Below are 121,896 nucleotides of genomic sequence, written 5' to 3' on the forward strand. Positions count from 1 at the left end.
GTTAAATGCTTAAATAGGGAGTGTTTTTATGGCGAGGAGCGCAGCGCGTTTGTCTGGAGCTGCAGCCCGGCAGTTTGATCTCCTCCAGCCACACGGCCAATTATTAGATATGAACCAGAGCCCATGGATGGCGTGAGCAAGTCAGGCTTTCATGGGAGCGGCCCGGATGTCAGAGAACGAGAACCAGTTACTCTCCCAAACCAAAGAAAGCAGGTGGACAGGTGGTGCAGAAGGTTTGTTCCACCTCACCCTCTTTCCAGCAGCTGAGCCACGTCGATATCTGAGTGAATATTATCCACACACGGGGTTGATCATTAGCTGGTTTTCTGAATGCATCATCACACGGTCTACTGTAGGAAAAGAAGATGGGAGCGTTGACAGAAAAGCGTCACGTGACAGGAGAGGGGAGGAGAGCTGGGACTGAGCTGCACTGCTCACAACAAAGGCTGCTAATAAAAGGGGCTTCTGTGGCCCACGCGAGTCCAGAAACCACACAACTACCGGGCCAAAGGTCACCGTGACGCAGAACAAAACACGGCTACCATGTCAACACAAGAGATCTCGAGGCTACGTGTACACTGCAGATCCGATGGGCTTCCTCTCTCACTTCACATGGCAGCCATGGTTGAGGACGAGGGGACAGCATGGGGACAGAAGGACGAGGTAGCAAGAGACACTGAGCCCAGCTAGCAGTGCTACTGGGGCGACGCAATCTGAACCCCCCCCCCGTGTGTGTGTGTGTGTGTGTGTGTGTACTCAGCGAACGCAAGAATCAGTGTGGAACTCAATCCAACTCCAAAACATCTGGTCCTCACAGACCCAGTCCCACTTGGATTCCCATTCCCAAAGTTCCTGTGTGTGTGTGTGTGTGTGTGTGTGTGTGTGTGTGTGTGTGTGTGTGTGTGTGTGTGTGTGGTTAGGGTTCTGGGAAGCCGTGTTCTCGGAAACATGCAGAGCAACACGCTGCGACATGCAGCGCGCAGGCCAAGCCTCTTTCAGATGTGGCTCACCGCTCGGCGCGGCTGGAGGGCACCGGGGGCTCAGGCGGCCTCGCGGCACCACGGCGTTTACAAATTCTGACGGTTTGGCGTGCAGCGGCGGGGTAAACGCAGACGTTGGCTTTGAACGGCGCTGGATCGGCGCCAACAGAGTGAGGTCTACGTCACGCTGCAGCTGGCAGACCAGCTCGGGAAGATGGCGTCCCGGGTGCTTTGGGTTTAGTCCTCTTCAAATCTTAAAAAAGTACTTTTTGGCCACATGATTTCACCCAACTGCCAATCTGCCGCCACCACCACCACCACCCGCCCACCATCTCCGCTCACCACCCACTATGTGTGGCGTAAGAGTAGCCAGTAAGAAGTGATCGGGGCGCGTTGCGGTCTTTCATGCACAGGGCGGGCGGACTGGTTCCTTTCACCGAGGCGTCTTTGTGGCTCGAATCCACTGGTGAACAATTAGAAGTTGGCAATTATTGAGAAGACGACGTGCACCACGACTCGAGACGCGCCTAAGCCCTCGTTTAAATGGCGTGGGATTAAGTGAAGGGCGTTCGCCCTGACGTTAGCCACCGCTAAGGTGGGCCAGCTAGCCTGCCCCATCCCGTCCGTGGGGGGGGGCACCAATACCTGCGCCAATGTAAAAACAATGGGAGAAAGCACTGCCTTTCACCTTCTTCTGCACTGAATGAAGGTCTGTGTGGCAGCGGGACAGAGGGCACCTTTGTGTCTTCTGTGGCTGAGACGCAAAGCAAAGCAGCACTTGAAGTTCTGGCCCAACCCGCCCTCTCGCTCTTGTCTTGATTCCTGGCTGCTATTTGAAACCCGACTCAAGTATCCTTTGTATGCTCCTGTTGGCCTCTCTGCTTCTCTTGTAGTGCGGTGATAAATAAATAGAGGCCTGACGGAGAAAAGAAATAGCAGCAGACAGTCTTCCATGTTGTCACATGATGATTTGTGGAGGTAATTATACCTCTGCTCCTCTGCATGGGCGCACCACACACTTTAAATATCTGTGAGATCTTACATGGATGAGGACGGTGAGGGTTTTAAAGAAATACTTGTTTTAAAGCCACACCCGGACTCTAAAACCAGAAACACCCCCTCAAACACACACACACACACACACACACACACACACACACCTCCTCCTTCCTTCTACTGCGTGTTTGTATTGCCAGGAAACAGTGTTTAGTGCCCTACATCACCCAGGAAGTTAATGAACGTTGACCTTTATGAAATCATTGGTTGATTCACCTTGAGCATCCGGTGACCAACAGCAATTACAAGGAAAAGTTTTTAAAAGAGTGGTTTGTTTTCATTATGTAGGCCAGAGGAGAAAGCTTTAAGTAGTTAAATGGATTCAATTTAAGATGACCTACTGCTTCTATTTAGCTAATATGCTTATTTAACTATTACAAAGGGAGAATACCATATCCACAGAAGCTGTTATTTGGTTTAATTGGATGTTGCAAGAGCGAAGAAAAGGGAACAACGAACAACGGTCTTTTCTGAAATACATGGAACGTTAAACAGTGGAGATACGATTCAAGAGGAGGACAATGTCATATTTTCCAGAGCAGATTGCTTTCAGTACCCTGACCTACTAAAGACAACGTCCTGGCTTTACTGCAGGCCTCACTATATATATTATTAACCGCCATAACTCAAGCGGAAATGACACGCACGTGAAGCTTTGTGGCCCAGTGCCCCCCCCCCCTTAGTCACATGATGGGGTCTCATACTTCCTCCGGTGTGGTCACGTGAGGATTCATTCGTGGCTGTATGTGGCCCACGGGAGGAGATCTTAATCACGGAGACACTGATGTTAGTGTCACTGCACAGACCTGCTCCTCCAAAAACCACGGCGGCTGAAAGAATGTTTCCTTAAGTCGCTCCTTCGCTCGCACGCCAGAAACCAGACTAGAGCAAAATGAATAAATGTGAAGATTTCCTCCTAACAGTTAACCAAATTTATGTCATCTTTTATTTAAGCTTTGGAAAACACTAATTGATAATTACCATTTTATATATAGGCTGATATATAACTGAAAATCAAAATATCAAAACAAATGTAGATAATCTTTAGTTGCACCTTTTCTCTATGTTTGTAGTCATCAATCAGCAGAAAATATGGAAGAGCCTTTTTCACAGATTGGGTAGAAATTGTCTTAAATGTGTCCTAATATTGAGAATATTGAAATGGCCTCCCATCGCCTCCCAACATGGGGACGAGGCTTGGGCGCTACGTTTCCATGACAACGGTCGCTCAGATAACAACACACACACAGGATAGACATTTCTCCACAAAACAATTATTAGCTTTCTTTCTACATAGCAAATTGTTGCTTTCTATTATTGCCATTATAGTAAAATGGAAGTATACAAAAGTATTTGAGATTAGCCTCAAAAAGGCAAAACGCTTCTCTGAGGCTGGGAACTTGTTTGATGAATGAACAACAACAGGAAACATGTGAGGGAGCGCATTGAGCCTTCTGTTTAGTATCTGTAAACACAAACTGACAGATGAGAACAAGCACGGAGGCCAGGAGGAGCCAGTGTGCGCCCCCCCAGAGAGGGAGGGCTGTGGCTTTGGGTTATGCCGGGACACTCCGCTGTGAAGGGGTCCATTTTGGGACCGGTGAGAGCCTTGTGGTTGCCCTGTTGGTGAAGGCAGGGTGTGTGTGTGTGTGTGTGGGGAGGGGTTTCACAAAAAAAATATCTGGGGGGGTGTTGATGGGACGGCTCTCACCGACACACTTTATATACACAATGAAGAGGACAAAAACAAGAGAGTTTACTGCATGTCTGTGCAGAGATTGTAGCTCGCTTAGATCATGTGGCAAAGCACAGGCGCCCCCCCCCCCCCCCGGCTCTGCCTCTAAAAGGAAATAATGACAGGAGCTTTATCTAAATCCCCCGCCCTCCACAGTATTATACAAGAGGCTCGCTCACCTCACTGTTTAATACACAATGTAAACCTCTGATGTGAAACGCACAACTGCTGCATTAACAAAAAAACGTAAACAAAATCAGCCTCGACCTCCTACTGACAAATGTGCATTTAGACAACAGTGCTTTTGTTTAGTTTGTTTATCTCCCATGATGCCACAGTTGGGCATGGGAAAGGGATTTGGCACTTGATGCCTAAAAAAAAAAACAATAGCGTGAACCAGCCCATTGAACTGTGTCAGTAAACTAAGTGACCTACATGACGTCAGAACCTGCAATGCTGCCAGGGAATGCGGCTGCGGGCCGCATGTCGGTGGCTGCTGGGGGACTCGTCGTTATGTTACTCTGAATGAGAGCGTGCCGGATGCAGGAGGACAGCCCTGCTGTAGTACGCTTGTGACTCACGCACCGACACACCCACTGTCCCTCTGTGTGTGCGTACGTGTGCACAAATGCATGCATGCTAAGTACAGCGTGCACACGCGTGTGGTATGTGCAAAAAAAAAAGGGGGGGAACGAGAACCGCCTGGATTGCGCAAAAGAACCCGCGAGTGCTCTGCGCTCTGACTTTCATTATCCGCCGTCTGCAGCAGTCAGCTCCCTTCTGCACAGCTGTCGGCGGGTTGTTTACTCTCTGAATTAAAAAAAGGGAGACATTTCGTGAGCTAAATGGAGGCCCGAAATGCCCCCGTTTACCGATCACATGGCGAAGAAGGATCAGCTTCCCTCGTTGTAATAACGCCGCAACCGTGATGCAGCTCTGCTGGTGTTGCACAACTCGCAGGGCTTTATGTCTACCCCCAATGCAAGGGAAGCCAAATCCTCTTTTATCCCAATCTCGCTCTCGTTTCACCAAATAAACAGTGAAAAGGGAAGCAGAAGCAGGTTTGAGCACAAAAGAAAAATGATCAATTGCACTGTCCGTCTGACCCAGAAGCCACGACCCCCCCCCCCCCCCCCCCCCGCAACGCAATTTCACCAGGATCTATTTGTGAGACGCAGCTGTCCTCTTCCTAGAAGAGATATTTTTTTTGGGGAGGGGGTTCTCCCAGAAACTGAGAGGCCTTTCCTTTCTTTACGCACATCGGTGGAAAACAATGAAGGCTTATGGATGTCATGCATCTACACCTGCTGTTCCTCCCTCCTTCTGCCTTGCATACATAATCAAGTGGTGGCTGCGGCATGCATGCATGCATGCCCGTGAGTGTTTATTTCTGGAAGCTCACAACATGGCCGACATGTGCTTTGTTGTTGTTGTTGGCACATCATCATGCCGCTCGGCCTATGGGTGCCGTCTATCCGCACCCATCCCACCCACAAACCCCACACCCCACCTCCTTAAAGATGTACACCGCTCCAAGTTATAGGTTACATAAACAGGACAACAAAGAGCACTCGTCACCCCCCCCCCCCCCCCCAACACTCACCATTTGATGATGATGGCCATATGGAATATTTGTTTCTTGGAAAAAGGCACTGAGGGCAGTCTACAACGAAACACACAGAGAATCAGTGACATTGTACGCTGTTCTCTCACAGATCAATGCATTCATGTGAATAAAAATAAAAATAAAAAATATCTTTATTTCTGCGTTGACGTGCATTTTAAAAATAACAACAATACAGAGCGCAGACTCAATGTCTGCGCCGGCCGGTCGACACTACACGACGGTCACGCGTGTTGCGTAACACCGGCCTCGCCTGAACACTGCGGTCACGTGTCAGATTATGTAGTATTTAATCTGGGGTCTAATTGGATGTACTTGGATGTACTCGCTCCGCAGCGGTACATTTACGCCATGGGCGGCCAAAAGTTGTGTCCGCGGAGCCGGGCGGACTTCCGTCCAGCTCCCGTTGAGTAAAAAGGGGACACGTTGCGAACACTGACGCTTTGTTTTGCATTTCGGGAGCCCCCGCGGGGGCGGCGAGGGGCAGACGGGGCTAAGCCCCGCCGGTAACTCGTGTCCGGTCGGACATAAACATTAGCATCGTGGCTACCGTGCTCCCGCGGACTCTTAACGTCGTGTATTGCTCTATTCTTCTTTTCGTTGTTTTTTTTGGGGGGGGGGGGGGGGGTTTACCTCGAACTGCCAATGCGCCGCTTGCAGGAGCTGCTTCGCTTGGTCCGCCGCACAACCGGCCGTCAGGACGAACTGGTTAATCATGACTTGATGTTTGAGTTCATCCATTTTAACGACGAAGCCCGTGTCCTACTCGCGGCGGCTGGCTTTACGAAACAGACTTCCGACCTCGTTCCTCTCGTTTCCCTTCACTCTGGCTGTGTTCCGTCGCTCTGCCTCAGTCGTCCACCATTACAGCCGCTCGAGCAAACACAAATATTTACTGTAGGAGCGGTGGTGGCGTTGGAAGCGCTGCGTGATTGACGGGACGCCGCAGCCAATCAAATGAGGGCACCGCCGGGTGGGCGTTTGTAATGCCGCAAAACGGATGGCGTCGCGATCCGCGTGCGATTAACGGGCGCATGCGGGGTTTGTTTCGTGCTTTTAATGTACGTGAACGGGAAATAGTCGATCGCGGTGTTTACATTTGAGACTTTGGGAAGATGGGAGGTGATTAAATGACCGCAGCGGGAGGGATGGACCCCTCGCGGGTAATCTCAGGGCTCGGGTTTGTTTTGGACTACAACTCCCATGAGCACCCGCTTTGTTTGTAAAACGTCGGAGAAGGCAGACTTTTGTGAATGACGGTCGCTCTCGTCCAATACCCGGGCGCGCCGTGTTCACTATCTGGCCAAATATGGTAAACAAAGTCCACGAGCCCCAGTTACGTCGCGCGGAGTCGGAGGTCGGTCATGGCGGCTCGTGGGGAAGCGTCGTGTCTGCCCCTCGCACACGTCGGTCCGGCGATGCGCGTTTTTACAACGTCGCCTTACCCCCATTGTCCTTCGTGTCGGGATCACAAGGGACGCGTTTCATTCGCTTCCTCGCAGTGTTTTTAAACCCCATCCTCATCCAGATGACTTTTATTACACGCTCAATGTACATTATCTAGCATACTATATTTTGTCTTTCAAACATAGGGTCAGTTCTGAGTCACTGGCATATTTTAAGAAGAAAGGTAAATGATGTCCTTTGTGGTCACATATACAGAGTAAGATGAACGAACTATACAGCACTTTATCGTAGAATGATGTCATTTAAAGCGCATTATATTTGACAGTAAGCAAAATGCTTTTCCATTTACACGCTCACGTGGATCACCGTGCGTCGCCTTCTTTGGCAGCAGTTTCAATGCAGCTTGTGTGTAAAATTAGTTATCTGATATCAACACACACCGCTAAGGATTGTGGGTAACTCCAAACTGTAAACATGATTTGTTTTTTCTACGATGCCGTGTGGTGTGGAGGAAGATAATGGAAGTACCGCCACCTGCTGGTTGAAGGATGCAACTGAAGAATTTGACTTGTTGGCTCAGTTATACTCTTGAGTGTCTCTTGATGGGCTGGCACTGGTTAACAATACAAACGTTTTACCCATTCATTCATTCATTCATTCATTGACTTCATTTGTTTCACTTTTCAAAATCTATCTTAAACCAGATACAAACTGTAAAACTCTTAAACCACAGACACTCTTTAGTTTAATGGTAATTTCTGAAGATTATCTTGCTTAACAAACTGTAGTTTCTGCAATGCCCCCCGCCCCCCATACAGGTAAATTCTGGTGCTGTAAACAAGAGCAAAGATCACACAACATGTGGCAATACAATAAATAAAAGGGAAGAAGATTCAGGACCTCAAAGCTCAGTGAACAATTCTTCTTTTTTTAGGTATCTTGTGTTCATCATTTAGTCAGCCACACTTCTCCAAAAAGGGTTTTTGAGAGTTGAAACCACAGGAATTACATGCAATGATTTTGCTCTATATTAGTTTTTTTTTCTTTTCTTAATTAAAACCCAAAGATTAACTTTTAACAGATACATTGCCTATAGTCTTAAGCAAACCTCCTTCATCTCTTTAGAGGTATTGTGTCCTAACTGTATGTGCTCAGTTGCAGCTCACGATGCAACAATGACAACAGCTGTCCAAACATTTGCCTCACCGGCGAGCCCTTTGTCAAAGACCTCGACAAACCTGGAGACATTCAAAAAAAATCAAGCTTCCTTGTTACATCAGCTGGCACGAAGAATCCAGGTTCTTCAAAGTTCTTGAGCGTGGGCCATCCAGGCTCAGGGCCCCACACTCAATGCGGCAGACGCGTTGAGAAAATCAGTTTGGGGAGGACGAGAGATGTTATGCACTGAATACTGCAGACGTCATCATGCATGAGGAGAAAGAGGCACCATCCGCATCATCGTGGGCCAACGACTCGTGTGCAATTACTCCTGTAAAGTCGTTCTTGGTCTATATCAATAGATGTATGTATGTCATTGGAGGATGCTGTCTTGTTCATAGAGCTGTATGGAATTCTGTCTCCCATGACATCAATTCCTTTGCCAGTATATCAGAGTGTATCCGCTGGGTGGCAGTGTGTCCCCATCATTCACGTGGCCTCGTTCCGTTCAGTCACACACGCAGTATTGGTCGATGTTGGCCTACAACCTGTTTACTTTGACCAATTGTAGAACCTGACCCTGATATTTATTACCAAAGCCTTTTTGTTTGCAACTGCTAGTTTACTTCACGAGAAATATCGGAAATAGTGAGTATCCTTGCACTTTAGATAACACTGCTCAACGTGATTGCATCATCGTAATGTATGCTTGTATCCCATCTTTGCTCTTTTTGTATTATTTATATGGTCGACATTACCTCAAAATGTATCTTATCTGACACATCCCTCATTGCCATGTTATATACTCCAACCGGACATTATGATCCACAAGTTGAACTGGAACTATATCTATCATCTGGGTTGATATACAAAGGATCCATTTAAGGAGGAGAGTGTCATTAAATGGCACATCGCTGGTATTCAATCACGTCTGCAAATAAACCAGAATCACCCTCGGTGTAAGTGCACATCAGGTAAAGATCGCTCCAGGCGGGACCTGTGGCGCGCCTTTTGGGGGTGTGGAGTGTGTCTGTTCATGTGTGTGCGTGAATGAGAGAGAGCGAGGAGGGGGGGGGGGGAGTAAAAAACCAGGAGAAGAAGCGATAGGCATCCAATCAGGAATCAGAATTAAGGGATGGTGGGCCGTCTCTCGGGCTTCATGAGCGGCTCCTCTTACAACCTCCTCCACACATTCTCACTTCTTGACCTCCCGACGGACGCTGCAGCGGAGGTTCGCTTGGACTCGGAAGGGAATCTGTCCTCTTCTCCCCTTTCCTCCACACGAGCTGCTGCTGGATGCCCCCCCCCCTCCCTCCTCGCGCCGCACTTGTTGCGTAAAAACTGGATGCGCCACTGAGTCCTGAGAGAGAGGAGAGGCAGGGACGGACTGCAACAGGTGCACGCAGACAACCCCCCCCCCCCCTAAAAGACTGCACTGTGGGTAAGGACATTACCATCGTTGGGCAATTTAATATGCTGTTTATTTACATATATTTGGAGTAGATATTTTCATCTTTGATGAAGTATTTGAGTATCATTTCGATTTATTCTCTTTTCTTTTTTTTCTTCATTTCACTTACTTCAAGATAAAAAAACAACTTTAAATGCTGATTTGAAGATCCTGCGGCCATCTTCATCTCTCATCACGCACACAAAGCCACGATGCCGGTTCTCACGAGCCCCGACATGGCCAACACGTTTAAGGAGAAATGGCTCGCGGTGTACCCGGAGGATCCGGCCACTGGGTCCGACTGCGCGCCCCTGGACGACAGCCTCACCAGCCTCCACTGGCTCCAGAATTTCTCCATCCTCAACGCGGACCCGGAGCGACCCAGCGGATCCGGACCTGGCTGCACCTCCTCCCAGCAGAGCCTGTTCCTGAAGCGGCTCGGCTTCCCCAGAGGCGGCTCCGACTCTCCGTCCAGCCCGCCGGCCGGAGACACCGCCGCCACCGGCATGCCGCTGTACCCCGGGAGCCCCGTCACCTCCGGCAGCGACTGCACCGCGGCACCGCGCTTTGCCCATTACGCGCATCCAGGGAACACCTACCCACAGATCCCCGTCCAGGCGTGCCCCCCCGTGGAGGTCGATTACAAAACCAACCCTAAGGTCAAACCGCCCTATTCCTACGCCTCCCTCATCTGCATGGCCATGCAGGCCAGTAAACAGCCCAAAGTGACTCTGTCCACCATCTATAACTGGATAACGGAGAATTTCTGCTACTACAAACACGCGGAGCCCAGCTGGCAGGTAACCGAGTCCAACTGCCCCTTCTATTATTGATGAGTCAGATAAATGGCCAGGCAGGGAGGGAGGTTGATCCCCGTGTCCATCAGACACCACACGTTATCCTACCAGGCCTTGCTTTTACATGCAGTGCGTTTTATTCCTCCAGCATGCATCTTGTTTCTATCACACACTATTACACAAAGTCTCATCTCCGCCTTTGATGATGTAAATGACAAGCGTTTCTTCATGTAAGAGTCTCAGAAATTTCCATCTTCCATGAGAGTACTCATATGGGTTTTTGTCTGAGGGGAATGGTGATGGGGTGGAGAAAGCACTCTAAAAGTGTGTGTGTGTGTCCGTGTGTGTGTGTGTCCGTGTGTTAATGAGGGCTCCTGAGAGAGAGCACAGCTGATCATGTTTGAAATTCACAGAGCTGCCTGTTACTAGAAAGCCTCATTAGGTACATTTGCTTTTCTATACAAACAACAACAATACACCCCCCCTCCCCCTCCCCCTCCCTCCCCCACACCTTCTCATCTCCCTTAAAAGGAGTGTGACAAATTGTGTTTATGAAACTCCTATTTTCAAAGCAATATCACATGTTTTTTGTTCTTGTATTTGTCACAGAACTCGATCCGTCACAACCTGTCCCTCAACAAGTGTTTCAAGAAGGTCCCCCGACAGAAAGACGAGCCCGGGAAGGGGGGCTTCTGGCAGATCGACCCGCAGTACGCAGACATGTTCGTCGATGGCATCTTCAAGCGCAGGAGGATCTCTGCCACCGGCTTCAACGCCACCAGCAGACAGAGCAAGCTGCTCCTGGGTTACCACAGCACGCAGAATGGCTGCCCCTACCAGGGGAAACGCAAGCCCCCGCCCTCGAAGAGCAACGGCAAGGCCATGAGGGCCACCGAGTCGCCCCTTTTGGCGACGGAGGCCCACAGGGCCGACGCCCTGAGGGGCGACTTTGACCTGGCGTCCGTGTTCGACGACGTTCTCGGCGGCAACTGTAGCACCTTCGAGGACTTGGACATCAACACGGCGCTGAGCTCCCTGGGCTGCGAGCTGGAGGTCTCCGTGCAGGGGAGGCAGCACGCGGCCGGGCCGGGGCGCTGGTGCGGCGGTGCCGACGCCGCGGCTCAGAACCAGCACCTGAACCACCTCCAATCCTACGGTTACATGGAGCTGAGCGTCGCCTCCGCGGCTAACGCGTTGGAGCTCCACGCGCCGCCGCCGCCGCAGCACCCGCTGCAGCAGCAGCTGGACCAGGATCAGCTGCTCCAGGGTCACCTCCACCTGCAGCAGCAGTTCGACGAGCCCTCCGCCCTGTTCCCGGAGCAGCCCGAGGAGGCGGTGCTGCAGCCCTGGGAGGAGATCAAAGAGGAGGAGCAGGCGATTCCTCTGACTCTGGATCAGGGCTTCGGCTTGTGCGAGGGCTTCTTCTCCGAGATGCAGCCATGGGAGCGAGTGGAGGCTTATCTGTGACCTTTGACCCCTGATGATCCTCCCTCAATGACTTGAACATGTCTGATTTCTGGTCCAACATGACCACCTAAGGGATAACGATGGTCCCAGCTCCTTCTGCGTTCCCTCCAGTCGTTCCGCTGTGCGTCTGTAACTTATTTTTTGTAACATTTATCTTTTCTTACAACACAAACTTGAACTATGAACAGTTATCAAAGATTCCCTTTAGAAGAGACATCAATCTGGGATGAAAACGCCACCGACTCCCATCTCCAGGATGTCAGGTGATTGACAGCAGTGCGTAACATGACACCGGACCCACTTACCAGGCACAAAGATATGAAAATGCAACAGAGGAACCTTTATGGAGCTTCACGTGGACCAGATCATTGGACTCTGTAGAAAAGGGGAAAACCGCATCCTTTAAGTCAGGCTTTTGTGGAACTATAACAGCTCAAGGCAGCTGGTAAAAAGATGATGTGTTCAAGGGAGTGCCGGACTGCGGTTATTCATCCCGTTTGGGGTTCTGGTTCTGATTCAGAAGCAGAAGCAGAACCCAACCGCCCTCCTTGAAAGCACGTAGCTACAGGCCTGGGACGACATGCTGGATTCTATTTTGCTACATTAGCATTAATTAAACTTCTTCTTTTTTTTTACTAACATTGCAGCAAACTTGCGTCATTCTTCACGTCATCGGAGCAGGACGTTGAAGACGTTGAATTCATAGTCCCGAGATTAGAAATCAGTCATCTATGACTTTCTTATGTAATCAATTTAATATATATTTACTAAAGTATATAGCATGAAGCTAGGCAGGAATATTTGCCATTTGTCTACATGAGCAGGGGGGGAAACTGATGAGAACATTATGCACTTTGATAGGCAGCAGTTTTAGGAAAGATAGACAGCGATTATTTCAGCAAATAGGTTTGGTTTGATTTTTTAACATATTAAAATGCTGTTTTCTAAAAGTTTACTGACCATTACAAACGTGATGTATATGCTGTCATTTTCCGTATCAGTTTGTCTTTGAACACTTAACACTGCAATAAGTCAACTGGGCAAGTTTGTTTTTTGCTATAATATAATGTTTTCTTCTCAATTATATACAAACTGGGCATTTGTTAATTATATTTCGCCAAATTTGATGATAAGGAATATGCAGTTGATTGGTGTTTCTGTATTGATGAATCGGGTTCTGTCACTGGCTGATGGATCTGTCCCCATTTCTTACTTTGCTGAATGTCCTTTTTTATTTGTATTTCAAAATGTGTTTGAGAATATATATTCACTTGGTTTCTTTGAGGGGACAAATCATGAGCAGATAGGTTGACTCCACACCTAAAGGCCAGATTTTCTTATTCTATCATATTGATCAAGTTTGATACGAGCTCTTTAATCTCACCATGCTATTTTAATTTGTACTTTTTTTAAACTGTTGGAAAATGCAATCATGCCTTGATGCAATAAATGGTGTCAATTAAAGAAAGAACAATAACAAAAACATATTGTTTACTTGTCATTGTGAAACGTGAGAGATTAAAACACAATGGAGTACAAAGCTTTCTATCTCTTTCTCTGTGTGTGTGTGTGTGTGTGTGTGTGTGTGGATCATGTGATCCTCGGACCTGACACTGAAAACAAAACCCTTCAATGGGGATAAAACAGGGAGGAAATCCTTTGAAGAAGAACCAGGATCAACATGGACGTCATTACTTAATTCATAGTACAGAAACTACCATCTAATAACACAAATTCTACCACACATATTATAATTTCTACCCTCGTGCTTTTCTTCAAAAGTTTCTCATGACAAAGAGACCAATAGAACGTCACAGGACAATATGACAAAGCCGAAGACTGTGACAAATCAGTGAATAAATTCCCCAAATCCAATCCATAAGAGTGGGTTGAGTGGCAGAAATTAAAAATATCGATCCGATCTACAGCTTCAAAAGGTTATAACTCAGCCCCACAAGTAGAATCAAATGTCTGAGTTCACATTCTTTACTGCTGCTGTGTTGAAGAATCAAATAATGTGAATGACAGGAGAAACAGCTGTAATCGACATTCCTTCCCTTTGTTGACCCCTTCATCCTCTAAAGGTCTCATAGCTGCTACAAAAGCGTCTCCAAACTCGTCACCACACCTCGTCTCACCCTTCTTCTTTTTTTTAGAGCGTGCCCTGTAGGAAAAAACGCTTTTCCACCTCAAATCTCTTTTTAATTGAAATCATTGGAGGAAAATGGGCAGAAATGCGGCTTATCCCCGTCCCTCTGGCTCTGGGCTCCCGGCGGCGACAGGTCATGTGAGTAGATCTCCAGGAATGGGTGGAATAACTCAGATTCCTACAAAACAGCAGGGGGCTGCGGCCTGAGTCACGGTCCGAGACCAGCTGGTAGGGGGCTGCAGGTCATTTCATACAAGGTCACCAGGTGACTTCTGCTTCCTGAGGAGGAAACAGAGGCTCAAGTTGAAGGCTGAAGATCCGTCCTTTGTGTCCCCGTGTGTGCGCTGACACAGTGTCCGTGTTGGTCCACACGCGTCTTTGTGTGGACCCGCGCTGATGTGTGTGCACACGGCTGCGGCCGGGGCCCCCGTGGCCGGCCCAGATAACACTATCTCTGTGGAGCCAGAGCCCCGTGGTCCTATTCAGCCGGCTGGGTGGGAGGCTGCGACGGCCCAGCACGCGGACATGCTCATAATGGTTTATAACCTCCTCCTTGGGGCCCCCTCTTGGGAGGGGAGGAGGGGGGGGGCTCTGTGTAGGGGCGAGAGACAAGAAGAGGGTGTGCTCCGTGTTTTATTGCCATCATGGCACCCTCTGGACCGCTCCTGATTACAGCGTGGACAGGGTCAACCAGCTTTGCCAAAGAAGCCCCCCCCCAGCGTGACATAGACACGGGGGCTCAACTCTTCATTTATCAAGGATCGCCACAGAGCTATTCTTTAAGGGGGAAAAGAGGACGTGACGGGGGTCCCTCACTAATTAGATCCGTCATTGTGGCAACAAAGCAGAAAAAGTGGCAGCGGGAAAACGCCCCGACGCTGTCTCATGGTCTCATAGCCCCCCGAGGACCCCCCCCCGCCCCCCGAGGAGCCCCCCTGCGAGCCGGCGATTACGCACACAAATGACTGTCAGATCACACTGATAGATGCCATTTCCTCCGGAGTCACAGCAAAGAATCACACACGTGTCGGGATGGGACCTTCAGCGGGGGTTACGTTGACCCCCTCTGACCTGGCGGGAAATTGTCGTCCATCTCTTGTTTCCGAGCCCTCATCACATATTGATAAGGGAAAAGCAGCGGGATGATAAATGACGTTATTTCCTCTCCGGGCTGCTACGACACCGGAGGAGCGACCTGTGCAGGAAACACACCTAAAGAGTCCTTCCAACAGGCTGCTGTTTATGTATAAGATGCTAATGAGGGATCCATTTAGATCGCCTGTTCCATTTTGAAAGGAATTGTGGATGCTTGATTAGAACAAAAGGACCATGGTGCAGCGTGGTAAGGTTTTTTTTTCTCCTTCTTTCATTCACTGAGGCGTTTTACCTTGTTGAAAATGAAGTTGGTAAGTGTGCACATGGCCATGTTTACGTCAAATAAAGACAGGATCATCACTCAAAGAGCTGAATGTTTCGTCGCATTAACCTCCCAACAAAAGCCTTCTTGGTGGAGTTTTTTTGTCCAGCGGAGCCTTTATGCTGTAGCGACCACTAATGAGGGCTGGATTGCCAATTTGCCGACGCCACGTGAACCCACACAGAAGCCCTCTAGGTTTGGTTTTGATGTGCTAATTCGTTTATTCGGGCCCTGCAGTGCAGACAAACGCAGGTGTACCAACACGACGGCACACACGCATGGCAACAGAGGGAAAGTTTTCAGGGCTTATTGGGAGCGCGCTCTCTCCAGTTGTGTGACCCGTGGAACGCACACACTCGTGAGGGAAAAACATCGCAAACAATTTCCATTACATCGGCTATGGTCCTAAGTACCCAGAGTGCCTTTCCAGCCAGGGCCTTGACCTTTACATTTCTCTCGTCCCCCACTGAGTAGACCTCCAATAATTACATCTCAGGGACAGTGCTGGTTAAGATAAGGGACTCCTATTAGGTCAACACAGCGCAGAGCACTCTGCACATCTCCTCTGCCGCCATCACTCAGTCACCATCGGGAGCGTTGAGTTTCCACCTGGAAGAGCGAGTCAAATGTTCAATCCACACACAACATGTTGCATGTATTGTAGTTTATTACATGGTATATATATAAATATACATATATATATATCACTTTTCCTACCCGTTTAGTGACAGTAGCTGCGGAAAAAGCTTGAAAACAAATAAATAAAAGAGCAGCCCGTGTGTATCAGCATGTGTGCGTGTGTGCGTTCGGTTGGCTTGTGTCTGCGTGTTTTGTGTGCATTTTTGGCATCGACCCCTTGGTCACTGAAAGACATTCTTGCCCCGTGCCTTCGGTCTCTGTGGTGGCAGCGAGCGGCCGATTGTCCCGCAGGCCGGCAGGCAGGCCGGAGGAGGAGGGCACGCAGCTGCCACACACACACACACACACACACACACACACACACACACACACACACACCACATAGAAACAATCGCGCACACAGACTTAAGCCGGTCACAGATTACCGAGGCCCTCACTGCTGCCCACACACCAGAGGGCAGCGTGTCAGGAGAGTGGCGAGGGCGAGCCAGGACGCCGCTCACACAGCGCCAAGGAGAGAGGGCAGAACACCAGGCCCGGACCAACCTCCTCGATTCTGGCCTCCTGGCTGCCAGAACAACCCAAGCCGCCGAGCTCCCCCGAACCCGAGGCCACAAAGAACCTTGGCAGGTTCAGAGTCCGCCTTCGGAGCTTTGTCCACAGAGGCAGACCAACGCCAGCGTCGCTCGGCTGCGTCAGAGCCGCCGTCGGGTCGCCCCTCCCCGTCGGGTCGCCCCTCCCCGTCGGGTCGCCCCTCCCCGTCACGCATCCATTCAAATACGGGACGATCTCGTATTTTAAGGAACAGGTGGCCATCCAAGGTGTTTCCACCATTTATAAATCTATTCATTCAGTTCAATTCATTTAATTTACATCGAACTATTTGTACCTTCATTTCTTTAAGGTATTTCAACTGTTTTATTCTTTAAGCTAACTCTGTAACAACATGTTTTTTTTAAGATAACCATTTCTACTGTTTATTAATATTCATTATCCTTTACTCAATCCTCACTGGGTCACATGTCACCTCCGTGGTGTGATGTTTCAGGTGGAGTTGTGTACTGTGCAGTGGGTCTGCTTATCTCAGCAATCATTTAGACAGTACATTTACAAATGATAAGCATCACAACAATTTCCTTCCTACACATAAGCAAATATCTTATTCAAATATTTATTTTTTGAACTTTACTCGCACGTATCCCCTGGCAACCGCAGAAGTACCCCGTTGTGTGCATGTACCCAGGGTTGTTATCTAAATGAAATGTCTGTTTTGCCACGGATTGCATTTACTTTACAAGATGGAATAAATCAACACGCCATTCAACGTCAGACCTTAAAATTCCCCTTTTTCCAACACAGGGCAGAAAAACCCAAGGATGCTCCTTTAGGAGGAACAAGACATAAGGAAGATTCTTGATGTCTTTGCACTTAAATGCCTCCTTCGTGTATCTGCTGTGCGTCTGTCCGTGAGTGTGTGCACTCATCGATGCTTGTGTGTCTTTGACAGGCGTCCAAGGTTGTGCAGGTGCGTGTGTGCGTCCTTCCACCCCCGCCTCATATCCAGGACCTCTTCAAGCCACTTGACAAGCCTCCACCTCCCCTTCCTCCAGACACACACACACACACACACACACACACACTCCTGCGCCTGTGTCTGCACACTGCTGAGGGCTCTTATTTGATTAGCTGCGATTTGCTTTGTGAACCAGTGGAGCATTTGGCTCACCGGGGGAGCAGTGCACACCACAAATACACTTTCCCCGACGCATGCGGGGGTTCTGAGACAAAACGCACACAAAGAGACACATTCAGGACACATGCGCATAAATAAAGGAGCAGAAACATGCAATTATGTACATGAGCTTGACAAAGGAATATACCTAGAAAACAGCAGCCAGATATTGATATCAATCTGAAGACACGTGGAGTGTCACTCTAACATCTGTCACCTCTGATTGCATAAGGATGACTGCAGAGCGACACCCTATCTACCGGGCCTTAGTGGCGCTAACCATCCCCTTCAATAATGAATGCAGGATCAGTGTGTTGGCCATGGTGCGTTTCTGTGACATAACACGCACAGCCTTTGTGTGAAGGCGGGACTCGCTGAGCCTCTGTGTGCGTTCATCAGCGACGATGCACACGAGGTGGAAGACTGAAGGAAACCCACGACGAGTGTTCCGTTGTTTCAGCGCGGTCTCAATGCAGCTCACGCTGTAGTCTAACAGGCTGTAGTCTAACAGGATGTAGTCTAACACGCCGTAGTCTAACACGCTGTAGTCTAACACGCTGTAGTCTAACACGCTGTAGTCTAACACGCTGTAGTCTAACACGCTGTAGTCTAACACGCTGTAGTCTAACACGCTGTAGTCTAACAGGATGTAGTCTAACACGCTGTAGTCTAGCAGGATGTAGTCTAACACGCTGTAGTCTAACACGCTGTAGTCTAACAGGATGTAGTCTAACAGGCTGTAGTCTAACACGCTGTAGTCTAACAGGATGTAGTCTAACAGGCTGTAGTCTAACAGGATGTAGTCTAACACGCTGTAGTCTAACAGGCTGTAGTCTAACAGGCTGTAGTCTAACAGGATGTAGTCTAACACGCTGTAGTCTAACAGGATGTAGTCCAACAGGCTGTAGTCTAACAGGATGTAGTCTAACACGCTGTAGTCTAACAGGCTGTAGTCTAACAGGCTGTAGTCTAACACGCTGTAGTCTAACACGCTGTAGTCTAACAGGTTGTAGTCTAACAGGATGTAGTCTAACAGGATGTAGTCTAACAGGCTGTAGTCTAACATGATGTAGTCTAACATGATGTAGTCTAACACGCTGTAGTCTAACAGGCTGTAGTCTAACACGCTGTAGTCTAACAGGATGTAGTCTAACAGGCTGTAGTCTAACAGGCTGTAGTCTAACACGCTGTAGTCTAACACGCTGTAGTCTAACAGGCTGTAGTCTAACAGGATGTAGTCTAACACGCTGTAGTCTAACAGGATGTAGTCTAACAGGCTGTAGTCTAACAGGATGTAGTCTAACACGCTGTAGTCTAACAGGCTGTAGTCTAACAGGCTGTAGTCTAACACGCTGTAGTCTAACACGCTGTAGTCTAACAGGTTGTAGTCTAACAGGATGTAGTCTAACAGGATGTAGTCTAACAGGCTGTAGTCTAACATGATGTAGTCTAACATGATGTAGTCTAACACGCTGTAGTCTAACAGGCTGTAGTCTAACACGCTGTAGTCTAACACGCTGTAGTCTAACACGCTGTAGTCTAACACGCTGTAGTCTAACACGCTGTAGTCTAACAGGATGTAGTCTAACACGCTGTAGTCTAGCAGGATGTAGTCTAACACGCTGTAGTCTAACACGCTGTAGTCTAACAGGATGTAGTCTAACAGGCTGTAGTCTAACACGCTGTAGTCTAACAGGATGTAGTCTAACAGGCTGTAGTCTAACAGGATGTAGTCTAACACGCTGTAGTCTAACAGGCTGTAGTCTAACAGGCTGTAGTCTAACAGGATGTAGTCTAACACGCTGTAGTCTAACAGGATGTAGTCTAACAGGCTGTAGTCTAACAGGATGTAGTCTAACACGCTGTAGTCTAACAGGCTGTAGTCTAACAGGCTGTAGTCTAACACGCTGTAGTCTAACACGCTGTACTCTAACAGGTTGTAGTCTAACAGGATGTAGTCTAACAGGATGTAGTCTAACAGGCTGTAGTCTAACATGATGTAGTCTAACATGATGTAGTCTAACACGCTGTAGTCTAACAGGCTGTAGTCTAACACGCTGTAGTCTAACAGGATGTAGTCTAACAGGCTGTAGTCTAACAGGCTGTAGTCTAACACGCTGTAGTCTAACACGCTGTAGTCTAACAGGCTGTAGTCTAACAGGATGTAGTCTAACACGCTGTAGTCTAACAGGATGTAGTCTAACAGGCTGTAGTCTAACAGGATGTAGTCTAACACGCTGTAGTCTAACAGGCTGTAGTCTAACAGGCTGTAGTCTAACACGCTGTAGTCTAACACGCTGTAGTCTAACAGGTTGTAGTCTAACAGGATGTAGTCTAACAGGATGTAGTCTAACAGGCTGTAGTCTAACATGATGTAGTCTAACATGATGTAGTCTAACACGCTGTAGTCTAACAGGCTGTAGTCTAACACGCTGTAGTCTAACAGGATGTAGTCTAACAGGCTGTAGTCTAACAGGCTGTAGTCTAACACGCTGTAGTCTAACACGCTGTAGTCTAACAGGATGTAGTCTAACACGCTGTAGTCTAACACGCTGTAGTCTAACAGGTTGTAGTCTAACAGGCTGTAGTCTAACAGGATGTAGTCTAACAGGTTGTAGTCTAACAGGATGTAGTCTAACAGGATGTAGTCTAACACGCTGTAGTCTAACACGCTGTAGTCTAACAGGTTGTAGTCTAACAGGCTGTAGTCTAACAGGATGTAGTCTAACACGCTGTAGTCTAACACGCTGTAGTCTAACAGGATGTAGTCTAACACGCTGTAGTCTAACAGGCTGTAGTCTAACAGGCTGTAGTCGTCGTGTGTGTTGATCTCTACGCTATCTGCCTTACCACCAAATAAAAGACAAACACAGCGACACAAAGTAAATGTAAAATTGATCTCGGGACTATTTCACAAACAAAAGCGAAGGTTTTGACGATGGTGGTGCAGCGCTAACACATCCAGGCTCTCTTACAGGTGATGTTTTTGACTGCAGAAGCATGTTTCACTTCTCTGACACTGATGAGACCGATAAGGATGAGGAGAAACAACATTGTGTCTAATTCTAGCAAAGCTGAGGACGTTTCATGTTTTGTATGTACATGGATTCAACCTCATCATTAGTTCATATGTATCTTTCAGGGTCTTGTGGTCTCCTGTAACTCTAATCTTTTCCTTCTAATATTAACCCCGTCTTTAATTTCCTTATTAACCATTAAATACGCTCTCCTACCACTCATTTCTCCTGCAATGACCACGAGCAGAAATTCCATTTCCTTCTCTCTAATCCAGTACTCCCGTCCTTCTGCCTCTCGCCCCCACCCCCCCCCCCCCCCCCCCCACCACCACAAGGGGTTAATTAAAACTGATTGGGCCCTGTGAGACTCCACCTGCCTCTGACAGGTACGGCATCGGGCTCATGTGAGTGTACCTGTGGATGTGTGACTCTATGCGGATGATGTGTGCTTAGCACATCAGTCTGTTAGCTCTGCTGCTCTGGGTTCAGATCGGTCCCATCAGAGCCCGATGCCATCAGCCGCCGTGTGTCTGTCGCTGCAGACGCTGCAGCGCTTAGCTCTGAATTTACATGTGATTTGTGTCGGTAAATACGTATGCATTTCATTTGTGTGAGTGCCTTCCTTGGTGAGCCACTTAAGGCTCTCACGCTTGATGCACTGATTAGACCCTGCTGGCTGGAACCAATCGCGGCTCTGCTTTAAGCTCACGCCTGTCTGCCTGTCCGTCACGCCGAGAGCCACTGAAGGGGGAGACGTACAGTTTAAAGCTCAGATCTCCGTCTCCGCCGTCGCTGGGATCACAAACACAACATCAAGCATCACCCGTTATTAGTGTTAGTGTTATTCCACTCGGATGCTGGTGGAGCAGAAGCCAGCGCACATCCACGGAAACGTGCACCATTGAAGTGGTGATGTACAGTACAGCACGCGGCTGTGATTGAGGGTGTCCGTGTGTGTGCATACTTGCTGGCAATTGAGGTGTTTGTGTGTAGAGGCAAGAACCGGTGTTGTATAACAGCAGCTGACAGGGGAGAGGTGCGGCAGGAACACACACACACACACACACACACACACACACACACACAAAGTAATCCCGCTGCTAGGTTGGCAAGTAGAACAGTCAAATTAGCCACTGGAGAACAAACCGATGCAGAAACTCTGCTGGGAAAAGGTGAAGGGAAAAAGGGATAGAACGGGGGGGGGGAGAAAGAGAGAGTTGGAGATGGTGGAAGAGGTGAAGAAAGAACAGCAAGGACAGGTGGTAAGAGCTAGAGAGGTGAAGATGAGCATCAGTAGGAGTAAGCTAATGAGGTTGCACGGGGTGATGGTGATTCATGAGGGGAGGTGTGCATCGTGACAGAGGGGACAACTTTGATGACTTTACCGTTTAACGTTAAGTAAGAACATTTTACAAAAGAATATAACTAATTATGATGAAATGGCAGATCTAGCATAATTAGATATTCCACACAATGGAATCTATTGTGTGTGTCAGATATCTAAGAGAATGTCCTCAGCCATCCTCAGTGATACCAAAATAACTCGAGATGATAAAAAAACAAAGTGAGAGTAAACAAGTGTTCCCACATGGTGCAGCGTGCCCTTCAAGACCAATTAGTGGCCCAACGAAATGTAGCCTCGGTGTGATGCGACACTGAAATGAACCCAGGAGTCAATCATTGTGCTCTTTAACATGCATCACTGTTCATTCTTAAAGATTTCACCTTACTGATCCACCTTCTCAGGAGGGACCTCTGCTTTAATCATGAGGGCCGGTATCGGAGAGCATTGAAAACCCGGCATTGTGAACAGAAAGCAAACACGTGTTTGGACTTTTGGACATTTCAAGTCCGAAAGGATGCAAACACAAAGATGTCCACGGTGACGTGACAGCGACAGGCCAACAGTCAGGGTTCAACAGCTGGGATTGAAGAAGGAGTCCGGTTGCCATTGTACTGGACTATTACCATGACACAGAAAGTCCTACAAAGTCCACTGTGAGACCGTGAAAAAGACACAGAAATGTTTCTCAGTCTCTATCAAAGCCCTCCGTGCACGGTTAGACACTTTGTAGAAATTATAGAAATAATTGTCTGATTCTGTCCCTTTATCTCTTTGTCCTTGGTTACATTCTCTGGCCTCAATGCTGAGGTCCTTTCTTACTTGTAGCTTATAATAAAAGTCTGTGGAGTCAGCAGAGATTTCAGTACAATTGACCATTGAATTCAAGTAATTCAGTGAAAATGTTCTGTCCAAATGTTGGACCGACGGGTTTGGATTTAAAATTCTTATTTGTAGATTTGACTAAAACTTAAACAAAGAAATTGGCAAGGGGAGCAGCTAAGAATTCACAAAAATCTAAACATCAAATTCAAATGTAAGCAAAGAGAAAACAGATTTGCCTCAAAAATTGATTCATGAAGCTTTTTAGTTGTGAAGGAGTTTCATTTTTTAGAAGACAAAAATCTGAACGTCTGCACTTGACAACTTGACAGCATTGACGTGATCGTGTCTTCGTGTCTTGGCCCCCCCCCCCCCACCCCGAACCCAACTGTTCGCCCTGAGAGCCAGAGGGGGGGAAGCAGACAGCACAGACCCGGGGATTCTCTGTAATGAGCCAGAACCGGACCAGACCCACAGCTCATTATGCACGAGGGGAGAAGACTCAGTGAAAGGAGAGAGGCAAGGGAAATGAAAGAGAGGGATGGGTAAAAGGTTGGGGGGGGCGGGGGGGGGACATGTACAAAGACGGGACGAGAGGTTTGTCCTCTGGCCGACGGTCAATTAGTGGCGGCGAGAGTAACGTGTCAGCCGGGGCACACTGCGGCATCATGGGAAATATTAACCAGGTAAATGTTGTTTTTTTGTATTTAATTGGAGGAAACAAAAGGTTGTCGCTCTGATGTTTGATACCCAGCAGCATCAATGTGTAATGACTTTAACATTCTGTTCATCGTCAGACTGTCCCTCAGCTTGCTGTTTTACATCAAATTACATGTGACGCTTTTATCCAAAGCAACTCAACCCAGAAGAATCAGCGAAGTGCTTCGAGAAAGCCAAACTGCTAAGTGCTGTAAGTCTTAAGTGCTACTAAAGTGCACCTAGTCCAGGTGTAGTCGGTGGAGGTGTGTTTTTAGCCTTCGTGTGCAGGGTGTTCCTTTGCCAGGAGGAGTTACAATAGACAAGGCTGTTTACTAGGCCACATGCATTTGAAAACGAATTTCCTGAGATAGTAAGTCAAGCCATAATATAAGTACGACATCTGTCAAGGTTTGTTTATTCTCACGCTTGTAACCCACAATAAAAGGCCTTCCTTAATATTCCGGTTTAGTCTGGAAACGTATTTCATGTTTCAGCTCAACGTTCTGCAGAAACCTCCCGTCTCTCCACCAGCTGGACCCACACACAGCTCCATGTGCAGCTAGATGGCCTTTTCCCTGCAGCCTCCCAGAGGAAGGTAGATTTTAACAGGCTTTGTTGTGGGGGCGGGGGGGGGGGGGGTCTGAGGTGAGGGTGGTTTTAATAGCTCATGATTACTCTGGAGAGGGGGAGCCCATAATTACAACCACAAATGATTTCACGCCCCTCACCCCCGTGATGTGCTCCGTTCCTCATCACAGGGCAGCACCGCAGCGCCGACAAAAGACTTCTCCCCTTCGTTTGCAGACAGGATACCGAAGAAATGCAGGAAGATGTTCTGCTCCATTCAGTGACCTCTGAAGACCTCTCTTCAGCTGGGATGAAGACCTCTCTTTTCCCAGACTTGTGATTTTCTATCTCTTTTAAACCCCCGCTGTTCTCCATCAACATTGTCTGCCCCCCCCCCCCTCAGACGATTCTCTCTGACATCATCCTTTCACGTCTTCCCGAAAAAGCTTGAGAGGGATTTGTTTGTCATTGACTCACTTGTGTTTGCTTCTTTTGTTCAGGCTTCCACAGCGAGGCCTCTCGCCGAATTAAAGAAGGAATTCGCCGCAAAGAGACTTTTTCTCTAAAAGAAATCATCGTGATGTTGACTTTGGGTGTTTCCTCAGAAGTGGTTACAGTCTTTCACACACACACACACACACACACACACACCTTCACATGCCTCGATACCACCGGAACAATCGGACCCAGTTAGCATTCTGCCCACACGTCTCTTTGGCCCATCCCGTGCCAGCCAGACACACAAGGGCATAATGGACCGACTACCATGTCCTAAAAGGAGAGGCGGAGCAACGGAGGAATGCTGCGAACCCAACGTCGGCCCACATCAGCCGGCCCTCAATAGAGATTGGCCAGCAACGCATAAAGCGCCCCCTCCCTGCAGGGTGGGGGGGGGGGGAATAGTAAAATAGGGCTCCTCTTCTTCTCCTCCATTGTCTGGCTGTTAAGTCCGAAAGGAGAAAATGTTGGAACGAGATGGAGAGTCTGACGCCGCTGTGACTTACGTGAGGTTTGCATTTGATGTGCAGCAGCAGAATGGCGCTGGTTCTGGAGCGGCAGGTGAAAACAAGCAGGTCGGCAGGAAGAAGAATCCCTGGCGTCCCTTTGGTAATGTGGGGATCACTTAGTCAACACTGCTGGGTCTCACGTTTCCTAATAAGCCACCAAGGTTTTAATTAGACATTATAATGTGTTTGTCTCCACTACGTCACAAACCCTTTCTGTGTCACGTCACTATTCAAACTTCTCCGTCTCCTGTCATTCTCGCACAACGTTTAGCTCTTTTGGACTCTTTGAACATGTGTCCAGCATCACAAAGCGCCTCCTTCGGCACGCGTAGAAGGACGAGGGTTCTGCTGCTTCCCTCCGTCTCTCTCCGACAGTTTCACAGGCCCCTCGAAGTGCTTCAATGAACACAAGCCCATTACCGCTGACAGTCAATTAAACACCTAAATGCCAAATTCTGAAAGCTTGATGCCGTGACACGGAGGGCAATTGGAGATCGTCGGCCACCGCCTGATTGGCCCGTCCGAGCCCTGAATTATGCTGACGGTCTGATGGTCTCTGAATGTTTAGTGCGTGATGGAAGTACCTGACAGTGAGAGTGTTTTTGGGGCTTTCCTCGTCATCGCTGCAGCTGCTGCAGCCTGGGAAGGATGAAGAAGGTCATAGCGGTGTGTGTCCGCCTTGTTGAGGGGGAACTCTTGTAAACATTTCTGTCACATTGTGTTGACACAGCAGGGAGTGAGAGGGAGAAGATGAGGAAGAAAAAAGGGAAGGAGAAAAGGAGCCGGAGGAGGAGTGTTTATTCTCTTTTCCTTCCCTCCTCTACTGAGTCCTTTCCCTCCCTTTTTGTCCATTCAGTAGTGTGTCCTGTGTGCGTTCGTGTGTGTGTGTGTGTGTGTGTGTACACTTGAATCTTTTACTGATTACCTCACACACATGGAGTCTTTCTGGAGAGCTTTTAACGGAGGAGGATTATCAGGCAGCCGGAGCCTTTTAACCCTTTCACTGGCCTCCCTGCCACGACAAAAACCCTGTCCTCATGTGTTCGTCCAAAAGGCGCAGACTCGACACCCCTGTCTCGTTGACTGCTCTTTGTGCGCATTATAGCAGGAAAAAGTAGCTCCTCCTTTACACAATTTTTAAATGAAACCATTTATAGTAACTATTTAAGTGTGAATACACAAAGCTAATAATTAGAATCTATGGGAAACTCCTAAATATGAGTGTACTAAAAAGACGAGATTGCAATTAAGACAGCAAGTATCTAAATGCATATTAATCCCAGCTTCAGTCCTATTCCATTTCATGTGATGGTTGTGTATATTTTGACCTGTTTTTAGCATCAGCAGTAATAACAGTGAGTAGTGCCTCCCATCAGGTTGGTTGGTATCCAGAAGATGGATTTTCCTTGGAGATAACACCGTGTTGAGGGTTGAAGGCCTCTCACGTGTGTGACATCTCTGAGGTGGTCGGCTCTTATTCTCTTTTCTCCCCCCCCCCTCATGTATCCCTCTGTTTTATGTGTGTGTGTCCTGCCCATCTTCTTCCATTCAATGCCCCGTTTACCATGACAATGGGGAGGCTCTCCCATGTGTAGCTCTGACCACCGCCGGCTACTGGCGGGGGCCCATTCACTGCCGCTGCCCACCCTGGACCATAAAGAGCCGGGCAGGACCTGGCGAGCCCCCCCCCTCCTACCCCGTAAACAGCCAACACCACACTTGTTGTGTCTGCCGTCTACACCACCGAGGAAGGAGGCAGGGTGGTGGAGCTGTTGAGGGGGGGGGGGGCTCTGTTTTTTATGTACCCAGGAGGATAGAGCTGCACTTTGAATGGACAGGAAAACTGTTAAGGACAAATGGTTCTGCGTTTAACTCGGGAGGAAGAATAAAGGAACCAGACGTGGTCAAAGGGGTGTCTGCCATGTTCTTTGTGTGGAACTTCAAACAGCCTTTGTTGTTCTGCACAGAAACGGTCCGAACACGCATTAAACCAATATCAGTTTGGGTGGACACTAAACATTTGGCTTTGATTTGTCGTCACACTCATTGGAAACCCTGGTGCATCTCACATGAGGGCGGCTTGGACGTCCGTGTAGGTCACCAACGGGTGACACGAGGCATCGGACTCCCTGGAAACGAGGCCCGCTGACGCAGGACCCCAAAGACGAAGCAGGGGATGAATTAGCACGTGACAAACAAGAATAAGCTAACTGCATGTGACTTTTAACAGAGTTACAGGTCCTTTCAAATGCTAAATGTCGCTAACGCTAGCTGCATAACCAAAGCCATGTGAGCCTGTCATAAAGGCGCCAAACAACACAAGGCTTCGCTGCGTGCTGCACAGAATCTGGAGTGGGTTCTGTCTTATGCCGATGATTGCCAAATTAGGGAAGAAAAAAAACAAAAACTCGACAAAGCATCGCCTCTTCTCCTTGACGGCGGCTCGAGGTCAGACGGGTTAGCAGCCGATTGTCGCCTCTTTAGCAGAAGCCACACATGATTGGCCTCATCTGAAGAGTTGCGTTCTCTCCAAAATCAGCGATTTTGTTATGGGGCATTCACAGGGCCCTGATGTGATTGGAGGAGAGGTTCCGTGTGTGTGTGTGTGTGTGTGTGTGTGTTTGTGTGTTTGCATGCCTCAGACCTTGGGAGGGCTGGCGGAGCGAGCCCGAGCTTGCCCCCTGCATCACCACAAAGCCTGTCAGAAATGAACGATGAACAGAGCCGAGAAGCAAAGGGGGGCGTTCACCTGTGGCCCGCGTGGACAAACGCACACAGCCAACCGCCACACAAGCGCTGACACACCACACAGCCGCACTCACTGCACAATCGGGGCTTTTATGGCTCCGTTTTGAGGGAGACGAGGAGACAGAGCGAAGGGTTCTTGTCTTGAAGAAGAGCTGCGTCTGACTTTGATTGACGCAGGGAAAGCGCCAGTAAACAGATGGGACAGTTGACCAGTACACATGATGCATGTGTGTTCCGTTGACCTCACCACTATGAAGGGAAATAATTAAACAACAAACCAAAGTGGAGTTTACATAAGCAAAAGCAATGAGAGGACAGCTCTTGCTGTTGATTTAACCTTCCTCCCTTTAGACGTATTGACCGAAGCTGTCGCAGAGGGAGCAAACTATCGGAGGCCTGGAGGCACTTGTGGAATTTTCCGCTGGTTCCACACAGCGAGCACAAGTCCTTCCATGGAGTCAGACGCTTCAGACTGATTCCCGACTCATCAGAGGATGATTAGTTCAAGATGAATTCATCAAACTCCCGGTGAAATGGCTTTTTCACAAAGGGGACCAATCAATAGCGTGGCCCATCAACACCACAATATTCAACTAAGTTTCAGAAATTGAAAGTCAGAAATGAAATTGCACTCTATGTGGAGCTTTGAAGGTTACGTTGATGACAGTGTTTTCGTGGGGGGGGAATTTCATGGTGCCTTCCAGAAAAATGCATCAGGCATTGATTTGGTGTTCAAAATGGATTTTGGACAGAGGAGGTTTGTTGCTATGAAGTATTAATGAAGGAAAGAGAGGGATGGGATGTTTTGAGGATTTAAATTGAGGTTAATTTGCATATTGAGCAGCTCAAAAAGGGAGTATGAATGTAACTTTGCATACATTTGTTCAATAATTATCCTGGAAAATATAAATGATCTGATGCAATTTCATGGTTGTCTTATTACAGAAAGAAGCTGATGATTGACAAGCAAGAAAAGTCCCTCGGTGATGCTCAGGGAAGTGGAACACCATCTCCTGCTGTGATATGTCTAGGTGTGACTTTTAGATGATCCATTTTGTATCTTCTGATGCAGAAATTGGCCAAGTGAGAATGCAGCGCATCATTTGAATCTCTCTCATGTGCATCAACATTAATATCCCCCGTTTGTATGATTTTTCGCAGCTTTTCTCCCATAAACAGGGTTTATTTGCTCTATTGATAGCATCAAAGTACGCATGATGAACCTCACAATTAACCTGTAATTAGTGAATGAAGTTATTATTACTGGTGCATTCATATGTCAGTACCGTTTTACTGTTTTAGTTGATTGAGATGGATCTGTCAGATGAGATGACAGGTAGACAAAGCTCTACATTACACACTTGCCTTTTGGGGCAGATCAAAACAAACCAAAAATTCAGAAACAAAGTAAAATCGGATTCACCTGCACAGTAAGTGATTTCACCTTCAGTGAGTTTGCACCTTCTCCTCCACCTGTGCACGTTCCTAATGGCCCATCACACTATCAAGACTGCTAACTGTCCAGCAGGCCCAGGCCTGCCTCGTGCAATGATTGGTCCTGGTGGTTCTCCACCGGACACAAAGGCCCCCCCCCTCACGGCTCCACTGACCCTTTGCTAACTAGTTGTTAGAAGAAGAGGAGGAACCAGAGCGTTTCTTAAAGAATAATGAAAGAAGAACAATGTTGGTGAGCCACATTCCACTGAGGACCGTAATGAGTGGGTTCGAGACGGGAAATGCTCTTTCCCTTAAGTTCATCAACCAGGTAAAACTACAGGTGTCTTATGTTAACTCCAATCGTAAAGCTGAACTTCTTTTACTGCAACAATATACGGGTTTAAAACGGTTTTGGTAGTTTTATAGAGTCAACATAATGTTCACACAATGCCACATCGATGTAAGGGACCATGCACTAAACCTACATGTTATCAGTCGATATTTTGCATGGAGTTTAAAGCGAATCTGTGTAACACAAAGACAGAAATGCATGCAGGTAAACAAGAGAAAGAATCGCACGAGGATTCATTCTCACAAACAAGGACCACTACTCTCAAGATGAAGTCTGCCTCAGATACGTGCAGCTACACCGTAGCACCCGCTAAACGGACGCTCGCTCGCTGGGGGGCTGATGTTATTATGATAGGGGGGGGGGGAACACTGGCTTTACATTGATCCTTGAGGTACCCATGGTGCACATCAGTTGGACACACATGCTCAGTGTGCATTTATTTATTACTTCCTCACATGGCCTTTTCCTCTTTATTCTGTTGTTACGTTCTCTTCTCTGTACTTTATGGGTCTGAAATGTGAAATATGAGAGAGAAAGAGGGAATTACCAACCATCAGAGAGTCCTGCGAGGGCATCGGAGGAAAAAGATTGTTGGAGTGATCACTAATGAGGCGTGTGCGCGTGTAGATCCACCTGTGTGTGTGTGTGTGTGTGTGTGTGTGTGTGTGTAGTAATTAGCGACCGGGAGCCTGTGAGTGGAGGATAAGTGCAGATTTTAAGGACGGCTGGAGGACACATGGCAAGGAAGAAAAGTATTGTCCTCTGGAGATGACAGGGAAAAGTGTTTGTTTGGGGGGGGGGGGGGGGGGGACTCAGGAAGTCAAACGACAGTATGGCAGAAGACGTCCCTTGTGATCTCCACAATCCCCCAAAGAGCTCAGTGCGAGCTGATGTTGTTGCTCACATCAAACTCCACAATAGCTGCGCAGTCAGAGCATCTTCCATCGTGTGAGTCCTTTGTTTGTGTGACACGCGGCGTAGACGCTCCCACGTCGTCCAATTGGACAGTAGTTTAAGAGACTAAAGATGAACTGCATTAAACACAACTTTGATGATTCTGTAACGACCTCCAAGCGACGTGAACGTGTTCCGATTGAAGAAAGTCAGCTTACTGAGTTCATATAGTTGTCTGAATAAACTCAATTTGTTGCCTTTTGTTGCTTTTTGTGTTTAATCTCCATTATTGTATTGTATTTTTTGTTGACAACCCGCACCATGTAACCATGTTTTCAGGTCAAACAAATGATTGACACTTATATGTAAAATGTTTTAACCACTAAATACCTGTAATAAAAAAAGTGACCTTTAAACACTTCAATGGACACACACACAGTTTGTCAACGTCAGTCCAGGTGGTGAACGGGGTCATGTGGTTTCAGGGGGCCTATAACATTACTCTCCATCATCTCTGCCATAGGGATCATAGACAGACAGGTGCGTGCTAGGCCTGCCTCCCCCCTCGCCCTCTTCTTCACTCAAACACCCCTCCCCCCTCTGGGTCGGCCTCCTTCACCTGATGGCCTGGGTGCTGAGTCTGAGGAGTGTGTGTGTGTGTGTGTGTGTGTGTGTGTGTGTGTGTGTGTCTTGGTTGTTCCGGGCACAATGAAGAGTGAATGGTCTGTCAGTGGCCACCTGTTGGCCAGCTGTCAGGGTCCCATTTCAGGGTCGCCTTTCCCTGCTGACGGCACAGCAGCCACATCCATCCATCCACGACCCCCCCCCCCCTCAATGCTTCAGTCTTCAGTTTAATCGTCTCCGAATGAAGCGCAACAACAAGCGGCTGTGAGAGGAGGAGACGAGGAGAAGCACAGTGAGGGCCGAGTATCTCAGATCAATGGCTCGTAGATCCCATCCTCTTCATGTCACATTAACATCTCTATAGGATGCTGTGATGGAGGGTCGGGGGGGGGGGAGGAAAGGGAATTAGAAAAACCAAATGATGAATGAGTGATGGAAATTGGGAGGCATGACACGGACGGGAGGAGGACCTGACAGAATGGAGTAAGACGGAGACGGGACAAGTGTGTGTGTCGGGGGGGGGGGGGGGCACGGTGGGGTAAGAGGTGGGAGTAGAGAGAAGAGATCATTTCCTATGAGGAGGCTGCAGATGTGGATGGCTGTGAGCGGGGGAGGGGAAGGGGGGGGCTGAGCACCCAGTAGATGACAGAGTAAGAAGCCCTGAGATGATTCGTCAGGGTCTTTCATGAACTGCTCCTCCAGCTTCTCCAGAGACACCGAACACTGGAGCACAGACAGCAGCGTTGGACGTGTGACCAGCGGCGTCTTAACGCTGCTGACTTCACTGTGTCATCTAGGGACAATGATGAAGTGATGAACGATCACCCGACTATTCAGAGAACTTGAATGATTCGTAACTCGGTCAGCCGAAAAAAGGGAGCGTGTCCTCCACTGAGCAGCAGACGGTCCTCCACCAGCTGGTGAACACGTTCTGCACATGTCCAGCAGCGTCCTCCTTGGAAGACCCTCCTCTGCGATGCCGTGGATTGGCTACAGTTTAGCTACGATGCTAACCTGCACTTCGACCCAGACGGGCCCGGTGGGGGGGGGGGGCGACACGGCTCGTTAGCTCACGCTTTGGTCCCCGAGTCCAAAGAAACACCAGTCGGTCCAATCAGTCGTTTTCTACTCACGAGGAAAGAAAATCAACTGGGTCCATTTTGCCTTTTGGCAGTTTTATGAAAATAAATGTGCATGATGACACGTCATTGTGCGTCACTAACTCACTTTGTTCTAGTTGTAAAAGATAAAGATATTAAGCTTTTAGTCTGCTTATAATAACATTACGACTTGAAATCTTCTTCACTTCCTTGTACACTTTGCAGGGCCTCTGCACGACACCAAGCGCTGCAATCATTAACTTATAAGGAGGTAATGTGTCAAGGTGCTTTTTGCTGCCCATAAGAAAAAAATAATAATACTGGTTAGCAAAAGTATCCTGTAATCCCCTGTAAGCCGATGTTTATGAAATTCAAACCGATAATGTAATTAGTCAGTTTATTCAAACTGTACTCACTCAGCGTGCAGATTAATACGTCACTCACACGAATGTCGAGACCTCAAGGAAAAAATACAGTTCCTCTGCCCTCAAATAACCTCATGACTAAGGGTTTTCCAAGTAAATAACACGGGTAAAGGTCTCCATCACTCTTTGCATGTCCGTGTGGAGGGAAAGAGAAGAATGTTTCTTCACCTACTGTGTTCTAACTAAACAGCGTTTGCCCTCTGACCTCTGTTCCGAGAAGACATTATAAGCACATTTTAATGCATCATGGATGCAGGTCGTGCTGTCCGTGCTCCCAGAGCTCCTCCACAACACAAGTACCGACTCAACCGGACCCGACTACAGACGCGACTTAACCAGCGCCAGAGAAACGGGGAGACGAGGAAGCGCACAACGATGCAACGGTGCGGCACACGGGGGGCGTCGAGAAGAGTTCTGCACGCTAATAAACCGCCTGCTTGAATTAATGCAGAAGTCATGTTGAGCCCCCCGGGGGCAGGTCCCCCCGGTGGGTGATTGGTCTTGTGTTGCCATCTAGTGGGCTCTCACAAAGTAACACAATGCTCACAATTACTAAGTGTCATTCAACTGTAGAATGTGAGTGAACTTCACCGATTGACCTTAGACCAAATAACAGCATAATACTCTCTAGTAGAATCTGCTACAGATTCATCCAGACAAAAACTAGGTAGTGGATGGAAGTCCTGGAGTGGAATCAAACAGCCGATGGTGATGTTCCAGAACATTTAAAGTTTAAATTATACTTCACACTTCTGCACTGTAGTTATTATTCATAAGACAATTTGTTTTGTTTCCACTTCGAATCAACAGACCATTTTCCCATGAGAAACAGTTCATAATCTCCTGAATGTCACAAAGTAACCTCCTGTGAAACAGGGGGACAGAAGGATGGAGGCCCAACAGGACCATGTGTAGAACCTGGTGGTTCAGCCTGAAAACAACACTTTTCTAATGTTTCAATATTTTCAAGCATTATTTCTTCTTTTATGGGGTCATAGAACAAACCAGAAGAGAGTCACTTTATCCACAATATTGTTGTTTTCTATATTTCCGTTTTTATTGACTCATAGTTTGTTCACATTCAACCTTGAACCACATTTCTGATGCTTTCAGCAGTGATTTTGCTGAAACCTGAATCAAATTTAGAGTTGATAGTCTTTTTTGATCTTCATGCCTCGGTACGCCATTCAAAAGACGCTCTGAATTCGTTTTGCATTCCAGGCCTGAGGAGCGATGATCATTAGACGTGCAGGTTTGAACGTGCACGAAGCCGCGTCCTTCCTGTTCAACGGAGGGACGGCAGGCGGGGCGACACCTCGCTCATATCCAAACACACACATTGAACCGAACCACAACAATTGCATTGATGCCGTGTGTTTTTCAGGTTGTGATTTGAGTCTACGATGAAGTCAAAAGGAAGACACCGGGCACCGGTATCCTGTGGTGTTTATTGTCAGGTGACTAGAACGCCACCACCTTGAATAACATGACACTCCTACATGAATGAAAAGAAAAGGACTCCTGTGTGATTGAAGTATATTAAAGGCTGTGGTAGAAAACAATTCAGCCACCAAATACTGAAGTAAAAACACACATTAGTTTGTTGGTCAGATTAATTGACTGCTGACACAAACATGGCACAAATAGACACTGCGTGTGGTTTTGTGTCACAAAGGCAAGTAAATGGTCAAGTTGAATCACTAAAAAAGTACAAAACAGAGATCCTCGGCTCATCCACGGTCTCAAGTTGTGCCGTTTTGCTTTTGGCCACAAAGCGCTGTTGTCCAGTCCATTTTCCCCAAAAGTGACAGTTCATCGATGAGCCAGCCAGAGATCAATGACACATGGAATCATTATTATTGACCTCGCCCGTGCCCTCCCCCCCAGGCTGTCTTGCCTTTGTCCATCATGGGTCAGTTGCAGCTTCCCAAACAGCAAAACACGAGCATTCACGCAAAACCCTGAAAGACTGCTCCTTATTCCAGGAGAAGTTTCCACAGCAGCGTCGTAAAACAGACGTTGAGACCTTCCCGCCTCTCGGGTTCGTGTTCAGAGGAGGTGAGCATTCAGGTCGTACTTCTCGCAGAACTTGTCCGTTATCGGGATGCAGGTCAGGAACTCGCACCAGTCACACTTCACAGGGTAGACGTAGAAGAGGACCGCCAGGGCGGACAGCAGACCCAGGAAGACCAGCAGGAAGGCGCAGATCTGGACCCGCTTCCGGTACATGTCGGTTTGCCCGAAGCTGAAGAGAAGAAACCGCTGTTATTTGCCTCTTGATGGAGTTAAAAGTCCCATAAAACACATCTGATCAGAATTTTATGTCACAAAGAATTTTTCATATTGCAGAACCTACCTTTAAAAAATCTAAAAGGATGTCAGATCTATCTTTGTATCAGACCTGATCCACTGATTTGGACTAGAAGAACTTTGAGAATGGTCTTGAAAGGGTTTTCATTTCTGATGAATCAATACAATGTGCAATAGTCCCATTTTTCAATTGATTCTATAATCAGTAGCATCACAAACCCCAGGTCTAATTATGCTGACTCCTTTCATATATGTACATCACATGGAGGAAGGAGGGAACTGCCACCAAAAAAACACTTTACAGTTGAATAATTCTTCTGGATCATCTACCTGATGTACGGCAGGAAGGCGAAGGACAGGAAGAATCCAGAAACAAAACCGCAGACGTGGGCAAAGTTGTCGATCCACGGAAGCAGACCGAAGGAGAAGAAGAAGGCCGAGATGGCCAGCAGCTTGGCGAAAGCTCGCCACGGTCGCTCGAGGATCTGCCAGCTCTGAAACAGCTCCACAAACAGACAGGCCAGGATGCCGAACTGGCTGCCGGCTGGACCCACCTGGTGACCAGGAGACAGGGTTTGAGGGTTTTTGTTTTTTTCTTCTTCCAAACACAACGTGGTCTAAAAAGGTTCGCGCTGGTTGGCGTGACAACGGACCTCGGCTCTGTAGGGCAGGAAGATGGCTGAGGCCAGGTTCCCGGTGACGCCGCTGAGCACGTAGATGATGGAGATCCTGAGCCAGCCAGCCAGCTTCTCGATGTCCCTCAACACGGACATCTGGAAGAAGACCGACACCAGGCAGTGCAGGATCCTACAGGGAGAGACGAGTGAGACCAGCACCTCTCAGGGCTCACGGGTTGGACTTGAAACAATGACAGCTACAGAGTCACTGGCTGTATATTTAATGCCTATTTTTTGATCCTGTTCATTTTTTGTATTACTCCGATGTGCCGTGGGACTCCTCTCATCGTATCTTCTTCCCTCTTTATATAGCGAGGCCTGTTGCGTGATATGTGACAAAACAAAAAGATCAGTCACCCCGCGTGGAGAAAGAGAGACAGCCAGAGTCGAGAGAACTGGTCCGGAACGTCAGGGTTGAGGAAAGGCAGCAAGCCACACACGTCGTCCATGCAGGCCACCTGGAGGACACAGTGAAGAACTGTTAGGATGCTGAAGTCCTCTCAGTCAGCCTGGATGTCCACCGCCGCCATGTGGAGGAATTAAAGCAAAGTGCTTTACATTGAAGTCTTGCTCAGTACTTTAAAGACATTTGTTGATGTCCATGAGCCTTTTAGGTGGTGCCTTTCATGTATAATGCTTTATAACTCTAGTGGGGTTTGTGAATGAAGGTGAGAAGCATTTGTTTACCTGCGAGCAAAGAGTAGCCTCCTCGTGGAAGAAGCCGTGCATGAAGTCACAATACTCCCTTGAAGTGATTTCACATCTACAGCATAAAACATCAGCTTCATCAGCAAATCAATAGCAAACTAATGAGTTAGATCTATACATTCTTGTTCCAATTAAATGTGATCAAATATCCAGTGTTTTCAACAATACTGAACAAACCTTTACACACTTTCTATTCACAGTGTGTTTATGTCATATTCTTCAAAATGTAATACCATGCGCTCAGTTGAAAAGGTAAAAACGTGAGATTTTCTATATCATTTAAATTAGCAGTGAGTTGATGAGCGATACAGTTTTGAAATATTTGACATTTAAGCATAAAAAACTCTCCACTTTAGAGATATATGCAGCAACTTAAATACTAAATGCTTGTTTAAGGGGGCGATGCTCACCGTCCTTTGGTCCCGATGCAGCACGGCCGGCCCGTGATGGTGCAGTCGATGTGGGGGAGGTTGGTGTGATTCCCAGAGTTGAACCGCGTACAAACCTACAGATCACATCGGGAAACATTAAAGGTTGAAGAAAGTGTTGCATTCAGGGTTTGAAACTCACTTCTGCTCTTCAGACAAAGGCCAATAAGTAAAACAGAAACCGAATGTGCTCACTGGCCACTTGGTGATGTCATCGGGCCACTCGTGGGGCGGAACTGAGGCTGGCTCCAGACAAATTCTACACAATCAAGAGAAAGAAATGAATTACAGTGAAGTGATCTCTAACGATTAAGTATTATTACTGAATGTGTTAAAACACATGGATCAGACAGGCGTTTGCAGGGTGGGGGGGGGTTACCTGGGGTCCTGATGGCACACTGCACCATGTCGGCGTAGAGTGCCATTGAGAGACGGAGCACTGGGGTGCTGAGGCCACTTCACAAACACTGCCAGGGTGCTCTGTAGAGGACGAGCAGACGGTATCACAGTCTTTATTCTGTCTGTTATTCTGTCCTGTGTGAACGGCCTCAAAGTGTCACACTCCTACTCAACGTATCTCTGTACATCTTATATATATCTTATATCCATGCGATCGAGGCCAGAGACGGGGGGGGTCGTCTCGGAGGTGAGGACGTGGCTTTGCACTGACCGAACACTCCTCCTGTAACGTCTGCAGGCAGCCGGAGCGATCGTTCCTCACGCAGCAGCCCGACTCGCCCTCTCGCGCTCGCTTCTCCTGGATCAGTTTCTGGATCTCCGGGTCTTGGCGCATACACGGGGAAAACTTGGCTCCCAGGTGGATCAGCGCCTCCTGCGTGAGGGGAGGGGGGGGGGGGTATTACAGCCTGGTGAGGTTGTGGATCCAGGTCGGTGGTTCCAACAGCCGTGTGACATCGTTACGTGATATTAAATAAAGAAGAAGAAGCTTAATCGCTCCATCGTTTCCATTGACTCGGCTACCTTTGTTAATCAGTTATTCAGCATTTGACTCAATGTGCAGTTTTGGGTTTTTTTTCCAGGCCCCATTAGGTAAGAACCACTGGATCACACACCTAAACAACTTGAGATTAACACACCTGAGAGCTGCGTAAAGCCCAATCAGAGAAAAGAAGACCAACACACTTACTGAGCTTGGACCCACCCAGAAGTTTTGCTGCTGCACAAACTTGACGTTTTCATAAACTCCCTTGTTCCTCAACACCTTGAAAAGAAGAAAAAGCTGTAAAATTGCTCATTTTGTCACTTCAACTGGAAATTGCAGACCCGTGTTCATGACAGTACACCGATACAGTCATAATGGACGCTGTGAGACATACTCACAGAGTCCACCGTCTCATGCTGGGAGAAGCCCACGGGGGCGATGCCGTACACAGCCACAGCCAGAGCGGTGACCAGCAAATGGACACACGTGATCCAGTAAGAGAAAAAGGGCCTGCGGAGGAGGACGCATCCATTAAGCGGGACACACGGTGGGACAGTCCTCCTTCAGGCCACGACCGGAACCGGCCGCCTCACCTGTGATCGTCCATGTCCTCGATCTGCCTCTTGACGAAGCTGTCGATGCGCTTGCGGTACGTGCGGTTGGTGAGGCGGCCGACCATGCCCAGCCCGTAGGGCCTCTTCTCTCTGGCAAACAGCTTCTTGACGGGGACCCCGATCCTTTGTCCCCGCTGCTGATGCCCGCTGACCACTTCCTGTTTCAGACGCAGCCTCGGTTGGATCGGAGAGACATCTTTTGCCTTTCGCCATCCTCGCTCTAAGGGCCTGGGTGAATGAGGAGGATAAGTTATGTCTGTTTAGCTATGTTCATGCAGCATGTGAGCATATAAATCAGAAAAAGGGACCCACAGCATGAGGTGGCTCCTCTCCAGTTCGATCCTGTCCAACGCACTGCCTGTGAGCTCGCTCTCGTCCAGCTGTTTGAGGTCGGCCTCCGACGGGGTCTCAAAAACGTCGTCGACAAAGCTGTACAGCTCATCCTGCAGGCCTTCCTGCGCAGATAGAACACAAGTCATTGGGAATTCAGAGCTGTCCGACGGGTTTTTGGTGACAGAAGACAACGCGTTCAGCAGAAGAAGCAGAGTGGCTCCTCATCTGGTGTTTGCAATGTTGTTTTTGGTCTAGTGGTTAAATCCCAGGTTTGGGGTTACAGTGGCTTCCCCACTGCTCACCCTGGTGAAGAAGGAAGTGTCCAGATCATCGGTGAAGTCCACGGTGTCGTCTTCCAGGAAACTAGAGGGCATGAAACTCCGCCGGCGAGAACGCCCAGAGGTGCTCTCGGCTAAAGGGCGACCCTGACACATCACACACACACACACACACACACACACGGTATTACTATCAACAGACGTGCAATGAGGCCTGTAACGCACGTCCCTCTTAGCAATAGAATTTAATGATGGTGTCACAGTAGATCTGCACTTCTGGAGTGTTCTGATCCAGCAGAAAGCTGAGTATTTGTGTATCGTGGACCATCTGCCGGACCCAGTTACTCTCAGGACCCTCACATCCATTGGGCCCCTATATACCACATGTGCTACGCTGTTATTAAGATCTATTAAAGGAGAGGAAGACAGTCTGTTTGAAACCTAAAGAAACAAACAATGACGGATTACAAACTCCCACGTCTAGCTCGGTTGTAGGTGGTCCCAACCGCTGCATGAACAAAGAGCATGAACACCTTCATCAAAGCTGCTGCAGCCTTGAGGCTCATGACTGCGACAGACTCCCGTTTGCGTCGCTGTGGCAACCAGTTGAGGGCGGAGCGGGAGCTGGAAAGGGAGCAGAGGGAGGCGGTGCCGGGCGTGATGGGGGTTTGCGGCACACTGAAGCCATCGACCTCCTCCACCATGCGGAAGGCTCGACCCCGAGCCAGGGGGTCGACGATCTGCGTGCACGCACACACACACACACACACGCACGCACGCACGCACGCACGCACACACACACACACGCACGCACGCACACACACACACACGCACGCACGCACACACACACACACGGTGTTGGCTCTTTTTTTCATACTCAATTGTCGAGCCACAAACAATAATAAACAAACAGCAACAAATAAGTAAAAAGCAGGGAAAATTGATGTCCAAGTTTATGCTAAGACGTTTTTTTAAATTGCTTAATCTTTAGGTTTTAGTAAAAGAGACCTGAAATTAATGATTAAAATAAAGGCAGAGGAATAAAGGAAGATCCTTTGGACACAAGACTGAGGTACTTTTATAACAGGTCCCCTAAATAAACATCAAATGAAAGTCTTGTTTTTGTTGTAAATACTACCAGTGCAACACAAGTTGTTAATGCTATTCTGGGAATGAATGCGTGAATAGGTGATTATTTTACATATTTGAAAACCCCTGCATGCTGACAAATGCGTCACATGTGAAAAAGCCATCAATTGAACCCAAGGCAACAGTGCAAAGCAAAAAGAGGTGAAGCAAGCGCCGAAGATCTGGAAGAGAAGGCAGGCAGCAAAAGGCGTGCGACTGCCCCGTCCCTCTCACGTGCCCCCGGCGCTGCCCTACCCTCTGCATGCCATGGTGGTAGGGTGGGAGGTAGAGGGGGGGAGGGGTCTCAGTGCTGGCCAGGGAGATGTTGTCCTGGCTGTGCAGCTCCCTCTCCCTCATCACCTGTGGCTTCAGGCCCCCGTACAGATGGCTGCAGTGCTGCAGGCTCTTCCTCCTCCATCGCTGGGTGCTGTCGCTGTCTTTGCTCACCCCGAACCAGTCGGCCGTACCCCTGGGGGAGAGGGGGGGGGGATCTGGTGAGCATGTGAACACCTAATGTTGTGAGGTGGCGGTTTGATTTAGGGGAAGGCCCCGGGAGAAACTGAGCAAAAAATGTTTTATATGTTTCATATATTAATGATAATAAAAAGTTGTATCATTGTATCAATGTAGCATTTTACTTCTCAAAAGCTACAAAACAGCTTGTAGTTACTTCTGCAAATCACGACGAACCTTGGTATTTTTCACATTTTGTATTTTCTGTTCACACACACACACACACACAGACAAAATACTCTGACAGATTGAGCTGTAAATCCCTCCTGATTAGCAGAACAATGTAATATTTGCTTGATTGGTTTGACGGCTTAATTGGTTCATTTGTTGATTGCTGTCTTGTGTGTAACTACGGAGTTGAGAGATGTGCGACCTTGCAGTTTTTATTTGGAACCTTAAACTAAATACACATGTGAAATGTTTAATATGCTTGATGAGCAAATTGACCAAAATGAATAGAAATCAGCTGAAACTTATGGCGGCCCAAAATACAAGCACAAAGTGAGTAAAGAGATTCGCAGCTCAGCTTCTAGACCTTTGGTCTCTTGAGAAACTGTCTCTGTGTAAATGTGCATTTTTATTTACAGTAGACGCTTCCTGTCCAGCTCAGAGAGCCGGAATGAAACAGTTCTCACAAGATCTTGGTCTCTCTGCTAAGTGAGCGCTGAAGTGGCAGATGTTGCCCAACCTGCAGTTCATAAACTCACTTGGCTCTTTGTTTCTAACTTAGTTCAGAATAAATGTGCATCCAGGTCCCTTTTTTCTCCTTGGAGAAACAGTGCGTGACAGGCTGGGGGGGGGGGGGGACAGCGGGAAACAGCCAAACACTCAGCAATAAACACTCGGGCCTCATCGTCAAGAAAGACGCCAGCTGGGGAAGCCTTTTAAGGCTGCACGGGGCGGGCGGGGGGGGGGGGATTCGTGTCCTCCTTGAGTGGAATGTTTTAGAAGGACTGAAGTCCCACTGACTGGTTAGAAATATAGAAACATAAAAATAAAGTGGTTGCAGAATGCAGATACCGATCAGGATGAACATAACATCCGTTATGGACGGTAAAACGTGATGCAATCTCTCCTGTGTTCTTTTGTGTAACTGTTTAGATAAGCAGGTTTTGTCTTTGTGCGCACATGCACCGACAAGCTCGCTTCGCCCACACAAACCGATAAATAAAGAGATTTATGGGTGGCTGAGGACGGCACGAACCCATCACGGATCAAAGATGAAATCTAATGTTAAACGGCATCCATTAGCTTTCATCTCCTCAGGGTAAGGCTGGTGCAGATGAAGCAGCAATCTACTGCTAGCGTAATTATGGGATTAGACAGCAGTCATTTCATCAGGGGAAAAGGCAGAAGGAAAGATCGAAGCAATAAAATACAAAAACATTGTTGAACGGGTAGACAAGAGAAAAAGTAAATATGAACGTTTTTCAGATTGGATAAATGCGTTGACGTGATGTGTTACTTCAACACTGAACGAAGACGTTTTCAATGTTTATTATATTCTATTTAAAGAAAACCTCAAACCTCTGCAATGAATGAAATGGGCTGTGTTCAGCAATCCCCTTAAAAGTGCTTCAAACTCACCTGTCCAGAGAGCTCCATGAGGGTTTCAGGGTATGGGTCATACCTGAGGGGGTCAGGGACTGTGGAGCTGCAGACCCTCCATCCCCAGCATCCCTAACGTAGTGTCCCCCACTTACCCTCAAGCATTAATCCCTAATCCGTTGGATGCCAACGGATCCACCGCGGATCACACATACAAATGTTCCCTGAGGGGATTTCCTAATATTCAGGCCAAGCGGTGCCTTGTACCACTTGCTGTTACGCAAAGAGAGGATGATGAGCACATGTCCAGACTCCGGGCGACATCCACATCCCGCTCAGAGAGTTCCTGGTTAATCAACGGTTAGGGAAAAGCCTGCGTCAGACGGGAATCTGACCCTAAAGAGACTTCCAGTCTTCCCCTAGCTGGACTCCCTCAGCGCAATGACGAGCGGAAGGATCCTAAATCTTCTGACCTCGTGTCCCCAGCAACACAGCACAGCACGTTGTGTGTGTGTGTGTGTGTGTGAACGTGTCAGTGGCTGAAGGATGTGACCCGGTGGGCTGAGCTGACAGCGGGCTCTGGTCCTCGTCAGGCTGAATATCTCCCTCCCTTCCCCATTCGGAGCCCCAGACGGTCACTATCGGTAAGGTCCTCCTCTCTCCTCCTCGGCCTTGTTCTGCAGGAGTGTGCCTGAACACCAGTTCCACACCAGCACTCCACAGGAAATGGGAGGTTAGGAGGAGCGAGAGAGTAGAGGGAACGGGAGGGAGGACACCGGGACATGCCTGAACTCGACCCGCGCAAACACACGCACTCACGCAGCACAGCGGCTGCGACGCAAAGGCAGCGCTTGAAGCCCACCAGCGTATTGGTGTCAGCACTCCAGTGGAGCGTGTGGTGGTAACTGTCATTAAGGGCGTCGGTGTGACTCAGATCGATGATTAACTCTGGGAAATCTGTCGAAACAAATGGTTTTCGAAGATGAAAAACTGCTCAAGAACAGTTTTCTTCTTGCTGTCGGCCAGATGAACAAACATCAGGGGGTCTTCCCAGTTACTCTTCTGCCAAATGTTCAAATCACGCATTGATTTCAAACTTTGTTTGAAGAGGAAAGATTTATCCGGCATTTTTGCACACTTTTGAGGATGAGGTACGTCAGCTAACCTCAGCTACACACAAGCAAACGTTCACTAAATCCCATTAATTCTCTCGTAAACATCAGAGGCATGAATTCAGAGACTCTCTCACACACATACCAGGATAATAAACCTCGGTATGATATAGATAAGACATTAAGACTGTTATTTGTCTTAATGTTAATGTTGTTTTGGCCCCTCGTGTTTAAACATTTACATTTAATTTAGCGTTTTGCTATCGCCAACATGCTGCGTGAAGCACATAGATTACCTGTACGAGTAATTGTGCTATTTTAATTGCCTCCAAACATGTGGCCCCGTGCACCACCTTTACCGGCGCCGTGTGTGTGAGAGCTTATGTGACACGAACTGTTCACGGCTTCACATCTGTTGCACTAAGAGACTACTAAGAGCCCACAACACGTTGGTGCATAACTCAGACAATCAAGACATCTTTTAGCGCCTTTTTGGACTCTTCAGCTACTAAATGCTTAACTTTGTTCACCAGCTAGTTGCTAACTTTGCTTTCTGGAGAAGAGCATGTAGCATAAATGTCACATGCTGCCTAAACTCAAACCATGAAAGCAGAAACAATGGATAAGGAAAAGTAAAGTAGCAGGCAGAGAAACCAAATCCATTTACCAGCTTTAAGTTGGAATTGAAGAGTTAAATACTACCACACAAATGAAAATGGCCACCCTCTAAACTGCTCCCTCCCTGCTCCACCTTTCCTGTACCTGATGATCTGCTTGGGTATAGATGAACGCCGTCGGGTAAGAATCTTGGGGATGCAGGACCGCCTCCGGGTGGTTGACTCCCTCCTGTGCTCCCTCTGACCCTTTGGGGGTACTGTGTTTACCCGCTCAAAGCGCACCCTTTTCCCGCTAAATGCGTATTGCAGCGCGTAGAGGACAGGGGGGCAGTGGAGGGAAGCCGAAGAACAAAGGAAGGAAGTGAGAAGGAAGAAAGAAAAAAATGAATAAAAGGAGGACAAGAGAGAATTATTAATTATTAAGTGTTGAATCCAAAAGGAGGCTGCAGCTTCAATTAGTTTTGTTAAAGATGAGTTAGGAAGAAATCATACGACAGGCAGTCGCAATAAGAAAATAGCAGTTTAAGAAAATGAGTGGCAAGAACACAGGAGTTTGTGTGTCTGTGTGTGCCTAACCTCTTGATGGACTGTGTGAAGGAGGGCAGTCGTTCCATCGGAGGTCTGAGGTAGTTGTTGGAAGTTTCCAAGGCAGCGGTACACATCTGAGGGTTTTCCCCAGGCATGCTGACACTGCGCAGCCGCTTCACCGGCTGCAACACATAAAGGCCGAGGATTACCGCTTTGTGTGAATTCCATGTGATGTCAAACTTAACATGAATGAAATTCCGCCGCTGATCTGGCTTGTTTTTACCTGAGGGAGTGTGGGCGTGTCGTACGCCGTCAGCCGGATGGTGGGAATGTCGAGTTTGAGCCATGGCGGCTTTATCCTCTGGCAGCTGCCGTTCCTGCTTCCTGGCTCATCCATGCTCTCAAGCCTCCCCGCCAGACCCGGCAGCTGGAAAGCAGAAAAAGAAAAGTATGGACAGGTGGATCGAACAAGGTAGCTACGTTTATTGGTAACAGAGGGCGTTTGTAGAACAAGAGGGATTTTCTTGCTTATCAGCGGAAATACCAACAAGGAAACTCTCTATCCCGTTAGAAGCCAGTTGAAGGACCAGTGCAAATGAAGCCAGTTGCTGTAGCATCTTTTAATATGAAGTGCCAACAGCAATGCTTGTCATACAGGGTATGAGTACTGTCTGAGCAAAGCACAAACATTAAAGCATATGTGCTCCAGGTGAGGCTCGAACTCACAACCTCGGCATTGCTTTGCAGGCTACTGTCATATAAGTACCGCGCGCTGACCAATTGCTCCACTGGAGCCATGGAGACCTGTGAGAACCGGAGATCAGTTGAAGTAGCACGGAGCGAGGTTCCGCTGAGGTGCTTTGGGACACGGCTGAAGCAAGTTGGACAAAGTAGTAGTGTTTTGGAACAGCCGTAGTACATCTTCAACAGAACATGATGGCATTCTCATTTGAAAGGCTGTCTTCCTATTAAAAGACACACAAAGGGTTTCAATAGACAAAGACAGAGATAACTTTTCTCATGAAGACATAAGGAACACCTGACTTGCAAAACGGAATGATGCATTAAAAACACAATGTTCCAGGTGAGGCTCGAACTCACAACCTCAGCATGTCTCAGATACTGTCTTATAAGTACTGCGCGCTGACCGATTGCGCCACTGGAACATGTTTGGTTGCCCAATTTAGGGCAACAAATCATCTACAGGGAGGAAAGATGGCATTGCGATTTTGCAAACTGTTCCTCCCACTCAGACACAACAACAGACATGAATGAGTAGAAAGGGACAGGTGGATCGAACAAGGTAGCTAAATAAAAAGAGGGAGCCACAGAACGAAAAGACAAAGCCTCCACTCATCCAAAGGTTTCCTAGTGACTACGTTTATTGGTAACAGAGGGCGTTTGTAGAACAAGAGGGATTTTCTTGCTTATCAGCGGAAATACCAACAAGGAAACTCTCTATCACGTTAGAAGCCAGTTGAAGGTCCAGTGCAAATGAAGCCAGTTGCTGTAACATCTTTTAATATGAAGTGCCAACAGCAAGGCTTGTCATACAGGGTATGAGTACTGTCTGAGCAAAGCACAAACATTAAAGCATATGTGCTCCAGGTGAGGCTCGAACTCACAACCTCGGCATTGCTTCGCAGGCTACTGTCATATAAGTACCGCGCGCTGACCAATTGCGCCACTGGAGCCATGGAGAACTGTGAGAACCGGAGATCAGTTGAAGCAGCACGGAGCGAGGTTCCGCTGAGGTGCTTTGGGACACGGCTGAAGCAAGTTGGACAAAGTAGTAGTGTTTTGGAACAGCCGTAGTACATCTTCAACAGAACATGATGGCATTCTCATTTGAAAGGCTGTCTTCTTATTAAAAGACACACAAAGGGTTTCAATAGACAAAGACAGAGATAACTTTTCTCATGAAGACATAAGGAACACCTGACTTGCAAAACGGAATGATGCATTAAAAACACAATGTTCCAGGTGAGGCTCGAACTCACAACCTCAGCATGTCTCAGATACTGTCTTATAAGTACTGCGCGCTGACCGATTGCGCCACTGGAACATGTTTGGTTGCCCAATTTAGGGCAACAAATCATCTACAGGGAGGAAAGATGGCATTGCGATTTTGCAAACTGTTCCTCCCACTCAGACACAACAACAGACATGAATGAGTAGAGAGGGACAGGTGGATCGAACAAGGTAGCTAAATAAAAAGAGGGAGCCACAGAACGAAAAGACAAAGCCTCCACTCATCTAAAGGTTTCCTAGTGACTACGTTTATTGGTAACAGAGGGCGTTTGTAGAACAAGAGGGATTTTCTTGCTTATCAGCGGAAATACCAACAAGGAAACTCTCTATCACGTTAGAAGCCAGTTGAAGGACCAGTGCAAATGAAGCCAGTTGCTGTAGCATCTTTTAATATGAAGTGCCAACAGCAATGCTTGTCATACAGGGTATGAGTACTGTCTGAGCAAAGCACAAACATTAAAGCATATGTGCTCCAGGTGAGGCTCGAACTCACAACCTCGGCATTGCTTTGCAGGCTACTGTCATATAAGTACCGCGCGCTGACCAATTGCGCCACTGGAGCCATGGAGACCTGTGAGAACCGGAGATCAGTTGAAGTAGCACGGAGCGAGGTTCCGCTGAGGTGCTTTGGGACACGGCTGAAGCAAGTTGGACAAAGTAGTAGTGTTTTGGAACAGCCGTAGTACATCTTCAACAGAACATGATGGCATTCTCATTTGAAAGGCTGTCTTCCTATTAAAAGACACACAAAGGGTTTCAATAGACAAAGACAGAGATAACTTTTCTCATGAAGACATAAGGAACACCTGACTTGCAAAACGGAATGATGCATTAAAAACACAATGTTCCAGGTGAGGCTCGAACTCACAACCTCAGCATGTCTCAGATACTGTCTTATAAGTACTGCGCGCTGACCGATTGCGCCACTGGAACATGTTTGGTTGCCCAATTTAGGGCAACAAATCATCTACAGGGAGGAAAGATGGCATTGCGATTTTGCAAACTGTTCCTCCCACTCAGACACAACAACAGACATGAATGAGTAGAAAGGGACAGGTGGATCGAACAAGGTAGCTAAATAAAAAGAGGGAGCCACAGAACGAAAAGACAAAGCCTCCACTCATCCAAAGGTTTCCTAGTGACTACGTTTATTGGTAACAGAGGGCGTTTGTAGAACAAGAGGGATTTTCTTGCTTATCAGCGGAAATACCAACAAGGAAACTCTCTATCACGTTAGAAGCCAGTTGAAGGTCCAGTGCAAATGAAGCCAGTTGCTGTAACATCTTTTAATATGAAGTGCCAACAGCAAGGCTTGTCATACAGGGTATGAGTACTGTCTGAGCAAAGCACAAACATTAAAGCATATGTGCTCCAGGTGAGGCTCGAACTCACAACCTCGGCATTGCTTCGCAGGCTACTGTCATATAAGTACCGCGCGCTGACCAATTGCGCCACTGGAGCCATGGAGAACTGTGAGAACCGGAGATCAGTTGAAGCAGCACGGAGCGAGGTTCCGCTGAGGTGCTTTGGGACACGGCTGAAGCAAGTTGGACAAAGTAGTAGTGTTTTGGAACAGCCGTAGTACATCTTCAACAGAACATGATGGCATTCTCATTTGAAAGGCTGTCTTCTTATTAAAAGACACACAAAGGGTTTCAATAGACAAAGACAGAGATAACTTTTCTCATGAAGACATAAGGAACACCTGACTTGCAAAACGGAATGATGCATTAAAAACACAATGTTCCAGGTGAGGCTCGAACTCACAACCTCAGCATGTCTCAGATACTGTCTTATAAGTACTGCGCGCTGACCGATTGCGCCACTGGAACATGTTTGGTTGCCCAATTTAGGGCAACAAATCATCTACAGGGAGGAAAGATGGCATTGCGATTTTGCAAACTGTTCCTCCCACTCAGACACAACAACAGACATGAATGAGTAGAGAGGGACAGGTGGATCGAACAAGGTAGCTAAATAAAAAGAGGGAGCCACAGAACGAAAAGACAAAGCCTCCACTCATCCAAAGGTTTCCTAGTGACTACGTTTATTGGTAACAGAGGGCGTTTGTAGAACAAGAGGGATTTTCTTGCTTATCAGCGGAAATACCAACAAGGAAACTCTCTATCACGTTAGAAGCCAGTTGAAGGTCCAGTGCAAATGAAGCCAGTTGCTGTAGCATCTTTTAATATGAAGTGCCAACAGCAATGCTTGTCATACAGGGTATGAGTACTGTCTGAGCAAAGCACAAACATTAAAGCATATGTGCTCCAGGTGAGGCTCGAACTCACAACCTCGGCATTGCTTCGCAGGCTACTGTCATATAAGTACCGCGCGCTGACCAATTGCGCCACTGGAGCCATGGAGAACTGTGAGAACCGGAGATCAGTTGAAGCAGCACGGAGCGAGGTTCCGCTGAGGTGCTTTGGGACACGGCTGAAGCAAGTTGGACAAAGTAGTAGTGTTTTGGAACAGCCGTAGTACATCTTCAACAGAACATGATGGCATTCTCATTTGAAAGGCTGTCTTCTTATTAAAAGACACACAAAGGGTTTCAATAGACAAAGACAGAGATAACTTTTCTCATGAAGACATAAGGAACACCTGACTTGCAAAACGGAATGATGCATTAAAAACACAATGTTCCAGGTGAGGCTCGAACTCACAACCTCAGCATGTCTCAGATACTGTTTTATAAGTACTGCGCGCTGACCGATTGCGCCACTGGAACATGTTTGGTTGCCCAATTTAGGGCAACAAATCATCTACAGGGAGGAAAGATGGCATTGCGATTTTGCAAACTGTTCCTCCCACTCAGACACAACAACAGACATGAATGAGTAGAGAGGGACAGGTGGATCGAACAAGGTAGCTAAATAAAAAGAGGGAGCCACAGAACGAAAAGACAAAGCCTCCACTCATCCAAAGGTTTCCTAGTGACTACGTTTATTGGTAACAGAGGGCGTTTGTAGAACAAGAGGGATTTTCTTGCTTATCAGCGGAAATACCAACAAGGAAACTCTCTATCACGTTAGAAGCCAGTTGAAGGTCCAGTGCAAATGAAGCCAGTTGCTGTAGCATCTTTTAATATGAAGTGCCAACAGCAATGCTTGTCATACAGGGTATGAGTACTGTCTGAGCAAAGCACAAACATTAAAGCATATGTGCTCCAGGTGAGGCTCGAACTCACAACCTCGGCATTGCTTCGCAGGCTACTGTCATATAAGTACCGCGCGCTGACCAATTGCGCCACTGGAGCCATGGAGACCTGTGAGAACCGGAGATCAGTTGAAGTAGCACGGAGCGAGGTTCCGCTGAGGTGCTTTGGGACACGGCTGAAGCAAGTTGGACAAAGTAGTAGTGTTTTGGAACAGCCGTAGTACATCTTCAACAGAACATGATGGCATTCTCATTTGAAAGGCTGTCTTCCTATTAAAAGACACACAAAGGGTTTCAATAGACAAAGACAGAGATAACTTTTCTCATGAAGACATAAGGAACACCTGACTTGCAAAACGGAATGATGCATTAAAAACACAATGTTCCAGGTGAGGCTCGAACTCACAACCTCAGCATGTCTCAGATACTGTCTTATAAGTACTGCGCGCTGACCGATTGCGCCACTGGAACATGTTTGGTTGCCCAATTTAGGGCAACAAATCATCTACAGGGAGGAAAGATGGCATTGCGATTTTACAAACTGTTCCTCCCACTCAGACACAACAACAGACATGAATGAGTAGAAAGGGACAGGTGGATCGAACAAGGTAGCTAAATAAAAAGAGGGAGCCACAGAACGAAAAGACAAAGCCTCCACTCATCCAAAGGTTTCCTAGTGACTACGTTTATTGGTAACAGAGGGCGTTTGTAGAACAAGAGGGATTTTCTTGCTTATCAGCGGAAATACCAACAAGGAAACTCTCTATCACGTTAGAAGCCAGTTGAAGGTCCAGTGCAAATGAAGCCAGTTGCTGTAACATCTTTTAATATGAAGTGCCAACAGCAAGGCTTGTCATACAGGGTATGAGTACTGTCTGAGCAAAGCACAAACATTAAAGCATATGTGCTCCAGGTGAGGCTCGAACTCACAACCTCGGCATTGCTTCGCAGGCTACTGTCATATAAGTACCGCGCGCTGACCAATTGCGCCACTGGAGCCATGGAGAACTGTGAGAACCGGAGATCAGTTGAAGCAGCACGGAGCGAGGTTCCGCTGAGGTGCTTTGGGACACGGCTGAAGCAAGTTGGACAAAGTAGTAGTGTTTTGGAACAGCCGTAGTACATCTTCAACAGAACATGATGGCATTCTCATTTGAAAGGCTGTCTTCTTATTAAAAGACACACAAAGGGTTTCAATAGACAAAGACAGAGATAACTTTTCTCATGAAGACATAAGGAACACCTGACTTGCAAAACGGAATGATGCATTAAAAACACAATGTTCCAGGTGAGGCTCGAACTCACAACCTCAGCATGTCTCAGATACTGTCTTATAAGTACTGCGCGCTGACCGATTGCGCCACTGGAACATGTTTGGTTGCCCAATTTAGGGCAACAAATCATCTACAGGGAGGAAAGATGGCATTGCGATTTTGCAAACTGTTCCTCCCACTCAGACACAACAACAGACATGAATGAGTAGAGAGGGACAGGTGGATCGAACAAGGTAGCTAAATAAAAAGAGGGAGCCACAGAACGAAAAGACAAAGCCTCCACTCATCCAAAGGTTTCCTAGTGACTACGTTTATTGGTAACAGAGGGCGTTTGTAGAACAAGAGGGATTTTCTTGCTTATCAGCGGAAATACCAACAAGGAAACTCTCTATCACGTTAGAAGCCAGTTGAAGGTCCAGTGCAAATGAAGCCAGTTGCTGTAGCATCTTTTAATATGAAGTGCCAACAGCAATGCTTGTCATACAGGGTATGAGTACTGTCTGAGCAAAGCACAAACATTAAAGCATATGTGCTCCAGGTGAGGCTCGAACTCACAACCTCGGCATTGCTTCGCAGGCTACTGTCATATAAGTACCGCGCGCTGACCAATTGCGCCACTGGAGCCATGGAGAACTGTGAGAACCGGAGATCAGTTGAAGCAGCACGGAGCGAGGTTCCGCTGAGGTGCTTTGGGACACGGCTGAAGCAAGTTGGACAAAGTAGTAGTGTTTTGGAACAGCCGTAGTACATCTTCAACAGAACATGATGGCATTCTCATTTGAAAGGCTGTCTTCTTATTAAAAGACACACAAAGGGTTTCAATAGACAAAGACAGAGATAACTTTTCTCATGAAGACATAAGGAACACCTGACTTGCAAAACGGAATGATGCATTAAAAACACAATGTTCCAGGTGAGGCTCGAACTCACAACCTCAGCATGTCTCAGATACTGTTTTATAAGTACTGCGCGCTGACCGATTGCGCCACTGGAACATGTTTGGTTGCCCAATTTAGGGCAACAAATCATCTACAGGGAGGAAAGATGGCATTGCGATTTTGCAAACTGTTCCTCCCACTCAGACACAACAACAGACATGAATGAGTAGAGAGGGACAGGTGGATCGAACAAGGTAGCTAAATAAAAAGAGGGAGCCACAGAACGAAAAGACAAAGCCTCCACTCATCCAAAGGTTTCCTAGTGACTACGTTTATTGGTAACAGAGGGCGTTTGTAGAACAAGAGGGATTTTCTTGCTTATCAGCGGAAATACCAACAAGGAAACTCTCTATCACGTTAGAAGCCAGTTGAAGGTCCAGTGCAAATGAAGCCAGTTGCTGTAGCATCTTTTAATATGAAGTGCCAACAGCAATGCTTGTCATACAGGGTATGAGTACTGTCTGAGCAAAGCACAAACATTAAAGCATATGTGCTCCAGGTGAGGCTCGAACTCACAACCTCGGCATTGCTTCGCAGGCTACTGTCATATAAGTACCGCGCGCTGACCAATTGCGCCACTGGAGCCATGGAGACCTGTGAGAACCGGAGATCAGTTGAAGTAGCACGGAGCGAGGTTCCGCTGAGGTGCTTTGGGACACGGCTGAAGCAAGTTGGACAAAGTAGTAGTGTTTTGGAACAGCCGTAGTACATCTTCAACAGAACATGATGGCATTCTCATTTGAAAGGCTGTCTTCCTATTAAAAGACACACAAAGGGTTTCAATAGACAAAGACAGAGATAACTTTTCTCATGAAGACATAAGGAACACCTGACTTGCAAAACGGAATGATGCATTAAAAACACAATGTTCCAGGTGAGGCTCGAACTCACAACCTCAGCATGTCTCAGATACTGTCTTATAAGTACTGCGCGCTGACCGATTGCGCCACTGGAACATGTTTGGTTGCCCAATTTAGGGCAACAAATCATCTACAGGGAGGAAAGATGGCATTGCGATTTTGCAAACTGTTCCTCCCACTCAGACACAACAACAGACATGAATGAGTAGAGAGGGACAGGTGGATCGAACAAGGTAGCTAAATAAAAAGAGGGAGCCACAGAACGAAAAGACAAAGCCTCCACTCATCTAAAGGTTTCCTAGTGACTACGTTTATTGGTAACAGAGGGCGTTTGTAGAACAAGAGGGATTTTCTTGCTTATCAGCGGAAATACCAACAAGGAAACTCTCTATCACGTTAGAAGCCAGTTGAAGGACCAGTGCAAATGAAGCCAGTTGCTGTAGCATCTTTTAATATGAAGTGCCAACAGCAATGCTTGTCATACAGGGTATGAGTACTGTCTGAGCAAAGCACAAACATTAAAGCATATGTGCTCCAGGTGAGGCTCGAACTCACAACCTCGGCATTGCTTCGCAGGCTACTGTCATATAAGTACCGCGCGCTGACCAATTGCGCCACTGGAGCCATGGAGACCTGTGAGAACCGGAGATCAGTTGAAGTAGCACGGAGCGAGGTTCCGCTGAGGTGCTTTGGGACACGGCTGAAGCAAGTTGGACAAAGTAGTAGTGTTTTGGAACAGCCGTAGTACATCTTCAACAGAACATGATGGCATTCTCATTTGAAAGGCTGTCTTCCTATTAAAAGACACACAAAGGGTTTCAATAGACAAAGACAGAGATAACTTTTCTCATGAAGACATAAGGAACACCTGACTTGCAAAACGGAATGATGCATTAAAAACACAATGTTCCAGGTGAGGCTCGAACTCACAACCTCAGCATGTCTCAGATACTGTCTTATAAGTACTGCGCGCTGACCGATTGCGCCACTGGAACATGTTTGGTTGCCCAATTTAGGGCAACAAATCATCTACAGGGAGGAAAGATGGCATTGCGATTTTGCAAACTGTTCCTCCCACTCAGACACAACAACAGACATGAATGAGTAGAGAGGGACAGGTGGATCGAACAAGGTAGCTAAATAAAAAGAGGGAGCCACAGAACGAAAAGACAAAGCCCCCACTCATCCAAAGGTTTCCTAGTGACTACGTTTATTGGTAACAGAGGGCGTTTGTAGAACAAGAGGGATTTTCTTGCTTATCAGCGGAAATACCAACAAGGAAACTCTCTATCACGTTAGAAGCCAGTTGAAGGTCCAGTGCAAATGAAGCCAGTTGCTGTAACATCTTTTAATATGAAGTGCCAACAGCAAGGCTTGTCATACAGGGTATGAGTACTGTCTGAGCAAAGCACAAACATTAAAGCATATGTGCTCCAGGTGAGGCTCGAACTCACAACCTCGGCATTGCTTCGCAAGCTACTGTCATATAAGTACCGCGCGCTGACCAATTGCGCCACTGGAGCCATGGAGAACTGTGAGAACCGGAGATCAGTTGAAGCAGCACGGAGCGAGGTTCCGCTGAGGTGCTTTGGGACACGGCTGAAGCAAGTTGGACAAAGTAGTAGTGTTTTGGAACAGCCGTAGTACATCTTCAACAGAACATGATGGCATTCTCATTTGAAAGGCTGTCTTCTTATTAAAAGACACACAAAGGGTTTCAATAGACAAAAACAGAGATAACTTTACTCATGAAGACTTAAGGAACACCTGACTTGCAAAACGGAATGATGCATTAAAAACACAATGTTCCAGGTGAGGCTCGAACTCACAACCTCAGCATGTCTCAGATACTGTCTTATAAGTACTGCGCGCTGACCGATTGCGCCACTGGAACATGTTTGGTTGCCCAATTTAGGGCAACAAATCATCTACAGGGAGGAAAGATGGCATTGCGATTTTGCAAACTGTTCCTCCCACTCAGACACAACAACAGACATGAATGAGTAGAGAGGGACAGGTGGATCGAACAAGGTAGCTAAATAAAAAGAGGGAGCCACAGAACGAAAAGACAAAGCCTCCACTCATCCAAAGGTTTCCTAGTGACTACGTTTATTGGTAACAGAGGGCGTTTGTAGAACAAGAGGGATTTTCTTGCTTATCAGCGGAAATACCAACAAGGAAACTCTCTATCACGTTAGAAGCCAGTTGAAGGTCCAGTGCAAATGAAGCCAGTTGCTGTAGCATCTTTTAATATGAAGTGCCAACAGCAATGCTTGTCATACAGGGTATGAGTACTGTCTGAGCAAAGCACAAACATTAAAGCATATGTGCTCCAGGTGAGGCTCGAACTCACAACCTCGGCATTGCTTCGCAGGCTACTGTCATATAAGTACCGCGCGCTGACCAATTGCGCCACTGGAGCCATGGAGACCTGTGAGAACCGGAGATCAGTTGAAGTAGCACGGAGCGAGGTTCCGCTGAGGTGCTTTGGGACACGGCTGAAGCAAGTTGGACAAAGTAGTAGTGTTTTGGAACAGCCGTAGTACATCTTCAACAGAACATGATGGCATTCTCATTTGAAAGGCTGTCTTCCTATTAAAAGACACACAAAGGGTTTCAATAGACAAAGACAGAGATAACTTTTCTCATGAAGACATAAGGAACACCTGACTTGCAAAACGGAATGATGCATTAAAAACACAATGTTCCAGGTGAGGCTCGAACTCACAACCTCAGCATGTCTCAGATACTGTCTTATAAGTACTGCGCGCTGACCGATTGCGCCACTGGAACATGTTTGGTTGCCCAATTTAGGGCAACAAATCATCTACAGGGAGGAAAGATGGCATTGCGATTTTGCAAACTGTTCCTCCCACTCAGACACAACAACAGACATGAATGAGTAGAGAGGGACAGGTGGATCGAACAAGGTAGCTAAATAAAAAGAGGGAGCCACAGAACGAAAAGACAAAGCCTCCACTCATCTAAAGGTTTCCTAGTGACTACGTTTATTGGTAACAGAGGGCGTTTGTAGAACAAGAGGGATTTTCTTGCTTATCAGCGGAAATACCAACAAGGAAACTCTCTATCACGTTAGAAGCCAGTTGAAGGACCAGTGCAAATGAAGCCAGTTGCTGTAGCATCTTTTAATATGAAGTGCCAACAGCAATGCTTGTCATACAGGGTATGAGTACTGTCTGAGCAAAGCACAAACATTAAAGCATATGTGCTCCAGGTGAGGCTCGAACTCACAACCTCGGCATTGCTTCGCAGGCTACTGTCATATAAGTACCGCGCGCTGACCAATTGCGCCACTGGAGCCATGGAGACCTGTGAGAACCGGAGATCAGTTGAAGTAGCACGGAGCGAGGTTCCGCTGAGGTGCTTTGGGACACGGCTGAAGCAAGTTGGACAAAGTAGTAGTGTTTTGGAACAGCCGTAGTACATCTTCAACAGAACATGATGGCATTCTCATTTGAAAGGCTGTCTTCCTATTAAAAGACACACAAAGGGTTTCAATAGACAAAGACAGAGATAACTTTTCTCATGAAGACATAAGGAACACCTGACTTGCAAAACGGAATGATGCATTAAAAACACAATGTTCCAGGTGAGGCTCGAACTCACAACCTCAGCATGTCTCAGATACTGTCTTATAAGTACTGCGCGCTGACCGATTGCGCCACTGGAACATGTTTGGTTGCCCAATTTAGGGCAACAAATCATCTACAGGGAGGAAAGATGGCATTGCGATTTTGCAAACTGTTCCTCCCACTCAGACACAACAACAGACATGAATGAGTAGAAAGGGACAGGTGGATCGAACAAGGTAGCTAAATAAAAAGAGGGAGCCACAGAACGAAAAGACAAAGCCCCCACTCATCCAAAGGTTTCCTAGTGACTACGTTTATTGGTAACAGAGGGCGTTTGTAGAACAAGAGGGATTTTCTTGCTTATCAGCGGAAATACCAACAAGGAAACTCTCTATCACGTTAGAAGCCAGTTGAAGGTCCAGTGCAAATGAAGCCAGTTGCTGTAACATCTTTTAATATGAAGTGCCAACAGCAAGGCTTGTCATACAGGGTATGAGTACTGTCTGAGCAAAGCACAAACATTAAAGCATATGTGCTCCAGGTGAGGCTCGAACTCACAACCTCGGCATTGCTTCGCAGGCTACTGTCATATAAGTACCGCGCGCTGACCAATTGCGCCACTGGAGCCATGGAGAACTGTGAGAACCGGAGATCAGTTGAAGCAGCACGGAGCGAGGTTCCGCTGAGGTGCTTTGGGACACGGCTGAAGCAAGTTGGACAAAGTAGTAGTGTTTTGGAACAGCCGTAGTACATCTTCAACAGAACATGATGGCATTCTCATTTGAAAGGCTGTCTTCTTATTAAAAGACACACAAAGGGTTTCAATAGACAAAAACAGAGATAACTTTACTCATGAAGACTTAAGGAACACCTGACTTGCAAAACGGAATGATGCATTAAAAACACAATGTTCCAGGTGAGGCTCGAACTCACAACCTCAGCATGTCTCAGATACTGTCTTATAAGTACTGCGCGCTGACCGATTGCGCCACTGGAACATGTTTGGTTGCCCAATTTAGGGCAACAAATCATCTACAGGGAGGAAAGATGGCATTGCGATTTTGCAAACTGTTCCTCCCACTCAGACACAACAACAGACATGAATGAGTAGAGAGGGACAGGTGGATCGAACAAGGTAGCTAAATAAAAAGAGGGAGCCACAGAACGAAAAGACAAAGCCTCCACTCATCCAAAGGTTTCCTAGTGACTACGTTTATTGGTAACAGAGGGCGTTTGTAGAACAAGAGGGATTTTCTTGCTTATCAGCGGAAATACCAACAAGGAAACTCTCTATCACGTTAGAAGCCAGTTGAAGGTCCAGTGCAAATGAAGCCAGTTGCTGTAGCATCTTTTAATATGAAGTGCCAACAGCAATGCTTGTCATACAGGGTATGAGTACTGTCTGAGCAAAGCACAAACATTAAAGCATATGTGCTCCAGGTGAGGCTCGAACTCACAACCTCGGCATTGCTTCGCAGGCTACTGTCATATAAGTACCGCGCGCTGACCAATTGCGCCACTGGAGCCATGGAGACCTGTGAGAACCGGAGATCAGTTGAAGTAGCACGGAGCGAGGTTCCGCTGAGGTGCTTTGGGACACGGCTGAAGCAAGTTGGACAAAGTAGTAGTGTTTTGGAACAGCCGTAGTACATCTTCAACAGAACATGATGGCATTCTCATTTGAAAGGCTGTCTTCCTATTAAAAGACACACAAAGGGTTTCAATAGACAAAGACAGAGATAACTTTTCTCATGAAGACATAAGGAACACCTGACTTGCAAAACGGAATGATGCATTAAAAACACAATGTTCCAGGTGAGGCTCGAACTCACAACCTCAGCATGTCTCAGATACTGTCTTATAAGTACTGCGCGCTGACCGATTGCGCCACTGGAACATGTTTGGTTGCCCAATTTAGGGCAACAAATCATCTACAGGGAGGAAAGATGGCATTGCGATTTTGCAAACTGTTCCTCCCACTCAGACACAACAACAGACATGAATGAGTAGAGAGGGACAGGTGGATCGAACAAGGTAGCTAAATAAAAAGAGGGAGCCACAGAACGAAAAGACAAAGCCTCCACTCATCTAAAGGTTTCCTAGTGACTACGTTTATTGGTAACAGAGGGCGTTTGAAGAACAAGAGGGATTTTCTTGCTTATCAGCGGAAATACCAACAAGGAAACTCTCTATCACGTTAGAAGCCAGTTGAAGGACCAGTGCAAATGAAGCCAGTTGCTGTAGCATCTTTTAATATGAAGTGCCAACAGCAATGCTTGTCATACAGGGTATGAGTACTGTCTGAGCAAAGCACAAACATTAAAGCATATGTGCTCCAGGTGAGGCTCGAACTCACAACCTCGGCATTGCTTCGCAGGCTACTGTCATATAAGTACCACGCGCTGACCAATTGCGCCACTGGAGCCATGGAGAACTGTGAGAACCGGAGATCAGTTGAAGCAGCACGGAGCGAGGTTCCGCTGAGGTGCTTTGGGACACGGCTGAAGAAAGTTGGACAAAGTAGTAGTGTTTTGGAACAGCCGTAGTACATCTTCAACAGAACATGATGGCATTCTCATTTGAAAGGCTGTCTTCTTATTAAAAGACACACAAAGGGTTTCAATAGACAAAGACAGAGATAACTTTTCTCATGAAGACATAAGGAACACCTGACTTGCAAAACGGAATGATGCATTAAAAACACAATGTTCCAGGTGAGGCTCGAACTCACAACCTCAGCATGTCTCAGATACTGTCTTATAAGTACTGCGCGCTGACCGATTGCGCCACTGGAACATGTTTGGTTGCCCAATTTAGGGCAACAAATCATCTACAGGGAGGAAAGATGGCATTGCGATTTTGCAAACTGTTCCTCCCACTCAGACACAACAACAGACATGAATGAGTAGAGAGGGAAAGGTGGATCGAACAAGGTAGCTAAATAAAAAGAGGGAGCCACAGAACGAAAAGACAAAGCCTCCACTCATCCAAAGGTTTCCTAGTGACTACGTTTATTGGTAACAGAGGGCGTTTGTAGAACAAGAGGGATTTTCTTGCTTATCAGCGGAAATACCAACAAGGAAACTCTCTATCACGTTAGAAGCCAGTTGAAGGTCCAGTGCAAATGAAGCCAGTTGCTGTAACATCTTTTAATATGAAGTGCCAACAGCAATGCTTGTCATACAGGGTATGAGTACTGTCTGAGCAAAGCACAAACATTAAAGCATATGTGCTCCAGGTGAGGCTCGAACTCACAACCTCGGCATTGCTTCGCAGGCTACTGTCATATAAGTACCGCGCGCTGACCAATTGCGCCACTGGAGCCATGGAGACCTGTGAGAACCGGAGATCAGTTGAAGTAGCACGGAGCGAGGTTCCACTGAGGTGCTTTGGGACACGGCTGAAGCAAGTTGGACAAAGTAGTAGTGTTTTGGAACAGCCGTAGTACATCTTCAACAGAACATGATGGCATTCTCATTTGAAAGGCTGTCTTCCTATTAAAAGACACACAAAGGGTTTCAATAGACAAAGACAGAGATAACTTTTCTCATGAAGACATAAGGAACACCTGACTTGCAAAACGGAATGATGCATTAAAAACACAATGTTCCAGGTGAGGCTCGAACTCACAACCTCAGCATGTCTCAGATACTGTCTTATAAGTACTGCGCGCTGACCGATTGCGCCACTGGAACATGTTTGGTTGCCCAATTTAGGGCAACAAATCATCTACAGGGAGGAAAGATGGCATTGCGATTTTGCAAACTGTTCCTCCCACTCAGACACAACAACAGACATGAATGAGTAGAGAGGGACAGGTGGATCGAACAAGGTAGCTAAATAAAAAGAGGGAGCCACAGAACGAAAAGACAAAGCCTCCACTCATCCAAAGGTTTCCTAGTGACTACGTTTATTGGTAACAGAGGGCGTTTGTAGAACAAGAGGGATTTTCTTGCTTATCAGCGGAAATACCAACAAGGAAACTCTCTATCACGTTAGAAGCCAGTTGAAGGTCCAGTGCAAATGAAGCCAGTTGCTGTAACATCTTTTAATATGAAGTGCCAACAGCAATGCTTGTCATACAGGGTATGAGTACTGTCTGAGCAAAGCACAAACATTAAAGCATATGTGCTCCAGGTGAGGCTCGAACTCACAACCTCGGCATTGCTTCGCAGGCTACTGTCATATAAGTACCGCGCGCTGACCAATTGCGCCACTGGAGCCATGGAGAACTGTGAGAACCGGAGATCAGTTGAAGCAGCACGGAGCGAGGTTCCGCTGAGGTGCTTTGGGACACGGCTGAAGAAAGTTGGACAAAGTAGTAGTGTTTTGGAACAGCCGTAGTACATCTTCAACAGAACATGATGGCATTCTCATTTGAAAGGCTGTCTTCTTATTAAAAGACACACAAAGGGTTTCAATAGACAAAGACAGAGATAACTTTTCTCATGAAGACATAAGGAACACCTGACTTGCAAAACGGAATGATGCATTAAAAACACAATGTTCCAGGTGAGGCTCGAACTCACAACCTCAGCATGTCTCAGATACTGTCTTATAAGTACTGCGCGCTGACCGATTGCGCCACTGGAACATGTTTGGTTGCCCAATTTAGGGCAACAAATCATCTACAGGGAGGAAAGATGGCATTGCGATTTTGCAAACTGTTCCTCCCACTCAGACACAACAACAGACATGAATGAGTAGAGAGGGACAGGTGGATCGAACAAGGTAGCTAAATAAAAAGAGGGAGCCACAGAACGAAAAGACAAAGCCTCCACTCATCCAAAGGTTTCCTAGTGACTACGTTTATTGGTAACAGAGGGCGTTTGTAGAACAAGAGGGATTTTCTTGCTTATCAGCGGAAATACCAACAAGGAAACTCTCTATCACGTTAGAAGCCAGTTGAAGGTCCAGTGCAAATGAAGCCAGTTGCTGTAACATCTTTTAATATGAAGTGCCAACAGCAATGCTTGTCATACAGGGTATGAGTACTGTCTGAGCAAAGCACAAACATTAAAGCATATGTGCTCCAGGTGAGGCTCGAACTCACAACCTCGGCATTGCTTCGCAGGCTACTGTCATATAAGTACCGCGCGCTGACCAATTGCGCCACTGGAGCCATGGAGACCTGTGAGAACCGGAGATCAGTTGAAGTAGCACGGAGCGAGGTTCCGCTGAGGTGCTTTGGGACACGGCTGAAGCAAGTTGGACAAAGTAGTAGTGTTTTGGAACAGCCGTAGTACATCTTCAACAGAACATGATGGCATTCTCATTTGAAAGGCTGTCTTCTTATTATAAGACACACAAAGGGTTTCAATAGACAAAGACAGAGATAACTTTTCTCATGAAGACATAAGGAACACCTGACTTGCAAAACGGAATGATGCATTAAAAACACAATGTTCCAGGTGAGGCTCGAACTCACAACCTCAGCATGTCTCAGATACTGTCTTATAAGTACTGCGCGCTGACCGATTGCGCCACTGGAACATGTTTGGTTGCCCAATTTAGGGCAACAAATCATCTACAGGGAGGAAAGATGGCATTGCGATTTTGCAAACTGTTCCTCCCACTCAGACACAACAACAGACATGAATGAGTAGAGAGGGACAGGTGGATCGAACAAGGTAGCTAAATAAAAAGAGGGAGCCACAGAACGAAAAGACAAAGCCTCCACTCATCCAAAGGTTTCCTAGTGACTACGTTTATTGGTAACAGAGGGCGTTTGTAGAACAAGAGGGATTTTCTTGCTTATCAGCGAAAATACCAACAAGGAAACTTTCTATCCCGTTAGAAGCCAGTTGAAGGTCCAGTGCAAATGAAGCCAGTTGCTGTAACATCTTTTAATATGAAGTGCCAACAGCAATGCTTGTCATACAGGGTATGAGTACTGTCTGAGCAAAGCACAAACATTAAAGCATATGTGCTCCAGGTGAGGCTTGAACTCACAACCTCGGCATTGCTTCGCAGGCTACTGTCATATAAGTACCGCGCGCTGACCAATTGCGCCACTGGAGCCATGGAGACCTGTGAGAACCGGAGATCAGTTTAAGTAGCACGGAGCGAGGTTCCGCTGAGGTGCTTTGGGACACGGCTGAAGCAAGTTGGACAAAGTAGTAGAGGCTCGAACTCACAACCTCAGCATGTCTCAGATACTGTCTTATAAGTACTGCGCGCTGACCGATTGCGCCACTGGAACATGTTTGGTTGCCCAATTTAGGGCAACAAATCATCTACAGGGAGGAAAGATGGCATTGCGATTTTGCAAACTGTTCCTCCCACTCAGACACAACAACAGACATGAATGAGTAGAGAGGGAAAGGTGGATCGAACAAGGTAGCTAAATAAAAAGAGGGAGCCACAGAACGAAAAGACAAAGCCTCCACTCATCCAAAGGTTTCCTAGTGACTACGTTTATTGGTAACAGAGGGCGTTTGTAGAACAAGAGGGATTTTCTTGCTTATCAGCGGAAATACCAACAAGGAAACTCTCTATCACGTTAGAAGCCAGTTGAAGGTCCAGTGCAAATGAAGCCAGTTGCTGTAACATCTTTTAATATGAAGTGCCAACAGCAATGCTTGTCATACAGGGTATGAGTACTGTCTGAGCAAAGCACAAACATTAAAGCATATGTGCTCCAGGTGAGGCTCGAACTCACAACCTCGGCATTGCTTCGCAGGCTACTGTCATATAAGTACCGCGCGCTGACCAATTGCGCCACTGGAGCCATGGAGACCTGTGAGAACCGGAGATCAGTTGAAGTAGCACGGAGCGAGGTTCCGCTGAGGTGCTTTGGGACACGGCTGAAGCAAGTTGGACAAAGTAGTAGTGTTTTGGAACAGCCGTAGTACATCTTCAACAGAACATGATGGCATTCTCATTTGAAAGGCTGTCTTCTTATTAAAAGACACACAAAGGGTTTCAATAGACAAAGACAGAGATAACTTTACTCATGAAGACTTAAGGAACACCTGACTTGCAAAACGGAATGATGCATTAAAAACACAATGTTCCAGGTGAGGCTCGAACTCACAACCTCAGCATGTCTCAGATACTGTCTTATAAGTACTGCGCGCTGACCGATTGCGCCACTGGAACATGTTTGGTTGCCCAATTTAGGGCAACAAATCATCTACAGGGAGGAAAGATGGCATTGCGATTTTGCAAACTGTTCCTCCCACTCAGACACAACAACAGACATGAATGAGTAGAGAGGGACAGGTGGATCGAACAAGGTAGCTAAATAAAAAGAGGGAGCCACAGAACGAAAAGACAAAGCCTCCACTCATCCAAAGGTTTCCTAGTGACTACGTTTATTGGTAACAGAGGGCGTTTGTAGAACAAGAGGGATTTTCTTGCTTATCAGCGGAAATACCAACAAGGAAACTCTCTATCACGTTAGAAGCCAGTTGAAGGTCCAGTGCAAATGAAGCCAGTTGCTGTAACATCTTTTAATATGAAGTGCCAACAGCAATGCTTGTCATACAGGGTATGAGTACTGTCTGAGCAAAGCACAAACATTAAAGCATATGTGCTCCAGGTGAGGCTCGAACTCACAACCTCGGCATTGCTTCGCAGGCTACTGTCATATAAGTACCGCGCGCTGACCAATTGCGCCACTGGAGCCATGGAGACCTGTGAGAACCGGAGATCAGTTGAAGTAGCACGGAGCGAGGTTCCGCTGAGGTGCTTTGGGACACGGCTGAAGCAAGTTGGACAAAGTAGTAGTGTTTTGGAACAGCCGTAGTACATCTTCAACAGAACATGATGGCATTCTCATTTGAAAGGCTGTCTTCTTATTATAAGACACACAAAGGGTTTCAATAGACAAAGACAGAGATAACTTTTCTCATGAAGACATAAGGAACACCTGACTTGCAAAACGGAATGATGCATTAAAAACACAATGTTCCAGGTGAGGCTCGAACTCACAACCTCAGCATGTCTCAGATACTGTCTTATAAGTACTGCGCGCTGACCGATTGCGCCACTGGAACATGTTTGGTTGCCCAATTTAGGGCAACAAATCATCTACAGGGAGGAAAGATGGCATTGCGATTTTGCAAACTGTTCCTCCCACTCAGACACAACAACAGACATGAATGAGTAGAGAGGGACAGGTGGATCGAACAAGGTAGCTAAATAAAAAGAGGGAGCCACAGAACGAAAAGACAAAGCCTCCACTCATCCAAAGGTTTCCTAGTGACTACGTTTATTGGTAACAGAGGGCGTTTGTAGAACAAGAGGGATTTTCTTGCTTATCAGCGAAAATACCAACAAGGAAACTTTCTATCCCGTTAGAAGCCAGTTGAAGGTCCAGTGCAAATGAAGCCAGTTGCTGTAACATCTTTTAATATGAAGTGCCAACAGCAATGCTTGTCATACAGGGTATGAGTACTGTCTGAGCAAAGCACAAACATTAAAGCATATGTGCTCCAGGTGAGGCTTGAACTCACAACCTCGGCATTGCTTCGCAGGCTACTGTCATATAAGTACCGCGCGCTGACCAATTGCGCCACTGGAGCCATGGAGACCTGTGAGAACCGGAGATCAGTTTAAGTAGCACGGAGCGAGGTTCCGCTGAGGTGCTTTGGGACACGGCTGAAGCAAGTTGGACAAAGTAGTAGAGGCTCGAACTCACAACCTCAGCATGTCTCAGATACTGTCTTATAAGTACTGCGCGCTGACCGATTGCGCCACTGGAACATGTTTGGTTGCCCAATTTAGGGCAACAAATCATCTACAGGGAGGAAAGATGGCATTTGCGATTTTGCAAACTGTTCTTCCCACTCAGACACAACAACAGACATGAATGAGTAGAGAGGGACAGGTGGATCGAACAAGGTAGCTAAATAAAACGAGGGAGCCACAGAACGAAAAGACAAAGCCTCCACTCATCCAAAGGTTTCCTAGTGACTACGTTTATTGGTAACAGAGGGCGTTTGTAGAACAAGAGGGATTTTCTTGCTTATCAGCGGAAATACCAACAAGGAAACTCTCTATCCCGTTAGAAGCCAGTTGAAGGACCAGTGCAAATGAAGCCAGTTGCTGTAGCATCTTTTAATATGAAGTGCCAACAGCAATGCTTGTCATACAGGGTATGAGTACTGTCTGAGCAAAGCACAAACATTAAAGAATATGTGCTCCAGGTGAGGCTCGAACTCACAACCTTGGCATTGCTTCGCAGGCTACTGTCATATAAGTACCGCGCGCTGACCAATTGCACCACTGGAGCCATGGAGAACTGTGAGAACCGGAGATCAGTTGAAGCAGCACGGAGCGAGGTTCCGCTGAGGTGCTTTGGGACACGGCTGAAGCAAGTTGGACAAAGTAGTAGTATTTTCATCTTATTGCTGCACTACGTTGTCTGTTGTCATTGTCGTACTGTCTACCGTCATGCACCAACCGCCAAGTCAAATTCCATGTTTGTCTGACATATGATGGCAATAATTGCTTCCTGATTCCTGATATGACAGATGCCATCAATTTTGCCATTAGTGAGTTCGGTTTCACTATTACCTTAAATCCATCTAGTTTCATATTTAGTCTCTACAAGAGTTTACGCTCATTGCAATCAGTTTTGGGGCTGTTTTGCACTAAATTACATTATTCTGTAGAAATATGGGTGTTTTTCATGCAAACAAACAGCTCCATCACTCACCTCTAGATGGAAGCAGCAGCACCCGGCAGAAGGCCCGAGACGAGCATGCCTTTCCACACAATTGTCTCTCAATTGTCATTTCTTAGCAGACATGTTGTTATATAGTGTAGAATAAGTGTTTATACACACGCCGACTCTAAAGGCAAAAAGGGACTCCCCTGGCCTCTCAGCTGCCCTGTGTCACTGTGTGTTTTGGTCTCTGTGGTCACACGTGGAACACCGGCGCATTCTCAGGACAGATAGAGGAAAACATTCCTGCCAACTGCAATAAGACTGTACAACAAATTACCTTTGGCTAAATCCCTGTTTAATATAACCACCTATTTCAATCTGATATCACTAAATATACTATATATACTTACATACACTGTATATACTTTACTGTATATATTTTGTGCACTTCTTTTTTTTTTAATATAATTTTCTGCTCTGTTATTTTATAGTATTGTGTATATATACAACCTTCATGCTGCTACACACACATTTCTGTGGATGAATAAAGTATACATCAATCTATCTATCCTACATCCAATAATGTCTCTTTTTTCATGACAGGCAGATTAGGGGCAGTAATCCCTGCGCTACGCACCATATGACATCGCTCCCTCCTGTCAGGTCACAGAGGCTCATACTAACCCCTGGTGGGACGTCAACATTGCTGCGGCGCTGTCGTCTGCAGGAAGTTATTCATCTTCAAAGCGGAGGAAGTGAAAGTCATCACAACTGCTTGTTTAACTGATTTCATGACTTTTACCCCTAAGCAATGTCAGGTTATTTTTATAGACAAGAATATATAATGGAGTCAATTGACAGCTATTGAGTAGTATGACAGGTCATTGCCTCGAGTGCAGCAGTGTATTTGGGTTTTTTTTTTTACTTGAGGGGAAGCGCGGGGCAGAATGAACCAAATGCGTCACCTTGGCCCCTAAGCGACACTTCCCCCGGCACCGCTTTGATGCTTTAGTATTCAGGAAGGTGGGTATGTATGTGAATTATGGCACTCTTGCACCCCCTCTATCCCTTTTGGTCTTCTCTTATTCCTCCTCCAGCTTGCAGACTTAGTTGGGGGGGGGGGGGGGGGGGGGGGGGTTCTGACTTTTTTTAATGCAAATACACTATTTAATTCAACTGAAGAGGTGTGGAAACACTCGACTTGAGAACTAGAGAACATTTTGTTAAAAACATAATTGTTTGGTTTGCAGAACCTGGCAACACTGTGGCTTTCATGAATTGCACTGAATGCAACAATTTAGTCAAAGTGGATTTTCATCTGCATATTGGCATGAAGCAGCTCCCAAAATCTGTTACCGAAAAGCCAATCTTGACACTAAACGAGCCAGAAGAAATCACAGTAACTTTGGCTTCTCTGGCTCCATTTGTGCAGCCTGTGTCACCACGGCAGCGTTGTCAGCCCCCCCAACAACGCCACTTGGTCCATTCTGACACTGGAAGGCACCCTGCATGTAGCATGCTAGTGCTCTGTAATGCTTATAGGTACATGAAGGGACAAATAGGTAATGTTGTTAACAGGGTGGTTCATATTTTATTCTCAAATTTGAATTCATTACCTGCTATAATCAAAGAAATGCTTCAGCTTCTGTTCCCCCGTTTTTACAAAATTCTGCAGCTGGATGCTTCAAAATAACTGTACATCTGCATTATTTTTAATCCTAAGATTAAGGGTTAATAAGTAATATGATGTGTGTGTGTGTGTGTGTGTGTGTGTGTGTGTGTGTGTGTGTGTGTGTGTGTGTGTGTGTGTGTGTGTGTGTGTGTGTGTGTGCACTGCATTAGGTAATCAGCAGCTTGTCTCACCTGGGGGCGCTGACCTACTGATCCACCAAACCACACACACAGGAAGCAGCTGCCATAAAGCTACTGTGTGCGTAACATTAACACAACGACAAAGGGGAAACCAAGTTATAACGAATGGAGGAAATAAATAAACCTACATAGTTGTTTGTTTGAGGCAGTATTGTTGACACTGCTTGTTTTTCTTGAAATGAAGAAACCACTGAAGTCCCTTCACAAAAAGGTCCTTTAAAGCTTTGTATGCCCTCGATGCTCCAACGTGACACTTTTTATTTTTTCATCTGCCTTTCAAACCCTCCAACATCTGCTATTGAGAGAAACCAAAAAAAATGCTTGAAATCTACTTCAGGAGAAGACCAGTGTCCTGTAAAACAATCTCCTAGTGTGCCATAAAACTTGCTTTTTACAATTTTAGTAAACCTATTGCGACGCTCACGTGATTTGGAAGGATGTGTTTTCTCTTCCGGTATAATATCCTTTGACCTTAATAAGAGTAAAAGCACAGTATAGAAGAAAAGCTGCTTAACGATCTGAGATAAAACAATAGAAACCACAATGAGACCAGATCAGAGGTCAGGCTCAAACTCTTTGTCTGCCTCTAAGCGCAATCATCTCTCTCCTCTTCTCAGCTGTGTGGGAAGGATTTAATTAGCAACCTGGAGCCAAGGTGAGAGCAGCAAAAGTTAAAACCTTCTACTTGTCTTTCAAAGACAAGAAAAATAAGAAAGTTGTAAGATGTCTGCAGGGCTTAATGTAAAAAAACCCTAAAAACTCAAAGGTACTGTTGCTGGCTTCAGTCGAGATCTTAACACATTGACAATGTTGATCGTCACCGCAGCGTTGATGTGACACATGAAGCTGTGTGTGGAGGCCGAGGGAGAATAAAGCAACAGAAGGAGAGAAACATTTACGTCACGTTGGGAGAAGAGAAGAAAAGGATACAGCGGATCAACGAGGAGACGCTAAACAAAAGGAAATTCTAATATGTGTGATTAGATTGTAGTTTGTGGTATCGGATATTAGATTCATATCTGCTATATGATTCAAACACATTGTGTATCATTGAAATACTGGACACAAGGCACCCAGCTACAATGTAATGTTGAGCCTATAGGCGAAGGATCTTCTTCCATATGTTTTCACCAATGAAGAGTTTTTTGAAAGTTCTTTCTCCTGTCGGGCTTGTTTAGGAGCAGAGGATGTAGTAGGTGTACAGATTTAGGGAATATGGAATGAGTTAAACGTACAGAGAGGAATGTCACGGTGACCAACGTGGGAGGAGCCACGTTTGAGCCAATGACACACGGCTGTAAACTGATGGTCCGTCATGTCGCTGTTTGCACTGTTTCCACCGTCAGCCGTGAGCCGTCCTTCAAGTTGAAGACGTTGCAGAAGCAATAGACTCTGCACATATTTACCAATGGGTGTATTCTGCAGAGAGCATAAAGGTGAGCGAGAAACAGAAAGAGAGCGAGAGAGAAAGACAGGATGTCTTATTGTGTTTCTCTTTGCGTACTATTCACATGTCTTTTTTCATCTTTTCTTGCTCAATCAAAACGAGAGCGGCCTCAACGAGCGTGACACGACTAGTGCTGACACGGCACCAACGGAGATTACATCAGAGAGGTAAAGTAGGCTAATACATGCAGGCTGTATTTACAGCACAGTAGTGCTGAGGCATATAGAGCAAAGGAAGTATATTGAGGTATTGGTGCTTTTATATAATATTTACAGAATGAAAGTTGATATGATGGATAGGTGGGCAGAGGCAAGTAATTGACAAGCTAGAACAGTCTGGAAAGTTCCCAAAAATCATCACTTCACTGCAAAAGAACCGTTAAAATCCCAAAACCGCCAACCAATAGAAGCTGGGCTCCAAAACATCCCGCAAAAGGCAGAACTCCAAAAACGATTATGGAACAAAACAGGACAAACTAAACTTATAATCATGAGGTTTAGGTAATTTAGATCCTTTTCTAAAACTGTGTGAGTGTCCTAAAAAATCCTATCAACAGTACAGCAACATTGTTTGTGGACTACGAGCATCCTTCTCAAACCACAGACAAATATCCTTTACCCAAACTGCAGAAACGATAACGGTGGAGGAGCAGATTGACCACGTGTTCACCACCTCGTGCCCCATGAGACAAACAAGGCTGTGACACAGGAAGCTGAAGAACACAGTGGAGCATTTAGCAGATCAACAGCCAGTTGGTGGAGACGCAAACAGAGCTTTAAGGAGGCTGATCACTTTCCCAGGCTTCCCTGTGTCACAAAAATCATAAAAGATTTGCATTTGACGTATTAATGTTATTTCTAAGAGACGGCTTAGCCATCGTACCTGTTCACACGGCATGTGTCTACTTCTCAAGGACTGAAATATGTAGCATTTCTCATTAAGGATGATATTAAAGACGACTCTGCAGGCGTCATCTGATTACTGTACAAAGTGAAGCAACCACTGCTTGTCGTTATAATCTCTTCATTAAAGATTCAGTGTGATGTACAGTCTGTCTGTTAACCCCGCTGTGGTCAATTGGATCTGTCACTGAGGAATGAATGGCTGTTCTTTAGATAATATTATGGAGAATTCAATCAGTAGTCAATAAATCACAGAGTGAAGTGAGGGTGGGAAACAAAGACAGCAGCTCAGCTGAGCTCCTGTGAAGCCGCTTTGTGTCGCGGTCACAATAAGAGCCCACTGGAGACATGGATAGATCTCCTCATGGGCCGCCACCCCCCCCCCCTCCCTGCGGCCCCTCCTTGCAGCCAGTGGACTCACGCCGAGAGATCCGATACAACAGCTTCCTCTGTTGGCCTGTTGCCTTGTATGAAACCGCAATGGTAATCGCCCTCAGATGCCACATTAGGATAGGATTGCAGGGAGGGGGCGGGGGGAATTGGCTCTGAAAAGAATATTTAGGGGGGAAAAATGGAGGTCACAATTGTGCTTTCGAAGAAACAGAGAGGCATCCTTCAGGACCATCACACAGAAACGTCCGGAGTCCCTTAGGGGAAGTGTGGCCTGGTGACAGCGTTGTCATCAAGTGGACATTAAAGATCGCGGAGCACTATGTGCCACATAATGGGAAGATTCAAATTCCTCCTGACAGACAACCTGCTATTCATGCAGACTTTCTTTAAAAAGTTCAAGAAAAGGACAATGGGTTCCCATTCAAGAACCAAAATTGATGAGACCGGCATTTAATCGACGCTAACAGCAAAAAGGGTTCATTTGATATGCTGCCCTCGAACTGGAAAAAAATTCTCAATGAAATGTGGACATAATAACGCACAGAAGTTAAAAAGATGAACATATGCACACAATGACGCTCGGCTTCAACTCTTCAAATGCTTCTCCAGAGAGTAAACGAACCTCCTCGTGCGCCATCAACTCAGCTCTCAGTGAAAAAGCTAGTTAGCATTTCATCGCAAAGACGGACGTCACAGGCGGAAACATCTGCCCGTTCTTCAGCGACCTGCTGATGCACACACCAACTGTGCAGCCACCGTCTAAGCCTCGGCAATCTGTCTGATGTCCCGTCCTATTTCCGTCTCTCTGTCTCCGGGCTGGAAAAGCAAAAGGAAACCAGCAAGCGACTTTCATCGCAGAGGACGGATTAAAATGCATCGGCGGGTTGAAAGAGGGATTAGTGGGACCGCACATGTATGGTCGCGTCCCCGAGAGAACAACGAGTGCAGAGTGTGGATTTATTGATAAACTGGTCTTTTGTTCGGCACAACGAGGCCGTCGCGTCACAAACAGAGAGAGATGCTGAAAGGTTCTTTTGTCTTTCCGGGTTACGGCCTCCGGTACGTCGGCAGATGACGGGCTGAGCTGACTCGCTCCACTGGGGGGGGGGGGGGCGCTCCATCTGCGCCCTCCTATGTGCTCTGCTGGTGTCACTGGGACGGTGATACATTTGCGTGGAACCGGCACCAGATGGTCGCAGATAACAACAGACACCTCCGTGCGCATGTGATCCTCCATCCGTGTGTTGCGTTGTGGGAACCTGACACGTCGGGCATCGCACCAAAGGTCCGTAAACCTCGAAGCTCAACGCCACCGGGACGGATGAAAGCACCTTTCGAATGGCGTCCGCTCTGCAAAGATCTAAATGTCTCTGTTCTGTCCACGAAGAAACGAATAGTCAGACATTGGAAACACAATCCTCCCAGAAATGAAGACACGGTTGTTACAACGCGCTGGACGTGCGAGAGGAAGACGAAAGACACCAAGAAACCCCAAATGTCCCTGAGCTCACAGACGCTACCACACGTCATGTTGGCTTCCGGGTTTACAGCTGTGTGTGTGTGTGTGTGTGTGTGCGTGTGTGTGTGTGTGTGTGTGTGTGTGTCGGCTTCATACCAGGCGAAGCACTTCCACTTTTCATTTTGAGAATAGAAGTCAGGGCTTGTTTTTCCAGTGAAGTAGTTTAAGGTTCATTTTAAGGACGGCTAAAGGAGCCTTTCTACTTTCACCTTGACTTGACTCACTCTTTTATTCAAATGATTTTCTATTTCTTTGATGTTTGTGACTGTGTGGATTTCATTGCTAGCTACAGTATATAAAAGGGAAATGAGGTTTGACTTCTTTTATCGGTGTGTTTTTCTTTTATTGTACGGGACATGAAGCTAAATCTATTTTGTGGGCCGATGTTTGTTGTTGTTGGAGGATCAGAACTAAAATATCACTTGGAAAATGCATGAAGCATTTTAAGGAGCCCCTAACAACACACGTCATATGGAAACATAATAATACATCCATTATTATGTTTCCATATGACATGATATTGAGTTACGTTACTGTTATAACTCATTACGTCTTGAAATAAACAATTACCTTGCAGCACAGAGCGCTGTGAGCACGTTTAATAAAAGCTTATTCATATTTAATGTATTGCATGTTCATTTTACATCCCTCCTGCGTAGCAAGTCTCCCACCAGGGGGGCAGCTCTCCAGATAGGACCAGGACAGAGAAGACTTTAAATAAAGCTTCACTAAAAGTTTCCCTCTAAAAAAGTAGCAAGCAAACATTGAATTCTTCTCTGCAGGTACACGAGTCACTTATTCAGTTGGATCTCATCCAACGAGTATATGCTTTCGCCAAAGAAGAACAAAGTCTGGAAGGTCCTTACAGAACCTCAACACTCCGGACCCTGGGCCCTGGTCCCTGTTTCCATAGGACCTGTACTCGGCAGGTGTGTGTGTGTGTGTGTGTGTGTGTGTATGCTACTGCAATTTGACCCAAAACTTTCTACCATCTTTACAAACAGGAAGCCACAAAACCAGCCCTTAATGACACAGGTCAGTAGTTTAATCGTCTCTGTGGGATTTCTGCACGGCAAGAAACCAAAACTGCCCCCTTTCATCTCAAATCTGTGTGTGTGTGCGCGCGCGCGTGTGTGTGTGTGTGTGTGTCTGTACACCCCGTGCATGCAGCATGATTTACTACAGTATTTTGGAGTTTGATATATAAAGGGGATTTTGCCGGTCTCTGCCTCTCCATCACACGCGCGCACAGACACACACACACACACACATCCCTCAATGAAGCGCCCCATGACTTTCCCCTCCAGCCTTATAAGGCATTAATATAACAAGGTGAATAATGTGAAGGAAAAAAATATAGTATAAAAAAAGTATTCCTCAGACACAAGAAGAGTAAAGTCTACACACCTGTTCCTCTCACTTTAATGTCCCCAATATCATGAGTTTGAAAAGCTTGAAGCTTGAAAGCCAGTCCAGATGTGTTCAGCTAACGTTACGTCACGCATTAACGGACACCGTCACCCACGGGTCTCCCACTGCTCGGGGGGGAGACCCGTGGGTGACGGATCTCGCGCTCATACCTGGGGGGGGGGGGGGGGGGGATGCTGGCCACCCGGTGCTCCCTCCGGCCGTTCCGCGCTTACCTTACAACGGAGTCCGGGTCCTGCCTCCTGCCCCAGAGACGCGCCGACGGCTCTACCGCCGGGTCACCATGGGTTACACCTCCGCACGCGCGCGCACGCGCTCCCCCTCTCAGGTGCGAGCTCCAGGTGTTGGCGAGCCGATGAAGATGTGCAACGTGAGCCGGAGGGAACAGCTGAAGCGCGGCCACGGCACACGGTTGGCGTGACAGAGATCCGTCGGCCCGCCCACACCGACTCGATGTCAGAACACCGAGCGACCCGCTGTCCGCCCGCCGGCCTCACGGCGCCGCCCGGCGGCCAGACCGGGTCACCGCACGGAGGTGTTGGGGAGGCTCGTCGGTGGTAGCTGACATTTCTCCTTATGGTCCTTCATCTGACCATGATGTCTCTCATGTGAAAAGGAGGACAGGACACAAAGGACCATCCTTATGGTTATATGTTGGGCTCCAGGTGTTTGTGGGCGTGGTCGGGATCAATTCCCACTTTTGGTGGAGTGATGAACACCTGAAAGAATAAAGGGTGTGATTATTGTCAAAAAGGGTGTGATTATTGACATTTTGGTTTCTGTGTCTATTGAAAGACACAACTGACGTCATCACTTATTTACAGTTCAACCATTGGCCACAGGAAGTGGTCACAGCGAGATTCAGAAGCTCAACTAACAGTCAGAGAGCATTTGACTCCTTTTAGAAAACACTAACAGCAGCATCCATTTGTTTTTGAATGTCATGTTTTGAATCCAATGGAAGAAATGTTTAATATTTAGACCCTGTAATCCTGTTAAAAAAAAAGAATCTATTCTGAAAATAAAACATAATTCTCTTGATAATCTTTCCATGTGAAATTGAATGTTCTGGAAGGTGTGTGCATGCAGCGGTTTGCAAAGACAAACCACACACCCCCATGTGACCTGCAGGTCGATGCAGCCTGCAAACAGGAAGCTCTGCAGGCAAACCGCTGTTTGGGGAGCGAGTCTGAGCACCAACTACAATCCAAAAGTGTTTTCATCAAGTGTTTGGTGCGTTTTGGTTTCAATCTCTTTCAATGTATTTAGCACGTTGGCACATGTAGAGTTTCATATTAAATATACTTACACACAAATATCTGTCTCCATGCTTCAAACGCCTGCTCAAATCAATAAATCAAACTCCATTAATATACCATTCATGTGGAAATTTCAGAAAATGGTTGAGTTACTCTAAATTTGCTATCAATAATAATGATAAATGCCATGTATTGGCACATATGTTACACATGGAGTCATGTGACTTGTTCATGTTTCCATGATGAGAGAGAGGACTGTGCAAATAGTGCTAATAGTATTGATTAAAGCATTTTAAAATATTTTAAGACAATTATTAACTATTATTCTCTGCTATCCCTTCAAAAATGAGAGAAAGTGAAGAAGAGAATGAGTAACTGCATTAATTCTCTTTGTCTCTAGCAGATATAAAATGTCAATACAGTTAAAAGTGTCATTACTGTCTATAAAAGGGCTTATTGAGCGATAATGCACAGTAGCTGTTCACATTGACCCCATTGTTGCGCGTCACTGAGCACTCACAGTAACACGTTGTGTGACCTTCAGTTGACATTTTAGCTTTTAGCTCGTTGGCGATCGCCAAAAAAACCAGAAATCCCACAAACGATCATTTTGAGGCGACGCGAGCTTTCCCAACCGGACATTAAGGTTCACATCGTATCAGCTGGTCAGCGTGAGGTCACCTGACCTCGGCCCACAAACACTCCTCAGAGTGTTCAGGTGAGTTTTCCATTCCTTCTTTTTTTAATTTTTAAATTTGTTCAATTTAGTCTTTTTTCCTCCAAGAATTCGGAATCTATTAAAGTCACCACAAAAACATGGAATTTCTCATGTTCATTTAAAGCAGATGTTTCTTCACAGGCGCACAACAATGTGGGCCTGGCCTGTGGAAGAGCTCCTCAGCCAATCAGGACACGCCCCGACCCCCCCCCCCTACTGCTCTCTACACACAAAAAGTGGCCCCCGAGGAGGTTTTCAAACGTCTCTCTGCGAGCAGCTTGGGTTTCCATTTGTGCAGCAGTAAGACGACCGGGATGAAGGTCCTGGTTCTGATCCGCCTGCTGGCGGCTGCTGCGACCTCCGAGGCGGTAAGAGGTCGCCTCCACACGGCCGCGCTGACGAGTCCCAGCATTCAGATGTGAGATCTATCTTCATGCTCTCCAGGTCTCATCGAGGGGAGAAAGACAACGGGCGTCGTCTGGTTTCTCTCCCCCCCACTCCTCCTCCTCCTCCTCCTCCTCCTCCTCCTCCTCCTCCCCCTTCTCCTTCAGAAGTTCAGGTAGGAATGTCTCCCTTTGCCGTCGCTCCCCGTTGGCCCCTCTGTTGAAACACGTCTCCCCCCCCCCGTGGTGCAGGAGGCGTCTGTCTGAACGGAGGCCGCTCCGTCCCCTCCCTGACCTCCGGCGACCACCTGTTCTGTTTGTGCGCCGACGGGTTCCAGGGGAGCCGCTGTGAGACGGGTGAGCGGCCGCCCCCCCCCCCCCCCCCCCCCCCCCCCCGCAGCGGACCAGGCCAACTGCTACGAGGGCGTGGGCCTCTACTACCGAGGCACGCGCTCCACGTCGGAGAGCGGGCGGACGTGTGAGGAGTGGGACTCGGACACCAGGGAGCGCTTCATGGCTACAGATGTGTACGCGGGGGGGCACAACCACTGCAGGTGACCTTTGTACCTGCAGAAGGCCTCGGAGCCTCAGTCTTAGACACCTCCAACACGGTTTCCATGTGTCGCTTTGTCTGATGTTAGCTTTGTGGTCCTTTTCATAGTCGTGTCTGTTGTTCATAAAGAGCCTGAGGAGATATCCAGAGAGGCGCCTGGTCTCGACATCAAGCGTTTGCCTCTCAGCTCGAATGTGTTTGATTCCACATCAGAGCAACGGCCCAAATGGTCATAAACATTCAGCCATTATCTTCTGTGCACATTCCCTGTCATTGACTCAATGTTCTTGTCAGGACACGACATCGGTAAGAGCCCGCACGCATGGAGCTCGCGTCGATGACCCGCGCATTGACCCACGCGTGCTGCAGCTCTGCTGCAGCTGCAGGCCAGGCGGGGGAGGTGCTCCACGGAGAGCGACTCGGTGAGGGCCGTCTGCCTGCCGCCCCCCGGGCAGGAGCTGCCCCCCGGGTTCACCTGCGAGATCGCCGGCTACGGGAAGGAGAACCAAAGTACGTCCTCCCTCCCGATGCTTCTCGCCGTTCTTTCTCCCCTTTGTTAAAACGTCACCAAAGGTAAGGAGACTCGTCCCCGCCCCCCCCCCCCCCCCCCCCCTCTCCCTCCCCCCCCCCCACAGGCCTGTGGTACAACTCCCCCGTCCTCCGGGAGGCTCAGGTGAGCCTCATCGACGGCGACGTGTGCCGACAACCCGACTATTACGCAACCTCCATCAGCGACAACATGTTCTGCGCCGGTGGCCCGGACTGGAGCCAGGATGCCTGTGAGGTACGAGTCCTGACGGGTGTTTGCTCAAAGGATCGAGTCGTCTTTAATGCTCCCCCCCCCCCCCGTCAGGGAGACTCTGGAGGGCCTCTGGTGTGCGAGGTGGGCGGGAGGCTCTTCCTGTTTGGCGTGGTCAGCTGGGGAGACGGCTGCGCCAAGAAGAAACGGCCCGGCGTCTACACCCGAGTGGCCAACTACAACAGGTGGATGGAGGAGAAGGCGGGGCTTCCCCCTTCCCTCACCTCCGGCGCCGCGTTTCCTGAGAAGTGAAGACCCGAAAACGACCACGAGGTCCTGTGTTTTAGGTCTGTTGTGTAACCGCTTTACAATCTACACGTGATTAACAGGCAGGAGAAGTGGAAGAAGGGTCGACTACACCTTTTGTACTAAACATGACACTTATGTTTTTATATAGAAATTTAATTTCAATGCATAAAATATTGCTTTGGGAAACTTTTTTTTATATCTTTTTTATTGCAATGACATATTCTTTAAAGATATAGGGTATATTTTAGAAGATTTTCTTTGCAGAATGTGTTAACATTATTGCCTTTTTGTAATGTAATGTAATTTTATAGAGTAATCACCACAATATTTACAAACAAATGTTAAAATTGTGGTAAATATGCACCTACTTCGACCTTTAATTAATTCCCCCTGTTTAGGAGAATAATATTATTTTCTATTGTGTTCTGGATTTTTATGCTGTTAAGCTAAAAGGCTCATATTATGAAACATGTTTTAATGCATAAATTTGTACTTTTATATTTTGTATTTGGAAATAACGTTTCAGCACAAATGTCCTGACCTGAAATGAATGATAAACTGTAAATATTGATCCAGATCCCAGAGACTCTGGGGCCTTTCGTGATGTTTCTACAGCTGTGTTTAATGTCTCTGTTTCATAATGATGCTCCATTGCTTCATAATGTTGTAAAAAACTACCAAGGAAAAGTGGTCACTTTAAATGTGTAAATATAAAATATACTTCCATTTGACCACAAGATGGAGTTATTGTAGTAACAGTGAAACACAGGAGACAGAAGGAGGTTGATTTTTCCTGTAAAACGGGTTTTGATTCAAATCTATTTTTCTTATATGTTCTGAACAACAGCAGAAGAATGAAGATGTGGCCAAAGACCACCAGCACACATTGATTGTGATTTTTAATAGAGATTCGGGGGTTCAAGTCATTGACTCAGCAGGTAGTTTTATTTGGTACTATAAATAGTACATTAAGTACTGACTGGTAGTGATTAATACCAGTCTGCACAGTGACAGGCAACTGGAATGTACTTTATCTGACGTTCTGGTAAAAATATTCTGCAGTTTAATGTGGAAACCTTTGGATGAAAAGTACAGCCACATTTTAAACCCTCTCTGGTAGTTTAGTGCATTTATTTTTTTGTCTGTGCACCTTGAAGTGGTTTTGGTTGGTTGGACTGGGAGTGGTGATGATGAAGGCTGGTTCTACGGGTCGAACCAGTAGAACTTCAGCAGAGGCCGCTTCCTCCTACGAGGCTCGGAGTGGAGACGTCGCATCCATCAGCCTTGCAAAGGATTGTGGGTCGGCATGTTGGCTGGCGGCCTGCTAACGTCCTGGTAGTTCTGGAGTTGTGCGTTGCACACACTTTGCATTGTGAAAGGACTAAATCTTGTTCTGGTTTATTCGATATTTTGATACTCACACGCTTCAGTTATAAATCAAACTAGAAGTACTTTGGCAATACTATAATTATATTTGACTCAAATACTGAACTCAAAATCCAAAGTATTATCAGAATTCTATTCGTTTTGTGGTAAGTAATCCGTCCGTGTGAATGTGTCCTTCATCACTTCCCTTCAGTTGGATCCAGTTCCTCAAACACAAAGCAGAAAGTAGACGTCTGTTGTTTCAGGTTTTTACTCCTTCACAAAGTAACAAAACACACAAGAAATCCATTAGAAGAAACAAGGGGCTCTTTCATATGAACCAGTTTGTTCTCTAAAATGAGTCATCAGACGTTTCGGCGGTCTGACGGGTTGTGGAGGCAACTTTTTTAATCTTTTCAGAGCTTCGGGTATTCTGAGGGCAGCTGTTGTACAGCTGTGAGAGGACAGCTTAAAACACACACACTAAAACATACATGTTCACACACTGACACGCCTTCTGTGTGAGGTGTGTCTGTACCTGTGGGAGGAGGCGGGACTTCACACTTGTCTCCAAACCGAAGCCCGACCTGTTTTCAGAGGACGCTCTGCCATCCCTCGCCTCGTGTCACATAAAGCAAAGTAAGTGCATTTACCTTCAGATAAATAGGCGTAATTCAACCATTTTAGGAAAGAACAACATGTGGAGGTGACAGTGGTGGATGGAGATGCTTCTGGCCGTTGCTCCTGCTCGTGTCTCATGTTGTTCAGGTTCCGTTGGAGCTGAGCTGAGTTCTTTCCCGTTCCCTGTCCACAGCTCGTCACCATGCCGGAGAACGCAGAGTCCCACTCGCACACCATCACCACCAACCGCAACTGCACGGTGGAGATCACCAACGTCAGCTCCGTCTTCTGCCTCGTCAACCCCAAGTGAGAGCAGCCCCGTCCCTTCCTGTCTGTCCACCTCCTACTTACTTCTTTTAATTCCACTTAAATTAGAGGTTATACATTTGATCACAAACGTATTCTTTAACATTGTTAGAGATCATTTTTAAATGATGGTGTGGCATTGTTTAAATTAAAAATGTGCTTTGAATGTCCTTCAAATGCTGTGATGTTTATTTATTTTATGTTTCAGCCTCAGATGTGTAAAATAATCCAAAACTTCATCAACTCAGAGAAAAGTGGAGCAAAGTAAAAATATATTAAAACAGATTCTTATTTTTTTAAGTCTAAGGAGCCCTCAGATCTATCTGGTGGTCTTTTGGAGGGACCTCACCCTCATGCTGGGAACCACTGCACTAAACATAAGAACAGAACATGTTTTAGACTTTAAGCCCATTCATCATATTATAAGAATACATATATATAGAATTCACTCGAGCAGGATTCTATCACAGCCCCAGTGCAGTATGAATACCTCTACCCCCCCCCCGCAGGGTGCACATGGAAAGCGGCTTCGTCTACAACCCGCCGCAGCCCACCCTGCGCACCGCCAAGACCGAGGTGTGCTCCTTCACCAAGGACGACAACACGGCCACGGGCGCTGTGGGGGTCATGACCTACGAGCTGTTCGACATGCAAACGCGCCACTGCACTGAGCTCGTCGCCGTCATGTTCTCGGTGCCCTTCGACTACAGCTTCTACAAGAACTGGCTCGGCGTGGGCGTCTTCGAGCACACGCGGCCCTGCGACGCCAAGCTCTTCGACCACATGTACAAAGGGAAGGACTTCGCCAACTTCGTGCGCAGCGAGGCCAACGGCTCGGGGGTGACGTACCGCGGCCGCGCGGTGGACGTGAGGGCGTGCATGTCCGACGAGGGCAAGGCCATCGTCAAGCTGGAGCTGTACGACAAGATGGGCAAATGATGGGCCGAGGGGGAGGGGGGTCCACACCTTCAATGTGTGTGTCGTTCATGTCGTTCACGTCGTGTACGTCTTTAAACAAATAAAAAACACTTGATGAAATGGATTTCTGGTCTTTGGTGTTTCTTTACATGTGTTTGAATTGGAGTCTTCAGCAGGTAGAACACGTCTCCTGGTGCACTAAAGGGTGTGGACCTCACAGATTAAATGAGATCAAACAAATACCACAGTGCCGGGTCAGCCGGCTGCACCCTTCATTCCTCAGGAGACAATCGTGGGACTGAGAGCCAAGGGTGGAGATGGAGACCGTTTTTTTGGTTTGGGTGAGGCCACATGCATCTGCTGTGGGAGGTGACATTTTTGGGGGGGGAGAGTCCTCGACACGAGCGAGCCAGAGAGCGAGTCCTCTGTTTCCCATCCAGCATCGAGCGAGCAGCACACCTTTGACAGGTAAGCTCTCTCTTCTTTATAAACTCACTTAACTCACCCATTAACTCACTACTAAACCTTGTACTAAGCCGTATTTTGAATGCGACGCTGCTCCGTCGCAGCTTTACAGCAGAATCAACATGAGCGAGTCAGCAGAGGCTTTGGCTGCAACCAACACGAGCCGCAGGAACGTGAGCATCGAGATCACCAACCTCACCAACAGCTACTGCCTCATCGACCCCAAGTCAGTGAGCACACCTACACACCACATTCTACTTGTATTCTTGTGTATTTTATAGTATTGAAGTATCTACTACTGTAAAACTTGCTGTAATCAGTTTCTCTCTCAGTGTGTCCTTTGATTCATTTCCTTTGGACTCATAAATTAATGTTAAAGTGCAGCTTGATTAAAACTTAATTATCATACTTTTATTCCATTTTCTCTCTCTGCACAAATAAAAAGGGTTTACCTGGACAGCGGCAACGTCCACAGCCCCCCCCAACCCACCGTGCGCCCGCTGAAAACCGAGGTGTGCAACTTCAGCAAGAGCGGCGCCAAGGCCTCGGGCGCCGTGGGCGTCCTGACCTACGACCTCTTCGAGAGGCGGAGCAACAGCGCCAGGGAGAAAGTGGCCATCATGTTCTCCGTGCCCTACGACTACAACGCGTACAAGAACTGGTTGGCGCTGGCCATCTACCCGCAGGACAAGGAGTGCAACGAGGCGCTGTACAAGGAGATGTACTACAACAAGGAGCCCAAGGGCTTCGTGAGGCAGGAGGCGCAGGGCTGCGGCCTCACCTTCGAGGGCCACAGCTTGGACATCAAGGCCACCATGTCCCCGTTGGGCCGCGCCATGCTGAAGGTGGAGGTGTGGGACAAGCTCTTCACTCCCATGGGGCAGCAGCACCTCTGAGCCGGTCGTTTGGCCTTCCTTTTGGTTTGTAGTGGGCGTTGTGATTCTGTGCCACTTCATGCAATAAATCCAGTGTGATACGAAAAAGAAACGTGGCTCTTGTGTGATTATTACAAAGATAGATAGAAGATATTTATGAATACACTGTTTTGAATATAAAAACAAAAATCAAACACATTATTTGGTAAAACTAAGACACATAATGAGTTGGAGGTCTGGTGTTGTTTTTAATGACCAATGAAACCTGTGGAGGTGAAACTGTGGGTTGCAGAACCCAGACAGCAGAAGCCCTTCTGCATGTGTGTCACAAGGTCACCACCTAGTGGTCACCTCGGGATACCCGACCTTCTCCTGGCGTCACCACGCCTAGTTTAGGTCAACCCAAGGAAAAAAGGCCTGAAACACAAGATTGAGGAAGTTGCTGTAGTTTGCTTCCTTCGCAGTCGGTCAGATGAGAAAACAGAAAGTATGAAGCTCCAGCCAGCAGCTGAGCATGAAGCCTGGAAACAGTATGAAAACAAAGGTCTGAAAACCAGCCAGGCTGTTTATGCTAAGCTAAACCAACCTTCACCTGTGTATGTACCTGTATTTTTTTAAAGTAAATTCTCGGGTGTTCTCAATAGTTTGAATACTTTTAATTAGTAGATTTTTGCAACTTCACATTAAGCACATTTGGTGACTTATAGCCCCGTAGAGAGTTTTGCGAATGTTTATCATTATTTTAGGTAGGACGTATACACACATTTCGCATGGCACAGTACTTCATCTGATCCTCAATGAAGTGATATTAGGATCAGCGTTGGTAGATCATTCACTCAGAATGCGTTGGTGTCAGTCCGATCCCGAGCACTGCTCATAAAACACGCTGACGGCGACACCCAGTCGGTCCTTCAGATGCTCCTCCAGGGTCTTCAGAGGCATTCTTCTCACATCGAACCCCCTGAACTGTCTCTTGGCCTCCTGGCTGACGGGGACGATCTCCTCGGTGCTGTTGCGGTCGTTGCGTCCGATGGCGGCGTGCGTGGGGAAGGCCTCCCGCAGCTCCTCCGGCAGGCTGTGGTTGTAGACCGGGCAGCAGTAGGCGGACCACAGGTACTCGGGCACGGCCACGCGCCGGCCCCCCAGCCAGGGGCCGTCGCCCCGGTACGGGACGACACCGGTCACCACGTGAGCCTCCCCGAGGCAGAAGGCCGCCAGGCTTTTGTTGACGTGGTTTTCCAGGTCCTCCCAGGGCCCGTCGTTGGAGCCCGCCTTCTGAGGGACCACGTTGGTGAGGGTGAAGGTGGCGGCGCGGTCCTCGTGGATCTGGTGGTGGAGGCTGGGGTTCAGGTGGCCGCGGGTGTAGGTGGAGTTGATGTAGTCCGGCTCCACCGCCTGGCTCTCCACCACGTTGCGATCCAGAGGGCCCGGAGGGAAGGGGGCCATGTTGCCCTTGGCTCCTGGGTAGGCCAGCTGTCAAAGGGGGCATCAGAAGTGCTTAATGACAACAGGTAAAGGTAACAGGGTCCTTTCAGGGCCTCACAAAAAGATTCTGTTGGCTGCAATTCGAGAGAGAAATGATATCAAAACACACTGTGTTTAATTTGAGTATAATTACAGAACGGGAATAAAAAAGTGATTTGTAAAAATCATGGTGCAATTTAGAGTTTTGACCGTGTTCTTCACAGCATTCAGTTCACAAAGAGAGTTCCTCTTTACTCTGGCTAATTTGTTCAGTTCTTGTTTTTTACCATCGAGTCACTAAGCTCCATAACTGATGCCATCCTGGAACATCACATGTACAAAATAAGAAAAAAGGATAAAACATTCTTTTTTTGATCAGGTTGAAGATTAATGTCTTGTTTTACTGTAATATTATGGAAAATAAAACAAAATAATGTTGATAAACCAGTAAATTATAAATGTGACTTGTGCTTAAATTTGAATCAAAACCTGTATACATGAATCTTTTCAACGCCTCACTTCTAAACTTTTTTACATATTACATGTACAAACACATAGAAGAACAATTTACAGACTTAAAAACAAAAGAGAGAAGAATAACAAAATGGACCTTTAAACCATTAAAGTGAATTAGCAGTGTTTAGTAACAGTGGCACAATATCCTAAAACCTTATTAAACCTTATAATAATAACAACACACACTAAGTGAGTTTTTAGTGTCTGTGGCTCCCTACAAGATGGCCGAAGCCTTTTAAAAAAACACCTGGTTTCAATACGCTCACCTGCGGCTCGAACATCCAGGAGGGGGTGGGCCTCTTTCCCGCTGGCACAGAGTACGAATACGCCGAGAACCACGGCGAGCGGCGCGGCCGGCTGTACAGCGTGGCGAAGCGGTACTGGTCGTGATACCGTTGGCACACGGGGGTCCCCGTCAGACCTTTAGGGGGCCAAGACTTGTAGAAGACCTGCAGGCAGGGGGCAAAACCCCCGACGTCGGCCTCGCTCACGCGGCACCACGCGGCGGCGAAGACCAGCGGCAGCAGAGCGGCGAGCGGAGACATGGCGCACACGGGGGGGGAGCTGTTCTCCTCTTCCGTCCTCACGTGGCCTTGTGGGTAAAGCAGAAGCACGTTGGTTTCAGTCGAATCCCTTGAGTGTGACTTTTGGACTTGCTGCACTTTCAGCAGTCGTCACTTCTTCCTCTTCTGCGCACAAAGAGTTGAGTTCAGCCAGAAAACAAAGCACCTGATGTTTCCTCTTCTTTGTGGGGCCCTTGATAGGCGTGTTTGAGGATATCTCAGAGTAGGGAAGTGGGAGAGTGTCCACACACAGACACAAGCGTTGTGCATGTGACTCTCTTTGTGGATGCAGATAAACTCTCGTCGTTGACTGTCAGAACTTCTGAAACACTGCTTTTTGTGGAGCTGGTTTCATTTCCCCTTCAGGGGGCTCGGTTTTCACAATGTGAAGCGTGGAGTTGTGTGTTCCGTTAAAATATGGAAAACTGTAGAACACCCAGGGGGAAGGACATACATGTCTTGAGTCAAAGTTAGACGGAAATATTTTGCAGGTGTGTGAAACTAAAATAACTTTCACACCAAGGATCCAATTCGATTTGATCTTTCTAAGGGCTGTTTGGAAACTGAACAGATGTCAAATCCTTTCATTTAGTTTCAGTTCTCCCCAAAGGTTTAATGCAATGTTATGTTGTGTCCTGTGTACCCGGATGCACAAAAAGTAGTAAAGTAGTAACAAACCAGTAGAACCATTCAAAGTGTGCCATGACCTGTCAGCTCATATTTATCTTGTAAGCCAAAGATTTGTGTGTTTTTTTATGAGGAGGAGGTTCTTGTTCAGGTCAAAGCAGACCACCAACGAAAAGATCCGTTTTGGGAAGAGTGTATGCAGCACATGGAGAATGAGGGAGGGAGGGGGGGGGGAATGGAGAGGGGAATGGAGAGGGAGGGGCTCTGTGGGAAAGCGTTTTTCCTCTTGTCCCCTTCAAAATACATACTGAAGTCCGTTTGTTGTACCACCCTCCCCCAACTCCCTCTCCGCCTTATGCAACACATCAATTGGGATTTGGACTTTGGATTCTTGTCCATGCAGAGGCTGGTCTTCACTTTTCCACAGCAAACTTTAGAGTTTATTCCTCTCCTGAGATTCAAAGGTAAGTTTTTAACACTTTTGTTTCTTCCACAATGCATCTCAGGCGTCAGTTAAACGCCTCAACAGCATAACTGAAAAATAGAGACTGTGTTTTGCTGCGTGTGCAACTGATCTGCACCAACGAGTGTTAGATTCCTCCTTTAGAAACGTTCCTTTGCATGCGATGAACAGAGACTCAGCAGTTTTTAGCGTGTTCGCAGGTTCTTGCTGTGTGCACATAATGAGATCAGAAAGCATAACAGCAGGCTTAAGTTATCACAGGCATTCTCCTGGACTTCAGTTTGTGGAATCCACATTCCAGATTTTCCTTTTTTTAAGCCAGTTCCTGTGGACGTCCATGTAGTTATTTCCTTCTGGTACACAAGGTTTGTTATCTGCAGATACGTTCCCTTCTTGTTTTAGTTTATTTTCCTGGCTTAAGCTTGACTTGTACATCTTGTTTTCCCGAGGTCACTCGATGGCGTCCATCCAGGGGGTTCCGTGGTGCTTGCTTCTGCTGGCGAGCACCTCCCTCCTGACGAGCTGCGGTGTGCAGGCCGGAAAGATTCTGGTGTTCCCGGTAGACGGAAGCCACTGGGTCAACATGAACCTGCTGATCCAGAGCCTTCACTCCAGGGGCCACGAGGTCACCGTGGTCCGCACGGCCACCAGCTGGTACGTCAAAGAAAACGCTGCACATTACCGCTCCCTCACCGTCGCCTTGCCGGGAGCCATCAGCATCGAAGAGGAGGACTTCTTTGTGACCTTCCTGGTGAAGATGCTGGCGATTAACAAAGAGGGGCCGTCGATTAGCGGCTTCGTAAAGTTCTACTGGGAGATGCTCGGCACGCTGTCGAACATCCATCAACAAGCGAGCTTGTTGGCCGTGGAGATGTTCGAGAACAAGACTCTGATGCAAAGCATTCGCAACACTGGGTTCGACGTGGTTCTCCTGGACCCCGGGCTGCCGGTTGGAGTTCTGGTGGCTCATGAACTGAAGCTGCCGACTGTTTTTAATGTGAGGTGGATCACCAGTGGAGAGGGGCATTTTGTCGTGGCTCCGTCTCCGACGTCCTACGTTCCAACGTCGGGATACGCCGCGTCGGACAAGATGACATTCGCGCAGCGGGTGAAGAACACTTTCCACTATTTCCTCAACACATGCATTGACAGGTTTATAGTATGCCCTCATTATGACAGACTAGTAGAGAGGTACTTTGGTCCTGATGTGAAGTTCTATCACCTCCTACAAGGTGCCGACATTTGGCTCATGAGGGTGGATTTTGTCTTTGAGTTCCCTCGACCCACCATGCCCAACATCGCCTACATTGGCGGCTTCCAGTCAAAGCCTTCCAAGCCTTTGTCATCGGAGCTGGAAGAGTTTGTCGAAAGTTCAGGAGAGCATGGATTCATCCTGATGTCTCTTGGGACACTGGTGAATGGCCTACCCACGGAAATCACCTCTGAAATCGCTGCTGCTTTTGCCCAAATTCCTCAAAAGGTCATTTGGAGGCATGCCAGTGTCCCGCCCAAAAACCTGGGCAACAACACCCTGCTGGTGAAATGGATGCCCCAGAACGACCTCCTGGCTCACCCGAAGATCAAAGCCTTCGTGGCTCATGGCGGCACCAACGGGATCTACGAGTCCATGTACCACGGCGTGCCCATCGTGGGCATTCCCCTCATGTTTGACCAGTTTGAGAACATCTTGAGGTTGGAGGCGCGGGGTGCCGCTAAGGGGGTGGACGCCACCAAACTCACCCGTCAGAACTTTCTGGAAGCGATACAAGAGGTTCTCCAAAACCCCTCCTACAGGGACAACATGAAGCGTCTCTCGGCTCTCCATCGGGACAAACCGATGCATCCCATGGAAACTGCGCTTTATTGGATTGAGTTTGTTATGAGGCACAAAGGAGCTGCACATTTACGCACAGAGTCTTACAAGATGCCCTGGTACGCCTATTATTCTGTAGATGTTATTTGCTTTTTCCTGGCGGTCTTGTTGATGCTAACGGTCGTCATAGCGGGATCGGTGCGGATCCTTTGCTTTAGACTGTGCAGAAGGAGAAAAACCAAAAAGGAGTAGCTCACGTTGGATTAACTTACATTAAAGTTTTCAGGAGGCATGAAGATGTTCTGTACTCCAGCCAACTGAAATTACTCAACAACTCATGGGTTTACAATCATATTCCCAAGAGGACGTATCCTAATCTGTTTGGAATCCTGATTTTTAGTTTTAAGCAAAATGTCTCCATCAACTATTTGATGGTTTTGCCTTAAAGATGATGATTCTACAACACTACAGTGTTGGGTTGCTTGGATTAAAATGACTATAGAAATGAAACAAAACAAAGCTCAGTAGAAGTACTTTTGTTCACGTGGGACATAAACAGGAGTCTCGTGGGTGGAAGCACCTCAACCTCCATGGACTGAAGTGAAGGAAAAGAAAACGTAAATAAAAATGTAGTATGTTGTGCAGTTGGAACTTTGCTGTTAATTTATGTTGTGTATTATCTTCGTAATTGTCACAAAGAAAATGCAGTTCGGCATAATTGCAGAAACTCGTACTTGAAAATAAAGAGGTAAAAAGAAGCTTGAGAGATACTGTTTTTATTTCTTCCAATAGAACCAAGTATTGTTTTATTTTGAAAAAAGGAACATGTGCACTACCACCAGTCCCATAGCAGCACGATTGAATGCACAGTATGCATCAAACAGTCCGACAGCATCCTCCACAGGGAAAAGTATATGTACAACATGAAAGTAGAGAAACAAATGTTCTTGTTTGAACATTCCTTTTATTAAACATTCTTCTCACAGATCCATCTGTAGGATTCCTCACAGGAACCGTCCATCCAGGACCCGAGGGCTTGCTCGCTGGCATCCAGGAGGCCACAGTCTTCTCCTCGGGGGTCGTCCAGCTTCCAGTCGTCGGGCTCCGGCCCCAGTCCTGGTCTGCTCAGCCAGAACCTGCAGGAAAAAAGAAAGTCCCAGTTGTTATTTGTGTATATTATTGTCTGCAGAGAGATCCAAAAATATGAAAACTATGGACAAAGTAGTTAAAAACATAGTAAAATGTTCAAATCAGTCAGTGGTACCAGTGCTCTGACTTACTGGACTTCTGAAAGGACCCTGGTGCCGTCCACCCATCTCCACTCGCCCTCCTCCTCCCGGTCCGACAGGCCCATCCACAGCCGGCTGCAGCTCGGCTGCGGAACCGGGCCGCTCTGGAAGACAAAGCTCTACAAGGAGAACACACCAGTGAGATCACGTGACGTCATCGTAGGCCACGTTGGCTTTTCACGGTTGTTCCCCTCGCGTTGTCCTCCACCTGCTCCGCTTGGCTGTTGACGATGAGCAGGTCGCCCCCTTGTGTCCGGCACCAGGCTCTGCTGGAGCTCCAGGTGAGCGTTTGAGACGAGAAGAAGTAGCACTTGTTCTCGAAGAGTCTCCAGCTGTCAGGACACTTTCTGCAGATCCGTTCTGTGGAGGAAGAAACGAGGTGTTTGTCAACAGATGACTTACTGACTTTATGGATTAATCTGTGCCAGTAAATAATCCCCAATAAATGAATGATCTGTTTGTTATGGGCTGCTAATGACAATTTACAAAAAAAACTATTTATAATGAATTCAATGAAAGCTGCTGTCAACAGGCCCCGCCCTCGTACCTTTGGTCCAGGGAGTAACGACAGGGCAGTAGAGGTCCAGGGAGCGGAAGGCCTCCCGTACCGACTCCATGTCCCTTTTCTGCTCCTGGAGCTGCGTTAATTGGTGGCTCAGATCTTCGACCTCTCCTCGAAGCCGTCGGTTCTCCTCCCTCTCTCGAAGCAGCTCCTCCCCCAGCAGGCCGTTGGCCCCGGAGAGCCGCGGTCCCTCCTCCTCTGAGTCCAGCAGGCGCCGGGCGGTGTGGTTCCGCTCCACCGCCTCCCGGGGGAGGAGCCGCTCACGCTCCCACGCCAGTCGCAGGTTCGCAGAGGTCAGGTTCGCAATCCGCTCCGCCAGCTCGGCGCTCGCCAGACTCAGGGCCAGGTCGGCGGACCTCAGGTCGGCGGACCTCAGGTCGGCGCTGAGGGGTCCGGTCTGCTCCTGCAGCCGGAGGCCTCGCTCCTCCAAGAGGTGGTTGGCTCTCGTCAGGAGGCCGCCGCTGATGTTCTGGTTCTCCAACAGGAGGCCGTTCCACTCTGGCCCGCTGTGCGGCACAGCGTTGTCTAAAAGTTACACAAAAAATCAATCATCCTCAGTGGTGTCAGTTTATGATCCAACCCTTGAAAGACTAAACGTATTTTCCTTCGGGTTTGACTCATTAGATGTCGCTCCTGCTTCGAGCTCCGTCAGAACTTACAGACCGCAGCGCCGCAGCTGAGCAGCAGCAGCAGGAGGCAGAGGACGGAGACGCCGACCACCGGACAGATGGGCGCACGCTTCCCTTTGCGTCCGTTTCCCAGGAAACCGGAAGCTTCAAAACAACAACAAGATTGCACTCATTGTTTTTAGTAATGTTCATTGGATCTTCATCTTTTGTTCTATTATAGACGTAGATTTGATAACATCTGGTCTTTGTTATCAAGCCCATGGATTCTAGGATATTGTTTTTAATTTCTTATTTTAACTAAATTAAGGGGGGAAATCAAATCTTTACTTGTTTTCAATGTAAACCTGTAGTTTTTAATTAATATCTCTTGATTCTTGGAAAGCATTCTGTCTTGATGGAAGGTTAATTAGAGTTAATTTATAATCAAAGTCATAAATTTGATATAAAATGAAGATCTTTGGATTTATTTACAGACCAGCAAAGAGTCTTTCCTATTTAGCATTTGTAAGCAGCAGAAAAATAAGATATAAACACGTGTTAAAAGCAGAAATAATAACAACCAATGAAGATATTTTGTATTATTAAAATCTGATTTTACTCTGCTATCCTTCGTCCGCTAAGGATCTTGCTTTCACACGATTAACAGCTTTTACACAGTGAAATGTCATCACTCACACGTTTCCCCCTCCTGCTTGTCTGAGGTCACCGTTATTGACCCGGGGGACGGATTATTAATCCAGGGGAGCCACCGGCGTCCGACCATGTTTCCCAACAGCAATTCTGAGAGAGCAAAGAAAAGAACCAACTGGTGTAGTTTGTTGTGGAAACACATCGAGTCTTCTGTGTCTAGAACATGAAAACCTGTTTTACATGAATTGATGCTGTGGTTTTCCTGTTATGTATCATCAAAGAACACCTCAGCAGCAGTGAATCATTGATTCATCACCGCTCTGTAACTGTAAACGTGTTAGAGGAAACCTTCAGATGAAGTGCAATTTGAATGGTATTTTCACTTAATCTTGTATTTCATCAGCTAGTGAAGCCGACTTCTTAATGCTGTAATGATATTGTGATTTAAACCTTCATTCACATTGCTGGTAAACAAGCCACATACTCACAGCAGGCAGAGAAGGTCTGACACGTCGTCGTGTCCCGTCCTGGTTCTTCAGCCGCCAGCAGAGAGGCTCATTTATAGCCGACTCGCCTCATCCAGGAGGTGGAGGTCCTCTAATAAAGAACAATTCTGTTTGATGGCAGCTTATCTCTCCCTGAACAATGGTCTCTGAGGGCTCTGTCCCTGTGTGGCCTCCAACCCACCAGCCGGCTTTTTGTCAGCAATTTGATCTCCACATAGTTGAGGTTTTCTTGAGATGTTTAAGACTCCAGCCTTTAAATGAAACATATATATATACTGTATATATATATATATATATGTATATAAAGTCAGCAGTATAGGTTTTTACATGGTTTGGACCAGTAGATGTCACTGTGTCCTCTCTGGCCAAAAGTACATCACAAAATACATTTGTGTACTTTAGGCACATCATTGTGCATCATTTTGGTCTTCTTCCTTCCAATTAAGAAAAATATTAATGTCCAAGTATTATTCGATATTTTACGCTATTTTATTTTTTTCTGCTTTAAAAAATGATGATTGTTTTCAAACCATCTATCTACTAATCTTTGCCTTTTTACACTGTTAAATAGGTGGATGATTTTATCTTTTCAGGTGTTGAAAAGTCATTTGACTTTAGTGGAACGGGTCTCACATTTGGAAAGTCACGAAGACGATGAGACAATGAGATTAAGGCCTGTGGTTCTGGGACGAGATGTTAAAATCACTCATGATGTAACGCCGATGTAGCGTCCACATATTAAGCTTTCACAGGCCAAGCAAAGCAACAACGCTGAAACACTGAATGCAGTTTATTCATTAAAAAAACGTTTTCATAGTTGCCATTTTTACTGCAATTGACGGTTTTAAAAAGTGTGATGCGGTAAAATGCAGCGACCAGGTGTGTGAGATACGGGAGACGTTCTGCCCCTGAAGGGAAAGGAAAAACCCACCAGCCTCTGTGTTTAAACCCAGCGCATCAGGCTCAGGGGGCTCCGGCCCCTTCATTGGTTCTCTTTTCACATGTTTTTGTGGGCAAAGGCTGACATCATTAATGGAAAATGGATTCTAGATTTTCTGGGTGTAAATCTTCGAGGTGACTTTTCTCTGCTTCTGGTCTTTCTTTCTTTTCGTGCCGTAATCATGAAGTCGGCCATCAAACACATTATTAGTTATTAATCCCTTCAGCGTTATCTGGTTATTTGGTTCGGATCCCCCCAAAAGCACATACATCATATGTGTTTTTTAAATGGAGCGTTTCCCACAGAATCAGGTTGGGTTGATGGGAAACTGGAGGATTACGCTGGGTGTGTGAAGAATGACACTTTATTGCTTTGAACTGTGTGTGTGTTTTCTCACTTGTCTGCATACAGAGGAAAAGCAAAGAGGTTGTTAGTGAGACTAATGAATCCTCCTGTCTTCTTATCTTCTTCATCTTTTACAGCCCATCAGGAAGCATCGACATCAGAGGGGCCTCTTATCGCCGTAGATCAGCCAGCTCTTCTATGCTTGTGAGGACTATCATTGACACACTGTGTTATCTTACCTATAAACTAAACCACACTCCAACCCAGAACGCCCCCGAAACAGTCATTTGAAGAATGACTACATGTTTTCTATTTTAAAACAAGCGTCCTCAATTTCGTCGTCACAAGGATCGAACACACAGCTACGGGTTGAGTTTATTCTTATGGACGAGGAAGGAAACACCAGACACATACGTGAATGCATTAAAGGAGTAGAAGTATTGTAAATGAAAAAGTAAACTGATTTCAAATTGTGTCCCCCCCCTCACAGGGAATTCAGTATATTCTATGTATCTATTTACTTGAATGTTCACACATTCCATTAAGCTTGATCTGTAGTATGATGTTATTTTTCTCCAATTTTATTTAACATTTGTTGGTCTACCGATGGCTATTTACACTTAAAAATCAGTCATTCCTATTTATTTGCACAGCCGTCTTGTGATGTTTGCTTTGTGTCTTCGTCCTCACTCTCTCTGAGGACTGTATTCCTTGATGAAGTGAGGTTGTGCATCCCGACATGCAGATCTCCATTAGGCTTCCTGACCAGACAAAAAGGTTAAAGGTCAAGATCAGCAGTTTAGTTGATAATAAATGCAGAGGTAGAGACAATATGAAAAGATGATACCAGGTGAGAACAAATCGAAACGGTCTGTTCTGGAAAAGAATAGCAGAAACCCATGAGAAAATATAGAGTTGCCTCCCTTAAATGAAGAGTGTGACATTTTCAGAAATATACTGATTGGTTTATCAGCGGCTAGGGAGGCCCATTCCATCAATTTCAACCAACATCCTACAATGATTCAAGACGCAATATTCATTTGTTGTTCAATATTCAACATTTATTGCAGCGTAAGGAATAGTTGTAAATACAAGACTAATGCTCCACTTTTTAATGCCCCACCGCACCTGATTGATGAACAAATGGAGCCTCGCGGCTCAGACACCACTCTTGCAAACCACCAGATAAACCAGTACGGGGATGATGCTCACTGGGACGAGGGTCAGGGCGACCACCAGTCCGTGAGGGGGGTCCTCGAACTGAAGATCCTCCTTGGAGCAGTTATGGAAGTAGTGAGAGTGAATGGAGAGGAAGAAGTCCTGGGTGATGGGATTAGGGCTAAAACAGCCAGCCAAATGTGACAGTAACTCCAAGCAGTTCGACAACGTGTTGTACGGCCTGGAATAGATAGAAAAAAACCCACGAATTAAACCTCCAGATCTGTAGAGTGAAGCCGATGGTGCATTTGGTCCTATGGAAGTCTATGAGAAAATGACTCTGCTTTGTCCCTTTTGAAACTCTTCAGTTGGGCCGAGAAGCACTTTGAAGGTGTGGCACGTCTTTTTGTGACTCAAAGCGAGACTCTTGTGGTACTAACTACTTCCGGTTAGAACATAAACAGAGCATAAACAGGGGGGGGGGTTGGAGAGAGATACCGCCAACATCGTTTACAAGATTAAACCAGCACTAAGACCACTAGTGATGATGGATATTTACCAAATGCCACATCATTATGCACCGTGTACTGTTGATTAAAAGATACTTAGTGCTTTGTCTTTGGCTCTCAGTCTGTAGCACGCTGCTTCTTACCAGGGTCATCCTTAAAAAATTATATTTATACATTTTTATTTCTCCTAAATAATGTGACACCTGCAAACATCAGTTAACAGGAGTAAAAAGGTCATTTGTTTGGGGCTGTTTGATTTTTAATCATACATGTTGTATGCGTTATAATGTTCTCATTAAGCATATGTAGTCAATGTGTTGTTGTTGTGTTGGAGTTTTTCCTGTGAAAAAATGGAAATTCAAACCTATTATAAAACTGAAGCTCTTATGAAACATTTCAGTTTTAACCTATTTTGAGACATTTTGTTTTGTTTTTACTTTTGTTATGTTTGTTCCACACACGTTTCCTATGAATATGGTTGTGTTGTTGTGTCATCATTTTTTTCTGTGAATGGATGGGGTCCAGTCTCCATCCAGGACCTGGTGAAACCCTCCATCCCAACATCAAGCTGCTTGTTCCTCACTGAGAGCAGAACACTGGACTAGATCTCCACTCTTTGCCGTCGTGCTCCTAGATGGTGGAAGGAGCTCTGTGATGACATCAGGACCACAGAGAGCCTTCACATCTTCACACTAAAGACACACCTCTTCAGACTAAACACCAACACACTGTAGACCTTAAACTGGACTTATAATGGTTCTTATATATAACTAGTTGTACATCGGTTATTTGATGAAGTTGTACTTTCTTGTTTCTTCTGAGTTTGTTTCCTTATGATTGAAATGCACTCATTGTAAGTTTCTTTGGATAAAAGCATCAGCTAAATGACATGTTATGTAATATTTTGTGTCTGCTAAACTCTTATAGCTATAAAAATATAGCTCTTAGTATTTTTTTTTCTCATAAAATTTATAATAATAACAATGTTGCTAATACCAATAAACATAGAAAATGCCAGAAAATAAAGTAAATACAAACTAATCATGGCTAACATTATTCTTGTTACTGGAGTAGTAAAATGAGTGAAGCAGCGCCCCGCAAGGTGTGGTCAAAAGGCTCATTAGTGTGGTCACACCAGGTGAACTTAATTAAACGTTAAAGCCAGACAGTCAGAGCCTGCAACGATGAAACCCGTAACGAGAAAATCTATGGAAGAATAAACCAGGAACCAGACGTATTTCCGTGGCACAGTAGGAAAAGAAAGTAAACCTTCGATGAAACTACCGCAAAGTTAACTCTAGCAAAGCCAGCTACTTAAAGATGGACAGCTTTTGCGAGCTCTAGCTAGGCTAGCCATCTTTAGCTAGCTAGCTAGGCTAGCCATCTTTAGCTAGCTAGCTAGGCTAGCCATCTTTAGCTAGCTAGCTAGGCTAGCCATCTTTAGCTAGCTAGCTAGGCTAGCCATCTTTAGCTAGCTAGCTAAAGATGGCTAGCTTTGGCGAGCTCTAGCTAGGCTAGCCATCCTTAGCTAGCTAGCTAGCCTAGACGGAGGGAAGAGGATGAACTTTGTCAATAAACCAACCAAAACATGTCAGCGGGATTTTATGCGCTATGGATAAAGAATACTTCATCCGAATTGGAGAAAATGAAAAAAGGGATTCGGCGTCAAGTAACGTGAGTAAACTAACAATGTGGTTTGTGTCCTGATCGTGGTTGTGTTGTTTTTGATGGTGTAGAGGTTTATATTTGTCATTTCGCTTTTAGTGTTAAAGGGAGTTACTGATTAAGTTGTTTACCAGGTACATTTACAAAGTGCTACGGTACTTCATTAATAAAAATTACTTACATTTTACATTTTCTACTTATACTACATTTTGGAGGGAAATATGATGTTTGTTTCACTACTTTTAGGTTATTTCAATTAACAGTACAGATTAAGTTAATGCTAAATGAAGAACAATTCAAAAGTCAGCTATATATTTATTATAGATATATAACGTTACATCTATAAGTATTAGACCGTAGATTAACCGACTGCAGTATTCAAATTGACTTAATACATTAAGAATATATATATATATATAATATATATATATATATATATATATATATATATATTTTTTTTTTTGTGTGTAATATTTGGCAAATAGTTAAACTGCTCCAGGAAAACCAACACATTAATTAATTGTATTAATGAAACCGCATAACCCCGTGATTTCTTACCTGATGATATATTCCATCTCACACCATTTCATTGGGCTGATGAACGACATTTCTGTGTGAAAATCTGCGCCACAGTAGAAGTGACTCAGTTCTATCAGAACAGTCTCATTGCATCTTCCCCGGATTGAGTTTTCCTGCTTCTGAAATGTCTCTGTGGAGTAACAGAAGAGAAACGTGGCATTAACGTCTCCCACCACCGACTGACAAAGTACTTCATTCTGCGTATAACAGATTTCATAGATTTTATATTTCCAAGAATTTATTTCATGTTTCTTTATTCGATGTTTTGCTGAACAATGAAATTGGATGCCTGAAATCTTATCATTCAGTAAGCGGCTCTAAGTACAGAAGGCTCCAGATAAGGACTTGGTTTCCTGCTGAATAAGTGGAACCACTCACCGTCCTCCTCGCTAACGAAGCCGGATGTTTGGTTGCTTTGCAGTTTGCCCTCGATTAGACTGGTCTCGCTTTTGTACCAGCTGGATGTCATGTTGCTTGGTGTCATGCTGCCTGGTGTCATGGTACCTGGTGTCATGGTACCTGGTGTCATGCTGCCTGGTGTCATCGTACCTGCGGGCCATGAGATGGTTAATGTGAGCAGCTATCTCCACTTGATGCAGGCTGTGTCAAATCCACACAATGACTTTATGATTGTGGGGAATTTCCATCATCGTGATTATTGTCAGGATGGATTTAAAAGAAAAAGTGACCAATAGAGATTTTGATTAATTCAGTTAAAACTCTTAACTATCAGCATTTAGTTCTTTACCTCCTTCATATTTGACGACTGGTCTGATTTGATTGACTGAATATTAGTTGGAATTACAAATCACTGGTTGCAGCTAATATTATTATGGTTTAAAATGTTCTTCTTATTGAGGTCTTCAATGATAACTTGAGACGTTTGGAATATGCAAAGGTCACAATCAGGGGAGCTAAAGAGGAAAGATCAACTTCTCTAACCAAATAGTCCAAATGAAATATTAGATCAAGTACTTACTGGTTTTGGGGGTGGACTCCGAGGATGTTTGGTTCCTCTCTACGTGGCTCCACTCCTCCTCGGTCATGTTGGTCTGTGATTCCACGTCAGCTGCCAACAGGACATTTGCATTTAAAAGACTCTTTTCTTAACTGCTACTAAAACACTCCCCCAAAAATGATTTTACTCATCAATCCCACACACGAGGACAATAACGGACCCCATAGAAGCAGTAAATGCTAAGGAGCCCTAAAAAACCCAGACCTACCGAGCAGCAGCAGGACGGGTACCAGCAGGTACCGGATCATGGTGGCGAGCGGCGTCTGGTGAGCCGAGGAGCCGGAGGTCTGCGAACCCAAAAGGGTTGTAGGAACAAGTCCCGCCCTCTTTGTCTCTGTTTATTATGTTTGAGCCAGTGTGCTCTGATAGCCCCCCCCCCCCCAACACTGTCACAGAATCAATTACACCTGTTCTCCTCTACTTTTACACGTCTTAAATCAGGAGTCATTCACTTGCTTTTAATGCCCAACATGATATGATTACTACAGTTTAATGGTTCCTATTTAACCAGCTCCTAATTGGACTGGGACCCTCCTGATGGTTGGTGGGAGTTTCCTGCTCTCTGTCACCGAAAAGGCTCCGAAGGAATTTCCTGTCTCTCTTAGCAGCAGGAACCCTACCCAGCATGTTTCCTGTGATTTGAGCAAAGAAAAACATGTTGTTTTGTATTTATTGATTCAATGGCTTTGCCTTTTACACACCACCAACTAGTATAAACGCAACAGCTTCCTGTTCTTTTGTGCTGTTTTGAAGGCGCCGGATGTCAGCGCTTCTTGTGACGGCCTCCGTGTGCATGGCTCGTGGAGACAGGAACATGTTCGGGGGGGTTGTTGGTGCATCTTAAAGATGTCTAGGTTTTTTGGGGGGGGAAATCTAAAAAGCAAATCTAGATGTGTAGCAACCATAGAATGTCATGGTCCTCATGCTGTGTGCCAGGCTGACTGAATTTTAGAAAATAGAGTGACGATGAGGTCATTAACCTGATATTGCATTATTGTTGATTTTAGTTTTGATTTGTAGGTTTTGGAAACTACCACAGATTACTGTTTACTGTTAAGATAATGATCTCCTCACCTCATGCGCTGTATATTAATAAGATTACAACTGACAACATGTGTTTTAACATAGATGCCTCTCAGTTAGAGCTTAGATCAAGTGATAAATTATGGAAACCTCCTGGCTTTATCAACTTCCTACTAATACTAAAGATAGAGGTATAATACAGCATTAATAATACTTACAGAAAATATTACTAATAACTTGTTACTAATATTCTAAAGTTTTGGTAAAATAACAAAGCACCCTTCAATGAGTTAAAATGGCAAAATGTGAAGAATAAAAAGCAACTTGATAATCGCAATTAAACAAACTCATTAAAGACTGGAATGGGAAACTGAATACACGGTATTAGAATAATAAAGGGGTATTAAACTATTGTAAAGAGGACCATTTGGAGAGCTTTTCTAAAATCAATCAATAGGGTTCCATACACTGATGAATCAATGACTCCAGTAGGATGCAAAAACTCTTGTTTATTGTCACGTAACAAAGAACTGAACATAAAGTAGTGTTTCCCCTCAAATGGTTCGACTGCGGGTCGTAAACTCTCTGCAGCTCTCTGCACCACAGATTTATTCATTTAATTCATTTATTATTCTTTTTAATTGCACACTTTTTCAGCGGGTAGGGGAAACGCTGTAAAGTATTACTGCATAAAGACTAAATATATATATATTTGGCTTTATTTTAAAAAATGCATGTTTTTAAATGGAGTGCTTCAATTCAGAAAAATAAAATAAGGTTTCACATTTGGACTCTACAGTCTCAACCAATTATAAATAATAAATGTAAATACTGTAGTTTGTTCAAGTATAAGCAGAAATGAGTTTGTATATTCTGGATTATATGCTGGCCATTTGTTCCTTTTCTCTCTCTTTGTCTTACTCGTCTTTTTCTCAAATCTTTTCTCCTTTCTTTTTCTTCCTTCCGGCTTTTTTTTTGTAATTTGCTGCTATCTACTGAATGTGGTCCAGGCTTTAAGCCACAACCGTAAAGACTGCTGCGCTGGATGAAATGTGCCCAGTCAGGTTTAGAACCCGCTTTAGGTCCAGGTCCGGTTGGTACAGATCCGGACTGCGGTCCGACAGTTAGTGACATCAGCTCTAAAGTATTTTCACTAGCGATCTCAGGTTCTATGAATCAATGAAGCGAGCGAACAACGTCTGAATGAATCAAACTTGTTGAATTCAAATGTCATTAATAAACTTTTAAAAAGCTGCTTAGTAGTTGTACCTGAAAACCTTTATTAACATTTAGCATTATTAATGGCAACCTGTACATCTACCAAAAGCCTTATTTGTGTCGTCTTTAACTACAGCCCTTGTATAACCTAGTTGTTGATATTAGAGGTCACGGAGTAGTTGAGAGACAAAAGAAAATCTCATAGTCAATCCGGGCTCAAACGGAACGTTGTGTTTTCAGGTTTCACATCAGTTCACAACCACACAAACAAACACATGGGGTGGAATTCAGAGGTTTGACTAAACCACACAGGTGGATGAGGAGTCAACATCTGACATGTAAACGACCCCCCTGTGTTCACGGGACGTTGGTTTCTCACGCTCCCCGAAAGAATCATTTGATCATTTGGTGAATCTATATTTTGTTTTGAATGAGGGATAAAGGTGTCAAACTAGGATCTATGTGATTACTAAAAATCGCAACCTTTAGTTTTATGCAGAGGATTCATTACTATTTATCATTGTTGCAGTTTTTAATACTTTTGTGGGTGATGGGCCTTTTTTAAATGAAGAAAAAAAAAAAAAAATCATCTGAAACCCAACGACAACTAAAGATACAATAAATTACCGGCTTTTAAGTTATAGCTTCTTTCAAAAAACCTATACCTCCAAAATACAAAAGTAACTGCTTTCCATTGAGTTTTTCCAATGTTTTTATATTTTTCTAATAGTTGCAGAATATATTTTAAATGCTAATCAACTCTAGTGTTTAGCAGCTGATTATCCATTAAAACTGAGCATCTCTTGTCTTTTGATGAACAGACCTTGCTTCTCATTTTTTCAAATTTGACAAACTACAGTACTATTCTTACCACTTCATCATTAGAGGTCCTCACACTGCTGCTCATACGGGTTCTTCCCATTCGTTCCTCCTAGCAGCTGCTCTACTTACTGCTGCGGGTTTGTTAGAACGTTCATCACCGTTTGCATCGATAAGGACTCAGAATGTTGGTGGCGGCCAGAACACTCGTTTGCTTCTGCAGGAGTTGAACGATTGACTCAGTCAGCGTAACATTAAGATGGACTCGTACGTTCATTTGATCGGTTTGACATTTTATCACCTGGGAGCTGAACGGAGGGTCGTGACCTCGCCTCGGTGCCCCGCCACCGTTCACGCCCTCAAATGTGGTTCCACGCTTTGTCCGCCCGGTGAAACTTCAGCTGAATGACGTGAGAATTACTGAGCAAAAGTCTACATGCAGCTGCGTTAATACAAACGCAGCAATAAACATCTGACTGTAGAAGTAAGTAATGGTTCAAAAAAACCTCAGTCGTAGAAATGTGCAGGTGCTTCAAAACAACTGGTTGTAAACAAGTCTCTGCGGGGGGGCAAGTCGAGGTCAGATCACAGAGCTGCTCTCATTGGCTGGAGGCCGTCATGGTTTTACACACAGGTTGTTTTTTAAGACTGGCAGCTTCTCAAATCTCTACTTCAGAGACGGGTGTAAAGCTTATGACATGCTGAACGGCACAGGTAACAAACTAAGATTTCATAACTTAGCGTTTGTGGGGAATATTTAGCTCAGGAATTTCTATAATTTATCAATATATTATTATCATATATATATATATATAGCATGTCCAAAAATAATCTTTTCAGTAAATATATTTTTAAACATGACTGAGTTTACATAAAAATAAACCTGCATCGCATTGATCTGTTTTTGCGTGTATTCGTTTAATCGTTAATTGTGTTTTTATAACTACAGATCATCCACTAGTCAAATTATTTTTTGTCTGTTTAAATCTCAAATGAATAGTATATTATGTCCTCCTTGAGAAGCCCCATGTGACTAATATATAATGTCACATTGTGGGTACAGTAAAAAGAACAAATGAAACCGAGTGTCATGTGATGCTACTCATGGTTTCCAACAGCGGGACAAGTGTCAAAACTGAAAAAAACGACAAGATAGAATTATACGTAAAATTCAATTCAATTCACTTTATTTTGTATAGCCCAAAATCGCAAATTACAAATTTTCCTCAGAGGGCTTAAAACTGCTGAAACAACAGACACAAGCTCGCCCTCCATCCGACTGCAGAGGAAGCTGTAATTTCCTGATATTGTTTGAGGTTTATTACTTTTTACTAAAGATCAGATCTCATGTGAATCTACATGAATTTGACGAGCAAGGAAAACACTATTTACAATCAAATTGCTTAAAATTATTTAGAAAGAATAATATAGTAGTTTTTATGAGATTTGTATCTTTGGAGCAGTTTAGTGGCACATCTGATAATTAAAATAAAAGTAAGGTGCAGTCTTGGTGTTATCAGCACCCAGTGTTTCTATTCTGTAATTATCGGCTAAACCTTTGGTAAAAATTTGATGGTGTGAATTTTGGTCTTAAACGACATCTATTGTCACACATTTTAACAGCTTGTGTGTGAAAGTGTCTCCATGGTCATGTACAGAATTATGTATATATGCTACAACTCTTTTAAAAGTGACTCCTCTTAGTGATCCGAAGACGGCTGGATGGTGATTTCAAATACAACAATAATATGTATCATAGAGTATTTTGTACACAAAGGAAGATTTATCCCCTCAAATAAGAGTAAAACATTGTTGTTGTATTAAAACGTGTTGAAACTATATTTATACTAGTATTTTATCATTTCTAATTTGTCCGTTCTCTTGGGAGGAACTTCTAAAAACCACCTTATTTTACGGAGTCTTCATCTAACAGCAAGCTCAACCTCTACTACTCTTCACCTATTTACAAAACTATTTACAATGTTTAAGAACCAGTTGAACTTTAACTGACTTTAGTGAACAAATATCAGATAAATCCCAGCACTGTTCTGCACACTAAATGTTCTCCTCTTACCTTTTATTTAAAGAGAAACTCCTTGATGTCTCTATCCACCACCATAGAAGTCACCGATACGCTATTGAAGGAAAACACACATTTTGCGTGTAGCCTCATGAGAACCCGAGTCGCACAGCGACAGATGAGATGATAAGGAGGTGATTTTGGAAACTGCTCTATAAAGGCCGTTGACACGCGACGCTGACTGATCTGGAGACCCCTCGCGTGCCAACGACCGGCTGCCAGTGTCACGCAAGCAGTGACCAAATGACTCAAATATCACCGGAGGGAGGCTTCTCACTTTCAACATGAGTGTGCTTCCTGATATCTAGACCTGAAGCTTTCTTTCAACTCGGCTGCTTTATTATGAGAAGTTGACTCATCATGATTATGACAGAAGGATTTTTTTTTCCTTGAGGTCGTGGGATGTTATTTGGCCCAAATTAAAAACGTGTAGAATATGATATTTTGTATCTTCAGTTGTATACATTTCAGTGGAGTCTATGGATTTTATCCTATTCATAAATGTAAAGTGGGATGAAGCGGTAGATCAGAAGCCGCTGTCTGATTAAACACATAAAATGTTTAAAACGTTCGATACTCTTCCTCCTCCCATGGAAACAAAATCCTAGCTCATGAATTAAGTGTTTGTGTCCTCCCCAACCAGCCATGGACGGTATCCATGACGACGTCATCTATGTATCTTGCGACTATGACGTGTCAAACTACTCTACCTGGAACACGAGCAACGCCTCGTGCCCCGACGACGGGGATTCCATCTTCTGCGAGGCCGGCGATCAGGAGGACGCCATCAAGACGTTCCAGGTCTGCGTCTTCGCCCTGATCTTCCTGCTGGGCGTGAGCGGGAACGGCCTGGTCATCGCCACCTTCGCCCTCTACCGCCGCCTCCGCCTGCGCTCCGTCACCGACGTCTTCCTCTTCCACCTGGCGCTGGCAGACCTCCTGCTGCTCCTCACGCTCCCGCTGCAGGCCGCCGACACGCTGGGCTGGACCCCCCCGCTGGGCTTTTCCCGCGCCGCCCGCGCCTGCTACGCCCTCAACACCTACAGCGGCCTGCTGCTGCTGGCCTGCATCAGCGTGGACCGCTACCTGGTGGTAGCCCGCGCCCAGGAGATGCTTCATCTGCGCCGGCGCATGCTGGCGGGCGGGAGGGCGGCGGCGGCCGCGGTGTGGCTGGCGGCGGCGCTGCTCAGCCTCCCCGTGGTCCTCTACTCCAGGCCGGCGTGGCACGACAGTGAGGCCTACTGCGGCCTGGTGAAATGCCAACAGGTCAAAATGGCCACCAACGGCGCCGTCATCGCTGTGTTTTGCCTCTCCCTCGCCGTCATGGCGACGTGCTACTCGCTGATAGCCTGTGTGCTGTCGGAGGGGGGCGGCCCGCGCCGCGTGAAGCAGTGGCACCGGCAGCGCACCCTGAAGCTCATGGTGGGCCTGGTGCTGGTGTTCCTGGCGTTCCAGCTGCCCTACACGGTGGTGCTGTCGCGCAAGATGGCAGGAAACGTCTGCGAGCTGATGCTCGAGTACGTCACCTGCACGCTGGCGTACGCCCGCTGCGGCCTCAACCCGGTCCTCTACGCGCTGGTGGGCGTGCGCTTCCGCAGCGACGTGGCGAGGCTCCTCCGCGACTCGGGCTGCGGCCGTGTCCTCCGGCTGGGCCCGCAGAGCCTCGCCACCAACTCCATCTCCCTCTCCTCCCCCGCCGCCGTCCCTCAGCCGCGGGGAGGACTCCGGCAACAAGGCGCCGCCTCCACTCAAATTTCATTTTCCGAGAATCGAATAATCCTTCATTAATGTTCAGCTCCAGTGGATTACCATGACGTGAAATGTTTTATGTTAATCTGATCTGTGAATATTGAACTAACATTGAAAAAGTTCTCGTAACGTTTTGTTTTCTTTATACACTTTTTTTATCTGTATGTTAAATTAATTTTGCAACATAATGAATTAACAGTAAGATTTAAGATCTGTTTTATTCCTGCAGAATTTTCTTATTAAAATAGTAAAATCTTGTCGTGCATTTTAAATTCTCTCAGTTAACATTTGGTTCGTGTTTTTCAGTCATCAGGTGACAAGAAGCAGATGTTATAGATTTCTGTGAATCGTGTGCAGCCATTTAAGACTTTATTCCTACTTAATCCTCAGATTTTTCACTTTTTAGAGGAGAACTTGATACTTTTGAAACTTTTTACCTTTTTTGTTACCTTTTTATAAACTGACTTTCTTCTGCTCTCGGAATTGAAGTTTTCTTTTTTTCTCTGTGACTGGATCAAAAATATGTTATATATTTAATATTTTATTATACTGAATATTTTCGTTATAGCAAGACTTGTGTTGTCAAAGTGTGTTTAACAACGGTGTATTCTCCACGCTTTTGTTTAAATTGTAATGCTTCACAAAACAATTAACATTTTTAATTTAAAGACGACGTTAAAAAGAATACAGAATAGTATTTTGAAATTCAGAAATGGTCGATTAAAGGAGGCAGCAAACAAAAGTCTTGAATCGTGATTTAAAGAAGCCGAGGGACTCTACAGACCTGCAGCTTTCTGGGACTTTGTTCCAGATGTGTGGAGCAGAAAGACTGACGTTTAGTTTGGACTCTGGGAACATCTCCACGTTTAGCTTTTAGCAAACCGTAGCACTAACAAATGGTAGCACTTAAACTGTACTTATAATGGTACTTTTCTATAACATGTTGTGAAACTGCTTATTTGATGAAAATTGTACTTTCTTGTTACTTGTTCTTCTGAGTTTGCATCTCTATGTGGAAATGTACTTATTGTACGTCGCTTTGGATAAAAGCGTCAGCTAAATGACATGTGATGTAATGTAGTTCTGAAAACAGTACCCGTCCCCGACAACCTGAGGGTTCGTTGAGGTTAAAAAGATATCAAGAGTTCAGAAATGTACTTTGGCCCTAAACCAGTCAGTCAGATTAGTTAAGTGTGCCCTCACTTTTCTCTATTCTGCAGTGTGGCATTTCCCCAAAAATATCTAGACCCTAGACAACTTTCACTTCAGTGCAATGTCATCAATGATATTTTCCACGTTTGAATTTAAGCTGTCTACAAGATCATTGGTGGCGATGCAGCAGAGGGCTGGTGTGGAGGAAGACCTCTGTATAAAGTTGGTGCTTTCAGGGATGTCTTGGTGTGGACATTTATGTGCAAACATAATTTAACAGATAACAGATTTTTATTTAAACGTACTTTGACATTTCCCTGCTGCAGTGTGACGTTCTGACCACTAGATGTCAGTGTGACGCCATTACTGGAGATAAGATGGCCTCTGATGTAGTGTTACAAACTTCACACCTTTAATAACTGTCCTGTAGATGAGAAGATATTCTTGCGTCGTAAAGTGACGCGTTGTCGGTGAATTGAATTGTGTGTTATGTTTCCTGTCACCTTTTTCTCCGCGTTACCGTCTCCTGTGGACGGTGTCCGGGGTCACGCTCCGTTTGGGACCTGTGTGCTGCTGACAAGGTGTGGCAAGGCTCGCAGGTATCAGCGTAACGCTCATGACTTATTAACACCGCCCCTTCTCTCAGTGACACGCAGGTCGCTCCGCACTGCCGACATCATCATATCGCCAGGTTCTGATGACGCAACACGCGTTGGTACGAACGCTTAGTCCGGATCCTCCATGTGAACCAGTTTCTGTTTTGTCCCGATACTTGATGAACCAGTCTGCTTACTGACCTTCTATAAGAGACATAGACATCAATCACTAAATGAAACCATCAGAGATGTGTTCTATTTCTATATAGTTCTTTTTAATGCTCATCATTGGTGCCACAGAGTCTGATTCTGTCGAAATCAGATGATTCAGAATGAACGTGTGTGTGTCTGTGTTCATGCCCATAAATGAACAAGTCACACAGTGTTAAAGTGTATTTATTGGAGCTCTCCTGACCGGAAGAGATATCAGACGTTACAATATTAAAGCTGTTTATTTCTTCATTTCGAAGGTGTATAAATATAACATTTTAAAGTTGTTTGTATCCTGACTTTTTATGTCTGTCATGAGATGCTGGTGCACTTTAATTTGATCTTTCTTTCCTAACTAACCCATAGCTTTAGATTACTAACCCATAGCATATATTTTATTATATTTTCATCACTGCACTACATTGTCTGCCGTCCTGCACCAACCGCCAAGTCAAAGTCCAACGTATGTCTGACACATGATGACAATAAACGATTCCTGATATACATGGATGCACTAGGACCCAGAGAGCTGCTCCCTGACAGGCCTCTCTCTCTTTCTCTCTCTCTCTCTCTCTCTCTCTCTCTCACACAGAAACACAAGCTGCTGGAGCGCTGCCTGTCCCGTACTCTACTCTGGACATAGGGATCAAAGAGACTCCCAGCATCCTGCAGCAGATGGGCCTGGGGGGTCTTTCAAAGACCACCACCACCACCTGAGGCTCATCAGCAGAGACCGCTGCACAGTAAGCAGTGAGGAGGGGAAACCCAGAAGTCTTCTGCTGTTTTATCCTGTTTGTGCTTCTCTTTGCAGCCCCCCCCCCTCCCCTCCCACCTCCCTTTCGGCCAGCTGTCACTCGGCCTGTCACCCTCAGGATATCCCCTTGCCCTCTCTCTAGGGTTTCATAATGCATCGGGATCTCATTCAGAGGCACGTGTGGATTTCACCTGTTTGCTTTATCCTGTTCGAGAACATGGACGTGTACTGAGCGGTGCTGGAGTTGATAGACCGGGGGTCATGGAAGGAGCCAAAGGTCATGGGGCCACAGCCTCAAACTATCAATAAATAGATAAAAATCCCTTTTAGCTGAGGCAGGTTTTTGGAGAGTATTTCCTTGTATCTGTTGTATTTGCGACCATGGGAAACGCAGCAGGGAACCTGGAGCTTCCTCAGGGGAAGGAGGGCTCCACAGGACCCCCGAGACAAATGGGGATCAAACTACCGATGCCAACCGAGGAGGAACTGGAGCAACGCTTCAGCGAAGTGCTGGTGAGTCGCAAATAGAGCAGCAGACAAACGCGGTGCAAAGAAAACAAAGAATTCTGAATATGTTAGAAATGTGCAGGTCCTTAATGCGGGCTTAGCCCAGTGCCAGGTACACAAGGCCTCTGTGGAAAGAGCCATAAGAGCTCCTTTATGCTGAAGCTTACTGCAGCATTAGGCTCATTGCAGAGGAATGACTGAACAGGGGATTGTTTAATGTTTAACAAAAGGTGCAGATAAACTTTTTTCTGAAATCTTTTACTTGCTTTATGAAGATGTATATGATATGTTTTAGAGAAGGTCATATATTAAAGAGATGTGCACTTTGGGTCTACTCCGTATAAGCCTCCAAGGCCCACAGACTGTATAAGAAGTGGACGTTGTCATGGTGACGCCACTCATTGCTTCGTTGACTGATGAATGAAACCTGATTAAGGTTGTTACATCACGGACGTATAGAATTCTATGAAGGGCTTGAACAGTAAAAGGCAAACTAACTTCCTTCTGGTCAACAGTTGGTGTTTATGGCTTTTATTGTAAAAGGTGAGAACAGAAGGAGAGGATCCCCCTTAAATGTGACAAATGTTTTAAAATACTTGTGTATTCCTGACTACTGCTTCATTGAAGCATGAAGCAATAAAGTTAAGTTTATAAAGTTAACATACTCTTTTTCTTAAATGGACCCTCTGAGAAGAGTTTATTTTGTGGAGTCAGAGCATAAAGAGGTGGGGTCAGAGCACAATGGGGTGGAGTCAGAGCAGAAAGGGGTGGGGTCAGAGCAGCTATGTTCAATATGCGTCCGGGTGGCTCGCTGCAGGACGGGCCGCATTCCTCCCGTCTGGGCCTCCGTGTCGCTGAGGTGCATGATGGGACGCGGCGTTGAGCTGATGTGAGGTTTGTTGTCAGAATTGATCAATCAAAACCAATCAAAAGAGTATTTTGTATTTGCTTCGTCGCTTTGGTCATTCGGACCCACACGCCGACCTTTTCACGATTCCCAAAGTGAAAAACATTTTGCAGGGAAGAAGAAGCGAGTCTTTTAGGTCGCAATGATAATAAATTGTACTCGTATTGTTTATGAGCATCACTCGTATTGTGATGGATTTCTCTAATGAAGTTGCAGAGAATCAATAGCAGAGCACCAGAATCCTGTCAGTGCTGCGCTGTGTGGGACACATCCCCCCCCCCCCCCCCCCTCCCCACACCTTGTGCTTTACATAACACTTTGCATATTCTCCATGAGGGGATGCGGCAGTGGGTGTAAATGTAAATACACATCTGTGGATTTGTTTACTGGATTTACAGACAGGACGTTTGTTGATGAGCTGATCCAAAGATAAGGGATGTTTAACTGAAACATACTTTGTGAAGCCAGATGACCAACCAGCCACACGCTGCCCTCGGGTCACTTCTGCTTCCACAGAAACCGGTTGTCACGCTCAAAATGCTGAACTATGCAGAACATCCGTCACAGACCAACTGGTGACGTCACCATGACTACGGCACCATACATTGACACACAATTAGTGAGGGACTTATTCCAATGTGGTTTTTAAGGTTGTTTGTGTGAAGGCCACTTCAATCTGCATGATGATGCAGGGTTTTATAATCCTGGAGCTCACTGAGCTACAGGTTCTCAAGTCGAGAAGGTTGATGTGAGTGACGAGTCTCAGCCAGCGGAAGATAAAGATGAATCTCAACAACTCAGAAACAAAGAGTTTCTGCTTCTTTTGTGACTGATGAGATTATCTGACCGGTTCTCTTCTACTTTTCATTTTTGTGAAAAATATTTTTAGAATAGCATTCAGTGCAAGAGATGATTTCGAGATGATTTAACATCACGGAGGAATAATTAGGATTTGCTCTCTGGAATCCAGCAGGTCAAACACAACCAGCCCGTATTGATCCTGATCCCCATTGATCTGCTGCACTATGTGGTGCAGACCGATGGGACTGATTCTGCCTCTGTGTTTTCAGAGCACGATGAATCTTCCTCCAGACAAGGTGGAGATCCTCAGTCACTACGACAGCGAGAAGAAGTGGGATCTGATCTGTGACCAGGTGGGAGTCAGCGTGACGTCGCTCTGGTTATGAAAAAAACATTAACAAATGGGACAACCAATGGCAGGGTGGGCCGATCGATGCCATCAATACGGTGACTAACGGCTCGTTACCGTGGTAACGACAGAGAGGACGCAGGTCATATTTAATGTAAAAAGTAGAATGATGCTGCAAGCTGCTTGAGATCAAACTCATTTGCATAAAGGACGCGCCTGTGTGTGTGTGTGTGTGTGTGTGTGTGTGTGTGTGTGTGTGTGTGTGTGTGTGTGTGTGTGTGCGCGCGCGCGCACTTCTCTGCTGCTTCAGGAGCGGTTTCAAGTGAAGAATCCCCCATCGGCGTATCTGGAGAAGCTGAAGAGCCACCTGGATCACGGGGGGGTCGGACGGAAGGTGAATGATACACAGACCCACTCTCTCATACACAGACACACACAGACACACAGAGACGCACACACAGAACTGTGTCCTTCAGTCTTTTTCGTTCATTCCTGTTCTCATGCCAGTTAATTAAATCAGAATCTAAGTACGTGACACAAAGAAGGACCATTACAGTTATGAAAATAGAGAACATGAAAAGCATCATTAAGTTATTCCTCATTTCTACACTCAGTTTTCTCTTGAATTTATAAATATAGCGTTTTTACTAGGGCCGGGACTTTAATGCGTTAATTACGATTAATTAATTACAATTTGAATTAAGATGAATTAATTACACAAAAAATAACACATTAAACATTTTTTACGCATTTTTACACTTATTTTTTGCACCGCGGAACGTTTCTCACTGGATGAGTTTCGGGGGGACCGATTATACTGGAGCACCAACTAGCGTCCATGACTTCAGACAACAACAAACCACAGTGAACATGAACGAAGAAGCTGACGAGACCGTGTCGGGTGGCCCCGTGAATGGGAAATCTTCTTATAATAAACACATGGATGGAAGCGTCGATAAGAGCGTGGTTGTGTGCAAGCTGTGCAACAAGGAATTCACATCGAGCCTCAAGTATCACCTCAACGCAACACAATTAGCAGCTAGCGTGGACGTACAAGGACCCACACCCAACCCACACTGCACCAGAGGACTGGTTTAAGGACCAGGGTAACTAAGTCCACGTCTGAAAAAATAACCAATGTTCTGAATGTACTTGAAAGTATTGGTCTACTTAAAAAAACATAGTTTACAGAAGGTCTACTTACCTATAGGCTACCTGAATTTCTGAAAGTACTATATTTCTAAATATGCTATTTCTACACTTGTCTGCTGGAATTGGTTGAACAAAAATAAAAATCGATGGTCAAATATTTATGCAATTAAAATGTGATTAATTTTGATTAATTAATTACAAAGCCTAATTAGATTTTATATATTATATATATATATTGACCTTACATATATTTTTTATAATAATTTTTTAGCTATTATTTAAAAAAAATCTTTTCTTTTTGACCCTACATATTTTGACTTTTTTCACAATATTTTTTTTCCCATGACATGACTGGAATGATCTTAGATGGAGCAACCTACACGTCCCTGTCACTAATGCCAAATGCCCCAAATTTCTGTACTTTAAACCTTATCTGGGTTCAACCCTCAAGGGACATGGTGGCTCTTCCTAAATCCTTTTTTCGTTTTGGGTAACTGACATTTATAAAAAATCCTAATGGGATATTGCCCCAGAGACGGATTGGTGCATCTTGGAGGATCAACCATGCTATTCATCCTTCCTGCATTGGTAAAGGCACAAGTGAGTTGAATTTGAATGTAACAGAATTGGAGGGTGGATGCACTAAAAAGGGTAAACAAATCTACACCCTGTGCCAGACTGTCCGTTTAAGGTTGTCCACAGGATGCCCTGAAGTAGACAAACATGTGATTGTCTTGAAAAATGCCCTCAGAGGCTGTAATAAGTTTCATGTCAATGTGACCACTGAATGAGACACATCTGCTCATCTTTACTTCTCTCCCTTTTACCCATCTCAGCATGACATCAGCTCGTCCTGGGTTACTCGGGACTCGAGGGCAATGACTTGAGACTTGCTTGTGACTTGCCTAACAGTGACTTGTTCCCACCTCTGCTATGTAGCATGGCTAATAAGTGCTAAAAGGCTAAAGCAAAGCAATTAACATCAAATTCAATTCAGTAGCAAAAGATTCTTCATCATTCTTGACAATGCCATCATAACTCAAGTGAACGCGCCTTGTGTTTCTGCATAACCCCTAGGGTTCACTTCTCCGAAACAACCGTGGGGACAATGCCCCCACTACTACCTCCGCGGCAGTGTGCTCAAGACTTGGCACGAGCGGGATTTGAACCCACTGGCGGTGCGCACAGAGGCTTCTGGGCTCTAGCTTGCACCCCTACACTACCAGTCCTGGTCACATTTTACCAACTTTGATTCTCCTATTTAACCTTGAACATGTGAGTTAAACCTCAAAAGTCTTTTTAAATGCTATTTCCACATCTGGGCTTGAACCCAGAACCTTCAAGTGCAGTGCAGGGGCTTATGTCAGCAGCTCTTCCACTGTGCTACTTCACCACACACTAACCAATTCTTTGTTTGTTGTATTTAACCTTGAGATTGCTACTCAAACCTGAAGTAAAGCTAAAGGCTCAAACCCAAGACTGGGCTTGAACCCACAACCTTCAAGTGCAGTGCAGGGGCTTGTGGCAGCAGCTCTTCCACTGTGCTACTTCACCACACACTAACCAATTCTTTGTTTGTTGTATTTAACCTTGAGATTGCTACTCAAACCTGAAGTAAAGCTAAAGGCTCAAACCCAAGACTGGGCTTGAACCCACAACCTTCAAGTGCAGTGCAGGGGCTTGTGGCAGCAGCTCTTCCACTGTGCTACTTCACCACACACTAACCAATTCTTTGTTTGTTGTATTTAACCTTGAGATTGCTACTCAAACCTGAAGTAAAGCTAAAGGCTCAAACCCAAGACTGGGCTTGAACCCACAACCTTCAAGTGCAGTGCAGGGGCTTGTGGCAGCAGCTCTTCCACTGTGCTACTTCACCACATACTAACCAACCCTTTGTTTGTTGTATTTAACCTTGAGATTGCTACTCAAACCTGAAGTAAAGCTAAAGGCTCAAACCCAAGACTGGGCTTGAACCCACAACCTTCAAGTGCAGGGGCTTGTGGCAGCAGCTCTTCCACTGTGCTACTTCACCACATACTAACCAACCCTTTGTTTGTTGTATTTAACCTTGAGATTGCTACTCAAACCTGAAGTAAAGCCAAAGGCTCAAACCCAAGACTGGGCTTGAACCCACAACCTATAGAGTAAGGACAGTAGCTCCTCAGCTCTTGTGCTGCACTACCTCACCATGGACCAATTACATTTTTGTTTCTCGTATTTAACCTTGAGACTGCTACTCAAACTTCAAAACTCTTTCAAAGCAGATGAGATGTCTGCATGAAGGGGCATGAACCCACAACCTCAGACACCAGGTTGGAGCCTGCAGCCCTTCAGTTGTTCCCTTGTGCTATTCAAGCACATGCCTCATTGTGTCCGTTTCTCATATTAGACCTTGGGATTGTTTACTAAACCTCAAAACTGTTTGAAAGTTTACAGTTTGAAGCCCTGACTGCAACCAAACCCTCCTTCTGAGAGAGCAGGTTTGAACTGAGGATCCTGCACACTTCAGCCCTCCTGCTATCTCCCTGCACTGTTCCACCACACACCTGTTGATGCTTTTGAATCCAACCTCAATTCTCATAGATTCTCAGGCTGGAATCCACAACACAACACACTTGTCTGCTGGAATTGGTTGAACAAAAATAAAAATCCATGTGAAAAAAATTACTTCTCACTGTTCTCAGGTCAAATATTTATGCAATTAAAATGCGATTAATTTCAATTAATTAATTACAAAGCCTCTAATTAGATTAATATTTTTAATCGAGTCCCGGCCCTAGTTTTTACAGAAGCTGTGTTTATTGCTTGTTTCACTTGCAGGAGTTTTCTCTTTTTTATGTGATTGCTTCCTACATTTCGATGACTGACTTTACATCTTCTGTCAGTTTAAGAGACGCGTCCAGGAATCCACGCAGGTCCTCAGAGAGCTGGAGATCTCCCTGAGGACCAACTACATCGGGTGAGTCTCCCTCCGATCCTCAAGGGCTCTCTGGTTATACGAGAGATTTTCAAGCTTCTGAAGCACATTTGATTTAAAGTAATGTTTGTCTGGGTTTCAACACAATAAATCTGAGCAGCAAATCAATTTAGAACCTTAAATAAAAAAAGTTTGTGCCTTTAAAACGTTTTAACAGAGTAAAACAATTAGACATTTGTGGATACAATATATTAAAAATATATACAATATAAATATATTATTTTATATAATACAAAATGTTATTTTTCATACATGAGACTTATAGGATAACCGTAAATCAAGATAAAAGATGAAAAGCCTTAAATTATGAAGACAATTTTATTTTATAAAAAAGGAAGAAAAAAAACAATAAGGTAAAAAAAAAGAATAGTAAGAATAATTGTGCCTGACCACATTTTAAATAACACTTGCTGTTCCAACTCTGATCTTTCAGTTGGGCTCAGGAGTTCCTGAACGAGGAGAACCACGGCTTGGACGTCCTGGTGGACTATCTGTCCTTCGCCCACAGTGCCGTCACGTAGGTATCACCGCCATCAGATTACCACCCTCTGTCCAGGGAGCCTGTCCAGGCTTCGTGTGAGTGATCTCTGATCACGTAACCCGCAGGTACGAGGCGGACGCCTTGGAGGACGGCACGCCGCCCGCCGACAAGAAGTCCGTGGAGGATCTGAGCAGAAGTGCCAGTAACTCACCGACTCACAGCGGCTCCAAGGCCAGCAAGGCCTTCACAGTGAGGTGAGTCCCATAGACGTCTATGAGGAAATGACTCTACTTCTGTGTAGTGACCAGCAGGGGGCGACTCCTACTTCTCTCCTGATTCATTCCCTCAGTAAACATGAGTTTATGGTCTCTAGTTTCAAGTCTTCTTCATACAGCATGATGTTCATATTTAGAAGACGTAGGGACACCAGAGGCGTGAGCGCAGCGCACCTCACCTGCTGATTCCACTCTCTTCCAAACAGGAAGGGGAGGAGCTCCCGGGTGTCGGGTCAGCGTGACGATGTTCACCTGTGCATCATGTGTCTACGTGCCATAATGAATTATCAGGTAATTAAAGACACCTAGCAGCCTTTTAAGGAACAAGGTTACCATCAGGAAAAAGGATGAAGTTATTCTGTGATTATGAAAAAATGGGTGAAAAGTAAGTCTTTATGTAGAAAATCTGTGTGTGTGTGTGTGTGTGTGTGTGTGTGTGTGTGTGTGTGTGTGTGTGTGTGTGTGTGTGTGTGTCAGTCTGGGTTCAACCAGGTGATGAAGCATCCCCACTGTGTCAACGAGATCACGCTCAGCCTCAACAACAGAAACCCCAGGTGCCTCCATTTCACGGCTTCAACAAAAACATCTACTTGATCAAGTAGATCATCATTTTATATATATGTGTGTGTGTGTATAATATGTTCCTCAGGACGAAGGCGTTGGTGCTGGAGCTGCTGGCCGCCGTATGTCTGGTGAGAGGAGGCCATTACATCATCCTCTCCGCCTTCGACAGCTTCAAAGAGGTTTTTAAACTTTAAAGGCTTTTTATTAGCGCATCTCATTTCGCATCATTAGCACATTTAGCTTTTAGCACTTTGTGAATCAGAGCCGTTCGTCAGAGTTGACGGGACGACTCCGTCCACATTTGCCTTTTGATCTAAAATGGTGAGAAGCTTAACATAGAGGTGGTGTTACTGTCAAAGCCCCCACATTCCAGTCCTCCTCTCATGCACCCCCACCTTCCCCCCTGTCCGTCAGCTGCTCGGCCCAGTTGTCCCGCCTGAGGAGGCGTAGATATGTGAAGCGCTTGTTGAGTGACCTCTGACCTGTCGTCTGAGGAAGGAGCAACTGTCGCCTCGGGATCAGAGAGGAGACCTGAACCAGGAGGGTCTATTATTAGTGCTGCGAGTCCCGCATGAGCCGCATGGCGCAGCTCACTGCAGACGCACTTCAGAGGGTTGTTGATTAAAGGAAAGGTTTCAGTCAAATGTTTATCGTTGAGCCATTTTTAATTGAATTCTGATGTGTTGGATGTGGGGTGGAAGGCGATTTGGTCACATGTTTGCTGATATAAAGCGGTGTGTGTGTGTGTGTGTGTCCACGTTGAGACACACAAGGTTTCTGTAATCCGATCTTGAGGGACTTCACACAAAACCATTAAAAATGAGGTTATTCATCATCTTAGTTTCACTCTTCCTGCTTTGATCTGAAGGGTTTTTTATTGTTTTTTCCCAGGTGTGTGGAGAGAGAAGTCGGTTTGAGAAGCTCATGGAGTATTTTGGCCACGAAGACAACAACATTGACTTCATGGTACAGCTTCTATATCTTTATCTCTCCCCTCATTACCAACTAATGTAACAAAGCTGTTGTTGTGATACTCATTCTGGCCACAAGAGGCAAAGTGCAGCATTACCTCATCTTGTAAATAGGACTAATTCATTCATGTCTTGCTCCTGGTGAGTTTTAATTATCTTCATCTTACCTCCTCAAAGTATATTTATTATGTGCTGGCAATGCGCCTTCCTCCTGTGCGTCCTCCAGGTGGCGTGCATGCAGTTCATCAACATCGTGGTCCACTCGGTGGAAAACATGAACTTCAGGGTCCACCTCCAGTACGAGTTCACTCAGCACGGGCTGGACGATTTGCTCGAGGCAAGTGTGACCTTTGACCCTTTTAAGTCACTTTTGGAGAAGACGTTTTATTCTTCTTCTTCTTCTTTGGACGTGCAGAGGTTAAAGTTCACGGAGAGCGACCGGCTGCTGGTGCAGATCCAGGCCTACCTGGACAATGTGTTCGATGTGGGCGCTCTGCTGGAGGACGCCGAGACCAAGAACGCTCTGCTGGAGCACATGGAAGAGCTGCAGGAGCACAACACACTGGTAGACACACACACACACACACACACACACACACACACACACACACACACACACACACACACACACACACACACACACACACACACACACACACACACACACACACACACACACACACACACACTGAGCATGGAGGGAGTCACAGCACATCGATTTGTCTCAGCTAAGCTCCAGGCTGCAGGAGAGCGAGAGGGAGGCCGCGCAGAAAGCGTCCCAGATGGAGAAGAAGCTCCTCCAGGCCACCAAGACGGCGGAGCTCCTGAAGGTAGAGACCCAGAGATGCTCTTTGTACTTCACGGGGTTCAGTTTTCAGATCTTCGGGCATCTTGGTGTGCTTCATGGGCCTGGAGCCCCCCCCCCTGGTGGACAGTAGGGAGAATGCAGCTTGGTGCACCATCTACCCGCATCGTTCATAGTGAGAACATAACGCCGTGTCACAGGATGTGCTTATTAACGCATGCAGGCTGTTCCTCGCAGGAGAGCCTCCAGGAATCCCGCCTCCAGGTGACTCTCCTGCAGCAGCGAGAGAGGGAGAGAGAGCTGCAACGTGAGCGGGAGAGAGAGGGGGAGATGGAGAGGGATCGATCCACCGAGGCCCTGAGGGAGCTGGAGGTCAAAGTTCAGGCTCTGGTGGAGCGGGGCCTGCTCCGACTGGATCGATCCTCCTCGGGACACCTGGACGTCCAGGTGGTCCAGGCAGAGACGCAGAAAGGTCCGAGTGTGGTCCGCTGTGAGAGGCTGGTTCTGTTAGAACTTAATATATCTGTATTTCTGTAAAGGAGCTTCGATATCTGTGAAACAAAATATCTTGAAGCTCTAATTTAAGTCAAGTGTCATTTTTCAAACGTTCTGCAGCCATGTAACTCCATAAAGAGGTGGAAGCGTCTTTGTTAAATACATCAAGGTGTCCCACAGACCGCGACGTGTCTCTCTGTGCAGAGACGAGCAGTGAATCCAGGGACGAAGGCGACTCGGGTAAGAAGCAGGAGGCGTGTCCTCTCCCCCCTGCGGTGGTGCAAGCTCCTCCACCACCACCTCCTCCTCCGCCTCCTCCTCCTCCAGCGGCTCCACCTTCATCAGGAGAAGGGACTGGTACGCTGGTTTGTTATAAGCCTCACGCCAAATTCTCAGACTTTATATGCGAAGGTGCTATTCATAGAGAACAATTAAAACGTCATGAAGCCATAACGATCAAAGCAACATTAAGGAAAGGTATGAAGGAAGGTATGAAGGAAGGTAAGAAGGAAAGGCCCGGAACACGAAGCAGAGTTTTCTTTTTCTTCTCCAGGTCTCAAGAAGAAGAAGCCGATTCAAACCAAGTACCAGATGCCGCTGTTGAACTGGCAGCCGCTGAAGTCCAACCAGGTGGCAGGTACCATCTTCAGCGAGCTGGACGACGACCAAGTTCTCCAGGTTTGACCTCTGACCTTTAAACCCATTAAACTCTTCATATTCATATTTTATAACACACAACTACATCCGTTCTGACCCCACCCTTTGCACCCGCTCTCTCCTTCATCCTTTTCAGGAGCTGGACATGGCGACTTTTGAGGAGCAGTTCAAGACCAAGGCCCAGTCGGCCCCCGTGGAGCCGGGGACTCTGAAGATGAAGCCGGTCCACAAGCCCCCCAGCCGGGTGTCTCTGATGGAGCCCAACAGGGCCAAGAACCTGGCCATCACACTGCGCAAGGAAGGAGTGGCCGCCTCCGACATCTGCTGCGCCATCGAGACGTAAGGACCCGGCGACCGGTGTCATGTGACCCGTGGGTGACATCGCTGACCCGCCCTTCCTCACAGGTACAACCTGAGAGCTCTAAGCCTGGACTTCCTGGAGCTGCTGGAGCGCTTCATCCCCTCGGAGTACGAGACCAAGCTGATCCACGGCTACGAGTGTGAGGGCAGGCCCCTGGACGAGCTCGCCGAGGAGGACCGCTTCATGCTGCGCTTCAGCAAGATCCCGCGGCTCCGCCAGCGAATCAGAACGCTTACCTTCATGGGCAACTTCCCCGAGAGCGTGCAGCTGATCCAGCCGGTGGGTTCACTTCCTGTTGCAAACATCAGACTTTATTTGTTTACTTGGATCCTCTTTAGCTTCCACAAGGTGATCACTGTTCTTCCTCCTCGTGTACAGGATGAATAAATTAAACAATAGACAACAGTGACCAACAAAATGAATGTTAAAGACAGAAAATAAATAACCATCAGAAAGAACAAATTTATTGTTAATGATGACATTGAAATACTACTCACTTTAACCTGCTGCTGGCTTCAATATGTTTATATATATATATATATGAAATACATGGTGGTGTTTTATTTACATAATTATCCGAATAAATTCATCTCTTTCTGGCAGCAACTAAACGCCATCATCGCCGCCTCCATGTCGATTAAATCCTCCGGCAAGCTGAAGAAAATCCTCGAGGTGAGAACACAAGACATCTGTCACATGAGTTTATTTCATGTCTATATAACATCAGTTAAAGACTTTATATATATATATATTATATTAAAAAAAAAACCTTCTACTGGTGGTTACTTGTGATTTGGCTTCTGTGTCTCCAATAGATCATCTTGGCATTTGGGAACTTCATGAACAGCAGCAAGCGAGGAGCCGCGTACGGCTTCCGCCTGCAGAGCTTGGACCTGGTGAGTAGAAGTTTGTGTCCCTCACTCGGACCTCCTGAGGACAGGCGTGACCTCAGTGTCCCTTGTGTTTGTGTCCCTCACTCAGCTGTTGGACATCAAGTCTACGGACCGGAAACAGACGCTGCTTCACTTCATGGTGGGCGTCGTGCAGGAGAAGTACCCCGAGGTCCGCTGCTTCTTCAGCGAGCTGCACTTCCTGGAGAAGGCGGCGCAGGGTGAGCGTGGGAGGGGGCGTGGCCACGTGCGCAGGTATTAACATACGTACGTGCGTCCAATGAGGAGTTCTGAAACCAACCGCCCTGCGTCTCCGGCAGTCTCCCTGGACAGCGTCCTGCAGGACGTTGGCGCTCTGGAGCGCGGCATGGAGGTCACCAGGAGGGAGTCCTCGGTGGAAGGAGACAGCCCCGTGCTGCAGGACTTCCTCAGCAGGAACGCCGCGCCGCTTCGCTCGCTCGCCGCCGACGGAAGAACCGCCCAGGTTCGATGAGCATTCTGTATTTAAATATATATTATGCATGTGTTTCTATTCTCGCCGACACAAAGCTGAAGACTCTCTCCTTGTTTCTCAGGATGTTTACGACTCGGCCGTGGAGTACTTCGGGGAGAACTCCAAGACGACGCCGCCCTCAGTCTTCTTCCCGGTTTTTGTCAGGTTCATCCGGGCGTACCAGGTCAGATGTTCCTCCGCCCGTCGGTTCCTGGCTTGGATGAAGCCACGCAGTTCGCTGGTTAAAGAGCTTTTTGTCCGACAGCAAGCGGAGCTGGAGAACGAGCAGAGGATGAAGGTCCCGAGCGCTGAAGCTCCATCAACTCCACCCGAAGTCACGGGCAAAAGGGTAACGTCTTTAAAGCGTCCTGCAAACAGCTGATAGACACGTCCCTCTTGTTCTGTGCTCAGAGACACTCCCCCTCTAGTCCACAGGGGGGCGCCGAAAGGACGTTTCTGTAGTAGCTTTAACTCAATTTGTATTTCCTTCCCTCTTCAATAGTTTGACCCACTTTAAGGTACGTTTTTGGGACATAGAAATAAGCTGTAACCTCTGACCTCCTAACCCTGGCCTGATGGTTTCAGGTCGGTGCGGCGTCCAGACCGCCTCAGACGGATCTGATAGCGGAGCTGAAGAGGAGGCAGGTGTCTCCCCTGGTGAGGGAGGGCAAGGACGGAGCCATCGAGGACATCATCACAGGTAGCCGCCGCCCCCCCCCCCCCCCCCCCCCCCCCACCGGAGACTCCGCCCACTACACCTCAGCTTTATATTCACTCTATTATTTCTGTCCCTTTTCCTCTTTATTTTCCACCTTAAAGGAATCGCTCACTATTATTGAGCTGTTTGTCGGAGGGGGAGCGGTTTCCATCAGTTTCATGCTATGCTAAGCTATGCTAAGCTATGCTAACCATCCCCAAAGAAAGCGGAGAATGATTCCTTAAAATCAAGCTGAAAATGTTCCTTCACTCCTTTCTGTTCTCTGAGGCTTAACGCTTTTATTTTTCCGTCCTCTCTTCACATTTGTCTCTCGTCTCCACGGTCCCTCTGTCCCTCGTCTCTCTTGTGTCTCCAGCTCTTAAGTCTGTGCCCTTCACAGCTCGCTCTGCCAAACGTTCCTCGCGGCTCTTCTGCGACTCGGTCTTCAGTGACGAGGTGACCCCCCCCTTGTGGTTCTGTGTTTCTCTCTCAAAGCTCCTGCAGCTAACTTAACCTTCATCTTTACCTTTAGGATGTTTGTTAACATTTTACAACTTTAGTCTCACAATATCAGATTTTCTGCTCTGATCAGTTTTGAAATGACAGCTTAATCGTGAGGGTTTTTGTAACATTTTGACATTGTTTTATGTCCTTTTGTACGTTAAGAGTTGATGTCATTACTTCCTCTTCAGCCACACTCATACATTGTGTTATTAGTACTTTATGTCTAAGGTATCGTAACATTACGGCACAAGTTTTCCCCCCTTGGTGTGTTTAAGATTTAAGGAATCAGCCGTACAGACGGACGGACGGAGGCAGACGAAGCTTCAAATGGACACCAGGACAACAGCTGCACGTGTCCTCAGACATCTCCCTCTGAGGACACCACCGGGCTCTTTGGAGGTCAAAGGTCAAACCACGTTTGACAGCGAGGCGTCGCTCAGATCTGCATCAAGAGGGTCGAATTAATACTGCGTCCAACGCATTAAAATCAGAAAATCCCATGAATTATTTTGATAGTTTTCTCAAAAAATACTCTAGATTTTATTTTAAATAGAACGTCTTAATTACCACAGTTCATCTTTCTCAAAGATTTAGGCTGAAGATTTGTAATATAATTAAATACTGAAGTGTAAGAATGAGTAACTTTCCTTCTGCATTTTCAACAAATAAAGCATTTTATACCATTATTCATTGTAATGTTTATGATGGATTATTTCATATTTGGTTCTAACTTCTCCAGCAGCAGGTGTGAGGTGTTTTTTTTAGATAATTCCGATGGAGGGGGGACATCTCGTGGAGAGGAAGCAACGACTGGAACTTCTGTGAAACGAGTGAGTGGACGTTAATAATAGAGAATACTTCATGAATGCTCCATGTGGATTACGCAGCCACTATGCTGATAATCAATACATTTTAATTTCTCAAGTGATGGTTCCAGAATTCAATCTTTTCTTAGTCCAAAACCAGAAGATTTAATCTTGATTGCATGAAGACTAAAGCATTACAAATGATGCTTGAGACATCCATCGCGTATAAGAGGTCACTTTATTGTCACAAAATCACAACGAAGTAACAAAAGCAGCAACTTTTTTTCATCTGTCTTTTGATTGGTTGATTTTTCTCACACGAAGCAGCAACTTTCACTTTCCGTACATCGAGTCGCGCCGTGTGCTTATTTTTTTTGCTTCGTTTAGTTGGTCTTTAGTAAG

General features: G+C 46.2%; 11 protein-coding genes, 45 non-coding genes and 1 pseudogene across 62 annotated transcripts in view; 7 read left to right on the forward strand and 50 right to left on the reverse strand.

Annotated features, from left to right (window-relative positions):
* The window catches only part of ubald1a (UBA-like domain containing 1a), a 13,143-nt gene extending 6,824 nt beyond the window's left edge, over positions 1-6,319 (reverse strand). The window contains exons 1-2 of one of the 2 annotated variants that reach the window (XM_062560112.1): positions 6,029-6,319; positions 5,375-5,434 (exon numbers count right to left, since the gene is read on the reverse strand). In XM_062560112.1, the coding sequence (XP_062416096.1) occupies positions 5,375-5,434; positions 6,029-6,136 (168 nt within the window). In that variant the 5' untranslated portion in view covers positions 6,137-6,319. The remainder of the gene's footprint in view (positions 1-5,374; positions 5,435-6,028) is intronic. The other variant, XM_037464008.2, reaches the window with a different exon arrangement.
* A 2,725-nt stretch (positions 6,320-9,044) lies between these two features.
* foxj1b (forkhead box J1b) lies at positions 9,045-13,198 on the forward strand. The gene is made up of 3 exons (XM_037464674.2): positions 9,045-9,401; positions 9,547-10,210; positions 10,817-13,198. Exons 2-3 carry the CDS (start codon positions 9,623-9,625, stop codon positions 11,672-11,674), a joined length of 1,446 nt encoding a protein of 481 aa, XP_037320571.2. The 5' UTR covers positions 9,045-9,401; positions 9,547-9,622; the 3' UTR covers positions 11,675-13,198.
* A 20,302-nt stretch (positions 13,199-33,500) lies between these two features.
* On the reverse strand, positions 33,501-73,839 carry rhbdf1b (rhomboid 5 homolog 1b (Drosophila)). Of its 4 annotated transcripts, none has more exons than XM_037463732.2 (20): positions 73,630-73,839; positions 44,666-44,809; positions 44,431-44,564; positions 44,000-44,146; positions 40,320-40,533; positions 39,470-39,676; positions 38,961-39,083; positions 38,638-38,780; positions 38,305-38,553; positions 38,110-38,221; positions 37,916-37,990; positions 37,439-37,600; positions 37,148-37,248; positions 36,964-37,027; positions 36,751-36,845; positions 36,320-36,395; positions 35,990-36,090; positions 35,609-35,762; positions 35,286-35,509; positions 33,501-34,890 (listed from the first exon to the last, which is right to left on the reverse strand). In XM_037463732.2, the coding sequence occupies exons 2-20, from the start codon at positions 44,777-44,779 to the stop codon at positions 34,695-34,697; spliced, it is 2,691 nt and encodes an 896-aa protein (XP_037319629.1). In that variant the 5' UTR covers positions 44,780-44,809; positions 73,630-73,839; the 3' UTR covers positions 33,501-34,694. The 4 variants fall into 4 exon arrangements, with proteins under 4 accessions (XP_037319629.1, XP_037319630.1, XP_062416138.1 ...); XM_037463733.2 differs by having other exon boundaries at positions 33,648-34,890; positions 40,425-40,533; XM_062560154.1 differs by lacking the exon at positions 44,000-44,146 and having other exon boundaries at positions 33,648-34,890.
* On the reverse strand, positions 45,084-45,177 carry trnai-uau (transfer RNA isoleucine (anticodon UAU)). The gene is made up of 2 exons: positions 45,140-45,177; positions 45,084-45,119 (listed from the first exon to the last, which is right to left on the reverse strand). It is a non-coding gene; the product is annotated as a tRNA-Ile (tRNA).
* Positions 45,459-45,548, reverse strand: trnai-uau (transfer RNA isoleucine (anticodon UAU)). Its single transcript is given in 2 exon segments — positions 45,459-45,494; positions 45,511-45,548. It is a non-coding gene; the product is annotated as a tRNA-Ile (tRNA).
* Positions 45,983-46,076, reverse strand: trnai-uau (transfer RNA isoleucine (anticodon UAU)). Its single transcript has 2 exons — positions 46,039-46,076; positions 45,983-46,018 (listed from the first exon to the last, which is right to left on the reverse strand). It is a non-coding gene; the product is annotated as a tRNA-Ile (tRNA).
* Positions 46,358-46,447, reverse strand: trnai-uau (transfer RNA isoleucine (anticodon UAU)). Its single transcript is given in 2 exon segments — positions 46,358-46,393; positions 46,410-46,447. It is a non-coding gene; the product is annotated as a tRNA-Ile (tRNA).
* trnai-uau (transfer RNA isoleucine (anticodon UAU)) lies at positions 46,882-46,975 on the reverse strand. The gene is made up of 2 exons: positions 46,938-46,975; positions 46,882-46,917 (listed from the first exon to the last, which is right to left on the reverse strand). It is a non-coding gene; the product is annotated as a tRNA-Ile (tRNA).
* Positions 47,257-47,346, reverse strand: trnai-uau (transfer RNA isoleucine (anticodon UAU)). The gene is given in 2 exon segments: positions 47,257-47,292; positions 47,309-47,346. It is a non-coding gene; the product is annotated as a tRNA-Ile (tRNA).
* Positions 47,781-47,874, reverse strand: trnai-uau (transfer RNA isoleucine (anticodon UAU)). Its single transcript has 2 exons — positions 47,837-47,874; positions 47,781-47,816 (listed from the first exon to the last, which is right to left on the reverse strand). It is a non-coding gene; the product is annotated as a tRNA-Ile (tRNA).
* Positions 48,156-48,245, reverse strand: trnai-uau (transfer RNA isoleucine (anticodon UAU)). Its single transcript is given in 2 exon segments — positions 48,156-48,191; positions 48,208-48,245. It is a non-coding gene; the product is annotated as a tRNA-Ile (tRNA).
* Positions 48,680-48,773, reverse strand: trnai-uau (transfer RNA isoleucine (anticodon UAU)). The gene is made up of 2 exons: positions 48,736-48,773; positions 48,680-48,715 (listed from the first exon to the last, which is right to left on the reverse strand). It is a non-coding gene; the product is annotated as a tRNA-Ile (tRNA).
* On the reverse strand, positions 49,055-49,144 carry trnai-uau (transfer RNA isoleucine (anticodon UAU)). Its single transcript is given in 2 exon segments — positions 49,055-49,090; positions 49,107-49,144. It is a non-coding gene; the product is annotated as a tRNA-Ile (tRNA).
* Positions 49,579-49,672, reverse strand: trnai-uau (transfer RNA isoleucine (anticodon UAU)). The gene is made up of 2 exons: positions 49,635-49,672; positions 49,579-49,614 (listed from the first exon to the last, which is right to left on the reverse strand). It is a non-coding gene; the product is annotated as a tRNA-Ile (tRNA).
* trnai-uau (transfer RNA isoleucine (anticodon UAU)) lies at positions 49,954-50,043 on the reverse strand. Its single transcript is given in 2 exon segments — positions 49,954-49,989; positions 50,006-50,043. It is a non-coding gene; the product is annotated as a tRNA-Ile (tRNA).
* On the reverse strand, positions 50,478-50,571 carry trnai-uau (transfer RNA isoleucine (anticodon UAU)). The gene is made up of 2 exons: positions 50,534-50,571; positions 50,478-50,513 (listed from the first exon to the last, which is right to left on the reverse strand). It is a non-coding gene; the product is annotated as a tRNA-Ile (tRNA).
* Positions 50,853-50,942, reverse strand: trnai-uau (transfer RNA isoleucine (anticodon UAU)). Its single transcript is given in 2 exon segments — positions 50,853-50,888; positions 50,905-50,942. It is a non-coding gene; the product is annotated as a tRNA-Ile (tRNA).
* trnai-uau (transfer RNA isoleucine (anticodon UAU)) lies at positions 51,377-51,470 on the reverse strand. The gene is made up of 2 exons: positions 51,433-51,470; positions 51,377-51,412 (listed from the first exon to the last, which is right to left on the reverse strand). It is a non-coding gene; the product is annotated as a tRNA-Ile (tRNA).
* On the reverse strand, positions 51,752-51,841 carry trnai-uau (transfer RNA isoleucine (anticodon UAU)). Its single transcript is given in 2 exon segments — positions 51,752-51,787; positions 51,804-51,841. It is a non-coding gene; the product is annotated as a tRNA-Ile (tRNA).
* Positions 52,276-52,369, reverse strand: trnai-uau (transfer RNA isoleucine (anticodon UAU)). Its single transcript has 2 exons — positions 52,332-52,369; positions 52,276-52,311 (listed from the first exon to the last, which is right to left on the reverse strand). It is a non-coding gene; the product is annotated as a tRNA-Ile (tRNA).
* trnai-uau (transfer RNA isoleucine (anticodon UAU)) lies at positions 52,651-52,740 on the reverse strand. The gene is given in 2 exon segments: positions 52,651-52,686; positions 52,703-52,740. It is a non-coding gene; the product is annotated as a tRNA-Ile (tRNA).
* On the reverse strand, positions 53,175-53,268 carry trnai-uau (transfer RNA isoleucine (anticodon UAU)). Its single transcript has 2 exons — positions 53,231-53,268; positions 53,175-53,210 (listed from the first exon to the last, which is right to left on the reverse strand). It is a non-coding gene; the product is annotated as a tRNA-Ile (tRNA).
* trnai-uau (transfer RNA isoleucine (anticodon UAU)) lies at positions 53,550-53,639 on the reverse strand. Its single transcript is given in 2 exon segments — positions 53,550-53,585; positions 53,602-53,639. It is a non-coding gene; the product is annotated as a tRNA-Ile (tRNA).
* Positions 54,074-54,167, reverse strand: trnai-uau (transfer RNA isoleucine (anticodon UAU)). Its single transcript has 2 exons — positions 54,130-54,167; positions 54,074-54,109 (listed from the first exon to the last, which is right to left on the reverse strand). It is a non-coding gene; the product is annotated as a tRNA-Ile (tRNA).
* On the reverse strand, positions 54,449-54,538 carry trnai-uau (transfer RNA isoleucine (anticodon UAU)). The gene is given in 2 exon segments: positions 54,449-54,484; positions 54,501-54,538. It is a non-coding gene; the product is annotated as a tRNA-Ile (tRNA).
* Positions 54,973-55,066, reverse strand: trnai-uau (transfer RNA isoleucine (anticodon UAU)). Its single transcript has 2 exons — positions 55,029-55,066; positions 54,973-55,008 (listed from the first exon to the last, which is right to left on the reverse strand). It is a non-coding gene; the product is annotated as a tRNA-Ile (tRNA).
* trnai-uau (transfer RNA isoleucine (anticodon UAU)) lies at positions 55,348-55,437 on the reverse strand. The gene is given in 2 exon segments: positions 55,348-55,383; positions 55,400-55,437. It is a non-coding gene; the product is annotated as a tRNA-Ile (tRNA).
* On the reverse strand, positions 55,872-55,965 carry trnai-uau (transfer RNA isoleucine (anticodon UAU)). The gene is made up of 2 exons: positions 55,928-55,965; positions 55,872-55,907 (listed from the first exon to the last, which is right to left on the reverse strand). It is a non-coding gene; the product is annotated as a tRNA-Ile (tRNA).
* Positions 56,247-56,336, reverse strand: trnai-uau (transfer RNA isoleucine (anticodon UAU)). Its single transcript is given in 2 exon segments — positions 56,247-56,282; positions 56,299-56,336. It is a non-coding gene; the product is annotated as a tRNA-Ile (tRNA).
* Positions 56,771-56,864, reverse strand: trnai-uau (transfer RNA isoleucine (anticodon UAU)). Its single transcript has 2 exons — positions 56,827-56,864; positions 56,771-56,806 (listed from the first exon to the last, which is right to left on the reverse strand). It is a non-coding gene; the product is annotated as a tRNA-Ile (tRNA).
* On the reverse strand, positions 57,146-57,235 carry trnai-uau (transfer RNA isoleucine (anticodon UAU)). The gene is given in 2 exon segments: positions 57,146-57,181; positions 57,198-57,235. It is a non-coding gene; the product is annotated as a tRNA-Ile (tRNA).
* On the reverse strand, positions 57,670-57,763 carry trnai-uau (transfer RNA isoleucine (anticodon UAU)). The gene is made up of 2 exons: positions 57,726-57,763; positions 57,670-57,705 (listed from the first exon to the last, which is right to left on the reverse strand). It is a non-coding gene; the product is annotated as a tRNA-Ile (tRNA).
* Positions 58,045-58,134, reverse strand: trnai-uau (transfer RNA isoleucine (anticodon UAU)). Its single transcript is given in 2 exon segments — positions 58,045-58,080; positions 58,097-58,134. It is a non-coding gene; the product is annotated as a tRNA-Ile (tRNA).
* Positions 58,569-58,662, reverse strand: trnai-uau (transfer RNA isoleucine (anticodon UAU)). Its single transcript has 2 exons — positions 58,625-58,662; positions 58,569-58,604 (listed from the first exon to the last, which is right to left on the reverse strand). It is a non-coding gene; the product is annotated as a tRNA-Ile (tRNA).
* On the reverse strand, positions 58,944-59,033 carry trnai-uau (transfer RNA isoleucine (anticodon UAU)). Its single transcript is given in 2 exon segments — positions 58,944-58,979; positions 58,996-59,033. It is a non-coding gene; the product is annotated as a tRNA-Ile (tRNA).
* On the reverse strand, positions 59,468-59,561 carry trnai-uau (transfer RNA isoleucine (anticodon UAU)). The gene is made up of 2 exons: positions 59,524-59,561; positions 59,468-59,503 (listed from the first exon to the last, which is right to left on the reverse strand). It is a non-coding gene; the product is annotated as a tRNA-Ile (tRNA).
* Positions 59,843-59,932, reverse strand: trnai-uau (transfer RNA isoleucine (anticodon UAU)). Its single transcript is given in 2 exon segments — positions 59,843-59,878; positions 59,895-59,932. It is a non-coding gene; the product is annotated as a tRNA-Ile (tRNA).
* Positions 60,367-60,460, reverse strand: trnai-uau (transfer RNA isoleucine (anticodon UAU)). The gene is made up of 2 exons: positions 60,423-60,460; positions 60,367-60,402 (listed from the first exon to the last, which is right to left on the reverse strand). It is a non-coding gene; the product is annotated as a tRNA-Ile (tRNA).
* On the reverse strand, positions 60,742-60,831 carry trnai-uau (transfer RNA isoleucine (anticodon UAU)). Its single transcript is given in 2 exon segments — positions 60,742-60,777; positions 60,794-60,831. It is a non-coding gene; the product is annotated as a tRNA-Ile (tRNA).
* Positions 61,266-61,359, reverse strand: trnai-uau (transfer RNA isoleucine (anticodon UAU)). Its single transcript has 2 exons — positions 61,322-61,359; positions 61,266-61,301 (listed from the first exon to the last, which is right to left on the reverse strand). It is a non-coding gene; the product is annotated as a tRNA-Ile (tRNA).
* trnai-uau (transfer RNA isoleucine (anticodon UAU)) lies at positions 61,641-61,730 on the reverse strand. The gene is given in 2 exon segments: positions 61,641-61,676; positions 61,693-61,730. It is a non-coding gene; the product is annotated as a tRNA-Ile (tRNA).
* Positions 62,165-62,258, reverse strand: trnai-uau (transfer RNA isoleucine (anticodon UAU)). Its single transcript has 2 exons — positions 62,221-62,258; positions 62,165-62,200 (listed from the first exon to the last, which is right to left on the reverse strand). It is a non-coding gene; the product is annotated as a tRNA-Ile (tRNA).
* trnai-uau (transfer RNA isoleucine (anticodon UAU)) lies at positions 62,874-62,967 on the reverse strand. The gene is made up of 2 exons: positions 62,930-62,967; positions 62,874-62,909 (listed from the first exon to the last, which is right to left on the reverse strand). It is a non-coding gene; the product is annotated as a tRNA-Ile (tRNA).
* Positions 63,249-63,338, reverse strand: trnai-uau (transfer RNA isoleucine (anticodon UAU)). Its single transcript is given in 2 exon segments — positions 63,249-63,284; positions 63,301-63,338. It is a non-coding gene; the product is annotated as a tRNA-Ile (tRNA).
* On the reverse strand, positions 63,773-63,866 carry trnai-uau (transfer RNA isoleucine (anticodon UAU)). Its single transcript has 2 exons — positions 63,829-63,866; positions 63,773-63,808 (listed from the first exon to the last, which is right to left on the reverse strand). It is a non-coding gene; the product is annotated as a tRNA-Ile (tRNA).
* On the reverse strand, positions 64,148-64,237 carry trnai-uau (transfer RNA isoleucine (anticodon UAU)). The gene is given in 2 exon segments: positions 64,148-64,183; positions 64,200-64,237. It is a non-coding gene; the product is annotated as a tRNA-Ile (tRNA).
* Positions 64,672-64,765, reverse strand: trnai-uau (transfer RNA isoleucine (anticodon UAU)). Its single transcript has 2 exons — positions 64,728-64,765; positions 64,672-64,707 (listed from the first exon to the last, which is right to left on the reverse strand). It is a non-coding gene; the product is annotated as a tRNA-Ile (tRNA).
* trnai-uau (transfer RNA isoleucine (anticodon UAU)) lies at positions 65,382-65,475 on the reverse strand. Its single transcript has 2 exons — positions 65,438-65,475; positions 65,382-65,417 (listed from the first exon to the last, which is right to left on the reverse strand). It is a non-coding gene; the product is annotated as a tRNA-Ile (tRNA).
* Positions 73,840-75,641: 1,802 nt separating the features above from the next.
* LOC119213010 (salivary plasminogen activator alpha 2-like) lies at positions 75,642-78,061 on the forward strand (annotated as a pseudogene).
* A 1,173-nt stretch (positions 78,062-79,234) lies between these two features.
* LOC119213035 (DELTA-actitoxin-Aeq1c-like) lies at positions 79,235-80,698 on the forward strand. 2 transcript variants are annotated; one of them, XM_037464029.2, is made up of 3 exons: positions 79,235-79,379; positions 79,555-79,667; positions 80,177-80,698. In XM_037464029.2, exons 2-3 carry the CDS (start codon positions 79,564-79,566, stop codon positions 80,604-80,606), a joined length of 534 nt encoding a protein of 177 aa, XP_037319926.1. In that variant the 5' UTR covers positions 79,235-79,379; positions 79,555-79,563; the 3' UTR covers positions 80,607-80,698. The 2 variants fall into 2 exon arrangements, with proteins under 2 accessions (XP_037319926.1, XP_062416121.1); XM_062560137.1 differs by having other exon boundaries at positions 79,247-79,379; positions 79,509-79,667.
* A 273-nt stretch (positions 80,699-80,971) lies between these two features.
* LOC119213413 (DELTA-actitoxin-Afr1e-like) lies at positions 80,972-82,042 on the forward strand. The gene is made up of 3 exons (XM_037464690.2): positions 80,972-81,053; positions 81,155-81,276; positions 81,496-82,042. The coding sequence occupies exons 2-3, from the start codon at positions 81,173-81,175 to the stop codon at positions 81,944-81,946; spliced, it is 555 nt and encodes a 184-aa protein (XP_037320587.1). The 5' UTR covers positions 80,972-81,053; positions 81,155-81,172; the 3' UTR covers positions 81,947-82,042.
* A 118-nt stretch (positions 82,043-82,160) lies between these two features.
* LOC119213412 (endonuclease domain-containing 1 protein-like) lies at positions 82,161-84,841 on the reverse strand. The gene is made up of 2 exons (XM_037464689.2): positions 84,172-84,841; positions 82,161-83,398 (listed from the first exon to the last, which is right to left on the reverse strand). The coding sequence occupies exons 1-2, from the start codon at positions 84,448-84,450 to the stop codon at positions 82,778-82,780; spliced, it is 900 nt and encodes a 299-aa protein (XP_037320586.2). The 5' UTR covers positions 84,451-84,841; the 3' UTR covers positions 82,161-82,777.
* Positions 84,842-85,416: 575 nt separating this feature from the next.
* On the forward strand, positions 85,417-88,125 carry LOC119213173 (UDP-glucuronosyltransferase 2C1-like). The gene is made up of 2 exons (XM_037464267.2): positions 85,417-85,559; positions 86,008-88,125. The coding sequence occupies exons 1-2, from the start codon at positions 85,451-85,453 to the stop codon at positions 87,621-87,623; spliced, it is 1,725 nt and encodes a 574-aa protein (XP_037320164.2). The 5' UTR covers positions 85,417-85,450; the 3' UTR covers positions 87,624-88,125.
* Positions 88,126-88,218: 93 nt separating this feature from the next.
* LOC119213255 (asialoglycoprotein receptor 1-like) lies at positions 88,219-90,780 on the reverse strand. Its single transcript, XM_062560255.1, has 6 exons — positions 90,527-90,780; positions 89,882-89,995; positions 89,208-89,747; positions 88,869-89,020; positions 88,652-88,779; positions 88,219-88,507 (listed from the first exon to the last, which is right to left on the reverse strand). Exons 1-6 carry the CDS (start codon positions 90,681-90,683, stop codon positions 88,339-88,341), a joined length of 1,260 nt encoding a protein of 419 aa, XP_062416239.1. The 5' UTR covers positions 90,684-90,780; the 3' UTR covers positions 88,219-88,338.
* A 1,838-nt stretch (positions 90,781-92,618) lies between these two features.
* Positions 92,619-97,547, reverse strand: LOC119213372 (receptor activity-modifying protein 3-like). 2 transcript variants are annotated; one of them, XM_037464617.2, is made up of 6 exons: positions 97,410-97,547; positions 97,163-97,252; positions 96,562-96,732; positions 96,163-96,313; positions 93,401-93,671; positions 92,619-93,033 (listed from the first exon to the last, which is right to left on the reverse strand). In XM_037464617.2, exons 1-5 carry the CDS (start codon positions 97,447-97,449, stop codon positions 93,431-93,433), a joined length of 693 nt encoding a protein of 230 aa, XP_037320514.2. In that variant the 5' UTR covers positions 97,450-97,547; the 3' UTR covers positions 92,619-93,033; positions 93,401-93,430. The 2 variants fall into 2 exon arrangements, with proteins under 2 accessions (XP_037320514.2, XP_037320513.2); XM_037464616.2 differs by lacking the exon at positions 92,619-93,033 and having other exon boundaries at positions 93,134-93,671.
* ccr10 (chemokine (C-C motif) receptor 10) lies at positions 95,367-104,843 on the forward strand. Its single transcript, XM_037464615.2, has 2 exons — positions 95,367-95,613; positions 102,985-104,843. Exon 2 carries the CDS (start codon positions 102,987-102,989, stop codon positions 104,127-104,129), a length of 1,143 nt encoding a protein of 380 aa, XP_037320512.2. The 5' UTR covers positions 95,367-95,613; positions 102,985-102,986; the 3' UTR covers positions 104,130-104,843.
* Positions 104,844-106,950: 2,107 nt separating this feature from the next.
* Positions 106,951-121,078, forward strand: fmnl1b (formin-like 1b). The gene is made up of 27 exons (XM_037462939.2): positions 106,951-107,315; positions 109,287-109,370; positions 109,677-109,760; positions 113,404-113,477; positions 113,929-114,012; positions 114,102-114,230; positions 114,458-114,542; positions 114,729-114,805; positions 114,901-114,994; positions 115,707-115,781; positions 116,013-116,123; positions 116,202-116,351; positions 116,515-116,616; positions 116,829-117,063; positions 117,291-117,443; positions 117,640-117,764; positions 117,880-118,082; positions 118,149-118,383; positions 118,708-118,776; positions 118,920-119,000; positions 119,086-119,215; positions 119,315-119,478; positions 119,570-119,671; positions 119,753-119,836; positions 120,073-120,187; positions 120,561-120,640; positions 120,964-121,078. The coding sequence occupies exons 1-27, from the start codon at positions 107,184-107,186 to the stop codon at positions 120,967-120,969; spliced, it is 3,063 nt and encodes a 1,020-aa protein (XP_037318836.2). The 5' UTR covers positions 106,951-107,183; the 3' UTR covers positions 120,970-121,078.
* The last annotated feature ends 818 nt before the right edge of the window (positions 121,079-121,896 follow it).

Source organism: Pungitius pungitius, chromosome 21, assembly GCF_949316345.1.
Source record: "Pungitius pungitius chromosome 21, fPunPun2.1, whole genome shotgun sequence".
Taxonomy (NCBI): Eukaryota; Metazoa; Chordata; class Actinopteri; order Perciformes; family Gasterosteidae; genus Pungitius; species Pungitius pungitius.

What these genes read in the sequence shown, in the direction of transcription:
- LOC119213035 (XM_037464029.2), top strand. Translation starts at nt 79,564, where the DNA reads ATGCCGGAGAACGCAGAGTCCCACTCGCACACCATCACCACCAACCGC. An exon ending in TTCTGCCTCGTCAACCCCAA is followed by an intron (nt 79,668 to 80,176) that starts GTGAGAGCAGCC and finishes CCCCCCCCGCAG; the next exon opens with GGTGCACATGGAAAGCGGCT.
- LOC119213173 (XM_037464267.2), top strand. Translation starts at nt 85,451, where the DNA reads ATGCAACACATCAATTGGGATTTGGACTTTGGATTCTTGTCCATGCAG. An exon ending in TCCTCTCCTGAGATTCAAAG is followed by an intron (nt 85,560 to 86,007) that starts GTAAGTTTTTAA and finishes TGTTTTCCCGAG; the next exon opens with GTCACTCGATGGCGTCCATC.
- LOC119213372 (XM_037464617.2), bottom strand. Translation starts at nt 97,449, where the DNA reads ATGATCCGGTACCTGCTGGTACCCGTCCTGCTGCTGCTCG. An exon ending in ACCCGTCCTGCTGCTGCTCG is followed by an intron (nt 97,253 to 97,409) that starts GTAGGTCTGGGT and finishes TCCTGTTGGCAG; the next exon opens with CTGACGTGGAATCACAGACC. An exon ending in GAGATGGAATATATCATCAG is followed by an intron (nt 93,672 to 96,162) that starts GTAAGAAATCAC and finishes TATCTATTCCAG; the next exon opens with GCCGTACAACACGTTGTCGA.
- LOC119213413 (XM_037464690.2), top strand. Translation starts at nt 81,173, where the DNA reads ATGAGCGAGTCAGCAGAGGCTTTGGCTGCAACCAACACGAGCCGCAGG. An exon ending in TACTGCCTCATCGACCCCAA is followed by an intron (nt 81,277 to 81,495) that starts GTCAGTGAGCAC and finishes ACAAATAAAAAG; the next exon opens with GGTTTACCTGGACAGCGGCA.
- LOC119213412 (XM_037464689.2), bottom strand. Translation starts at nt 84,450, where the DNA reads ATGTCTCCGCTCGCCGCTCTGCTGCCGCTGGTCTTCGCCGCCGCGTGG. An exon ending in CCTGGATGTTCGAGCCGCAG is followed by an intron (nt 83,399 to 84,171) that starts GTGAGCGTATTG and finishes CCCCTTTGACAG; the next exon opens with CTGGCCTACCCAGGAGCCAA.
- foxj1b (XM_037464674.2), top strand. Translation starts at nt 9,623, where the DNA reads ATGCCGGTTCTCACGAGCCCCGACATGGCCAACACGTTTAAGGAGAAA. An exon ending in ACGCGGAGCCCAGCTGGCAG is followed by an intron (nt 10,211 to 10,816) that starts GTAACCGAGTCC and finishes TATTTGTCACAG; the next exon opens with AACTCGATCCGTCACAACCT.
- LOC119213255 (XM_062560255.1), bottom strand. Translation starts at nt 90,683, where the DNA reads ATGTGTTTCCACAACAAACTACACCAGTTGGTTCTTTTCTTTGCTCTC. An exon ending in CAGCTGCGGCGCTGCGGTCT is followed by an intron (nt 89,748 to 89,881) that starts GTAAGTTCTGAC and finishes TGTAACTTTTAG; the next exon opens with ACAACGCTGTGCCGCACAGC. An exon ending in AGGGTCCTTTCAGAAGTCCA is followed by an intron (nt 88,508 to 88,651) that starts GTAAGTCAGAGC and finishes TTTTTCCTGCAG; the next exon opens with GTTCTGGCTGAGCAGACCAG.
- fmnl1b (XM_037462939.2), top strand. Translation starts at nt 107,184, where the DNA reads ATGGGAAACGCAGCAGGGAACCTGGAGCTTCCTCAGGGGAAGGAGGGC. An exon ending in CTGAGGACCAACTACATCGG is followed by an intron (nt 113,478 to 113,928) that starts GTGAGTCTCCCT and finishes CTGATCTTTCAG; the next exon opens with TTGGGCTCAGGAGTTCCTGA. An exon ending in TGCAGGAGCACAACACACTG is followed by an intron (nt 116,352 to 116,514) that starts GTAGACACACAC and finishes GATTTGTCTCAG; the next exon opens with CTAAGCTCCAGGCTGCAGGA.
- ccr10 (XM_037464615.2), top strand. Translation starts at nt 102,987, where the DNA reads ATGGACGGTATCCATGACGACGTCATCTATGTATCTTGCGACTATGAC.
- rhbdf1b (XM_037463732.2), bottom strand. Translation starts at nt 44,779, where the DNA reads ATGGATGAGCCAGGAAGCAGGAACGGCAGCTGCCAGAGGATAAAGCCG. An exon ending in TTCACACAGTCCATCAAGAG is followed by an intron (nt 44,147 to 44,430) that starts GTTAGGCACACA and finishes ATACGCATTTAG; the next exon opens with CGGGAAAAGGGTGCGCTTTG. An exon ending in TCTGGGTGGGTCCAAGCTCA is followed by an intron (nt 37,601 to 37,915) that starts GTAAGTGTGTTG and finishes CCCCTCACGCAG; the next exon opens with GAGGCGCTGATCCACCTGGG.